The 121,896-nt window shown below is 45.6% G+C and overlaps 1 protein-coding gene across 1 annotated transcript; it reads left to right on the top strand.

The window, feature by feature from the left end:
• Positions 1-384: 384 nt before the first annotated feature.
• LOC135512987 (PR domain zinc finger protein 5-like) lies at positions 385-50,079 on the top strand. Its single transcript, XM_064935563.1, has 16 exons — positions 385-634; positions 1,466-1,549; positions 5,237-5,359; positions 6,518-6,686; positions 7,286-7,463; positions 7,713-7,811; positions 7,928-8,049; positions 10,803-10,882; positions 12,698-12,782; positions 12,963-13,120; positions 15,304-15,397; positions 18,945-19,105; positions 23,524-23,617; positions 41,731-41,816; positions 47,324-47,428; positions 48,376-50,079. Exons 1-16 carry the CDS (start codon positions 389-391, stop codon positions 48,538-48,540), a joined length of 2,049 nt encoding a protein of 682 aa, XP_064791635.1. The 5' UTR covers positions 385-388; the 3' UTR covers positions 48,541-50,079.
• The last annotated feature ends 71,817 nt before the right edge of the window (positions 50,080-121,896 follow it).

Genomic DNA, 121,896 nt, shown 5'->3' with positions numbered 1-121,896 from the left:
CTTTTGCCCATCTTAATCTTTTATTTTTATTGGCCTAGAAGGCTCTGCCTAGAAGGCCAGTATCCTGCAGTCACATCTTCACTGTTGACCTTGACACTGGTGATTTTATTTAAAAAACAAGGACATTTCTAAGTGACCCCAAACTTTTGAATGGTAGTGTATATATACATAGGCACATTGAAGATATAAATATAAAAATAAATAAATAAAAATAAAAATAATAAGAACCAATGTAAAGACCTGATCAACTTTAGATTTGCATATGTTTGTGGTTACTGTTCGTCATCCAAAGTTAGAGGACAGAGAGACTTCAAAGTGCGTGAGCATCCTTCACAAAATATGAAGCTTCTGGTAACAAACTTTGAACCAATCAGGACGCCTGCTAGTCATGCAGCAAGAGAGGAAATTTAACCTGGACCGAATTACAGAGAACACCCCGCTGCAAACTCTCGTGTTTGTGCGAAAACAGACAATAGTCATTACTTTCCCCGCTAGCATAGTTTATAATGATCACATTAGGGATTCGCTCAGAGCAATGACAATGTTGGGAATGTATGTGCCAGATAGATTTTCTTTGAAATCATCTAATGTCCAGGATGGAATCGGGCTTTACACGGCGAGACAAGTGAAAAAGGTTTGTTTTTTTTGGACAGCACAATTTTGTATGTTTTGGGCATGAAGAAACGTACCAACGTGCAAAACTCATTCGGTGAATGGGAGAAAGGCAGTTTTCTGTTCGTATTTTGGGTTCTTTTTGCGAGTCGCTCCCAAAATCTCAAGCCATAGCCTACTTTAATGCTGCTCTGAGGTGCAGTGCCACGTAGATACTGTAACTAGCTCACTCCATAACAATGTTCACTTAGAACTCAACTCTCGTGTGTTACACAGTAACACGTGTTGATACATATTGAACACTTTCTAATGTACGTTTCCTATGCCGTCATTTAACTTGCATACTCAAAATGTGTCTAGTATTATAGGCTATTACACAATATTGTAACCAAGTTGACAATGTTACAAACAATGGTGGTTGAAAATGGTGCAAACAATGCTTTTTACTGACAGTTATTAAACACTGCAAATGGCCAGGCTACCAAACGTTATTCATTAGACAATCTCACATTGGTCAAAACTTTGAACATGAATGCTTCATTCACGAGGAGCACATCTTGACCACACCCCCTCTTGTTGGGTGTTTGAACTAGGCTACTACAACTTGTAGGCCCAAAGGGAAACGCATAGGATGGATTCATGGACAATACTATGTATTATAATACTATAGTCCTATACTGTTTTACAATGTTTACTACTACATTATTTTTTTGGCATCTATTCCATCGCACAATTTATATCTGATTGCCTTCACATAGCCCCTGACAAAATGGAAAATACCTCTTAGTAAAAAAGAAAGACAAGAAAATGAATACCTTGTATCCTCAAATTCTGACCGTGTGTTTTCTACAAGGGGGAAAAGTTTGGCCCTTTTGCTGGAGAGAAGAAACTACCAAGTGAGCTGGATGAGAGCACAGACACCAGACTGATGTGGGAGGTGATACTAAAACAGACTACCTTCAGTCCTTTAACACTGCAGTCACAGCACAGACACCAGACCGATGTGGGAGGTGATACTAAAACAGACTACCTTCAGTCCTTTAACACTGCAGTCACAGCACAGACACCAGACTGATGTGGGAGGTGATACTAAAACAGACTACCTTCAGTCCTTTAACACTGCAGTCACAGCACAGACACCAGACTGATGTGGGAGGTAATACTAAAACAGACTATCTTCAGTCCTTTAACACTGGTAATCACAGCACAGACACCAGACTGATGTGGGAGGTGATACTAAAACAGACTACCTTCAGTCCTTTAACACTGCAGTCACAGCACAGACACCAGACTGATGTGGGAGGTGATACTAAAACAGACTACCTTCAGTCCTTTAACACTGCAGTCACAGCACAGACACCAGACTGATGTGGGAGGTGATACTAAAACAGACTACCTTCAGTCCTTTAACACTGCAGTCACAGCACAGACACCAGACTGATGTGGGAGGTGATACTAAAACAGACTACCTTCAGTCCTTTAACACTGCAGTCACAGCACAGACACCAGACTGATGTGGGAGGTGATACTAAAACAGACTACCTTCAGTCCTTTAACACTGCAGTCACAGCACAGACACCAGACTGATGTGGGAGGTGATACTAAAACAGACTACCTTCAGTCCTTTAACACTGCAGTCACAGCACAGACACCAGACTGATGTGGGAGGTAATACTATAACAGACTACCTTCAGTCCTTTAACACTGCAGTCACAGCACAGACACCAGACTGATGTGGGAGGTGATACTATAACAGACTACCTTCAGTCCTTTAACACTGCAGTCACAGCACAGACACCAGACTGATGTGGGAGGTAATACTAAAACAGACTACCTTCAGTCCTTTAACACTGCAGTCACAGCACAGACACCAGACTGATGTGGGAGGTGATACTATAACAGACTACCTTCAGTCCTTTAACACTGCAGTCACAGCACAGACACCAGACTGATGTGGGAGGTGATACTATAACAGACTACCTTCAGTCCTTTAACACTGCAGTCACAGCACAGACACCAGACTGATGTGGGAGGTGATACTATAACAGACTACCTTCAGTCCTTTAACACTGCAGTCACAGCACAGACACCAGACTGATGTGGGAGGTGATACTATAACAGACTACCTTCAGTCCTTTAACACTGCAGTCACAGCACAGACACCAGACTGATGTGGGAGGTAATACTAAAACAGACTACCTTCAGTCCTTTAACACTGCAGTCACAGCACAGACACCAGACTGATGTGGGAGGTGATACTAAAACAGACTACCTTCAGTCCTTTAACACTGCAGTCACAGCACAGACACCAGACTGATGTGGGAGGTAATACTAAAACAGACTACCTTCAGTCCTTTAACACTGCAGTCACAGCACAGACACCAGACTGATGTGGGAGGTGATACTATAACAGACTACCTTCAGTCCTTTAACACTGCAGTCACAGCACAGACACCAGACTGATGTGGGAGGTGATACTAAAACAGACTACCTTCAGTCCTTTAACACTGCAGTCACAGCACAGACACCAGACTGATGTGGGAGGTAATACTATAACAGACTACCTTCAGTCCTTTAACACTGCAGTCACAGCACAGACACCAGACTGATGTGGGAGGTGATACTAAAACAGACTACCTTACTCTTACATAATACAATACATACTATTTATGTTCATTGTAGGCCTACTATTGAAATGAAAGGCTAAATAGATTAATTCTGTGGCAGTTCAGATACAGAACAGGTGATGCTTAATTGGAGCTTCTAGTTTGATGCACATACACTTGTTGAATGTAGAGTCTTGTTTTTGTAATGAGTCTTGGTTTGGCAAACTCCACCCACATCGTGTGCCTTTGTTATAATTATGTTTTATCCCCATCATGAGGTTTTGAATTTATCTGAGATAAGGGACAGGTTTAATTACATTTCAGATCAGTGAGATTATGTTTATTTTCTGTGTAGTTAAAAGTACAACTAATTTATTATATGTCAGCCATAAAGAATTCAGGTGTGGTCTGAAATTATACACTGAACAAAAATATAAATGCAGCATTTAAAGTGCTGGTTTCACGAGCTGAAATAAACGATCCCATAAATGTTCCATATGCACAAAAAGCATATTTCGCTCAAATTTTGTGCACAATTTTGTTTACATCCTTGTTAGTGAGCATTTCTCCTTTGCTAAGAGAATCCATCCACCTGACAGGTTTGGCATATCAAGAAGCCGATTAAACAGCATGCACATTACATAGGTGCACCTTGTGCGGGTGTCAATTAAAGGCCACTCTAAAATGTGCAGTTTTGTCACACTCCACAATGCCACAGTCTCAACTTTTGAGGGAGCATGCAATTGGCATGCTGACTGCAGGAATGTCCACCAGAGCTGTTGCCAGAGAATGTAATGTTCAATTCTCTACCATAAATCTACCTCCAACGTCATTTTAGAGAATTTGGCAGTATGTCCAACCGGCCTCACAACCGCAGACCATGTGTAACTAGGCCAGCCCAGGACCTCCACATCCGGCTTTGTCACCTGCCTGATAGTCTCAGATGACAGCTGATGAAACTGTGGTTTTGCACAACCGAATCTACAAACTGTCAGTTGTCTTCACCAAGGTCATGACCTGACTGCAGTTCTGCATCGTAACCAACTTCAGTGGGCAAATGCTCACCTTGGATGGCCACTGGCACTCTGGAGAAGTGTGCTCTTCACGGTTGAATCCCGGTTTCAACTGTACCGGGCAGATGGCGTCGTGTGGGCGAGTGTTTGCTAATGTCAATGTTGTGAACATCGTGTCCCATAGTGGTGGTGGGGTTATGGTATGGGCAGGCATAAGCTACGGAAAACGAACACAATTGCATTTTATCCATGGCAATTTGAATGCACAGAGATACTGTGATGAGATCCTAAGGCCTATTGTCGTGCCATTAATCCATCGTCATCACCTCATGTTTCAGCATGATAATGCTGGGCCCCATGTCGTAAGGATGTCGTAAGGATCTGTACACAATTCCACAATGGCCTGCATACTCACCAGACATGACACCCACCCATTGAGGATGTTTGGGATGCTCTTGATCGAAGTCTACGACAGCGTGTTCCAGTTCCAACCAATATCCAGCAACTTCGCACAGCCACTGAAGAGGAGTGGGACAACATTCCACAGGCCACTATCAACAGCCTGATCAACTCTATGTGAAGGAGATGTGTCGCACTGCATGAGGCAAATGGTGGTCACACCAGATACTGATTGTTTTTCTGATCCACACCCCTGCCCTTTTTTAAACAACAGATGCATATCTGTATTCCCAGTCATGTGAAATCCATAGACTAGTGCCTAATTCACTCACTAACTCAGTAACATCTTTGAAATTGTTGCATTTTATATTCTTTCTCAGTGTTATATGATCATCTAGTAATCTGTAACTTTCATGTTATATTGGATAGAACCACATTGTTTTATATCACAGGGTTTTTCATGGCAACTGTGATTTAGTTTGTAAAACAGCATCTCCAGATGAACACAAAGCTAGATCAAGAAGCTCGGTCTGTATGGAAGGGAGACGTTAATTCCAGCCAACAGTATTTCATGTTCTTGATAGGCATGTCTGTTTTCTGTTTCAGGTCCGAGGTAATAAAGGCGATGTGCTCTATGTTTTGGATGCCAGTAACCCTCGCCATGCCAACTGGCTGCGTTTTGTCCATCAGGCGCCATCACAAGAGGAGAAGAACCTGGCAGCAATCCAGGTACAGCCCCACGCTGAAGATAGTAACACCTTCAGACGTATCTACAGGGAGAGACACAGATAGAGCTGGATATCAGCACATATCTCTGAGTGAGAAGGGGAGAGAGGGAGAAGGAGAGAGAGATGGACATCAGAGAGAAAGACTAGAAGAGAAGCGAGGGAAAGTTAGTGAGAGTGAGTTGAGATGGATAGTGAGAGTGAAATGAAGGGGAATGTGGATTTTTTTGTTTTGTCTGCCTGTGCAGACAGCTTGTAGGATTGCACCATGTGTTACTGATCAAGCCTGCCATATCAAAAGGAGATGTGATGGTGGTTCTGTCTGATGACTGTATGAGTTGTATGAGTTGAGGTGTCTTTCACAGCTGTAAGTAACTCTCTCTCTCTCTCTTATTATGAAATGCAACAAAACATGTCAGTCTGTGATTAAGATCAGATTAATTATATCCATAAACACACAAACACATACACAATCAGATCTATTGGCCAAAGTCGTGAACACACACGCACACACACGCACACACAAACGCACACACACACACACACACACACACACACACACACACACACACACACACACACACACACACACACACACACACACACACACACACACACACACACACACACACACACACACACACACACACACACACACACACACACACATATGAGTCAGGGTTTGGCCTGGGATATCTCAGCTAGAGGAAAAAGAAAAACCATGGTAGAACGGAGAATTTAGAAGGGAAGTAGAACAGAACCTGTGATCTTCTGGCTGAGGTTCTGTCATTAATGCCACAGTGCTAAAGTGATCACTTGTTCAAAGGTCATTCATGTGTGTTAGAGCTCTGTGTTACATCAAAAGTTACATTTATTGTGTTTCTCTGTTAAATTAATATATATGTGTATTTATAAATGCCTTATCCAAAAGAAAATGACGCTTTGATTTGATTAGACCGTGACCTTTAGGATGTGGAAGTAAATGACGACATGTTTAGGAGTTGGAGTGTTTGACCTTCGACCTTAATCAAGCCTCAGCAGACGAATGTCTAGGTTTATTGGGCTCAACCTTCAGCTACCCCTTTTTTTTTTCTGTGTGTGTGTGTGTGTGTGTGTGTGTGTGTGTGTGTGTGGGGGGGTGATTGTGGTTCTGATCTCTCAGGATGGAGAGAATATCTTCTACCTGGCAGTGGACGACATTGAGACAGACACAGAGCTGCTGATAGGCTACCTGGACAGTGATATGGAGGAAGAGTCAGAGGAGGAGGAAGAGGAAATCATCAAATATGAAGATGAAAACAGCAAAGATGCCAAACATCTCGTTGAAATGGGTAAATACCTAACAAAGTTTTACCTACACCTTCATAAACAGTGTTTTGTCAGTCCAACAGTTTATGCTTGAAGTATGTAATGCTTGCACACAGCTTATACTCACACACAGCTTATAATCACACAGAGCTTATACTCACACACAGCTTATACTTGCACACAGCTTACACTCACACACAGCTGATACTTGATATTCACACACAGCTGATACTCACACAAAGCTGATACTCACACAAAGCTGATACTCACACAAAGCTGATACTCACACAAAGCTGATACTTACACACAGCTGATACTCACACACAGCTGATACTCACACACAGCTGATACTCACACAAAGCTGATACTCACACAAAGCTGATACTCACACAAAGCTGATACTTACACACAGCTGATACTTGATACTCACACACAGCTGATACTCACACACAACTGATACTCACACAGCTGATACTCACACACAGCTGATACTTACACACAGCTAATGCTCACACACAGCTGACACTCACACACAGCTGATATTTACACACAGCTAATACTCACACACAGCTGATATGGCTGCATGTGTGTGTAATTTGTAATAATGACTGTATGTGTGCAGAGCTGGTGATCAAGAAGGAGGACCACCCGTGCCTGCTGTGTGAGAGCAGCTTCCCTAGCGAGGAGATCCTAGCAGCCCACCTCCAGAGCCTGCACCAGAGACCCAGTACTGAGGAGAAGGAGTACAAGTGCAGGAACTGTGGCAAGAAGTTCCCCATCAAACAAGCCCTGCAGCGCCAGTGTGTAGCCTACATCATCTCTCTACTCTACTTACCTGACACTCTTGAGTTACACAGAAGTATGCTACCAAGTGGATCATATAGTGGAACTGACAGATTTGCACACACTCAGGACATTTTCATACAACTGAATCAGCCTCTTTATTCATTTTCTGATATAGGACACCTGGAAATATAGTAGTATTGCTGTTCATATCTTTATAGCCTACTCCTATCTGACTCTGTATACCTCCTTCATTTTGCCCTCAGTGTTCTGCACTGTGCAGAGACCCTGGGTCCTTCAGGAGACTCTTCTAGAGCCCACCACCAGTGTTCCATCTGCTACAACACCTTCAGCTCAGAGTCCAGGTAGGCTTACATAACTAGATACGAACATACACATTAGCATAATATGTATACAGGGGCTGCCATCTGTTCCTGTGTATTTGAGTGACTGTGTCTGTATTTTCTGTGTGTGAGTGTAGTTATGACCAGCACAAGGAGGCATGTAGAGGAGACGCCAGGTTCATCTGTAAGGCTGAGAGTTGTGGGAAGAGGTTCAAGAGCAAAGACTCTCTGAAGAAACACAAAGGGAACGTCCACACAGGTTGGTCTCCGTCTCACAGACATGTATACAGACATATAGTCCACACTGGTGATGAAGTAAACTCAGCAAAAAAATAAACATCCCTTTTTTAGGACCGTGTCTTTCAAAGATAATTTGTAAAAATCCAAATAACTTCACAGATCTTCATTGTAAAGGGTTTAAACACTGTTTCCCATGCTTGTTCAATGAACCATAAACAATGAATGAACATGCACCTGTGGAACGGTCGTTAAGACACTAACAGCTTACAGACGGTAGGCAATAAAAAAAGGTCACAGTTATGAAAACTTAGGACACTAAAGAGGCCCTTCTACTGACTCTGAAAAACTCCATAAGAAAGATGCCCAGGGTCCCTGCTCATCTGCGTGAACGTGCCTTATGCATGTTGCAAGGAGGCATGAGGACTGCAGATGTGGCCAGGGCAATAAATTGCAATGTCCGTACTGTGAGACGCCTAAGACAGTGCTACAGGGGGACGGACAGCTGATCGTCCTCACAGTGGCAGACCACGTGTAACAACACCTGCACAGGATCGGTACATCCGAACATCACACCTGCGGGACAGGTACAGGATGGCAACAACAACTGCCCGAGTTACACCAGGAATGCACAATCCCTCCATCAGTGCTCAGACTGTCCGCAATAGGTTGAGAGAGGCTGGACTGAGGGCTTGTAGGCCTGTTGTAAGGCAGGTCCTCACCAGACATCACCGGCAACAACGTCGCCTATGGGCACAAATCCATCGTTGCTGGACCAGACAGGACTGGCAAAAAGGGCTCTTCACTGATGGTTTGTATCACCGGGCTGATGGTCGGATCCACGTTTATCGTCAAAGGAATGAGCGTTACACCGAGGCCTGTACTCTGGAGTGGGATCGCTTTGGAGGTGGAGGGTTCGTCATGGTCTGGGGTGGTGTGTCACAGCATCATTGGAGTGAGCTTGTTGTCATTGCAGGCAATCTCAACGCTGTGCGTTACAGGGAATACATCCTCCTCCCTCATGTGGTACCCTTCCTGCAGGCTCATCCCGACATGACCCTCCAGCATGACAATGCCACCAGCCATACTGTGCGTTCTGTGCGTGATTGTCTGCAAGACAGGAATGTCAGGTTTCTGCCATGGCCAGCGAAGAGCCCGGATCTCAATCCCATTGAGCACGTCTGGGACCTGTTGGATCGGAGGGTGAGGACTAGGACCATTCCCTCCAGAAATGTCAGGGAACTTGCAGGTGCCTTGGTGGAAGAGTGGGGTAACATCTAACAGCAAGAACTGGCAAATCTGGTGCAGTCCATGAAGAGGAGATGCACTCCAGTACTTAATGCAGCTGGTGGCCACACCAGATACTGACTTACTTTTGATTTTGACCCCCCCTTTGTTCAGGGACATATCATTCCATTTATGTTAGTCACATGTCTATGGAAATAGTTCAGTTTATGTCTCAGTTGTTGAATCTTTTATGTTCATACAAATATTTACACGTTAAGTTCTCTGAAAATAAACGCAGTTGACAGTGAGAGGACGTTTCTTTTTTGCTGAGTTTTGAAACAAGTATCTGTTTTGATCTTTTAGCAGTCTGGTCAGTATAGGAGTGTGTAGATGAGAGGGATGTGGTGTAGGCTCTATAAATGTGGCACACATGACTCGTAAATAAATGGGTCGTTCAATCAATTCTGTGCTTTTTGAGAAGTGTAACTTGGTCTAAAGAAAAATTTGATTTCACAAAAAGTTAACATTCTGTTGAAAAGAGCACATGGCTAATAAAAAATGTGTTTTCCCATTTCGAGGTTAAATTAAATGAATTACAAAAGTAAGTGCCTATTAAATGCCAAATAAGGTAACAGGGTTCATCGAAACAGGGTGAAACTTAAATCAACCATGAGTCCCGTTGTGACTGGGGGAATGGAAGCTTGTTGTGTGCAACAGGCAGTGGCAATTGAATGCAAGCTTCACAAAATATATCTAAACTATTTATATTTAAAACAGTTCTAGCCTGTCTATCTATGTAACATGGTTGGAGTGTTATGATCGACCTGCTCAGTTTTACTCCACAAAACACCAGCAAATGGCCGAACAGAGTAGAACCAGCTCACCTGCTTTTACATGATGATTTGACTTTTAGATTTTCAATGTTTCTTGCATGTTTCCTTTTTTTAAATGAAAAGTTTTATCATATTTTAATAGAGTTCAGAGTTCAGTTCATGTAGCAGGGTTGACTTTAAAATGAGGGACAGATGTAAATGAATCACTCATCACATGAAATAAATAATCTTCTTCAGAAATGAATTTGTCTCAGCAAAAAAATAACTAGGGATTTACAATCATGGTGAAAACTTGGAGAAATGTTGGGGTTAAGTGGGTTAGACTCTTCCTAGAAGTCACAGAGGGTGCATGGAGGGACATAGAAATTCAAAATGATGTGGAAACAACGTTGATCTAACCAATATGTGGGCAATAGATGCAGACAGCCTTCAGTAGTGACCCTGTCATGTTTTGTTACATCTTGGTTGCCCCCGACAGTCAGAAGAGAACATACATCTGGTAATTAAACTTTGACCTCAAGTGATTATCTGATAGAATGTGTGTATTTGCTTCCGATGGAATTGGCGTTGCCACGAGGTGAGTGATTATGCTGTTCACTAACATGTGGAATGCCCTAACCATTGTTGATATTGCTAGCCACGACATCATCACAATGTAGATTGAGGCATGAAGAGCAGGATTGGTAACTCTGCTTGTCCAATCATTGTATTTCAGGAAGTTCCAGGCGGAAGCTCATGTGCACCATCTGCAACAGGAAATGTTCCTCCTTACTGAACCTCCAGGAACATCGCAAGGTCAGGCTCCTACCTACTACCTCACTGTCTCACCTTTTCACTGCCTCTGTTTTACATGTATTCCTAGATGCGTTTTGATCCTTCAGAGATCTGGAAGGACTGGATAGGTGTAAGGTGTATGTTGTAATGGCTCCCTGTCCACGTAGCCCTCTGGTGTCTAGTGTCAGGTGTGTGTGTGGTTGGTTTCACACTGGCCATGTCTGTTCCTTTAAGCTCTATTTCCTCCATATCCCTCCATCTCTTTTTGTTCCATTTCTTTGTTCCTGTCCCCTAATCCCACGCTCTGTCTCCTGTCTCACTCTTCTTCTCTCTCAGAAGGAGGTTGGCTTTATGTTCAAGATGTTACATTTTCAGACCGTGTGACAGTAGAGAAAGTTTGGTTTTAATTTCACAAGCTCATCCCCACAGACTCTCATGAAACCTAAGAGGCATGGTGAGTAGACCATAAGGCTTTAACCGTGGCGGCAGGATTCTACCTCTCAGAGATGGACCCTGAAAAATGACAGAACCACAGAACCATTATGTTACATTACTTTGAGAGATTAATGGAGGTAAGGTATTTCCATCATGAACTATTTCACAGTGAAGTATCTTTATATGCTTGAAGTGAATTATCTTGGAGAGTGCATTTGCAGTGAGTTATTTGATTGACTTGCAATTGGTTTGGCTTCCCATCCAAATGAGGATTTTATATTTATGACCCGTGAACCCAGCTGGTGTTTGGGTGAGGTTTCATGTTCCCTGTCAACATTGATCCAATAGATTAATCAGAAGACATTAATCCACTCTAATGAACTGAACAGGTTCATAAGAGATTCATAATGAACACACCTCATCAGAAAAGGTTGTGCTACTGTTAATCACTTAGTTCTGGAAGAGATCATTTAAACATGTCTATCAGTCAATCAATCAGGTTTTTCTTATCTCCAAACTGCCACCCAATGTATTTGAAAAGGGAGAGTACATTGCCCTATTCTGACCTTTTCATGCTGCCAGTGCCTATCCATTCTATACGTGGCACATGTGAAGGTTTAATAAGCTTTCCTGTATTACCGATGCTCTAATCATCAGTCTTTGTCTGTGAGAGAGGCTCTTTCCTTATTGACAGTAGACACAGAAAATGTGTATTGATACAAGGAGATTTGGGTCAGTTGCCACCCGAATTCAATTAATGCTTCATTCTTCTCTTGTATGAAGTAGTTTATTTGGTCATACTTACACAGCTCATATGTTACAGACTTCATTGGAACAGTCGTGTGCGGAGGTTAAAAAGACATGAAGCAAAGAAAGAGAAACATTGTTGGGCCAAAGTTCTATAGAACAGAAGACATGTCACAGCTGAGCTAGAGACAGACACTTCAGAACCCAGGATTATGATTCGCACTAGAGCACTCCAACTTAGCATAATGATACGTTTGCACAAAAGCTACTTAAACCAGTCATTATTAGAATTATCCTGGACTGCTCAATCTTTGAAGCTCTGAGCAGAGGAGCATTTCAGTCTCAGCATATTGTAGCATTAGGCAGAACAGCTATCAAATGTGCTATTATTCAAACCATGCTGAGAGCAGGAGAAGGATTCAAACTTTTCAGCTGTTTAATTATATTTCTGTGTGCAGACGTGGTTGAGCAAGGAGTGAAAGAATGTGTGTATGTGTGTCTGTGAATACTCCTCTGCCTGCAAGTGTGGAAAAGGTTACACATCAAGGTCATACATTGTCATTTACAGAACACAGCGTGCAGTGAAACCCATGATCTCTGTCTCCTACATAACCCCCCTGTATCTGGTTTGTTGGCTAATTTCTGTATCTCCAGGTACATGAGATATTCGACTGTGCTGCCTGCGACAAGAAATTCATCTCGACCAATCAGCTTAAGCGCCACATGATCACTCACTCAGGTAAGAGAGCACACACACACACACACACACACACACACACACACACACACACACACACACACACACACACACACACACACACACACACACACACACACACACACACACACACACAGCTACACTCAGACATCGTATACTCTCTCTCTCTCTCTCTCTCTCTCTCTCTCTGTTCCTGGTTAGAGAAACGTCCGTATACCTGTGAGGTCTGCAGTCGTTCGTTCAAGCGTCTGGACCAGGTGACGGCCCATAAGATCATCCACAGTGAGGAAAAGCCCTACAAGTGTAAGCTGTGTGGGAAGGAGTTTGCCCACAGGAACGTCTATAAGAACCACAAGAAGGTGAACAGGGAGGGTCAGAAAGCTGTAGTCTCTTTTCAGAATGACAGAATGCTTCAACTACATAAAAGGTGGATGTGACAGATTTAAATGGGTGGTTTTTAATATGCAAGTGTTACTGATGGAGATAATGCTGAAACTTAACAAGCACATACATACACAAACGAACATACAAGCATACTCTCACTTCTTCAGAGCTAACATTGTTAGACGTCTCTTCAGTTCTCATTGGGTTTCTGTGGCGTCTGTGGCCTGCCCCCCCTGAAGACTTCCATATTTACTTAAGGGAATAGGGTGTCACTCAGACAGACATGTGGGGTACACATAAACAAATGTACTTTGAACCTTAGCCCCTCAAGCTACTTGTCTTCATCAAGTCAACATACCAAATCAACCATGGGGCGTAACCCTAACTCTAACCCAAACCCCGATGCTCACATATCTGATCCCACATCAACACAGAGACAGGAGACAGCGCTCAGATTGAACCAAGAGAAGAGATGGAGATATAGAGGGAGTGAGAGAATAGATGAGATGTACAGTGCATTCGGAAAGTATTCAGAGCCCTTGACTTTTTCCCCATTTTGTTATGTTACAGCTTTATTCTAAAACAGATTCAATTATTTTTTCCCCTCATCAATCTACACACAATACCCCATAATGACAAAGTTAAAACAGGTTTTTAGAAATTTGTGCAAAATTATTTACAATAAAAAACAGAAATACCTATTTAAGTATTCAGACCCTTTGCTATGAGACTCGAAATTGAGCTCAAGTGCATTCTGTTTCCATTGATCTGTTTCTACAACTTGATTGGAGTCCACCTGTGGTAAATTCAATTGATTGTACATGATTTGGAAAGGTACACACCTGTCTATATAAGGTCCCACAAAACCATGCCAATAGGTCAAAGGAATTGTCCGTAGAGCCAGATTGTGTCGAGGCACAGATCTGGGGAAGGGTACCAGAAAATGTCTGCTGCAAGAACCCGATGGTCACTCTGACAGAACTCTGGAGTTCCTCTGTGGAGATGGGAGAACCTTCCAGAAGGACACCACTCTCTGCAGCACTCCACCAATCAGGCCTTTATGGTAGAGTGGCCAGACGGAAGTCATTCCTCAGTAAAAGGCACATGACAGCCAGCTTGGAGTTTGCCAAAAGGCACCTAAAGGACACTCAGACCATGAGAAACAAGATTCTTTGGTTTGATGAAACCAATATTGAACTCATTGGCCTGAATGAAAGTCTGGAGGAAACCTGGCACCATCCCTATGGTGAAGCATGGTGGTGGCAGCATCATGTTGTGTGGATGTTTTTCAGTAGCAGGGACTGGGAGACTAGTCAGAATCGAGGGAAAGATGAACGGAGCAAACTACAGAGAGATCCTTGTTGTAAACCTGCTCCAAAGTGCTCAGGACCTCAGACTGGGGGCGAAGATTCACCTTCCAACAGGACAACAAACCTAAGCACATAGCCAAGACAACACAGGAGTGGCTTCGGGACAAGTTTCTGAATGTCCTTGAGTGGCCCAGCCAGAGCCCGGACTTGAACCCGATCTATCATCTCTGAAGAGACCTGAAAATCTCTCCCAATCCAACCTGACAGAGCTTGAGAGGATCTGCAGATAAGAATGGGAGAAACTTCCCAAATACAGGTGTACCAAGCTTGTAGCGTCATACCCAAGAAGACTCGAGGCTGTAATCGCTGCCAAAGGTGCTTCAACAAAGTACTGAGTAAAGGGTCTGAATACTTATGTAAATTAGATATTTCCGTTTTTTATATGTGTTACATTTGCAATTTTTTTTCTAAAAACCTGTTTTTTGCTTTGTTATTATGTGGTGTTGTGTGTAGATTGATGAGGGAAAAAAACAATTTAATCAATTTTAGAATAAGGCTATAATGTACCAACATTTGGAAAAAGTCAAGGGGTCTGAATACTTTCCAAATGCAGTGTATTTAGGGGGTGTCAGGCCCATACATTAGCTCTGATAGCTGTTCTCACAAACTGACCGCATCATTAAATACTTATTTACTCTATATTAGTCAATTAAATAGAAAGGAAGGTGTAGGTTTTGATGGTCAGCTATCTGGTATGTTTATACCAAGATATGTAGAGGGGAAATCAGAGGTAGTTTTCAGTGATGCTGTGTACCTTAACCGTAAATGCTGTCCTGTTCTTTCGCCAGACTCACTCAGAGGAGAGGCCGTTCCAGTGTGAGGAGTGCAAGGCCCTGTTCCGCACCCCCTTCTCTTTACAGCGCCACCTGCTCATCCACAACAGTAAGTATGAGTTTGTTTGTGTATCTCTCAGAATGTGAGACTGTAGCCACTAGTACCTACGTTCAGGGCCCCTACAACACATAGATGCTATAGCCCTTAGTTCAGACCTTGTTTTAGCATGAGATACTGAGGGCTTCCACAACCTCCTGGTCCTCTGTGTCGTGGTCCTCTTAGTCCTGAGTGTCATAGCCAGCCAGACAGCCAGACAGACAGACACAGTGGTCCTCCTAGTCCTGAGTGTCATAGCCAGACAGACAGACAGACACAGTGGTCCCCCTAGTCCTGAGTGTCATAGTCAGACAGACAGACAGACAGACACAGTGGTCCTCCTAGTCCTGAGTGTCATAGCCAGCCAGACAGACAGACACAGTGGTCCTCCTAGTCCTGAGTGTCATAGCCAGACAGACAGACAGACACAGTGGTTCCCCTAGTCCTGAGTGTCATAGCCAGACAGACAGACAGACACAGTGGTCCTTCTAGTCCTGAGTGTCATAGCCAGACAGACAGACAGACAGACAGACAGACAGACAGACAGACAGACACAGTGGCCCCCCTAGTCCTGAGTGTCATAGTCAGACAGACACAGTGGTCCTCCTAGTCCTGAGTGTCATAGCCAGACAGACAGACAGACAGACAGACGCAGTGGTCCTCCTAGTCCTGAGTGTCATAGCCAGACAGACAGACAGACACAGTGGTCCTCCTAGTCCTGAGTGTCATAGCCAGACAGACAGACAGACAGACAGACGCAGTGGTCCTCCTCGTCCTGAGTGTCATAGTCAGACAGACAGAAACAGTGGTCATCCTAGTCCTGAGTGTCATAGTCAGACAGACAGACAGACACAGTGGTCCTCCTAGTCCTGAGTGTCATAGCCAGACAGACAGACACGTTGGTCATCCTAGTCCTGAGTGTCATAGCCAGACAGACAGACCGACACAGTGGTCCTTCTAGTCCTGAGTGTCATAGCCAGACAGATAGACAGACACAGTGGTCCTCCTAGTCCTGAGTGTCATAGCCAGACAGACAGACAGACAGACGCAGTGGTCCTCCTCGTCCTGAGTGTCATAGTCAGACAGACAGAAACAGTGGTCCTCCTAGTCCTGAGTGTCATAGCCAGACAGATAGACAGACAGACGCAGTGGTCATCCTAGTCCTGAGTGTCATAGCCAGACAGACAGACAGACACAGTGGTCATCCTAGTCCTGAGTGTCATAGCCAGACACAGTGGTCATTGAGAACTGAGGAGCCCTATAGACAGTTGGTCTTGGCAGGATGGAGTCCTGCATGGTCTCCCAGTCTAGACCGATGACACAGAGATTGTGAAGCTCAAGGCATTTCCTGCTTGTGTCTCTGGAGACAGATCACTATTCACACAAATCACTAGGATACTGGGCCATGAGGCTGAGACTGGTATTATGTATCAGGTGTGTGTGTGTGTGTGTGTGTGTGTGTGTGTGTGTGTGTGTGTGTGTGTGTGTGTGTGTGTGTGTGTGTGTGTGTGTGTGTGTGTGTGTGTGTGTGTGTGTGTGTGTGTGTGTGTGTGTGTGTGTGTGTGTGTGTGTGTGTGTGTGTGTGTGTGTGTGTGTGTGTGTGTGTGCGAGAAGAGCGCAAAGAGAATAAGAGAAACCGCATGTGGGTAGAAAGTATGGTAAAGTCTGGGGAGCCAGGCCGCATGTGGGTAGAAAGTATGGTAAAGTCTGGGGAGCCAGGCTGCATGTGGGTAGAAAGTATGGTAAAGTCTGGGGAGCCAGGCCCATGTGGGTAGAAAGTATGGTAAAGTCTGGGGAGCCAGGCTGCATGTGGGTAGAAAGTATGGTAAAGTCTGGGGAGCCAGGCTGCATGTGGGTAGAAAGTATGGTAAAGTCTGGGAGCCAGGCTGCATGTGGGTAGAAAGTATGGTAAAGTCTGGGCAGCCAGGCCCAGCCAATCAGAGTTTTTCCCACAAAAGGCCTTTATTACAGACAGAAATACACCTCAATTTCATCAGCTGTCCGGGTGGCTGGTCTCAGACAATCCCGTAGGTGAAGAAGCCAGATGTGGAAGTCCTGGGCTGGCGTGGTTATGAGGCCGATAGGCATACTGCCATTTTATCTAAGACAACGTTAGACCCGGTTTATGGTAGAGAAATGAACATTACATTATCTGGCAACATCCCTGGTGGACAGTCCTGCAGTCAGCATGCCAATTGCACGCTATTGTACATTTTAGAGTGGCCTTTTATTGTCCCCAGCACAATATGCGCACCTGTTTAATGATCATGCTGTTTTATTAGCATATTGATATGCCACACCTGTCAGGTGGATGGATTATCTTGGAAAAGGAGAACTCTCATTTGAGAGAAATAAGCTTTTTGTGCATAAAGAACATTTCTGTGATATTTTACTTCAGCTCATAGGATAGGATCACACATAGGATCAACACTTTACATGTTGTTTATATTTTTGTTCAGTATATATACAGAGAGAAAGAGACTAAATCTCTGTGTGTTTATGTGATGTCTCTGTCCACTTGTGTGTTCCGCTGTGAGAAAATTAAGAACAGCTGTCATATCATTTTAACTTGAAATAAATATTACACCTTTACGTGGGGTCAAATGTCACTCAGTGGTAAGCACTCAGTGTGTGTTATGATCCTCGGTGTGTGTGTTTGAGTATCCGTGTGTGTTTCTGAAGGCTTTATTGAATGAACAATAGCCCTTCATCTCTTCTCATAATCAATCATGTTTCTGAATGACTTAAAACCTCAGCATTAATGAAGCCTGTCCCTGACATGAATATTCATGGTGGAAGGTTTTTATGGGACCACTAGAGTGTTAACGGACACAGGCGTCTACTTGTGTCCCACTTTATTGTGCTGACCATCATGTTCCTTCTTTGTAATGGGAGAATTAACACACGTTTGGAGCCAGTACTCACTCTGCCAAGCAAACACACTATCCAACCCACTGATCCCCCTGTAAACCACTTCCCAACAATAGTCTCTGTTGTATGGAGTCACTGAGTTAAGGCGTGAGGAATAACACCAGGCTGTAGTTTATATGGCTCTGGTTGGGAACAGCTGAGAGTTCTGCTTTTGTTTAATGTCAGAGTGATGTCTGGTGTTTTTAATGTTTTTAAATGAATGAATGATTTAAGTGCTGGCTGCTTTTTAAAATGTAATTGCTGTTAAATAAGAGATCCATTCAAAGAGCAGGCAGCTGTGTATGTTCAGTGTCCGCCTCTTTCTGTCCTCTCCTGCAATCTGTGTTACTAGGGAAGGATTCAAAATGAGTGTCATTTTACAAAAAGGTAAACAAATAAGTACTGTCCCGAACATTTGAAAATAACATTATAGGGAGCAGCAACGTAACACACAATGTTCTTTAGCCCATACAATTATCCCGTAGAAATAGTTTTCAGTCCTACTGTGAGGGAATTATGCTTTTATTATGCTTTTAGAAGCATAATAATGAATCCATCTCTTCTCCTCCTCCCTAGAAAATAAGATGGTGCAGAAAAGAGACTATTGGAAAGTGTCTTTCTTTACTGTCATCTTTTGTCACTGCTCCAGGTGAGAGGACATTTAAGTGTGATCAATGTGATGCCACCTTCAAGAGAAAAGACACGCTCAACGTGCACATCCAGGTGGTACACGACGGACACAAGAAGTACAAGTGTGACCTGTGTGAGAAGGCCTTCGTCACCCCCTCTGTTCTCAAGAGCCACAAGAAGGTGAGTTCAGCAATCACTGCCAGTCTGACACACTGTAGAGCCTAGTCCGGACATTGTCAATCTTTCCCAGACAAAATCCTCTTTCAAATAATTATCCAGTATGTGTGTGTGGTTTAAAAAAAAATAATTATATGTATGATTGTCCTTTGAAAGTTAAAGGAAAGTATAGGAAATTGAGATTGCTGTTCTCTTGTTATCTCTCTTAGGAACTAGGCTACAGTATATAGTCATCCTCTACATGCAGCCCAGGAATCATCCGGTCTCTGTTTGTAAATGACATATAACATTTAGTCCATTAGCTCCACAGGGTTTCAAAGCACAGGACAGATCCCAGAGCAGATTACCAGCCTCAATATAACATTTAGTCCATTAGCTCCACAGGGTTTCAAAGCACAGGACAGATCCCAGAGCAGATTACCAGCCTCAATATAACATTGTCCGCTTGGGTTATTGATCAGATTGAGAGCCAAACTGTTTCTTGCCACAGAAAGACTAAAACATAACATGGCCTTGGTACAGTAGGACTGAAGACAGACAGGCACATGAGTTGTCTCTCTCCGGCCGGCCGATGTTCAGAAACGGTGGACTTCTGAGATCTCTGCTCTGGCAGTGATTAAAGACAGGTGGCTGAGCCCAAGAGACCTGGCTGGGACTGAACACCAGGTGTCCCAAAGGGCACCCTTTGTCCTATATAGTGCACTACGTTTGGCCAGGCCCTGGTCAAAAGTAGTGCACTATATAGGAAATAGGGTGCCGTTTCAGACGGGAAAGACACTGAGTACATGGTGCACTGTGTGTTGTACTACACTGTAGAGAGCACAGTCTTTATCCTCCATTTTCTATTCCGCTCATGACAGGAGAGTAAGGATCGTCTTGTTCCTGTCATCTGAGTTTCTTTTCCTCCAGGTGCTGTCTGAGTGTCCTCTCTACTGACAGGTTGATCTGAACATCAACAGTAATGATGTGTTTCTCTGGCAGCCCTAGTTTAGTCTTCCTCTCAGAACATCCTGCAATTGGCGTCAACATTATTCTTAAAGTCAGAGTTGTGTATAGGGGAGACTGGGGACAATTGTCAAATGTTTTGTATTTTAGGCCAGTCATTTTTTTGATATAAGAAACTTCCTAATCATACATACCATTTATAGGTCTATAACATGAAGCAATCAGATAACATTATTGATTTTAATCTGAAATGTCCAGACGTTACATTTGCCCCTTGCCAAGGGCTGGGGCCAAATGTAACACCTAAAAAATAATGTAACGGCCGTTGTTGGTGGAAGAAGGTGAGGACCAATGCGCAGCGTGGTAAGTGTCCATATTGATAATTTATTATCACGAGAACACTAAACAAAATAACAAAGGAGAATGAACAAAATGAAACAGTCCTGTCTGGTGTAGACACAAAACAGAAAACAATCACCCACAACGCAAGGGTGAAAAACAGGCTACCTAAGTATGGTTCTCAATCAGGGACAACGATTGACAGCTGCCTCTGATTGACAACCATACCAGGCCAAACACAGAAATACCAAATCATAGGAAAACTAACATAGACAACCCACCCAACTCACGCCCTGACCATACTAAAACAAAGACATAACAAAATAACTAAGGTCAGAACGTGACAAATAAACCCAAAAAATCACTTCACTCCAAAAACATTAATGTTTATGAATTATCATAGACACATGTAATGATTTTGCAAGAAATATGATTATTTATATGTCACCCCGCTCCTCCCATGTCACCCAGCACCCCCCATGTCACCCCGCTCCTCCCATGTCACCCTGCACCTCCCATGTCACCCGGCTCCTCCCATGTCACCCGGCTCCTCCCATGTCACCCGTCTCCTCCCATGTCACCCGGCTTCTCCCATGTCACCCTGCTCCTCCGATGTCACCCCGCACCTCCCATGTCACCCCGCACCTCCCATGTCACCCCGTTCCTCCCATGTCACCCCGTTCCTCCCATGTCACCCCGTTCTTCCCATGTCACCCGGCTCCTCTCATGTCACCCGGCTCCTCCCATGTCACCCCGCTCCTTCCTCACACTCCACTTGCTTCCAGTAGAAGCTCACATCCGCTACAAGACCATGGTACTTACCTACGGAGCAGCAAGGGGAACTGCACCTCCCTACCATCAGGCTCTGCTCAAACCCTACACCCCAACCCGAGGACTCCGTTCTGCCACCTCTGGGCCTTTTGGCACCATGGGAAGGTAGCAGAGTCCCTGCCCATCTTCTGAAAGCACCTGAAACTCTACTCTTCTTCAAAGAGTACCTTAAATTATCCTCCTCCTCACCTCAACCCCCCCCCACCCCCTTCTATTGTTTCTGACTGCTGATAGCTACTTCATTGAGAAAATGTAACTTATTATGACTGTGATATGTGGCTGTCCCACCTCGCTATCGACTCAATTGTTAAATGGTAGAATGTACAGTACCGGTATATTGTTTTTGTTTTGTGTGTGAAGAAATGACAGCGGTTTTGGCCAAGTTATTCATGTCACATCCGTATTACAAGGATGGTTTAATGATTACGTCTAACCCCAATACCTTGAAAAGTGTTGTTTTGGAACATAATGTTCCATAGGGAAAACTATATGAAGCTTTTTATGAAGTAAGAATACCAGTGATATTTCTCCTTGTCCTTCAAACAACAAACCAAACAATTGTACATTGAGGCATCTGGAAGACATCTGTCTGTGTGAGAGAGAGGGAGAATGAAGGAAAGGGCTTATGTAACATAACGCCGGTGGCGTGGGATGCAGGGGGTGATGGGGGATGGAGAGAAGAGGAGGATAGAAAGGGGGTACTCCTGTCTATATTGTTGTACTGCTGTTTAAACTGTCACTCAGCATTTGAGCTTCTTATACTTGTGTTTATTCTGTGGAATTGACATCAGGCCAGCAGCAGAATTCACCACATACCTACCTTTCAGCAGAGAGTAAGAAAGAGAGGGAGTGAAGGAGAATGAAGGACGAAAGAAAGAGGGAGAGAACATTTAGGCTTGCTGGGTGCAGCACACTCCTCTCTTTGAGGAGCAAGGGGAGAAAGCGGGATGAGGAGAGGAATGCAATCAGAGCAGATCTATCTGGTCTCCACCCTACCCCTCACCCTCCTGGCTCTTTGTCTCTAATGAGATGCCTGCATCGCTTGTATTCTTTAATCCAGCTTCCAGGAGAAAGACTTAATTGAAACCACTAGTCAGCCTGTAGGGTTCCCATGTAGAGCCTGTAGAGTTCAGAGCCTGTATAGTTCTCATTGGAGAGCCTGTATTATTATTTGACCCTGCTGGTCATCTATGAACATTTGAACATCTTGGCCATGTTATATTCTCCACCCGGCACAGCCAGAAGAGGACTGGCCACCCCTCATAGCCTGGTTCCTCTCTAGGTTTCTTAGGTTATGGCCTTTCTAGGGAGTTCTTCCTAGCCACTGTGCTTCTACACCTGCATTGCTTGCTGTTTGGGGGTTTAGGCTGGGTTTCAGTACAGCACTTTGTGACATAAGCTGATGTAAGAAGGGATTTATAAATACATTTGATTGATTGATTAATTTATTGATTGTAGAGTTCAGAGCCTCTACAGTTCTCATTGGAGAGCCTGTATAGTTCTCATTGGAGAGCTGTAGAGTTCAGAGCCTGTATAGTTCCCATTGGAGAGCCTGTTGAATTCAGAACCTATAGAGTTCCCATTGGAGAGCTTGTAGAGTTCAGAGCCTATAGAGTTCCCATTGGAGAGCTGTAGAGTTCAGAGCCTATAGAGTTCCCATTGGAGAGCTGTAGAGTTCAGAGCCTATAGAGTTCCCATTGGAGAGCTGTAGAGTTCAGAGCCTATAGAGTTCCCATTGGAGAGCTGTAGAGTTCAGAGCCTATAGAGTTCCCATTGGAGAGCTGTAGAGTTCAGAGCCTATAGAGTTCCCATTGGAGAGCTGTAGAGTTCAGAGCCTATAGAGTTCCCATTGGAGAGCTGTAGAGTTCCCATGAACACCAGTGTCTAGTAACAGTGTCTAGTTGCAGTGTGGTCTGGTTTTTCAGTGGGGTAGATGCTCCCAGTGCTGAACAGGGTCTCTGGTTAAATGACTGACATCGAATATTTGTCAGAAGATCACCCTTGAATTCACCCTGCATGAGGTCGACTTTGAGTCTTTTTTGTTGTTGTTGACAATATACAGTATATTAAACAACTTTGATCATTTATCCAACACATTATTAAAAAAACTTTGTAAAAAAAACAACTTGTAAATGGTATATAACCATATAACCACCAGACCTTAAGAGCTTCTCTGTTTAGTATCCAAGTGACGGGTATGCTCTATCAGTGATCACTGTGTGCTCTGTAATGAGGCAAAGTTGTACCACTGCATGTTCCAATTGTCTTTCCTAAATACAAACAAGATGTTTTCTGATCTTTTCCAGACGCACACAGGGGAAAAGGAGAAGATCTGCCCATATTGTGGACAGAAGTTTGCCAGCAATGGAACTTTGAGGGTTCACATCCGCAGCCATACAGGTCAGTAGGCCTCCCATAACTGGTCATTTGGACAAATTCAACTATATTGTCCTAATTGTTTGGTTAAATTCATCAACTGTCATTGAACATCACTAACTGTAAAACGGTGTGAGATCGACCAATCCAATCTACCAGATCCACCCTATCAGCCCGCGAGCCTGCTCCCCAGAGCTCAGAATGGTAACAGTGTCTCAGAGTGGATGTTCATTAAACTGCCTTGAACTGGAGAGCTACACATTCCTGTGTGTTTCCTTACCAACAGACTAGTGCAGAGACCTGGCACAGTCACACACTCCTTCCATCTACCCCTCCCTCCCTTTTTTTATTTCTCTACTTTTACTTTTTGGCTCTTGCCTCTCTCCCACTTAGACTCTCCCCTGTCTTTCCCCACCGATCTTTCCTGTTCTCTCCCCTGTCTTTCCCCACCGATCTTTCCTGTTCTCTCCTCTTGTCTTTCCCCACCGATCTTTCATGTTCTCTCCCCTGTCTTTCCCCACCGATCTTTCCTGTTCTCCTCTTGTCTTTCCCCACCGATCTTTCCTGTTCTCTCCCCTGTCTTTCCCCACCGATCTTTCCTGTTCTCCTCTTGTCTTCCCCCACCGATCTTTCCTGTTCTCTCCCCTGTCTTCCACCACGGATCTTTCCTGTTTTCCTCTTGTCTTTCCCCACCGATCTTTCCTGTTTTCCTCTTGTCTTTCCCCACCGATCTTTCATGTTCTCTCCCCTGTCTTTCCCCACCGATCTTTCCTGTCTTGTCTTCCCCACCGATCTTTCCTGTTCTCTCCCCTGTCTTCCACCACGGATCTTTCCTGTTTTCCTCTTGTCTTTCCCCACCGATCTTTCCTGTTTTCCTCTTGTCTTTCCCCACCGATCTTTCCTGTTCTCCTCTTGTCTTCACCCACCGATCTTTACTGTTCTCCTCTTGTCTTTCCCCACCGATCTTTCCTGTTCTCCTCTTGTCTTTCCCCACCGATCTTTCATGTTCTCTCCTCTGTCTTTCCCCACCGATCTTTCCTGTTCTCTCCACTGTCTTTCCCCACCGATCTTTCATGTTCTGTCCCCTGTCTTTCCCCACCGATGTTTCCTGTTCTCTCCTGTCTTTCCCCACCGATCTTTCCTGTTCTCTCTCCAATCTTTCCCCACCGATCTTTCCTGTTCTCTCCCCTGTCTTTCCCCACCGATCTTTCCTGTTCTCTCCGCTGTCTTTCCCCACCGATCTTTCCTGTTCTCTCCGCTGTCTTTCCCCACCGATCTTTCCTGTTCTCCTCTTGTCTTTCCCACCGATCTTTCCTGTTCTCCTCTTGTCTTTCCCCACCGTTCTTTCATGTTCTCTCCCCTGTCTTTCCCCAACGATCTTTCCTGTTCTCTCCCTGTCTTTCCCCACCGATCTTTCCTGTTCTCTCCGCTGTCTTTCCCCACCGATCTTTCCTGTTCTCTCCGCTGTCTTTCCCCACCGATCTTTCCTGTTCTCCTCTTGTCTTTCCCCACCGATCTTTCCTGTTCTCTCCCCTGTCTTTCCCCACCGATCTTTCCTGTTCTCCTCTTGTCTTTCCCCACCGATCTTTCCTGTTCTCTCCCCTGTCTTTCCCCACCAATCTTTCCTGTTCTCCTCTTGTCTTTCCCCACCGATCTTTCCTGTTCTCCTCTTGTCTTCCCCCACCGATCTTTCATGTTCTCTCCCCTGTCTTTCCCCACCGATCTTTCCTGTTCTCCTCTTGTCTTCCCCCACCGATCTTTCCTGTTCTCTCCCCTGTCTTCCCCCACCGATCTTTCCTGTTCTCTCCCCTGTCTTTCCCCAACGATCTTTCCTGTTCTCTCCCCTGTCTTCCCCACCGATCTTTCCTGTTCTCTCCCCTTTCTTCCCCCACCGATCTTTCCTGTTCTCTCCCCTGTCTTTCCCCAACGATCTTTCCTGTTCTCTCCCCTGTCTTTCCCCAATGATCTTTCCTGTTCTCCTCTTGTCCTCCCCCACCGATCTTTCCTGTTCTCCTCTTGTCTTCCCTGTATGTGAGCTTGAATCCTCACTCCAGTCATGCCACATACATCCTCTCAGGCTACGTAGCTCCCAACAAACAATGGTGATTTCCATTCCCCAATCCCCTTAATCTCTAGATTGTGTTTGCAGCTTTTTAGTACAAAAGATTTTCCATGGGCTTTTCTGCCATTGAGATCCAAAGTACACACATAATCACTAGTGCATCAATCACTATCACGACCATCACTACTATCACTGACCACCATCCAATTTAATGAATTATGTCCCATTTTCCAGTCATATATACCTAATCAGGACTCTAAGATTAAGGAATCAAATGCCTTTTGATAGTTTTAATAATGTGCTAATTTATCTATGACTAAATATCTATTAACCTAATGCCTATTCCTACTTATTTAGGTAAGGATTTAGTCTGAAACCATTTCATTGCTAGCTCAGTTCTATTCACCCTCTCCAAAGTTCCAAAGGCACAAAATAAAGAGTGAGTGTGTGTATCTGGTTTGTGTGTGTGTGTGTGGCAGTGTGGAACATCGATGAGGCTGTTTGTATTTATATAGAATAAACCAAAGAGCGGGGTTGTGAGGGAATGCAGCGTGAGGGGTGGGAGCGGAGGGGACACCTCAAAGAAAGAAAAGAGGAAGGAGAGAAGAGAGAGAAAAGACCACTCCAAGAAAGCATACAGCGGGATGACCCTTGACCCTGACTGGCTGTAAATCTGTCCTCTCATTCTATAGCCCAGAACTCACTTGACCAAGCTTTTGTTGTTTCTTGTGTAAAGAAAGTTGAGGAAAAGTGAGTTATTCCCATTTAAAAAAAACTCAACAACTTTTTTTCTCTTACATTGAGGAGTTATTTGTTGGGTATACATACTGTTCTTTCCAGAACAGCTTTGAAGTGTTAGTGTAGCATTATGCATGAATTATACAGGGAATGCATAGTGTGGGCTTACAAATGATGCTGTATGAACTGAACCAGTAATGGGGGTATATTAATTGGGGTAGAGTATCTCCCTTCTAGTGGCATTTGACCTCTGCAGGTAGGAAGACAGAGGTATGACTAGTGCATGTCGGTTAGGTTTTGTTAAGTACAGTTAAAAAGGAAGGACACTTATCATGTCCTGTAAAACAAACTGTGTAAAAGAACAAGACATTTGTAAAAGACTTGTGTTGTCTCTGTACACTACTAGGTGTCGTTTTGTTCATGTGGCTGCTAGTTCTGTAAATAAACCTTTAACGTGGCATCTCTCCCTGTCAATAATCTCCTTAAAGGATGCCCCCAGCTGAGGTCAAAGGCCTGTATGTTGACAGCCTCTCTAGATGGTAAAAAGTTAAAGCCTGGTATTCTTTGATTTACCAGTGTCCCTTCACAGGAACAGCACAGCTTCACTTATTTACCTGATAAACAATAAACACACTGGATGATTTGCAAAGTTTTGTCACAGCAGGTGTTTTACCCCCGGGAGCAGTTATCACTGGACACTGGTAATCACTGTTTCACTGGACACTGGTAATCACTGTTTCACTGGACACTGGTAATCACTGTTTCACTGGACACTGGTCATCACTGTTTCACTGGACACTGGTAATCACTGTTTCACTGGACACTGGTAATCACTGTTTCACTGGACACTGGTAATCACTGTTTCACTGGACACTGGTCATCACAGAATTGTAAAAACAATTTTGGAGAGGTTATGTATTAACTCTAATAATTGAATTTATAGCACACTTTGAATTGAAAAACAATCGAAGTGCTCCATTGAATGCACTAATAGTATGGCCTGTTTATGAGGAAATGAATGGCCATCCCATTAATTTTGGATGTTGTTTGGCTAACACATAGTAACATGGAATTTAGCTGTTGATTGATTCCCAAGCATTATTCCAGGCAGACAGAGCGGGTGGGACACTTCTCCCCAGAGGCCCGGGGGTGATGTCATGGGCATCCAGGGGGCATCCTCCACCAAACTCCATGTCTGAAAGTCCCAATCAGAAATCCTATCATTCTACATTGAAAAGTGGAAGGGGGTGGGGACATTACAGGGGATTCCAGAGAATATTAAGTATTAATTCACCAGATGATTCATCTTGGCATAAAACTGGTGTAAATGCAAATGAACATAAATAGATAATTGGTCAGTGTGACTGAGTTTTCTACAGCGTGCAGTGATGTTATATGGTAGTCCTGGGGTTGACCAAGGTGCTTACGCCAAAGGAAATGTTTACAAAACCCAGTGGCATGAGTGTTACTGACATCATAGCAAATGTCATAGTTTAACGCTCGCAAATTGTCACTTGTGGAATTACCCAGTTCAACTATTTAGTGTCTCTAAACAGAGAAGTTCTTTGTGTGAGATTTTATATTTTGGATTACGTTTCTGGAATTGTAATATTTAGGGTTCCAAATGTATGATTGGCTCCACCTACGTACATTAAAATGGTGAACTTTGCAGTTATTGGTTAAACATGGAGATTAATTGGTAGTTTAGTTTAAAAAATCTGTGTCTGTGCAAGATACAAGAGAAGTAAAATGTTTGAGTCATTCCACCCATGACCCATCCCTCTGCATGATGTGTGTAAAGATATGGTACTGTTTGTCATTATAAAGACAGTCAAGCAGATGTCTTGAGTTTCCATCTGAGAGTCCAGACCAGAGTGAGGAGTGGCTCTGTGTCTTCTGGACTGAAAACGATGGATAATTCTAAGGGAAATGTACTCTGCTGGAGACCAGTGTCTTGACAGTTGTTAAGTATGCAGTGTGTCTCTGGTCACAACATGCAGTTGAAATGTACATCTGGCAGACCTCTGCAAAACACTTGAGGACCACTTATTTATGGCTGTTTGTCTCTGTGTTTTTGTCAGCCTGTAGGGACATGATGTCATGTTGATATCTGAGGTCCCCTGGTTCTAATAGTACAGTTTGTCCCAGAGACAAGTTTCTCTCCTCATCTCCTCCTCTCCTCCTCTTAAGGCCTAAGGAGGTTAGTTTCCACTGAAAAAGGTGTATGGTGAGGGTAGTTTTAAGTTATGGATCATTGTGGTGTGTGGGTGTGTGGTAGAGCTGAGGGCAGGGTGTAAAGTTCTGTGATACAGGTATTCTCACATGGGCCAGTTTAAGAGAAATGTTTGAGGAAGTAGAGCAGTCTTTGGAGGCCCTGGCCCTAATGGCAAGGCCAAGTGTAAAGTTGTTGAGTGTTTCTGGGGCTGATCAAAGGCAAATTTCTTATCGGATAAAACAGATCGATATCACATTACCTCAGTGGCCCCTGCCGGCATGCAGAGAGAGGCAAAGAGAGAGAGGGGCCGGGAAGCGCCAGTGTCTTGCTGGACTGGAGGAAGCCAGGAATACATTTCTGATGGACAGCGATAATGTCTTTCAGACTAGGGCCTGGAGCTACAAAGCGTTCTCCGTAACACGAACGCTGTGTGGCAGACATGCGACGAGCAAGACCATCTGCTTACCAGACACACACACACACACACACACACACACACACACACGCGCGCACACACACTGTTAGGGGTGCCAAACGGATCGATTAGCAGACAAGGGGTGTAAGGAGCACCGTGGGGGGTGGGTGGCAGAGAGACACCCAGGGTCACAGAGAGATGGTGTCCCATTTCAGCTAAATCAGTTACCATCTCCACCACACAGAGCCCAGCCTCACCACATAATCCCCAACAATCTAGATAATAAGTGGATGGTTTCCAGTTACATTACTGTTCAACTGAAAGGACATAGCGCCTCTCATATGAACCTTGTCACCTCAAGGAAATTATTCCTGAAATGATCGCTATTGGTTCTGGTCCATGTTTGTATCTTGCAAAGGATTGAGCTGATCTTTTTGGGGTATTTTTGGGGTATCGTCAGGCGTGTGTTAGAGAGAGCTGGTCTGGTTTGGTGTGAGGGGTGCCAAAGGGTTGGGGTTGTGTGTCAGTCAACTGTGGAAGGAGGATAATGTTACTGAACATTTACGTAAGTTTGATCCTAGTGACCACATTGTACCCTGCTGTTAACAATGATGAGGACTAATGCTCCGTTTGCAGAGTGTGGGTGTCTGTACAGTATATCAGTTTATACTCAGCCTGCTGAGAGGGATGCGCTGCAAGCCGCAGAGCAGAGGCAGTCAGAGCACGCTACCACACTGTATCAACCATATTAGAACACACAAATGCCTTCTCTAGGGCTCCCCAAGGAAAGGACCAGCCTTACCCTGATACCCCATCATGCTACATAACAGACAGATTCTCTCTCCTCTGTGAGAGATGGCACATCTGGGACTCCGATTTTCCTGTTTGTCAACAAAGGCATCCTCGAGGCTGAAATTGAGCAGAACAGGGATTTTATCGGGGGATGTGATTTTGAGCTGCCCTCTGCTCATGTTTCTGAATGTGTGATCATTCCACACTGTACATGAGGCCTGTTGTTAACCCTTTACAAGCTATATGTTTGATGGATAAGACAGGACGGTCTGGTGCGCCCATTCTACCTCTGTGGCCACTCCTGGTTTATGGGGTTTTGGGTCTCCTGAGTGGCACAGTGTTCTAAGGCACTCAGTACCAGAGGCGTCAATACAGACACCCTGGTTTGAATTCAGGCTGTATCACAACCGGCAGTGATTGGGAGTCCCATAGGGCGGCACACAATTGGCCCAGCATCGTCCGGGTTTGGCCGATGTAGGCCGTCATTGTAAATAAGAATTTGTTCTTAACTGACTTGCCTAGTTAAATAAAGGTTAAGTTAAAAAAAAAAAGAACATTTATAAGGACAGCAAAGTGATAGCTAGCCTGGTTTGAATAAAAATGTACTGGGTTGGAAGAAATGGGCAGACACACAGACACAAATGAAAACAAACCAGTAAAATGAGTTAGAGCAGACTTAAACAGATTTGACACTCTGAAACATGACAAATATTTTTTTTCCTTCCCAGAAAATGAGTGAATCTGTAAAGGATGCAGCCTAGTCCACTCCCAATGAAGTCTGGTAATAGAAGACTGACAGGAATAGTGTTTAACCCAAAACCACATCATCTCGTACAGCACAAGGTGGATGTGAATGACATTCACCTGGAAGCTCAGTTTAAAACCTGTCTAAGTTGTGTCTGTGGTGAAATAGACCCAAACAGAGCTAAATGTTTGTTATGGGTGATATTTCTCTGCTGTGTACTCTTTCTCTCTCTGGGTGGTTGTGGTTCCTCTGATTGAATAAGCATCCCCGCATGTTAACTCTCCATCTCTCTGGGACACTCAGGTCATTAACCTTATTACATACAAGAGCAAAACATCCCCCCCATCAATTCCTCCTCTATCTGATTAAAGAATCTTTTTCTCTTTGACAATTAGTCACTAAAGAGAGATTATGCTACAACAAAATGAATGAGAAATTAGATTTTTGTACTCGCAAGGACACACCCACACACAGAGTCATCTGTATCCCTCTTAAGGCAGTGTTTTATTAAGTTAACATTTAGCTGTTTCACGTCTCCCCCTGGATCGGCTCCATTAACACCAGCAGGAGCAGCTCTTGTTCAGAAGGGACTCATTCTGTCCAAAATAAACGGATTCCATTACCCCAGAAATGAGCCGAATTTCACTGTCTTTAGTTTCATACCTTGGTGTTTCCTTGTGTTACCTGGTCGTGACTGTTGAGGTGTAGTTAACAATAACTTACTGTGAGCCTCTGTGAAAGGAATATTCTGCCTCTGACTTCAATAGTTCAGAACCAGTAACATAGCTGTGGTGGAACCCCAAAATACTTCCTTACATGTATTGTACTGTATTTTCCCTTGGAATGGTTATTTTCTTTGCATTTATATGGGTTACCTCATCTTCCATATATAGGTTGGTAATCAGCGCTGGTTGTGCTATCTGGGCTGAGGATCAGCTCAGGGGTAAATAGATCCACGTGTCTGCCGGCTCTTTGACTGACAGCCTGTCACATCCTCTTTGCCATCTTACGGAGCGTGTTCAGATAGGAACTTAGGGAGTTAGGCTAGCCTACCTTTGATCCATTGGGCCCAGGTTCAGCTCAGCTACACTGGGCCAGGCCAGCCTGTGTATGGGTTGTAGGGATGTGACAAATAGATAATATTTCTTTACATGTAAAAAAATATTTTTACTATTAAAACAATAAGAAAATGTCATAAAATAAGAGTGACCCGGGATGGAAGGACACTATATATAGAAAGGTATGTGGACACCCCTTCAAATTAGTGGATTCGGCTATTTCAGCCACACCCATTGCTGACAGGTGTTTAAAATTGAGCACACCGCCATACAATCTCCATAGACAAACATTGGCAGTAGAATGGCCGTACTCAGTGACTTTCAATGTGGCACCATCATAAAATGCCACCTTTCCAGCAAGTAATTTTGTCAAATTTCTGTCCTGCTAGAGCTGCCCCTGTCAACTGTAAGTGCTGTTATTGTGAAGTGGAAACGTCTCAGAGCAACAACTGCTCAGCCGCAAAGTGGTAGGCCACACAAGCTCACAGAATGGGACCGACGAGTGCTGAAGCGCGTAGGGTGTAAAAATTGTCTGTCCTCTGGTGCAACACTCACTACCGTGTTCCAAACGGCCTCTGGAAGCAACGTCAGCACAAGAATTGTTTGTCAGGAGCTTCATGAAATGGGTTTCCATTGCCGAGCAGCCGCACAAGCCTAAGATCACCATGCGCAATGCCAAGTATCGGTTGGAGTGGTGTAAAGCTCGCCGCCATTGGACTCTGGAGCAGTGGAAACACGTTCTCTGGAGTGATGAATCACGCTTCACCATCTGGCTGTCCTGATGGACAAATCTGAGTTTGGTGGATTCCAGGAGAACACTACCTGCCCCAATGCATAGTGCCAACTGTAAAGTTTGGTGGAGGAGGAATAATGGTCTGGGGCTGTTTTTCATGGTTCGGGCTAGGCCATTTAGTTCCAGTGAAGGAAAATCTAGTGTTACACGCTCCTAATGTGGAGGAAAACCTCCCTGCAAAAAACAGCCCAGTCTGACAATGTTTCACCGAGTTATCAACAAAAAGTTGTTTTGAGCGATGTAAGTTATTTTTTTAAACTGACCCGGAAGTGTTTTTCAGTTGAAAAGTTGTGTTTAGTTGTTTAAGGTCCGAAACATACAGTATATAATTTTCTTAACCCATCTCGTGACTAAATGACAGCACAGGTTTCAAGTATCATGCTAGCTAGTCTTGGGTGTAGCCTGGGAGAAGTTACAGGAGAGACGGGTGGGACGGAAGTAGCACAATGTAAACCGATGAGCTGTAATGAAATAAACATTTAAGCACAGGCCATTGTCTCCTCTAGTTCATATTGCTTTTATAATGTTAGCTAAATATCAACAAGTGAGTGTTTTTTGAAAATTACCAACAATTTCAAAGATTTTATTGAGTTACAGTTCATATAAGGAAATCAGTCAATCTAAGGATTTCATATGACTGGGCAGTGGTGCACCTGTTTAATGATCATGCTGTTTAATCAGCTTATTGATATGCCTTGAAGGGCATAGGCTCACCCACATGTTAGACTGGCCCACCCACTGGGGTGCCCAGCCAATCAGAATGAGTTTTTCCCCACAAAAGGGCTTTATTACAGACATAAATACTCCTCAGCACCCCCCTACCCCCACTCAAACGATCCCGAAGGTGAAGAAGCTGGGCTGGCATGATTACACGTGGTGTGTGGTTGAGGCCGGTTGGACGTACTGCCAAATTCTCTAAAACAACGTTGGACGTTCAATTCTCTGGCGACAGCTCTGATGGACATTCCTGCAGTCAGCATGCCAATTACACGCTCCCTCAAAACTTGAGACATCTGTGGCATTGTGTCCTGTGACAAAACTACACATTTTAGAGTGGCCTTTTATTGTACACTTATTGTGCACCTGTGTAATAATCATGCTGTTTAATCAGCTTCTTGATGTGCCACACCTGTCAGGTGGATGGATTATCTTAGCTAAGGAGAAATGCTCAGTGGGGTCGTGCATTAAAATGCTTCAACATGGATGTTATTTACAGTTGGATGCAATCAGTGTACGAGTCTTAAGGCATCTGGAATCTGCTTCAATGGTGCCCAAATGGGCAGCTGAAATTTTGTCCCGAAGACAGCCGTTAATTCACATTGACTCGTGTTCCTTCCATTTGTTATGTGCATTACCGACTCACAACAAAAAAGAAACCTAGCCAACTTCTCCCTACATTCTCTTTTCCCTCTGTTGCGTGTCTCTCACTCAACCGCTCCCTCTACACGCATGGGTGCTGCATACACAAGCTCTATAGGGCTACAGAAATGGGAGGGTCAAAATCAAAAGTAACAATCAAACCAAACTGTAGACAAGCAGCATTCCTTGCCAAATCATTACACCTTTATCAGAAATTCAAACTGGACTGTTTGATTGAAGTATGGAAATATGTGTTCCAACCACAAGCTGCAGTTTTGGAATAATAGATGTCTCCTCTATTTTAGTATTTTTTTGAGAACTGCTAGTGTGCCATTTATAATAGATTACAACCTGGACAGGTTTCAGACTGAAATATGCAACAAAAACATGGTTTTGATGAAGACATAACATATTCATTAGTTTAGGGGTCTACTTTGTTTCATGTTTAACAGAAGCTTACGCTCACAAATCAAACACAAGGCAAAAGAAAACATGCAGGTATCACCTTGTTGAAATGGGAAGAATTTTAACTTTCTAATGCTGTCAACTATATAACATTTAATGAAATTGTATTTGTCACATGCTTCTTAAGCAACAGCTGTAGACTAACAGTGAAATGCTTCGTTACGGGCCCTTCCCAACAATGCAGAGAGAAAAATAATAACACAAGGAATTAATGCACAATGAGAAACGATAACTTGGCTATGTACACAAGGTACCAGTACAGAGTCAATGTGCAGGGGTATGAGGTAGATAGGTACATGTATAAACTCAGCAAAAAAGAAACGTCCTCTCACAGTCAACTGCGTTTATTTTCACCAAACTTAACGTGTAAATATTTGTATGAACACAACAAGATTCAACAACGGAGACATAAACTGAACAAGTTCCACAGACATGTGACTAACAGAAATGGAATAATGTGTCCCTGAACAAATGGGGGGGGTCAAAATCAAAAGTTACAGTCAGTATCTGGTGTGGCCGCCAGCTGCATTAAGTACTGCAGTGCATCTCCTCCTCATGGACTGCACCAGATTTGCCAGTTCTTGCTGTTAGATGTTACCCCACTCTTCCACAAGGCACCTGCAAGTTCCCGGACATTTCTGGGGGGAATGGCCCTAGCCCCCACCCTCCGATCCAACAGGTCCCAGACGTGCTCAATGGGATTGAGATCCGGGCTCTTCGCTGGCCATGGCAGAACACTGACATTCCTGTCTTGCAGGAAATCATGCACAGAACGAGCAGTATGGCTGGTGGCATTGTCATGCTGGAGGGTCATGTCAGGATGAGCCTGCAGGAAGGGTACCACATGAGGGAGGAGGATGTCTTCCCTGTAATGCACAGCGTTGAGATTGACAACAAGCTCACTCCGATGATACTGTGACACACCGCCCCAGACCATGACGAACCCTACATCCCCAAATCGATCCTGCTCCAGGGTACAGGCCTCGGTGTAACGCTAATTTCTTCGACGATAAATGCGAATCCGACCATCACCCCTGGTGAGACAAAACCGCGACTCATCACTGAAGAGCCCTTTTTGCCAGTCCTGTCTGGTCCAGCGATGGTGGGTTTTGTGCCCATAGGTGACGTTGTTGCTGGTTTTGTCTGGTGAGGACCTGCCTTACAACAGGCCTACAAGCCCTCAGTCCAGCCTCTCTCAGCCTATTGTGGACAGTCTGAGCACTGATGGAGGGATTGTGCGTTCCTGGTGTAACTCGGGCAGTTGTTGTTGCCATCCTGTACCTGTCCCGCAGGTGTGATGTTCGGATGTACCGATCCTGTGCAGGTGTTGTTACACGTGGTCTGCCACTGTGAGGACGATCAGCTGTCCGTCCCCCTGTAGCACTGTCTTAGGCGTCTCACAGTACGGACATTGCAATTTATTTCACAGGCCACATCTGCAGTCCTCATGCCTCCTTGCAGCATGCCTAAGGCACGTTCACGCAGATGAGCAGGGACCCTGGGCATCTTTTTTTGTTTTTCAGAGTCAGTAGAAAGGCCTCTTTAGTGTCCTAAAGTTTCATAACTGTGACCTAATTGCCTACTGTCTGTAAGCTGTTAGTGTCTTAATGACCGTTCCACAGGTGCATGTTCATTCATTGTTTATGGTTCATTGAACAATCATGGGAAACCGTGTTTAAACCCTTGAAGATCTGTGAAGTTATTTGGATTTTTTCGAATTATCTTTGAAAGACAGGGTCCTGAAGAGTTTGGATATGGTTAAAGTGACTAGCCAACATGATAGATAATAGGCAGTAGCAGCAGCGAATGTGATGAGTCATAAGAGTGAATGCCAAAGGGGTCAATGCAGGTAGTCCATGTAGCTATTTTGTTAACTATTTAGCAGTCTTATGACCTGGGGGTAGAAGCTGTTCAGGGTCCTGTTGGTTCCAGACTTGGTGCATCATTACTACTTACCGTGCAGTTGCAGAGAGAACAGTCTTTGACAATTTTTAAGGCCTTCATCTGAAACCGCCTGGTATAGAGGTCCTGGATGGCAGAGAGCTCGGCCCCAGTGATGTACTGGGCCGTATGCGCTACCCTCTGTAGCGCCTTGTAGATGAATGCCAGGCAGTTTCCATACCAGGCGGTGATGCAGCCACTCAAGATGCTCTCAATGGTGTAGCTGTAGAATCTTTTGAGAATCTGAGGGTCCTTGTGTCATGCATAGGTGTAATAGGTGGCAGGGAAGTCAGGCGCAGGAGAGTCAAATGGAGTGTAAAATGGAGTCTTTAAATAAAGTCCACGGAGTATGCTCCATAACACTAAATGTACATAACAAACAAACATGGGTACAAGGACCCGACGCGCACCTATACAACAAACACAAACACACTACGACTTCGGCAGAAGTCATGACAGTACCCCCCTCGTCCCCGACACCGGCCTCGGGGACGACCCGGAGGGCGAGGTGCAGGGCGATCCGGATGGAGACGGTGGAATTCTGATAACATGGAAGGATCTAACACGTCCTCCACCGGAACCCAGCATCTCTCCTCCGGCCCGTACCCCTCCCAGTCCACGAGGTACTGAAGGCCCCTCGCCCGACGTCTCGAATCCAAAATGGATCGAACAGAGTACGCCGGAACCCCCTCGATGTCTAGAGGAGGCGGAGGAACATCACGCACTTCAGCCTCCTGGAGTGGGCCAGCCACCATCGGCCTGAGGAGAGACACATGGAACGAGGGGTTAATACGGTAATGAGTGGGTAGTTGTAACCCATAGCATACCTCGTTCACTCTCCTCAGGACTTTAAACGGCCCCACAAACCGAGACCCAACTTCCGGCAGAGCAGGCGAAGGGGCAGGTTTCGGGTCGAGAGCCAGACCCTGTCCCCTGGTGCGAACACTGGGGCCTCACTGTGGCGACGGTCTGCGCCAATTTTCTGGCACCTTATGGCACGCTGAAGGTGGACGTGGGCTGCCTCCCAGGTTTCCTCAGCGTGCCAAAACCAATTGTCAACCGCAGGGGCCTCGGTCTGGCTCTGATGCCAAGGAGCCAGAACCGGCTGATACCCTAATACACATTGAAAGGGAGTAAGGTTAGTGGAGGAGTGACGTAGCGAGTTCTGAGCCATCTCTGCCCAGGGCACGAACTTCGCCCACTCCCCCGGCCGATCCTGGCAATAAGACCGCAGAAACCTACCCACATCCTGGTTAACTCTCTCCACCTGCCCATTACTCTCAGGGTGAAAACCTGAGGTAAGACTAACCGAGATCCCCAGACGCTCCATGAACGCCTTCCAGACCCTTGATGTGAACTAGGGACCCCGATCAGACACTATACTATATCCTCAGGCACCCCATAGTGCCGGAAACATGTGTAAACAGGGCCTCTGCAGTTTGTAAGGCCGTAGGGAGACCGGGCAAAGGGAGGAGACGACAGGACTTAGAAAACCGATCCACAACGACCAGGATCGTGGTGTAACCCTGTGAAGGTGGAAGATCAGTCAAAAAATCCACCGACAAGTGCGACCACGGCCGTTGAGGAACGGGTAGAGGTTGTAGCTTACCTCTGGGCAGGTGTCTAGGAGCCTTGCACTGGGCGCACACCGAGCAGGAAGAAACATAAATCCTCACGTCCTTAGCTAAAGTGGGCCACCAGTATCTCCCGTCAAGACAGCGCATCGTCCGACCTATCCCAGGATGACCAGAGGAGGGTGACGTGTGAGCCCAATATTTCAATCGGTCGCGGACAGCAGAACTTACAGACGACCAGCTGGACACTCAGGGGGAGAAGGCTCTGCACGTGACGCCCGCTCAATGTCCGCGTCCAGCTCCCACACTATAGGCGCCACCAGACACGAAGCTGGGAGTATGGGAGTGGGATCCATGGACCGCTCCTCTGTGTCATACAGCCAAGACAATGCGTCTGCCTTAACGTTCTGGGAGCCTGGTCTGTAAGAAAGAGCAAACACAAAACGAGTGAAAAACATGGCCCACCTTGCCTGGCGAGGATTCAATCTCTTCGCCTGCCGGATATACTCCAGATTGCGGTGGTCAGTCCAGATGAGAAAAGGGTGTTTAGCCCCTTCAAGCCAATGCCTCCACACCTTCAAAGCTTCTACGGAGCGGGAACCCCCTCCGGTCTCCCTGCGCACCATCCCTCCCAATTCCATAGGTTCGGGAGAGAGGGTGCGGGAGGATGGAACAACCAGACCCCGATCTAGACGTCCACGAGTAGCCAGCATGTTGTCCAGCTTGATGGACATGTCCACCAGCTGGTCGAAGGTGAGGTGTTGTCTCTACAGGCCAGCTCCCGATGGACGTCCTCGCGTAGACTACAACGGTAATGGTCGATCAGGGCCCTGTCGCTCCATCCAGCGTCGGCAGCCAAGGTCCTAAACTCCAAAGCAAAATCCTGGGCACTCCTCGTCTCCTGCCTCAGATGATAGAGGCCCTCACCCGCTGCTTTGCCTTCAGGTGGGTGATCGAATACTATCTGGAAGTGGCGGGTGAACTCCTCAAAATGGTCCAGCGCCGCATCCTCCCTACTACACACAGCGCTGGCCCATTCCAGGGCTTTCCCGGTGAGGCATGAGACGAGGGCGTAACTCTTCTCACGGTCAGATGGTACTGGGGAGGCCGTGGCTAGTTCAGTTTAAGGAGGAAACCGAGTTCAGTTTAAGGAGGAAACCCTGGCAGCCGGCAGTATCTCCGTTGTACCCCGTAGGTAGAGATAAATGGATCTTAGAATCCGGAGAGGAAAAAACATTGACCGGAGATTTATTTTATCTTTATTTAACCAGGCAAGTCAGATAAGAACACATTCTTATTTTCAATGACAGCCTAGGAACAGTGGGTTAACTGCCTGTTCAGGGGCAGAACGACAGATTTGTACCTTGTCAGCTCGGGGATTTGAACTTGCAACCTTTCGGTTCCTAGTCCAACACTCTAACCACTAGGCTACACTGCTGGTTGTGGTGGTGGTGGCGCTGGAGAAACTCCCTGTCTCTCCCAGCGATCCATTTTCATGACAATGTGATCCATGACGGAGCTGATAACATCAAGCTCCCTCGCTTGTTCTTGAACGCGTTCCTCCAGGTCCATGGGCATAGTGTCCTCTCCTGCTGACTTCATATATGGTCAGAGATTCTGTCATGCATAGCTGTAATAGGTGGCAGGGAAGTCAGGCGCAGGAGAGTCAAATGGAGTGTAAAATGGAGTCTTTTAATAAAGTCCACGGAGTATGCTCCATAACACTAAAAGTACATAACAAACAAACATTGGTACAAGGACCCGACGCGCACCTATACAACAAACACACTACACTGACAAACACACACTACACTGACAATAAAACAATCTCTGACAAAGACATGAGGGGAAACAGAGGGTTATATACACAACAAGTAATGAATGGGATTGAAAACATGTGTGTGGGAAGACAAGACAAAACCAATGGAAAATGAAAAATGGATCAATGATGGCTAGAAGACCTGTGACGTCGAACTCCGAGCACCGCCCGAACAAGGAGAGGCAACGACTTCGGCAGAAGTCGTTGAGCCTCCTGAGGGAGAAGAGATGTTGTCGTGCCTTCTTCACGGCTGTGTTGGTGTGTGTGGACCATGTTAATTCCTTAGTGATGTGGACACTATGTCTCAACTCCCATTATGTAGTGAATAACACCCGGTTGAAACAGGAGTTAATGGTAAAAAGCGATATTGATGAGAAAGACGCACCTATTTCAGTAGCTCGAGTCGCGTGTCAAATGGAGCTTGCAGTCCTCTATCTAGCAAATTACCTTGCAACTATAGTAGGCCACTGACATTGGCTGCTTATCAACTATAGTAGGTCACTAACATTGGCTGCTTATCAACTATAGTAGGCCACTGACATTGGCTGCTTATCATCTATAGTAGGCCACTGACATTGGCTGCTTATCATCTATAGTAGGCCACTGACATTGGCTGCTTATCAACTATAGTAGGCCACTGACATTGGCTGCTTATCAACTATAGTAGGCCACTGACATTGGCTGCTTATCATCTATAGTAGGCCACTGACATTGGCTGCTTATATGTGGCTGCTTATCAACTATAGTAGGCCACTGACATTGGCTGCTTATCAACTATAGTAGGCCACTGACATTGGCTGCTTATCAACTATAGTAGGCCACTGACATTGGCTGCTTATCAACTATAGTAGGCCACTGACATTGGCTGCTTATCAACTATAGTAGGCCACTGACATTGGCTGCTTATCAACTATAGTAGGCCACTGACATTGGCTGCTTATCAACTATAGTAGGCCACTGACATTGGCTGCTTATCAACTATAGTAGGCCACTGATATTGGCTGCTTATCAACTATAGTAGGCCACTGATATTGGCTGCTTATCAACTATAGTAGGCCACTGACATTGGCTGCTTATCAACTATAGTAGGCCACTGACATTGGCTGCTTATCAACTATTATCAACTATAGTAGGCCACTGACATTGGCTGCTTATCAACTATAGTAGGCCACTGACATTGGCTGCTTATCAACTATAGTAGGCCACTGACATTGGCTGCTTATCAACTATAGTAGGCCACTGACATTGGCCACTGACATTGGCTGCTTATCAACTATAGTAGGCCACTGACATTGGCTGCTTATCAACTATAGTAGGCCACTGACATTGGCTGCTTATCAACTATAGTAGGCCACTGACATTGGCTGCTTATCAACTATAGTAGGCCACTGACATTGGCTGCTTATCAACTATAGTAGGCCACTGATATTGGCTGCTTATCAACTATAGTAGGCCACTGATATTGGCTGCTTATCAACTATAGTAGGCCACTGACATTGGCTGCTTATCAACTATAGTAGGCCACTGACATTGGCTGCTTATCAACTATAGTAGGCCACTGACATTGGCTGCTTATCAACTATAGTAGGCCACTGACATTGGCTGCTTATCAACTATAGTAGGCCACTGACATTGGCTGCTTATCAACTATAGTAGGCCACTGACATTGGCCGCAGCACAACATCTTAGTTTTTCTCCCTCCCTTTCTTTATACCTCCAATTCTTCTTTTAAAGCTCAGATTTGGGGTGTGAATATTTATGTAAATGAGATATTTCTGTATTTAATTTTCAATACATTTGCAAAAATGTCTAAAAACATGTTTTCACTTTGTCGTTATGTGTTGTTGTAGATGGGTGAGAAAATAATATTCAATTAATTTTGAATTCAGTCTTTAACACAACAAAATGTGGAATAACTCAAGGGGTATGAATACTTTCTTAAGGCACTGTAGGTACTGTATGTCTAATGTTTGATCATCATATAGTATTTTGTGTTTCAAAGAGTTTGTTGCCTACTGCCTAGTGTGTAGACAAATATATGTCTTAACTACTTATCTTAACTAATTAAAAGCATCTGTACACTGTCTTAGTAGTATGCTCTGGGTTGTTTTTTCTGTTTCCTTCTCTCTGATGTGTGTTGATCCTTCTGTTTTCTCCCTAGGTGAGCGCCCATACCAGTGCCCGTACTGTGACAAAGCATTCAGCAAGAATGATGGTCTGAAGATGCACATCCGCACACACACTCGGGTAAGTCTCCACACCCACTCTTCCCACACTCTCCCCTCTTTTTGTTCCAGGAACAGTTTGAGGTGTTGGTGTTACCCTGCCCGCATGGAAATTATTGCATTTCCCTCCACCTCCCCACAACTCTCTCTCTCTCTCTCTCTCTCTGTGTGTGTGTGTGTGTGTGTGTGTGTGTGTGTGTGTGTGTGTGTGTGTGTGTGTGTGTGTGTGTGTGTGTGTGTGTGTGTGTGTGTGTGTGTGTGTGTGTGTGTGTGTGTGTGTGTGTGTGTGTGTGGTCGCATATGTATGTCTTTATGTATGTGAGTAAAAGAAAACTGTCATGAAAGCCAGGGAATAGCAGTGACATTTTGGAGCTGTTTTCTTTGACGGGGGTTTTTAACCTCTAAACCAGCTGGCCATTAGGAAATAACTTCTGACCGCAACATGAGTTATGATCTATTCAATAAGTCACATGAAATATCCTGAAGCATACTTTTCTCTTTTTATAGATGTAGGAAAATCTGCACACGCTACTGTTTTTGCGAGTGTGTGTGTGTGTGTTGAGTATTTCCTGAGATACCAACTCCGAGGTGTCCGTAAAGTCTTATCTCTCCATCTCCAGTACTATGCTTTGGTTGATCTGCTCAGTGCTCAGCCAAGCTGTAGAACGTAACACACCCAGGAATAGAGGTTCACACACCTCTGTCAGGCCGCCAAGCAGGGTCTAGTTGGTCTAGTTCTGCAGTCATGAACGCTGAAGGTCTTATTTCCAATGCGGTGATGCCAGGACTCTCACTTAGGCTGCTCCCACAGTGAATTTCTTTAAGACTGGGGAGGATAATGAAGACTACTTAGAGCTGTAGATGGTAGACTAGAATACATCCACATCTCATATCAATCACATACAGTCTTATTGAAAGACAGTCATTGGGTTCCTGAATGTATACGAGCGGAGAACATGACAGGTATCGTTGGTGTTGATATGATGAGCATGTACAGTGCATTTGCAAAGTATTCAGACCCCTTGACTTTTTCCACATTTTGTTACGTTACGGCCTAATTCTAAAATGGATTCAATTGTTTTTTTCCCTCATCAATCTACACACAATACCTCATGATGACAAAGCAAATAAAACAACTTAATACACATGTACATAAGAATTCAGATCCTTTACTAAGTACTTTGTTGAAGCATCTTTGGCAGCGATTACAGCCTATAGTCTTCTTGCTTATGACACTACAAGCTTGGCACACCTGTATTTGGGGATTTTCTCCCATTCTTCTCTGCAGAACCTCTCAAGCTCTGTCAGGTTGGATGAGGAGCGTCGCTGCAGAGCTATTTTCATGTCTCTCTAGAGATGTTTGATCGGGTTCAAGTCCGGGCTCTGGCTGGGCCACGCAAGGACATTCAGAGACTTGTCCCGAAGCCACTCCTGTGTTGTCTTGGCTGTGTGCTTAGGGTCGTTGTCCTGTTGGAAGGTGAACCATCGCCTCAGTCTGGGGTCCTGAACGCTCTGGAGCAGGTTTTCATCAAGGAGCTCTCTGTACTTTGCTCCGTTCATCTTCCCCTCGATCCTGACTAGTCTCCCAGTCCCCATCGCTGAAAAACATCTCCACAGTATGATGCTGCCACCACCATGCTTCACCGTAGGGATGGTGCCAGGTTTCCTCCAGACGTGACACTTGGCATTCAGGCCAAAGGGTTCAATCTTGATTTCATCAGACCAGAGAATCTTGTTTCTCATGGTCTGAGAGTCCTTTAGGTGCCTTTTGTCAAACTCCAAGCAGGCTGTCATGTGCCTTTTACTGAGGAGTGGCTTCCGTCTGGCCACTCAACCATAAAGGCCTGATTTGGTGGAGTGCTGTTGAGATGGATGTCCTTCTGGAACGTTCTCCCATCTCCACAGAGGAACTCTAGAGCTCTGTCAGAGTGACCATCGGGTTCTTAGTCCCCTCCCTGAGCAAAGCCCTTCTCCCCTGATTGCTCAGTTTGGCGTCTTGGTGGTTCCAAACTTCTTCCATTTAAGAATGATGGGGGCCACTGTGTTCTTGGGGACCTTCAATGCTGCAGACATTTTTTGGTACCCTTCCCCAGATCTGTGCCTCGACACAATCCTGTCTTGGAGCTCTACGGACAATTCCTTCGACCTCATGGCTTGGTTTTTGCTCTGACATGCACTGTCAACTGTGGGACCTTATATAGACAGGTGTGTGCCTTTCCAAATCATGGCCAGTCAATTGAATTTACCACAGTTGGATTCCAATCAAGTTGTAGAAACATCTCAAGGATGCTCAATGGAAACAGGATGCACCTGACCTCAATATCAAGTCTCATTGCAAAGGGTCTGAATACTTATGTAAATACTTTTCTTTTGTATTTAATTTTTTTTTGTTTTCGCTTTGTCATTTTTGGGTATTGTGTAGATAGATTACATATATATTTTTTCAATTTTAGAATAAGAATGCAACTTAACAATATGTGGAAAAGGGGAAGGTATACTTTCCAAATGCACCGTACGTGTAACCTGACTCTGAGCTCAGTGTTATAAGAGGAAGGGCATGGTCACACTGGTCTCTCATTAGGTCATTTCCTGCCTGTGCCTCTGCACTACTTCTCTATCCACTGATGTTCTCCACCACTTCACAGCTTTCCATGAGCTATGTGTGTTGAAGTGTGTGTTTGTGGTTATAGCCATATGGGGCTGTATATTCATATATACAGTATTTATTTATGACTTTTAACATGATCATTAATTCATATGGGTACGGCCTGAGGGTTTTGTTGACATGTTTCAAGTCCCTTTCCTGTTTGCTCAAGCACAAACCATTTCATTGCACCCTTTGAACCTGTGCTGCAGGTACAGTGTAAAGCTTCTGGCCTGAAACGGTACAGTGGAAACAGGCAGCTGGCGGGACCGGGACACTCCTATCAGCTCCAATTCTCTAGAGAGGACTTGATGAAATGTTAATGTTTGAATTGAGACATGGCTTTGTGAGTTCCCGGCTCTGTCTTTGCTCAGTGCATGGTGACTGCAGTAGTGAAATATGGGCCGAGCTGTGATACACAGCAGAGAGCTGGACGATGACATCAATACTCGGCAGAACAATGTCATTTGGCTGAAGGAGCTACAGCTCAGTGTTAATGTATAGTTTAGAGATGGATCTGTTAAGAATTGTGTGTTTATCCCACATACCAAACCATCTGCAACAATTAGAATACATGTGATTCCTATAAAGCTGCTGACATGTTGCCTGGTCAGAGATTTTTATTAATCTCTTTAAGGTTCTGTGATGTGACAAGAGTGATCTGACTGTAAACACCCTGATTAACATTCCACTTGTTCTCTCTGTGGGGGTGCCTGTTTGGTTTTGTTAGACTTTGGCCTAGAGTTCTGATAGTTCCAACATAATCTTCCAAGTACCTCTGTTTTCAGTTTGAAAACCTCTAAAAGGGTTTTACTGTAATACTTTTCCATTGGTCAGTTTCAGCTGGCTCCTATTGATCCAGTATTGCAGTCTCTGATTGGTTAATCACAGCATTAAGTGATCGGACCAGTTGAAATGGGTATTAGAAATATGGCAGGTGCTCCACTTTGCCCTCTGGTAGGCTAGGTGAATTATCATCATATAGCTAATACCTCTCCAATCCTTTCAGAGCTATACGAAGTGCCTAGGGGTGTAGGGGCAAGGGTTTCATGTTGTAACAGAAGATGAGGACATGTTGGTTTAGAGATGACCATTGACCACACGTTTGATATGAAATGTGATCCTCCTGCCTCTCTGTGTAAATAAACAGAGCTTTATCCCTCCATTCATAACCCTACTGACTCCTGAGGGGACAGATTCAGAGGCCAGCCAGTCAGAGGGTCAGGTCAAAGGTCACTAGGGTGGACAGCTGCTGAAGAGCAGAGGTCACCAGGTACAGATGTTAGATGTTACTGGGGCCAGAGTGATGCATTCTGGTTCCTCCACATCACCCCTCTACATCCATGTGTTTCCTAAACTCTGAACTTTAACCCTTTTTGGGGGGTTTTGTATGTCATTCAGGGGGGAAGATTTCCCCAAAGTGGGAAAGTGATACTTTATTAGAAAAGCAATACCTGTTAAACTAGCAGATTTTACAATACACAGACTGTCAATTATGTTCTGGTTTGGCCTCCACACCCAAGTTTCTCACACACCCCCATAGGTGTCTCTATGTTAGGTGTCTCTATGTTAGGTGTCTCTAGTCTCTACGTTAGGTGTCTCTAATCTTGGTGTTAGGTGTCTCTATGTTAGGTGTCTCTAGTCTCTACGTTAGGTGTTTCTTTCTCACTCACTCACACACACACACACACACATACTCATGCAGACATGTGCATTGAACCTGATCTGTACCTCCTTTTGTATCCTGTGTCTCTGGGCACTAAATGTGTCCCTCCCACATGATAGCCCTATTCCCAGGAACCTAACGTCCTGCATTCACCCCGTACCCTTGACGACTGATCCATAAATGGGTAGAGATTTCGCTATCAGTGAGTCTTGTCAAAGACTGACACCCAAACAAGAAGTCTTGCTATCTCTGTGCTTATGATTTAACTCTAACTAAGCTTTCAAGTGTCAAAAATATTTCCCTGAAGTCAGACACACAACTAGATTGAGAAACACACACACACACACACACACACACACACACACACACACACACACAATAACACCCCCACAGAGCGATAACTGCTTTTGAGTGACACCCAGACAGGCCTCTGAAAGGCACAGAGGAAAAGTTCTTTGGTAAACTGATGAGGTGTGGAGACAGGAGTGATATTCTACAGCCCCTGTGAGCCAGTGCACTGATATATGTTCAAAGGGCTTTTCTGTGCCATGTTTTGCTTAAGCTTTAGAGGATCCATGTGTTCCTTAGGGATCCATGTGTTCCTTAGGATTCCATGTGTTCCTTAGGATTCCATGTGTTCCTTAGGATTCCATGTGTTCCTTAGGGATCCATGTGTTCCTTAGGATTCCATGTGTTCCTTAGGGATCCAAAAACAAAATAAAAAAAGATGTGTTCTTACGCTGTTCATTTCTTCCCTACTGCAGGTGCTGTACAACTTCTAATTTCATATCTTCATAAACTCACTGGGGGGCGGCGGGGTGTGAAGTGAGAGGATATGAGAGTGTGTGTGTTGGTACTTTTTTGGGATGCTAAATGTTATCCAGGTTTCTTCCATGTGTGAGAGAGTTAATTTGTGTTTCAGTATTTGTGTACAGTATACAGCAGGCGTAGGCAGCTAGATTCAGATTTTCAAATACAATCATTTCATTGAGACACGATCACATTTTTTTGGGGGGGGGGTGGATACTTGGTAATAGATTTCCAAAATTAAACTCCTTTTTGGCTGAATCCTTGGTGATTTTACAGTTGATAAAAATCAACATTTGCGGGATGGTTTTGGCCCGTAGGCCGCCTGTTGCCGACCCATGGTATACAGATTAGCTGTGTGTTGAGAGGTGATCTGTCTATAAAGTGTGTATTTGTCTGTGTTTCCCTGCAGGAGAAGCCATATAAATGCAGTGAGTGTAACAAGGCCTTCAGTCAGAAGAGAGGTCTGGACGAACACATGAGGACCCACACCGGAGAGAAACCCTTCCAGTGTGATGTGAGTCTCAAACCACCTTATTCTGGACTCTAACCCTAACCATAACTCCAAGTGGTGTGTGTGTGTGTGTGTGTGTGTGTGTGTGTGTGTGTGTGTGTCACAGAAACACTCACACACTCGGTCACAGAAACACTCACACACTCGGTCACAGAAACACTCACACACTCAGTCACAGAAACACTCACACACTCGGTCACAGAAACACTCACACACTCGGTCACAGAAACACTCACACACTCAGTCACAGAAACACTCACACACTCGGTCACAGAAACACTCACACACTCGGTCACAGAAACACTCACACATTCGGTCACAGAAACACTTACACATTTGGTCACAGAAACACTCACACACTCGGTCACAGAAACACTCACACATTCGGTCACAGAAACACTTACACATTTGGTCACAGAAACACTCACACACTCGGTCACAGAAACACTTACACACTTGGTCACAGGAAGCTGAAGATTCTCTGCAGCTGGACTTTAGGGTACTTCTCCATGGTTTGTATTTTGAATGGAGGATACAGTATTTGAGTGTGAAGAAGACATGCTGGGAAGCCTGAGTCCATGTGGGAACTGCTGTGCTCATGCCAATGCAGGATTAATATGATTGATCGTTTTAGATGGAGTCGTTTGTAGGGTGTAAAACGTATCATTTGTGATGGATCTTTAATTTATTTCCTCCTTGCTTTACTGGGAAAATATGACTTCTGCCTTGAAGCCTTCTCTCATGTGATTGGTTCAATTAGCTGGCTGCACTCATAATGGGGATTTCATAGCTTAATATTCCTCTCCAGCATAGACCTTTAGTTTAGGACTGAATGAATTCAATATGATCCGTCAGAGACCTACTAAAACAGAGATTTGTATGTACCATATTAAAGGTGTGATAATTGCCATCTCTAACAGAGCTAACTAACACTTCTCTCTCCTCTGTAGGTGTGTGATCTGTCGTTCAGTCTGAAGAAGATGCTGAGCAGGCACAAGCTGACCCACAACCCCAACAGGCCCATGGCAGAGTGCTCGCTGTGCCATAAGAAGTTCACCAGGAATGACTACCTCAAAGTGCACATGGAGAACATTCACGGAGAGACCGAGGGCTAAGGAACCCATCTATTTGAGACAGTTTACTAAAGATAAAGATACAGTATACTATATTTACAGTGTTATACATACAGGATGACTTGCTATGCATTTCATATGTAGCAATAAGCAGTGTTTGTTGCTATTAAATACTGTATATGCAGAATATGGAAAATATTTAAATATTGAAACAAATCCTGTACGTATGAATTATGGAGTATGAACATTAGATATTCAATTCACAGGGATTTTTGGATGAGGCACAAGACCCACACAGTTCTGATCTGCTTCCAAACTGCCATTTTCTCCCTGTTTGCCATTTACATTCAATTTAATTTTGATATGAAATTTTGGGATTGACATTTCCAGACTATGCAGCACAATACAATAACTAGCCTAGTTCAAAAAGTCTCTACCCCACCGTCTGCTTCTCGGTTCCCACCTCATGCCAACCATACAGTGCCTTTACCACCTCTGCTCAGGTGTCTTACTCTGCAACAACTATTGTGACCAGGTACAAACTTTCCAAAGAGTTTCCCTTCCTCCATCCCACGCATTGCCTGGAAAAGCAATGCATTACCATTGTCAAAGTTACTGTTACAGTTTGTCAAAAGAAGAATGTTTTTTTTATGGTTATTTCATATTCTGAGGGATCAAGTAGTTTCTTTGTGTTTACACTCCTGTTTTTGTAATCCTGTATGTTAAATGGGAAATGTATTTAATGGATGATGCAGTTATGTTTGTTTCTCTGTAGATTTTATATGACCAGACCATAGCCTTCCTGTATTCCACAGACTGTTACACATTCCCTCTCTTTTACTGTTCATCTCAAACTGTGAATATTTCACATCACACTTCCATGTTTTTACTTCATAAAAGCCTCATTACCTACAAAACAGACATTTCCTCTGTCCATTCTAAGTGCGTGTTGGTTAACTGTTGACGTTGGGGAATTTCGGAAACGCTTTGAGAGTTGGTTAAAATTGTTGACTTTTGTTGTTGTTAATTTAACTCTTATTCTTGGGTTGGCTGGGAGTCTGCTGGGAGCCTGAGGTAATTTAATTGCTTTTTTCAGAGGCCACAGTCATCACTCTGATCACCACCTGATCTAAAGCCACCCACTAAAGAGTCTCTCTGATGTTTGCTCTACTCTCTGCTCCCTCTATAGAGGGACTCACTCGGACTCATTTCTCAAACTCATCCACTGCTGATGAGTTTTACTGAGTCTGTGAGAATCTCCTGAATGGCAGTTGGATGCTTGAGCTGGAAGTCTCTCTAAACGTGTCATCAAATAGGCTGCGGTGCTGTTGAAGTGGCTATAAATCCTGTCATGTTTGACAGTCAGTCTCCTCAAAATCACACTCCGGTTTATAAAACCAATAGTCGTTATGTCTATTTTCTGTGTTTGGGTGCTTGTTTACGTGGATATGGTGTAAAATCAATCAATAAATCAATGTAGAAAACTAGTAACACCTATCCCCCCCAGAGAACGATTAGGCCTATGCTGCTCTTGGGTTAGACTTTGCTAAACTCATGGGAGATGGTGGATATGGAATGAGACATGTGCCTTTACAGTTGCATCTCCACCACTCACACACCCAGTGTCCCTGGGGACTGGCAGCTGGCTGTTCTGCAGGGTTCTCAGATCAGATGTGGCCATGTTAACCTCTACTCCCTCTGGAACTGATTTCACCACATGGCCGTCCAGGCAGGGCTCCCCACTGGTTCAGCTGTGCCTGGTGCCTGCCGCCTGTGCCCGCTGCCTGCTCTTAGTGGTCAGGCCTCAGGGCCGCGCTGATGCTCTCAAACACAGTGGCATTTAAAAAATAAATAAAAAAGTCCAGACAAAGTATGGCTGCTTTTTTTCAGCTGTGGAATACTCCTTCCTTCCTACACCTCAACGCAGAGGGTTAGTGGCTCTAAAAGATGTTGGCTATTCCCTTTTCCTGGGACAGCCCCCACCACCACATACAGAGCATGCACACCGGGCTCCCAGCAACTCAATGTGTCTCTAATTGCATGTTTCTACTGTAAGCCTGAGTTTCCTGCTGTTCCTCCCCATCTGAATATGGCCAGACTGGGCCCAGATCAGCGTCCACCCACTGCTCCCCGCACCAGTCAGCCACGCCCACCGCCCTGCTGCACCGCCATGGAGTGTCATTACCACGCCAGCCGGGGTTTACGGCAAAACCACAGTCACGCTGGGAATGATACGGACAAAGTTGTCTCAACACTGTGTTTGGCTGCTGTTGCCGTGGTAACAGATAGTCTGGACCACTTCCGTGACCAGGGGAATGCACAGTTGTTGGGTGCCCTGCGTGAAGGGTGCCATCCATGGGCATTTTATATGTATTGGGAGGGTGTGCGGGTCTATTCTGGGTGTCCGTTCCAACATTCCTGGACATTCCTTTAAAGCTGAGGGCGTGCGTCCATGGAAACCAAGGGAGTGGTACTCATGGGTAACAACAAACCCTGATGACCAAAACCACTTAGAGGTCAAGAATTTGACAGTGAGTAACACAACACCAGCAGGAAAAAGAGTGATAGAAAAAAATGTAGAAAAGATCATTAAAAGTTATAGGTGGAGAGATGGAGAGAATAAACAAGTTAAAGTTAAAGAACAGATTGGAAGTGAAACTTCTCTGGTTTTACCTCAGAGCCTCTGCTGGTTTAAGAAAGCATTGCAGCAATACAAACTCATCACACTCGTATGAATCTGTCCTTGTTGTAAGTGCACGTGCGTGCGTGTGTATGTGCTTGCGCATTTGCTTGTAATCCAAATCCTCTGACATAATTCAGCCCAGTATCACAAGCATGTTGCATTTCAGTGATGGTCTTGAAAAGCCTTCAGTTTAAAAGGAGGATGCAGGGAACTGAGATAGATCAACAATTATTTTCCTGCAAATAACCTGTGAGAAAGGAATAGGGGTTTCTCACATTGTTTGAGAAGATGCAGATATTGTGTCCTTATTGTTTACCCTGTATCTGCCAGGATGTGATTTGAACAAGTTGTCTCAGACTCCAGGCTGAAGCTGGGGCTCGTGAGAAACACAATGAATGTGACAATGTACAGAGAACAAATCTGAACAGGCATTGTCCCAAAACAGAATGTTAAAGTTTCAGCTTATATACAACTGTTTTCCGTTCTGTCACATACTATGTTCCTTCTGAGCACTAACTGTATTTGAGGCCTGGGGTATACACAGGCTCTAACCAATATCTGGCAAATGTGTTGAGGTTTCTCTTGATCCAACACACTCTTCCCCTCTTTTTCTCGCAGTGGAGAGAGGGAGATGGTGAAAGAGGAGAACTGGACAGGGGCAGGAGGAGAAAAAAGCTAAATACCACAGAAAACCTGGATGTAGATAATGAATGTTGGGAGAGTAAAAGGCATCAGTCAGTAGGTCCGCCTCTATAGCCCCAGTGGTCTTCAGTCCTGTCATCAGGTGCATTGCGTCAGCCTTCACCGTGTCATTAGTGACCACAGCCCCGTCTGCACCTTACAGCCTGTTGACTGGGAGACACTTGGGAAATGTAGTCAAGCACCCTACTGCCTTGCCTAGATAAATAAAGGATAAATAAAACAATTACAAACAATTATACCTAAAGAAAAGGAAAATCTCCACTAACTCAACTCTATTCATTTTACACGAACAAAGACATATGTGTCCTTCAAGATGAGATCTTTGTGGAGAAAACTACATACAGTATATAGATATAATGACAAGTGTTCCGACATCACATAACACCTAAAACGATTTAAGTTTCTCCATCCGAAATGTCCTTAACAACAAATCCACTACTTGGGAACAGAAGATCCTATCAAATTCTGACCGGTTGCCAAGGTTCATTGTAGCTCAGGAAACTAGAAACAAATGTCAAGAGCCACGGCATAATCTAATTCAACGCGTTCTTCAATTCATTTTGACTGCTGCTGCTGTGTAGTGGATGGCTCTCCTCTTTAAACCAGGGCCATCTTTCAGGAATCCCCTTCTTATCCCCTTTCCACCGAGGTTCACTCATAGCTGTTCTGGAATTTATTGCTAGGTGATTGGTGATGACAGAGATGTCTTAAATGGTCTAGTCAAAACATTTGTGTGAACGGGTTGAGAGATCCACCATATTTCTTCTCTTTTGCTTTGGTCAGACAGTTACCCGTCCCTTTACCTTGCTCTTCCCTCTCCTTCATTCTTCCCTCTCTCTATCTTTCTGTGTCTCTGCCCTCCCAAAACCGCCTTTTAGGGTTTGGCTACATTGAAATGCCCAACACAAATCTCCTAAGAACACACACAGAGACATACACTGTGGCCCTTGGGCTCACTCACCCATACAGACATGCACAATAGCACTGGTAAATGTAGTCCTTGACTGACTCACGCCATTTGTGCCTTGATACATTATCAACACAGGAGTGCACAAATAAATACATGTCATGTTGTGTAGTAAACTACACATACAGGGTTGTTGTTGTTTGAGACTGGCAGAAATGAAAATGTAGAGAGTTGTATGTTAACACTGACAAAGCTGTAGTTGTCCCGTTGCAGGAGGAAGCTCTCTATTTCGATTTGTTTTTGTGTTTGAAAGTTAGCTGGTTTCACAGAATCCCACGTGTGAGAGAAATTGAGAAACTTAACATCAGACTGAAGGAGCAGAGAGAAGTGACCCGGGGATACACACCTTTCATGTGCTGATTTACCCTGTGCTGAAAACACACACACACACACACACACACACACACACACACACACACACACACACACACACACACACACACACACACACACACACACACACACACACACACACACACACATACACAGAGCTGTGACTGAGACGCTGAGAATGGCCTCCAGTGTCTCCGTCCTTTATGCGTGGCTATGTGAGGTGAGATAGGGTCTCTGTCTGAGCTCTTTACATTAGGCAAGCTGAACCTGCTACTCCCAAACCTCACACAGGCAGACACATACGTGCACTGAATGGTAATTCCCCCAGCATACAGGGACATCGTGCAAGGGGAGTGACTCTGCTGTCAGAATGAACACCTGCCTGGGCCAAAACACATCTATCTTTCACAGGAAGTTATTGGTCAAACAAATGTAATGGATCCAGTGTTCCTGTCTTGTTGTTTGAGCCATTTAACTGTGACCGTATCTGTCTAACATATTCAAACACAGTTCTCACACGATTCACAAACATAAACATACATGCACACACACACACTTGTGCAGACACGCACAAACACACAAACACACGGTAACAGCTACTGTGGAGTGGAGACAGATGAGCAAGGCTGAGGTCCTGCTTCATAAAAGATGCCTCACTCCCACACACATTGTGGCTTCAGTGCTTTGCAAACACAGCCTGCCTCTGTTGCACTGAGAGCTGCTTGTCTAAACACACACACGCACACACACACACACACACACACACACACACATACTCTCATGTGTACTGTATGTGATCAGTGCTGTTTATTCTGGAGACATCAAGGGGGACATGACACTATGACGCCAGTATCGTCACATCAGATGTGAGTTGGCTGCCCCATACTCAATATTCTACTTTAGCCGCCATATTGAAATTGCGGCCAAATCCATGTTGGGCCCTGGACATAATTCAAAGACTATGAGCTAAAGATGCCAAACCAACTGAGAGACTTTCAACAGTAAATGGCCTGACAGTACTACAAAAGACAGCAGTATAACAGTACTACGAAAGACAGCACTATAACATTATTATGAAAGACCGCACTATAACAGTACTACGAAAGACAGCACTATAACAGTACAACAAAAGACAGCACTATAACAGTACAACAAAAGACATCACTATAACAATACTACATAAGACAGCACTATAACAGTACAACAAAAGACAGCACTATAACAGTACTACAAAAGACAGCACTATAACAGTACTACAAAAGACAGCACTATAACAGTACTATGAAAGACAGCACTATAACAGTACTACAAAAGACAGCACTATAACAGTACTATGAAAGACAGCACTATAACAGTACTATGAAAGACAGCACTATAACAGTACTACAAAAGACAGCACTATAACAGTACTACAAAAGACAGCACTATAACAGTACTACAAAATACAGCACTATAACAGTACTATGAAAGACAGTACTATAACAGTACTATGAAAGACAGCACTATAACAGTACTATGAAAGACAGCACTATAACAGTACTATGAAAGACAGCACTATAACAGTACTACAAAAGACAGCACTATAACAGTACTACAAAATACAGCACTATAACAGTACTATGAAAGACAGCACTATAACAGTACTATGAAAGACAGCACTATAACAGTACTATGAAAGACAGCACTATAACAGTACTATGAAAGACAGCACTATAACAGTACTATGAAAGACAGCACTATAACAGTACTACAAAAGACAGCACTATAACAGTACTACAAAATACAGCACTATAACAGTACTATGAAAGACAGCACTATAACAGTACTACAAAAGACAGCACTATAACAGTACTACGAAAGACAGCACTATAACAGTACAATGAAAGACAGCACTATAACAGTACTACAAAAGACAGCACTATAACAGTACTATGAAAGACAGCACTATAACAGTACTATGAAAGACAGCACTATAACAGTACTACAAAAGACAGCACTATAACAGTACTACAAAATACAGCACTATAACAGTACTATGAAAGACAGCACTATAACAGTACTATGAAAGACAGCACTATAACAGTACTATGAAAGACAGCACTATAACAGTACTACAAAAGACAGCACTATAACAGTACTACAAAAGACAGCACTATAACAGTACTACGAAAGACAGCACTATAACAGTACTACAAAAGACAGCACTATAACAGTACTATGAAAGACAGCACTATAACAGTACTACAAAAGACAGCACTATAACAGTACTATGAAAGACAGCTCTATAACAGTACTACGAAAGACAGCTCTATAACAGTACTACAAAAGACAGCACTATAACAGCACTATGAAAGACAGCACTATAACAGTACTACAAAAGACAGCACTCTAACAGTACTACAAAAGACAGCACTATAACAGTACTATGAAAGACAGCACTATAACAGTACTACAAAAGACAGCACTATAACAGTACTATGAAAGACAGCACTATAACAGCACTACAAAAGACAGCACTATAACAGTACTATGAAAGACAGCACTATAACAGTACTACGAAAGACAGCTCTATAACAGTACTACAAAATACAGCACTATAACAGCACTATGAAAGACAGCACTGTAACAGTACTATGAAAGACAGCACTATAACAGTACTACGAAAGACAGCACTGTAACAGTACAGTAGAAAGGTAATTCTCTCATAGTACATTGACAAGGTCGAAAAACAGCAGCACCACACGTGAATGAGATCAGATAGTGCTCTCCCTTACTGCCTCTGTTGCTTCCATAGTGAGCAGGATTCATGAGACAGAGACAGAGAGAGAGGCTGACCTGGGGACAGAGTGGCCGGGCCCCTCGCACAACCATCCATTATCCCCTTGTTATAAATACGAACTTTGTCCACACTCATCAACTGGAAGAAGATGTGGAAAATATCAAGCTTCTGTGTACTGTAAACCACAGTCAATAGCTGATAGCATCATGTGAATCATGTTGGCAAGGAAGGAAAGAATGACACACAACAGAGCACAATGAAGGGTTTAAATATAGACAAAAACATGAAACAGCTACTGTTGTTTGTGTTCATCAGATAGATAGACAACAACATTGAATCTGAAAACAAATGAAAGACGCCCTGATTCCATCCTCAGGTTTCAGCGTGTGACTGAGACCATCTATGTCCTTGAGATAGTCTTTGATGAGGTGGTGTAGACCAGGGCTCTGACCGTTTATGTCTATGTCCTTGAGATAGTCTTTGATGAGGTGGTGTAGACCAGGGCTCTGACCGTTTATGTCTATGTCCTTGAGATAGTCTTTGATGAGGTGGTGTAGACCAGGGCTCTGACTGTTTATGTCTATGTCCTTGAGATAGTCTTTGATGATGTGGTGTAGACCAGGGCTCTGACCGTTTGTCTATGTCCTTGGGATAGTCTTTGATGAGGTGGTGTAGACCAGGGCTCTGACTGTTTATGTCTATGTCCTTGAGATAGTCTTTGATGAGGTGGTGTAGACCAGGGCTCTGACTGTTTATGTCTATGTCCTTGAGATAGTCTTTGATGAGGTGGTGTAGACCACGGCTCTGACTGTTTATGTCTATGTCCTTGAGATAGTCTTTGATGAAGTTGTGTAGACCAGAGCTTTGACCGTTTGTCTATGTCCTTGAAATAGTCTTTGATGAGTTGGTGTAGACCAGGGCTCTGTGTCTAAACCCCAAACCTCACTCGCTCTGCTTCAGTAACTCACAATGTTGTGTTTGTAGGACTTTCCACTTGTTTCTCCCCGTGAATGTGGGCTACCCATATATTTAACCCCTGCAGCAAACCTTTACAATCGCTGATCTCACAGCTCTCTATCCCGCCACTCAGTTTAAACTAATACCATCACCATTACCATTTACTCATGCACAACACAACTGTGGACCACTCACACTGGGCAGCGCTATACCACTCTGTAAGAACCATTTTGATCAGAGCCATTTAAAATGGTGTGTTCTTCACGGCCAATAAGCAGCGAGCTCCTCCTCCCAAGCTCCATTAAGCATGAGCATTTATCAGCTCTGAACATCGCTGGCCACAGGTGTGTTCTGACCCACCAACCAGGGCTCCAGGGGGCAGATCGACGGCCCACCAACCAGGGTTTCAGGGGGCGGCCGGGCGGCCCACCAACCAGGGCTCCAGGCGGAGGCCGGGCAGCGCACCAACCATGGCTCCAGGGGGCGGCCGGGCGGCCCACCAACCAGGGCTCCAGGCGGAGGCCGGGCAGCCCACCAACCAGGGCTCCAGGCGAAGGACGGGCAGCCCACCAACCAGGGCTCCAGGGGGAGAGGTAATAGGACAGGGCTGTAGAATACAATGCTGTGGCCTCAGGGCTCGGGTCTTGAAGGCCTATATTCTAGGTGGAGTAGTTACACTGAGGATGTATACTGTAGGCTGATGATACAAGATACACCAAATAAGTACATTAAAGAATATCAGCACCCACAATCAAACTTGTGGTTTTCTCATAACCTCACATGTAACTCTGTAAACAATTTCTGTGAAGTTAACTTACATAATTCAAAACCCATTCTGATCTATGAATCCTTAGACTAATGATACAAATTATATTCGGGTAAACAATTCAATAATCTAATCAAAAACCTTGCATAATGCACTGTTACGTTCTACATAGGCGGAGGCAGCACTACAGCGGGTTTGAGGCCCCATGGCATTTCCATTCATTCTTCTGGGTGGAACAACCCACTACTTAACAGAGACTGTTGTGATTTATAACATTCGGCAAAGAGTTTTCATTTCCAATAAATCTCTCACTCCATAACTTCATAATACGTTTGTTTAATAACATGATGGAGTTGTGTGGGTTTTCAAAGCTGCTGAAAAGTCATAACTTATCTGCTGTACATATTGTTCTATTTACGTTCGATACTTTTCATGTGTCCTCGCTGCGTTTAAGATAACTCAACTCTCGATGGCAGCTGAGCACATTTGTCAAGGATTAACATTCATTTAACAGATTTTCTAAATAGTTTATCATTTTCAAAGCTTTGCCAATTAGTTTCAGTAGCCTCTTCTCCCAGGCTCTACTGCTGTGGAAGTAAACATGACTTTAAATTGTAGTTTATGCTTATATCACTTTGCTTTAACTCTAAATACCAACATAGCTTTCTTTCCCCCACCTGTTTGGGTAATTGAGATGGGCTTCAGAGAGGGCTTGTTTACAGTTGGATCATCATGGCGAGGTGCTGTGTTTAGAAAGGAAAGCACGCTCTACCCCAGGTCACCTCCTCTGACGCTTTTGATTCTCCCTCTTTGTTCTGAGATCTGAAATGTGTTACAGTTTGAGTTTCATTAAAAGCGTATCCTGAAAGTGGATCCGGCCCTTTGTACATCAACAGTAAGTATGTACAATCAAACTGGAAGCAGACTGGCCTCTTCTAGGGGGATGTTACATCAGTGGTGTGTGTGTCAGGACCCCAAAATCCTAACATTTCACCCGAATGTTCTGAAAAGGTAGGAAACAATCACTTTTTTGAGAAGTCAGGACTTTTTTCAGGTCCTAAATTTGTTTAAATGCTATTTTCAGCTTGAAGGTTAGGTTTAGGGTTAGGGCTAAGGTTTAGGGTTAGATTTAGGGTTAAGGTTATGGTTAGGATTAGGGTTAGGGCTAAGGTTTAGGGTTAGGGTTAGGGTTGAGGTTTATGGTTGGGGTTAGGGTTAATGTTTATGGTTAGGGTTAGGGCTAAGGTTTAGGGTTAGGGTTTATGGTTAGGGTTAGGGTTAATGTTTATGGTTAGGGTTAGGGCTAAGGTTTAGGGTTAGATTTAGGGTTAAGGTTATGGTTAGGTTAGGGTTAGGGCTAAGGTTTAGGGTTAAGGTTTATGGTTAGGGTTAGGGTTAATGTTTATGGTTAGGGTTAGGGCTAAGGTTTAGGGTTTGGTTTATGGTTAGGTTAAGGGTTAGGGTTAGTATTAGGGTTAGGTTTTTTAGGATTTTTGATGTCAAACAGTTTTTACACTCCAAAAAGTGTGTGTGTCTCAGTGTCTAGGAGTCCATCTAGACCAGTGTCACTTTCTCCTGTGAAACAATATCCTACTCTAACATGGCCCAGTGGCTACACATTTATTCAGTGTGCAAGACACTGATATTGCTATGTTGTATGTAGGAAAGGTTGGCTTTACTTAGGTTGCAGCCACACCTGTAGAAAGCAAATGGCATTAAAGGGGTGATTCTAGACAACTGTCCTAAACACTTTTTTTGGGTGCAGATCCAGATTTCCCAAAATGCCCTACCTTTGAAAAAAAAAAACACTTGAGGTGGTGAATAACAGAATGACTTCAATTGACTTGACTGCTGTTGTGGAGGTCTTGGTTTCCCTCTTCACATCACAGGAGCACAACCCACCCATGGGAAAGCAGAGCAAATAAATGTCTATGAGAATGTCTATGTATCAAACACACAGAAGAGCTTCCAGATGTGACATGTCATCATCAAGGACATCCAATGAATGGGGGATGAGTGACAGGCTCTCAAAAGTGGACTGAAACATCACTCAGGCAGAGAAAAAAATAATCGCCTCTTCAATGGCAACCTGTGTGTGTATCTATCGACACAAGGGCATGTTTCAGTGTTTAAGTGCACCGATTGAGTCTGGTATGTGTGCCCTGTTTTGGTAGGTGATAATGTTTATTTTATGGATAACACCAGTGTGCGTGCATGTGTGTGTGTGTGTGAGGTCCAACTGGAGACCCATCACTCAGCCCTGTAGCCATGGCACAGAGACTCTTGCATCTCTTGAAATCACCTTCATGTGGAGTGACTTTTTGCACCGCTGCCGACAAGGCAATCACACTCTTTATTTAGGGGGATTCCAACCTGAGTGAAGCGTGCATAAACGGAACATAATTCCATTTTGATGCACTTTTCTCTCACGTATTCTGACCTTGACCTTATGCATGAGAATAACATGCTATTCACCCGCTATTCCTTTGGGGTGGATATCAAAGACATTCATGTGTGGTGGAGGTGTGTTTACAAATACGCCATATTCTGACCTTGACTTAATTCATTCAGAATTTCACCTCCTCTCAAAGTGTAACAACATACACTACATGACCAAAAGTACGTGACTTGTCGAACATCTCATTCCAAAGATGTTGGGCGATTAGGCCTGGCTCGCAGTCGTCATTCCAATATATCCCAAAGGTGTCCAATGGGGTTGCGGTCAGGGCTCTGTGTAGGCCAGTCAAGTTCTTACACACAGATCTCGACAAACCATTCTGTATGGACCTCAACTTGCCACAAAGTTGGAAGCACAGAACTATTTAGAATGTCATTGTATGCTGTAGCGTTAACATTTCCTTTCACTAGAACTAAGGGGCCTGAACCATGAAAACAGCCCCAGACCATTATTCCTTCTCCACCTAACTTTACAGTTGGCACTATGCATTTGGGAAGGTAGTGTTCATCTGACCTCCACCAAACCCACATTCGTCTGTCGGACTGCCAGATGGTTAAGCGTGATTCATCACTTCAGAGAACGCGTTTCCACTGGTCAAGTGTGCTCCAGTCTAATGGCGGCGAGCTTTACACCTCTCCAGCCGATGATTGGCATTGCGTATGGTGATCTTAGGCTTGTGTGTGGCTGCTCCGTCATGGAAACCCATTTCATGAAGCTCCAGATGAACAGTTCTTGTGCTGACGTCCTCGGTTTTCAACTCGGTAGTGAGTGTTGCAACCAAGGACAGACGATTTGTGGTCGGTGATAATGTTTGTTTTTATGGATAACACCAGTGTGTGTGTGTGTGTGTCTGTGTGTGTGTGTGTGTGTGTACAGCCCCGTACAGACAAGAGGCCAAAACAGTTCAGCCCGGATTTATCACCATCCTTAAACTATTACTATGAAGTAATTATGAGGCACTAAGGGCCCGATTCAGATTTACGCCTTTCATTTACGCAGGCCTTTCCTACGCAGGCCTTTCCTACGTAGGCCTTTCCTACACAGGCCTTTCCTACCCAGGCCTTTCCTATGAAGGCCTTTCCTATGCAGGCCTTTCCTATGCAGGCTTTCCTACGCAGGCCGATTCCTATACAGGCCTTTCTTACACAGGCCTTTCCTATCCAGGCCTTTCCTATCCAGGCCTTTCCTACGCAGGCCTTTCCTACGCAGGCCTTTCCTACGCAGGCCTTTCCTACGCAGGCCTTTCCTACACAGGCCTTTCCTATCCAGGCCTTTCCTATGCAGGCCTTTCCTATGCAGGCCTTTCCTACGCAGGCCTTTCCTACACAGGCCTTTCCTATCCAGGCCTTTCCTATGCAGGCCTTTCCTATGCAGGCCTTTCCTATGCAGGCCTTTCCTACACAGGCCTTTCCTATGCAGGCCTTTCCTACGCAGGCCTTTCCTACGCAGGCCTTTCCTACGCAGGCCTTTCCTACACAGGCCTTTCCTATCTTGGCCTTTCCTATCTTGGCCTTTCCTATGCAGGCCTTTCCTATGCAGGCCTTTCCTACGCAGGCCTTTCCTACGCAGGCCTTTCCTATGCAGGCCTTTCCTACGCAGGCCTTTCCTACGCAGGCCTTTCCTACGCAGGCCTTTCCTACGCAGGCCTTTCCTACACAGGCCTTTCCTATCTTGGCCTTTCCTATCTTGGCCTTTCCTATGCAGGCCTTTCCTATGCAGGCCTTTCCTACGCAGGCCTTTCCTATGCAGGCCTTTCCTATGCAGGCCTTTCCTATGCAGGCCTTTCCTATGCAGGCCTTTCCTACGCAGGCCTTTCCTATACAGGCCTTTCCTATGCAGGCCTTTCCTACACAGGCCTTTCCTATACAGGCCTTTCCTATGCAGGCCTTTCCTATGCAGGCCTTTCCTACACAGGCCTTTCCTACGCAGGCCTTTCCTATGCAGGCCTTTCCTACACAGGCCTTTCCTATGCAGGCCTTTCCTACGCAGGCCTTTCCTACGCAGGCCTTTCCTACGCAGGCCTTTCCTACGCAGGCCTTTCCTATGCAGGCCTTTCCTATGCAGGCCTTTCCTATGCACTTCTCAGTAGTTGGTCTTCAGATTTACCTCACCTGAACTTCCGGCGCCGACAGAGATGGCCACCTCGCTTCGCATTCCTAAGAAACTATGCATGTTTTTTGTTTTTTTACGTGTTATTTCTTACATTAGTACCCCAGGTCATCTTAGGTTTCATTACATACAGTCGAGAAGAACTACTGAATATAAGATCAGTGTCAACTCACCATCAGTACGACCAAGAATATGACTTTCACGAAGCGGATCCTGTGTTCTGCCTTTCAACCAGGACAACGGAATGGATCCCAGCCGGCGACCCAAAAAAACGACTTCGTAAAACAGGGAAACGAGGCGGTCTTCTGGTCAGACTACGTAGACGGGCACATCGTGCCCCACTTCCTAGCATTCTTCTCGCCAATGTCCAGTCTCTTGACAACAAGGTTGATGAAATCCGAGCAAGGGTAGCATTCCAGAGGGACATCAGAGACTGTAACGTTCTTTGCTTCACGGAAACATGGCTCACTGGAGAGATACTTTCGGTGGCGGTGCAGCCAGCGGGTTTCTCCACGCATCGCGCCGACAGAAACAAACACCTTTCTGGTAAGAAGAGTGGTGGGGGCGTATGCCTTATGGCTAACGAGACGTGGTGTGATCACAGAAACATACAGGAACTCAAATCCTTCTGTTCACCTGATTTAGAATTCCTCACAATCAAATGTAGACCGCATTATCTACCAAGAGAATTCTCTTCGATTATAATCACAGCCGTATATATTCCCCCCCAAGCAGACACATCGATGGCTCTGAACGAACTTTATTTGACTCTTTGCAAACTGGAACCCATACATCCTGAGGCTGCATTCATTGTAGCTGGGGATTTTAACAAGGCTAATCTGAAAACAAGACTCCCATAAATGTATCAGCATATCGATTGCGCCACCAGGGCTGGCAAAACCTTGGATCACTGTTATTCTAACTTCCGCGACGCATATAAGGCCCTGCCCTGCCCCCCTTTCGGGAAAGCTGACCACGACTCCATTTTGCTGATCCCTGCCTACAGGCAGAAACTGAAACAAGAATCCCCAACGCTGAGTTCTGTCCAACGCTGGTCCGACCAAGCTGATTCCACACTCCAAGACTGCTTCCATCACGTGGACTGGGACATGTTTCGTATTGCGTCAGGCAACAACATTGACGAATACGCTGATTCGGTGTGCGAGTTCATTAGAAAGTGCGTTGAAGATGTCGTTCCCATAGCAACGATTAAAACATTCCCGAACCAGAAACCGTGGATTGATGGCAGCATTCGCGTGAAACTGAAAGCGCGAACCACTGCTTTTAATCAGGGCAAGGTGACTGGTAATATGACCGATTACAAACAGTGCAGCTATTCCCTCCGTAAGGCTATCAAACAAGCTAAGTGTCAGTATAGAGACAAAGTAGAATCTCAAATCAACGGCTCAGAAACAAGAGGTATGTGGCAGGGTCTACAGTCAATCACGGACTATAAGACGAAATCCAGCACAGTCACGGACCAGAATGTCTTGCTCCCAGGCAGACTAAATAACTTTTTTGCCCGCTTTGAGGACAATACAGTGCCACTGACACGGCCTGCAACGGAAACATGCGGTCTCTCCTTCACTGCAGCCGAGGTGAGTAAAACATTTAAACGTGTTAACCCTCGCAAGGCTGCAGGCCCAGATGGCATCCCCAGCCGCGCCCTCAGAGCATGCGCAGACCAGCTGGCTGGTGTGTTTACGGACATATTCAATCAATCCCTATACCAGTCTGCTTTTCCCACATGCTTCAAGAGGGCCACCATTGTTCCTGTTCCCAAGAAAGCTAAGGTAACTGAGCTAAATGACTACCGCCCCAGAGCACTCACTTCCGTTATCATGAAGTGCTTTGAGAGACTAGTCAAGGACCATATCACCTCCATCCTACCTGACACCCTAGACCCACTCCAATTTGCTTACCGCCCAAATAGGTCCACAGACGACGCAATCTCAACCACACTGCACACTGCCCTAAACCATCTGGACAAGAGGAATACCTATGTGAGAATGCTGTTCATCGACTACAGCTCGGCATTTAACACCATAGTACCCTCCAAACTCGTCATCAAGCTCGAGACCCTGGGTCTCGACCCCGCCCTGTGCAACTGGGTACTGGACTTCCTGACGGGCCGCCCCCAGGTGGTGAGGGTAGGCAACAACATCTCCACCCCGCTGATCCTCAACACTGGGGCCCCACAAGGGTGCGTTCTGAGCCCTCTCCTGTACTCCCTGTTCACCCACGACTGCGTGGCAATGCACGCCTCCAACTCAATCATCAAGTTTGCAGACGACACAACAGTGGTAGGCTTGATTACCAACAACGACGAGACGGCCTACAGGGAGGAGGTGAGGGCCCTCGGAGTGTGGTGTCAGGACAATAACCTCACACTCAACGTCAACAAAACTAAGGAGATGATTGTGGACTTCAGGAAACAGCAGAGGGAACACCCCCCTATCCACATCAATGGAACAGCAGTGGAGAGGGTAGTAAGTTTTAAGTTCCTCAGCATACACATCACAGACAAACTGAATTGGTCCACTCACACAGACAGCATCGTGAAGAAGGCGCAGCAGCGCCTCTTCAACCTCAGGAGGCTGAAGAAATTCGGCTTGTCACCAAAAGCACTCACAAACTTCTACAGATGCACAATCGAGAGCATCCTGGCGGGCTGTATCACCGCCTGGTACGGCAACTGCTCCGCCCACAACCGTAAGGCTCTCCAGAGTGTAGTGAGGTCTGCACAACGTATCACCGGGGGCAAACTACTTGCCCTCCAGGACACCTACACCACCCAATGTTACAGGAAGGCCATAAAGATCATCAAGGACAACACCCACCCGAGCCACTGCCTGTTCACCCCGCTGTCATCCAGAAGGCGAGGTCAGTACAGGTGCATCAAAGCTGGGACCGAGAGACTGAAAAACAGCTTCTATCTCAAGGCCATCAGACTGTTAAACAGCAACCACTAACATTGAGTGGCTGCTGCCAACACACTGACTCAACTCCAGCCACTTCAATAATGGGAATTGATGGGAAGGATGTAAAATATATCACTAGCCACTTTAAACAATGCTACCTAATTTAATGTTTACATACCCTACATTATTAATCTCATATGTATACGTATATACTGTACTCTATCATCTACTGCATCCTTATGTAATACATGTATCACTAGCCACTTTAACTATGCCACCTTGTTTACATACTCATCTCATATGTATATACTGTACTCGATACCATCTACTGTATCTTGCCTATGCTGCTCTGCACCATCACTCATTCATATATTTATGTACATATGCTTTATCCCCTTACACTGTGTATAAGAAATTAGTTTTGGAATTGTTAGTTAGATTACTTGTTGGTTATTACTGCATTGTCAGAACTGGAAGCACAAGCATTTCGCTACACTCGCATTAACATCTGCTAACCATGTGTATGTGACAAATAAAATTTGATTTGATTTGATGCAGGTGTGTAATGGGCTTTTCAGGTGTGGTTCCATTGTGTTTGCTGAATAAATGTAATTCAACCTCTGAAAACCGTCTCACTAGCTGGCCAACATATTTTTCATTCAATAAGGTTTTTAGTACATTTATCTAAAGCCATCTCTTTAAATACAGTATACCTTAAATTTGAATTTTCTCAACAGACTCACCAGATTATACACTGAGTGTACAAAACCTTAGGAACATCTGCTCTGTCCATGACAGACTGACCAGGTGAATCAAATCAAAATCAAATAAAATTGAATCCATGTCAAAGCTATGATCCCTTATTAATGTCACCTGTTAAATCCACTTCAATCTGTGTAGAAGGGGAGGAGACAGGTTGAGACAATTGAACCATTGGATTGTGTATGTGTGCCCTTCAGGGGGTGAATGGGTAAGACAAAATATTTAAGTGCCTTTGAAAAGGTTATGGTAGTAGGTGCCATTTATTTTAAATACTGAAAAGTCCAGGCATATAATTAAAACATTCTAGAGTGCATAAATCAACCTGGTAAGTAAGGCACTAATGTCAGTGCTCTCAGGTTTCCATAGAATACAGCCTCGGCTTCAGTCTCCAAATTTCAGCCTCACAAATTCTGAAGCCATAGGCTTAGAATTACAATTCTGAATAACGACACAGCTATTTCTACTTCACTTTGTGGAAAACAGGCCCAAAATACCTGTCATGTTGACATGTTTTTCCATTTGCTGAAATATGACTAGTTTCACATTGTCTCCAGCAATCATAAGACAGATCTGAAACAATTGTCATTTATATTTACAATTCCCTTAACCAGACAGCTTGCTCATTTAAATAGATCATATCAATACCTCTTATCAATTGGTAAATAACAGTGCATGGAGAATGGTGTTATTCCTATCAGGAAAAATACACTATACAGTGCATTCAAACCCCTTCTGTTTTTCCACATTTTGTTACATTTCAGCCTTATTCTAAAAAGGATAACATTATTTTTCCCCTCATCAATCTACACACAATACCCCATAATGACAAAGTGAAAACAGGAAAAAAACTGAACACGTACCACGCTGCACCTTGGTCCTCACCTTCTTCCACCAACAGCCGTTACAGAACTACCCACCACCAAAGGACCAACAGCATGGTAAGGAGGAGCAGCGCTATCTGGGGAAATATGGGAGGATATATTGGAAGGCAATGGACCCTGGGCACAGTCTGGGGAGTATCGCCGTCCACAGGAGGAACTGGAGGCAGGCGGGGGAGTATCGCCGTCCACAGGAGGAACTGGAGGCAGGCGGGGGAGTATCGCCGTCCACAGGAGGAACTGGAGGCAGGCGGGGGAGTATCGCCGTCCACAGGAGGAACTGGAGGCAGGCTGGGGAGTATCGCCGTCCACAGGAGGAACTGGAGGCAGGCTGGGGAGTATCGCCGTCCACAGGAGGAACTGGAGGCAGGTTGGGGAGTATCGCCGTCCACAGGAGGAACTGGAGGCAGGCGGGGGAGTATCGCCGTCCACAGGAGGAACCACAGGAGGAACTGGAGGCAGGCGGGGGGATCGCCGTCCACAGGAGGAACTGGAGGCAGGCTGGGGAGTATCGCCGTCCACAGGAGGAACTGGAGGCAGGCGGGGGAGTATCGCCGTCCACAGGAGGAACTGGAGGCAGGCTGGGGAGTATCGCCGTCCACAGGAGGAACTGGAGGCAGGCTCGCCGTCCACAGGAGGAACTGGAGGCAGGCTGGGAGTATTGCCGTCCACAGGAGGAACTGGAGGCAGGCGGGGAGTATCGCCGTCCACAGGAGGAACTGGAGGCAGGCTGGGGAGTATCGCCGTCCACAGGAGGAACTGGAGGCAGGCAGGGGGAGTATCGCCGTCCACAGGAGGAACTGGAGGCAGGCTGGGGAGTATCGCCGTCCACAGGAGGAACTGGAGGCAGGCTGGGGAGTATCGCCGTCCACAGGAGGAACTGGAGGCAGGCTGGGGGAGGTCCACAGGAGGAACTGGGGAGTATCGCCGTCCACAGGAGGAACTGGAGGCAGGCTGGGGAGTATCGCCGTCCACAGGAGGAACTGGAGGCAGGCTGGGGGAGTATCGCAGGCCGTCCACAGGAGGAACTGGAGGCAGGCTGGGGAGGAACTATCGCCGTCCACAGGAGGAACTGGAGGCAGGCTGGGGAGTATCGCCGTCCACAGGAGGAACTGGAGGCAGGCGGGGGAGTATCGCCGTCCACAGGAGGAACTGGAGGCAGGCTGGGGAGTATCGCCGTCCACAGGAGGAACTGGAGGCAGGCTGGGGAGTATCGCCGTCCACAGGAGGAACTGGAGGCAGGCTGGGGAGTATCGCCGTCCACAGGAGGAACTGGAGGCAGGCTGGGGAGTATCGCCGTCCACAGGAGGAACTGGAGGCAGGCTGGGGAGTATCGCCGTCCACAGGAGGAACTGGAGCCGTCCACAGGAGGAACTGGAGGCAGTATCGCCGTCCACAGGAGGAACTGGAGGAGGAACTGGAGGGAGGCAGGCTGGGGAGTATCGCCGTCCACAGGAGGAACTGGAGGCAGGCTGGGGAGTCCACAGGAGGAACTGGAGGCAGGCGCCGTCCACAGGAGGAACTGGAGGCAGGCTGGGGAGTATCGCCGTCCACAGGAGGAACTGGAGGCAGGCTGGGGAGTATCGCCGTCCACAGGAGGAACTGGAGGCAGGCTGGGGAGGCTCGCGGTCCACAGGAGGAAGGCTGGGAGGCCCTGCCGTCCACAGGAGGAACTGGAGTATCGCCGTCCACAGGAGGAACTGGAGGCAGGGGGAGTATCGCCTGGAGGAACAGGCAGGCGGGGGAGTATTCGCCGTCCACAGGAGGAACTGGAGGCAGGCTGGGGAGTACCCGCCGTCCAGGGTCTCCCGGAGGAGGAACTGGAGGCAGGAGGCTGGGGAGATCGCCGTCCACAGGAGGAACTGGAGGCAGGCTGGGTGTTGGTGCCGTCCACAGGAGGAACTGGAGGCAGGCTGGGAGCTGCCAGAGTCTATCCCGCCGTCCACACCTGAGTCAGCTCTCCATCTCGTCCTGAGGAACTGGAGGCAGGCTGGGGTGTATCCCGCGTCAGCGCTGAGAGAACTGTGTCTCCCGCCTGTGTCTCCACAGGAGGAACTGCCTGCAGGCTGGGGAGTATCGCGTCCACAGGAGGAACAGCGTCCAGCCAGGACACTACGAGGAGTTGGCACGGCTGGCAAGGAAGCCCGTGAGGCAGACCCAAAAACATTTTTGGGGGAGTCACACGGGGAGTGTGGCAGAGTCAGGATTCAGACCTGAGCCAACTCCCCGTGCTTACCGTAAGGAGCCGAGGATGGAACCAGAGCCAGTCAGGGTGGAATTGGAGGTGAGTGAAGGGGGCAAAGCAGAGACAGTGAAGGAGTTAATGGGGAGATTGGAGGATAGAGTTATGAGGGAGTTGCTGTGTTGGTGCCTGAGGCACAACATCCGGCCGACGGAGCGAGTGCCGGGAGTTGATGTCACCTGAGTCAGCTCTCCATACTCGTCCTGAGGTGCGAGTCTCCTTGGGCCAGGATATCCTGCGTCAGCGCTGTGCACTGTGTCTCCCGTGTGTCTGCACAGCCCAGCGCGTCCTGTGCCTGCGCCTCGCACGTGCCGGGCTGCCAAAATCACCGTCCAGCCAGGACGGGTTGTGCAGAGCCCTTAGTTCGAGACCTGCCGAGTGTCCCTCCACAGCCCATTCTATACTGTGGGTCCTCCAGTCATCAGACAGGACCCGCCTGTCAGGTGCTCCAGAGTCTCCGCCTGTCCCAGAGTCTCCCGCCTGTCAGGCGCTGCCAGAGTCTCCCGCCTGTCAGGTGCTGCCAGAGTCTCCCGCCTGTCAGGTGCTGCCAGAGTCTCCCGCCTGTCCGGCGCTGCCAGAGTCTCCCGCCTGTCAGGTGCTGCCAGAGTCTCCCGCCTGTCAGGTGCTGCCAGAGTCTCCCGCCTGTCCGGCGCTGCCAGAGTCTCCCGCCTGTCAGGCGCTGCCAGAGTCTCTCGCCTGTCAGGTGCTGCCAGAGTCTCCCGCCTGTCAGGCGTTGCCAGAGTCTCCCGCCTGTCACGTGCTGCCAGAGTCTCCCGCCTGTCAGGTGCTGCCAGAGTCTCCCGCCTGTCAGGCGCTGCCAGAGTCTCCCGCCTGTCAGGCGCTGCCAGAGTCTCCAGAGTAAGGAGTATGGAATGTGTCATCAGACAGGAGAACTCCAGAGTAAGGAGTATGGAATGTGTCATGAGACAGGAGAACTCCAGAATAAGGAGTATGGAATGTGTCATCAGACAGGAGAACTCCAGAATAGTATGGAATGTGTCATCAGACAGGAGAACTCCAGAATAAGGAGTATGGAATGTGTCATCAGACAGGAGAACTCCAGAATAAGGAGTATGGAATGTGTCATCAGACAGGAGAACTCCAGAATAAGGAGTATGGAATGTGTCATCAGACAGGAGAACTCCAGAATAAGGATAAGGAGTATGGAATGTGTCATCAGACAGGAGAACTCCAGAATAAGGAGTATGGAATGTGTCATCAGACAGGAGAACTCCAGAATAAGGAGTATGGAATGTGTCATCAGACAGGAGAACTCCAGAATAAGGAGTATGGAATGTGTCATCAGACAGGAGAACTCCAGAATAAGGAGTATGGAATGTGTCATCAGACAGGAGAACTCCAGAATAAGGAGTATGGAATGTGTCATCAGACAGGAGAACTCCAGAATAAGGAGTATGGAATGTGTCATCAGACAGGAGAACTCCAGAATAAGGAGTATGGAATGTGTCATCAGACAGGAGAACTCCAGAATAAGGAGTATGGAATGTGTCATCAGACAGGAGAACTCCAGAATAAGGAGTATGGAATGTGTCATCAGACAGGAGAACTCCAGAATAAGGAGTATGGAATGTGTCATCAGACAGGAGAACTCCAGAATAAGGAGTATGGAATGTGTCATCAGACAGGAGAACTCCAGAATAAGTGGAGTATGGAATGTGTCATCAGACAGGAGAACTCCAGAATAAGGAGTATGGAATGTGTCATCAGACAGGAGAACTCCAGAATAAGGAGTATGGAATGTGTCATCATCAGAATAAGGAGTATGGAAGACAGGAGAACTCCAGAATAAGGAGTATGGAATGTGTCATCAGACAGGAGAACTCCAGAATAAGGAGTATGGAATGTGTCATCAGACAGGAGAACTCCAGAATAAGGAGTATGGAATGTGTCATCAGACAGGAGAACTCCAGAATAAGGAGTATGGAATGAATGTCATCAGACAGGAGAACTCCAGAATAAGGAGTATGGAATGTGTCATCAGACAGGAGAACTCCAGAATAAGGAGTATGGAATGTGTCATCAGACAGGAGAACTCCAGAATAAGGAGTATGGAATGTGTCATCAGACAGGAGAACTCCAGAATAAGGAGTATGGAATGTGTCATCAGACAGGAGAACTCCAGAATAAGGAGTATGGAATGTGTCATCAGACAGGAGAACTCCAGAATAAGGAGTATGGAATGTGTCATCAGAAGGAGTATGGAATGTGTCATCAGACAGGAGAACTCCAGAATAAGGAGTATGGAATGTGTCATCAGACAGGAGAACTCCAGAATAAGGAGTATGGAATGTGTCATCAGACAGGAGAACTCCAGAATAAGGAGTATGGAATGTGTCATCAGACAGGAGAACTCCAGAATAAGGAGTATGGAATGTGTCATCAGACAGGAGAACTCCAGAATAAGGAGTATGGAATGTGTCATCAGACAGGAGAACTCCAGAATAAGGAGTATGGAATGTGTCATCAGACAGGAGAACTCCAGAATAAGGAGTATGGAATGTGTCATCAGACAGGAGAACTCCAGAATAAGGAGTATGGAATGTGTCATCAGACAGGAGAACTCCAGAATAAGGAGTATGGAATGTGTCATCAGACAGGAGAACTCCAGAATAAGGAGTATGGAATGTGTCATCAGACAGGAGAACTCCAGAATAAGGAGTATGGAATGTGTCATCAGACAGGAGAACTCCAGAATAAGGAGTATGGAATGTGTCATCAGACAGGAGAACTCCAGAATAAGGAGTATGGAATGTGTCATCAGACAGGAGAACTCCAGAATAAGGAGTATGGAATGTGTCATCAGACAGGAGAACTCCAGAATAAGGAGTATGGAATGTGTCATCAGACAGGAGAACTCCAGAATAAGGAGTATGGAATGTGTCATCAGACAGGAGAACTCCAGAATAAGGAGTATGGAATGTGTCATCAGACAGGAGAACTCCAGAATAAGGAGTATGGAATGTGTCATCAGACAGGAGAACTCCAGAATAAGGAGTATGGAATGTGTCATCAGACAGGAGAACTCCAGAATAAGGAGTATGGAATGTGTCATCAGACAGGAGAACTCCAGGAGAAGAATAAGGAGTATGGAATGTGTCATCAGACAGGAGAACTCCAGAATAAGGAGTATGGAATGTGTCATCAGACAGGAGAACTCCAGAATCAGACAGGAGAAAGAATAAGGAGTATGGAATGTGTCATCAGACAGGAGAACTCCAGAATAAGGAGTATGGAATGTGTCATCAGACAGGAGAACTCCAGAATAAGGAGTATGGAATGTGTCATCAGACAGGAGAACTCCAGAATAAGGAGTATGGAATGTGTCATCAGACAGGAGAACTCCAGAATAAGGAGTATGGAATGTGTCATCAGACAGGAGAACTCCAGAATAAGGAGTATGGAATGTGTCATCAGACAGGAGAACTCCAGAATAAGGAGTATGGAATGTGTCATCAGACAGGAGAACTCCAGAATAAGGAGTATGGAATGTGTCATCAGACAGGAGAACTCCAGAATAAGGAGAATAAGGAGTATGGAATGTGTCATCAGACAGGAGAACTCCAGAATAAGGAGTATGGAATGTGTCATCAGACAGGAGAACTCCAGAATAAGGAGTATGGAATGTGTCATCAGACAGGAGAACTCCAGAATAAGGAGTATGGAATGTGTCATCAGACAGGAGAACATCAGACAGAACTCCAGAATAAGGAGTATGGAATGTGTCATCAGACAGGAGAACTCAGACAGGAGAACCAGAATAAGGAGTATGGAATGTGTCATCAGACAGGAGAACTCCAGAATAAGGAGTATGGAATGTGTCATCAGACAGGAGAACTCCAGAATAAGGAGTATGGAATGTGTCATCAGACAGGAGAACTCCAGAATAAGGAGTATGGAATGTGTCATCAGACAGGAGAACTCCAGAATAAGGAGTATGGAATGTGTCATCAGACAGGAGAACTCCAGAATAAGGAGTATGGAATGTGTCATCAGGAGAACTCCAGAATAAGGAGTATGGAACATCAGACAGAACTCCAGAATAAGGAGTATGGAATGTGTCATCAGACAGGAGAACTCCAGAATAAGGAGTATGGAATGTGTCATCAGACAGGAGAACTCCAGAATAAGGAGTATGGAATGTGTCATCAGACAGGAGAACTCCAGAATAAGGAGTATGGAATGTGTCATCAGACAGGAGAACTCCAGAATAAGGAGTATGGAATGTGTCATCAGACAGGAGAACTCCAGAATAAGGAGTATGGAATGTGTCATCAGACAGGAGAACTCCAGAATAAGGAGTATGGAATGTGTCATCAGACAGGAGAACTCCAGAATAAGGAGTATGGAATGTGTCATCAGATGTGTCATCAGACAGGAGAACTCCAGAATAAGGAGTATGGAATGTGTCATCAGACAGGAGAACTCCAGAATAAGGAGTATGGAATGTGTCATCAGACAGGAGAACTCCAGAATAAGGAGTATGGAATGTGTCATCAGACAGGAGAACTCCAGAATAAGGAGTATGGAATGTGTCATCAGACAGGAGAACTCCAGAATAAGGAGTATGGAATGTGTCATCAGACAGGAGAACTCCAGAATAAGGAGTATGGAATGTGTCATCAGACAGGAGAACTCCAGAATAAGGAGTATGGAATGTGTCATCAGACAGGAGAACTCCAGAATAAGGAGTATGGAATGTGTCATCAGACAGGAGAACTCCAGAATAAGGAGTATGGAATGTGTCATCAGACAGGAGAACTCCAGAATAAGGAGTATGGAATGTGTCATCAGACAGGAGAACTCCAGAATAAGGAGTATGGAATGTGTCATCAGACAGGAGAACTCCAGAATAAGGAGTATGGAATGTGTCATCAGACAGGAGAACTCCAGAATAAGGAGTATGGAATGTCAGACAGGAGAACTCCAGAATAAGGAGTATGGAATGTGTATATCAGACAGGAGAACTCCAGAATAAGGAGTATGGAATGTGTCATCAGGAGAACTCCAGAATAAGGAGTATGGAATGTGTCATCAGACAGGAGAACTCCAGAATAAGGAGTATGGAATGTGTCATCAGACAGGAGAACTCCAGAATAAGGAGTATGGAATGTGTCATCAGACAGGAGAACTCCAGAATAAGGAGTATGGAATGTGTCATCAGACAGGAGAACTCCAGAATAAGGAGTATGGAATGTGTCATCAGACAGGAGAACTCCAGAATAAGGAGTATGGAATGTGTCATCAGACAGGAGAACTCCAGAATAAGGAGTATGGAATGTGTCATCAGACAGGAGAACTCCAGAATAAGGAGTATGGAATGTGTCATCAGACAGGAGAACTCCAGAATAAGGAGTATGGAATGTGTCATCAGACAGGAGAACTCCAGAATAAGGAGTATGGAATGTGTCATCAGACAGGAGAACTCCAGAATAAGGAGTATGGAATGTGTCATCAGACAGGAGAACTCATGGAATGTGTCATCAGACAGAGAACTCCAGTATGGAATGTGTCATCAGACAGGAGAACTCCAGAATAAGGAGTATGGAATGTGTCATCAGACAGGAGAACTCCAGAATAAGGAGTATGGAATGTGTCATCAGACAGGAGAACTCCAGAATAAGGAGTATGGAATGTGTCATCAGACAGGAGAACTCCAGAATAAGGAGTATGGAATGTGTCATCAGACAGGAGAACTCCAGAATAAGGAGTATGGAATGTGTCATCAGACAGGAGAACTCCAGAATAAGGAGTATGGAATGTGTCATCAGACAGGAGAACTCCAGAATAAGGAGTATGGAATGTGTCATCAGACAGGAGAACTCCAGAATAAGGAGTATGGAATGTGTCATCAGACAGGAGAACTCCAGAATAAGGAGTATGGAATGTGTCATCAGACAGGAGAACTCCAGAATAAGGAGTATGGAATGTGTCATCAGACAGGAGAACTCCAGAATAAGGAGTATGGAATGTGTCATCAGACAGGAGAACTCCAGAATAAGGAGTATGGAATGTGTCATCAGACAGGAGAACTCCAGAATAAGGAGTATGGTATGGAATGTGTCATCAGACAGGAGAACTCCAGAATAAGGAGTATGGAATGTGTCATCAGACAGGAGAACTCCAGAATAAGGAGTATGGAATGTGTCATCAGACAGGAGAACTCCAGAATAAGGAGTATGGAATGTGTCATCAGACAGGAGAACTCCAGAATAAGGAGTATGGAATGTGTCATCAGACAGGAGAACTCCAGAATAAGGAGTATGGAATGTGTCATCAGACAGGAGAACTCCAGAATAAGGAGTATGGAATGTGTCAGACAGGAGGAGAATGTGTCATCAGACAGGAGAACTCCAGAAAGGAGTATGGAATGTGTCATCAGACAGGAGAACTCCAGAATAAGGAGTATGGAATGTGTCATCAGACAGGAGAACTCCAGAATAAGGAGTATGGAATGTGTCATCAGACAGGAGAACTCCAGAATAAGGAGTATGGAATGTGTCATCAGACAGGAGAACTCCAGAATAAGGAGTATGGAATGTGTCATCAGACAGGAGAACTCCAGAATAAGGAGTATGGAATGTGTCATCAGACAGGAGAACTCCAGAATAAGGAGTATGGAATGTGTCATCAGACAGGAGAACTCCAGAATAAGGAGTATGGAATGTGTCATCAGACAGGAGAACTCCAGAATAAGGAACTCCAGAATAAGGAGTATCAGACAGGAGAACTCCAGAATAAGGAGTATGGAATGTGTCATCAGACAGGAGAACTCCAGAATAAGGAGTATGGAATGTGTCATCAGACAGGAGAACTCCAGAATAAGGAGTATGGAATGTGTCATCAGACAGGAGAACTCCAGAATAAGGAGTATGGAATGTGTCATCAGACAGGAGAACTCCAGAATAAGGAGTATGGAATGTGTCATCAGACAGGAGAACTCCAGAATAAGGAGTATGGAATGTGTCATCAGACAGGAGAACTCCAGAATAAGGAGTATGGAATGTGTCATCAGACAGGAGAACTCCAGAATAAGGAGTATGGAATGTGTCATCAGACAGGAGAACTCCAGAATAAGGAGTATGGAATGTGTCATCAGACAGGAGAACTCCAGAATAAGGAGTATGGAATGTGTCATCAGACAGGAGAACTCCAGAATAAGGAGTATGGAATGTGTCATCAGACAGGAGAACTCCAGAATAAGGAGTATGGAATGTGTCATCAGACAGGAGAACTCCAGAATAAGGAGTATGGAATGTGTCATCAGACAGGAGAACTCCAGAATAAGGAGTATGGAATGTGTCATCAGACAGGAGAACTCCAGAATAAGGAGTATGGAATGTGTCATCAGACAGGAGAACTCCAGAATAAGGAGTATGGAATGTGTCATCAGACAGGAGAACTCCAGAATAAGGAGTATGGAATGTGTCATCAGACAGGAGAACTCCAGAATAAGGAGTATGGAATGTGTCATCAGACAGGAGAACTCCAGAATAAGGAGTATGGAATGTGTCATCAGACAGGAGAACTCCAGAATAAGGAGTATGGAATGTGTCATCAGACAGGAGAACTCCAGAATAAGGAGTATGGAATGTGTCATCAGACAGGAGAACTCCAGAATAAGGAGTATGGAATGTGTCATCAGACAGGAGAACTCCAGAATAAGGAGTATGGAATGTGTCATCAGACAGGAGAACTCCAGGATGGAATGTGTCATCAGACAGGAGAACTCCAGAATAAGGAGTATGGAATGTGTCATCAGACAGGAGAACTCCAGAATAAGGAGTATGGAATGTGTCATCAGACAGGAGAACTCCAGAATAAGGAGTATGGAATGTGTCATCAGACAGGAGAACTCCAGAATAAGGAGTATGGAATGTGTCATCAGACAGGAGAACTCCAGAATAAGGAGTATGGAATGTGTCATCAGATAAGGAGTATGGAACTCAGACAGAATAAGGAGTATGGAATGTGTCATCAGACAGGAGAACTCCAGAATAAGGAGTATGGAATGTGTCATCAGACAGGAGAACTCCAGAATAAGGAGTATGGAATGTGTCATCCAGAATAAGGAGTATGGAATGTGTCATCAGACAGGAGAACTCCAGAATAAGGAGTATGGAATGTGTCATCAGACAGGAGAACTCCAGAATAAGGAGTATGGAATGTGTCATCAGACAGGAGAACTCCAGAATAAGGAGTATGGAATGTGTCATCAGACAGGAGAACTCCAGAATAAGGAGTATGGAATGTGTCATCAGACAGGAGAACTCCAGAATAAGGAGTATGGAATGTGTCATCAGACAGGAGAACTCCAGAATAAGGAGTATGGAATGTGTCATCAGACAGGAGAACTCCAGAATAAGGAGTATGGAATGTGTCATCAGACAGGAGAACTCCAGAATAAGGAGTATGGAATGTGTCATCAGACAGGAGAACTCCAGAATAAGGAGTATGGAATGTGTCATCAGACAGGAGAACTCCAGAATAAGGAGTATGGAATGTGTCATCAGACAGGAGAACTCCAGAATAAGGAGTATGGAATGTGTCATCAGACAGGAGAACTCCAGAATAAGGAGTATGGAATGTGTCATCAGACAGGAGAACTCCAGGAATGTGTCATCAGACAGGAGAACTCCAGAATAAGGAGTATGGAATGTGTCATCAGACAGGAGAACTCCAGAATAAGGAGTATGGAATGTGTCATCAGACAGGAGAACTCCAGAATAAGGAGTATGGAATGTGTCATCAGACAGGAGAACTCCAGAATAAGGAGTATGGAATGTGTCATCAGACAGGAGAACTCCAGAATAAGGAGTATGGAATGTGTCATCAGACAGGAGAACTCCAGAATAAGGAGTATGGAATGTGTCATCAGACAGGAGAACTCCAGAATAAGGAGTATGGAATGTGTCATCAGACAGGAGAACTCCAGAATAAGGAGTATGGAATGTGTCATCAGACAGGAGAACTCCAGAATAAGGAGTATGGAATGTGTCATCAGACAGGAGAACTCCAGAATAAGGAGTATGGAATGTGTCATCAGACAGGAGAACTCCAGAATAAGGAGTATGGAATGTGTCATCAGACAGGAGAACTCCAGAATAAGGAGTATGGAATGTGTCATCAGACAGGAGAACTCCAGAATAAGGAGTATGGAATGTGTCATCAGACAGGAGAACTCCAGAATAAGGAGTATGGAATGTGTCATCAGACAGGAGAACTCCAGAATAAGGAGTATGGAATGTGTCATCAGACAGGAGAACATCCAGAATAAGGAGTATGGAATGTGTCATCAGACAGGAGAACTCCAGAATAAGGAGTATGGAATGTGTCATCAGAACAGAATAAGGAGAACATCCAGAATAAGGAGTATGGAATGTGTCATCAGACAGGAGAACTCCAGAATAAGGAGTATGGAATGTGTCATCAGACAGGAGAACTCCAGAATAAGGAGTATGGAATGTGTCATCAGGAGAACTCCAGAATAAGGAGTATGGAATGTGTCATCAGACAGGAGAACTCCAGAATAAGGAGTATGGAATGTGTCATCAGACAGGAGAACTCCAGAATAAGGAGTATGGAATGTGTCATCAGACAGGAGAACTCCAGAATAAGGAGTATGGAATGTGTCATCAGACAGGAGAACTCCAGAATAAGGAGTATGGAATGTGTCATCAGACAGGAGAACTCCAGAATAAGGAGTATGGAATGTGTCATCAGACAGGAGAACTCCAGAATAAGGAGTATGGAATGAACTCCAGAATAAGGAGTATGGAATGAATGTCATCAGACAGGAGAACTCCAGAATAAGGAGTATGGAATGTGTCATCAGAACAGGAGAACATCAGACAGGAGAACCAGAATAAGGAGTATGGAATGTGTCATCAGACAGGAGAACTCCAGAATAAGGAGTATGGAATGTGTCATCAGACAGGAGAACTCCAGAATAAGGAGTATGGAATGTGTCATCAGACAGGAGAACTCCAGAATAAGGAGTATGGAATGTGTCATCAGACAGGAGAACTCCAGAATAAGGAGTATGGAATGTGTCATCAGACAGGAGAACTCCAGAATAAGGAGTATGGAATGTGTCATCAGACAGGAGAACTCCAGAATAAGGAGTATGGAATGTGTCATCAGACAGGAGACAGAATAAGGAGTATGGAATGTGTCATCAGACAGGAGAACTCCAGAATAAGGAGTATGGAATGTGTCATCAGACAGGAGAACTCCAGAATAAGGAGTATGGAATGTGTCATCAGACAGGAGAACTCCAGAATAAGGAGTATGGAATGCGTCATCAGACAGGAGAACTCCAGAATAAGGAGTATGGAATGCGTCATCAGACAGGAGAACTCCAGAATAAGGAGTATGGAATGCGTCATCAGACAGGAGAACTCCAGAATAAGGAGTATGGAATGCGTCATCAGACAGGGAGAACTCCAGAATAAGGAGTATGGAATGTGTCATCAGACAGGAGAACTCCAGAATAAGGAGTATGGAATGTGTCATCAGACAGGAGAACTCCAGAATAAGGAGTATGGAATGTGTCATCAGACAGGAGAACTCCAGAAATAAGGAGAATAGTATGGAATGTGTCATCAGACAGGAGAACTCCAGAATAAGGAGTATGGAATGTGTCATCAGACAGGAGAACTCCAGAATAAGGAGTATGGAATGTGTCATCAGACAGGAGAACTCCAGAATAAGGAGTATGGAATGCGTCATCAGACAGGAGAACTCCAGAATAAGGAGTATGGAATGCGTCATCAGACAGGAGAACTCCAGAATAAGGAGTATGGAATGCGTCATCAGACAGAGAACTCCAGAATAAGGAGTATGGAATGCGTCCAGAATAAGGAGTATGGAATGCGTCATCAGACAGGAGAACTCCAGAATAAGGAGTATGGAATGCGTCATCAGACAGGAGAACTCCAGAATAAGGAGTATGGAATGCGTCATCAGAGAATAAGGAGTAGAACTCAGACAGAACTCCAGAATAAGGAGTATGGAATGTGTCATCAGACAGGAGAACTCCAGAATAAGGAGTATGGAATGTGTCATCAGACAGGAGAACTCCAGAATAAGGAGTATGGAATGTGTCATCAGACAGGAGAACTCCAGATGCGTCATAAGGAGTATGGAATGTGTCATCAGACAGGAGAACTCCAGAATAAGGAGTATGGAATGTGTCATCAGACAGGAGAACTCCAGAATAAGGAGTATGGAATGTGTCATCAGACAGGAGAACTCCAGAATAAGGAGTATGGAATGTGTCATCAGACAGGAGAACTCCAGAATAAGGAGTATGGAATGTGTCATCAGACAGGAGAACTCCAGAATAAGGAGTATGGAATGCGTCATCAGACAGGAGAACTCCAGAATAAGGAGTATGGAATGCGTCATCAGACAGGAGAACTCCAGAATAAGGAGTATGGAATGCGTCATCAGACAGGAGAACTCCAGAATAAGGAGTATGGAATGCGTCATCAGACAGGAGAACTCCAGAATGCGTCATCAGACAGGAGAACTCCAGAATATGGAATGCGTCATCAGACAGGAGAACTCCAGAATAAGGAGTATGGAATGCGTCATCAGACAGGAGAACTCCAGAATAAGGAGTATGGAATGTGTCATCAGACAGGAGAACTCCAGAATAAGGAGTATGGAATGTGTCATCAGACAGGAGAACTCCAGAATAAGGAGTATGGAATGTGTCATCAGACAGGAGAACTCCAGAATAAGGAGTATGGAATGTGTCATCAGACAGGAGAACTCCAGAATAAGGAGTATGGAATGTGTCATCAGACAGGAGAACTCCAGAATAAGGAGTATGGAATGTGTCATCAGACAGGAGAACTCCAGAATAAGGAGTATGAACTCCAGAATAAGGAGTATGGAATGTGTCATCAGACAGGAGAACTCCAGAATAAGGAGTATGGAATGTGTCATCAGACAGGAGAACTCCAGAATAAGGAGTATGGAATGCGTCATCAGACAGGAGAACTCCAGAATAAGGAGTATGGAATGCGTCATCAGACAGGAGAACTCCAGAATAAGGAGTATGGAATGTGTCATCAGACAGGAGAACTCCAGAATAAGGAGTATGGAATGTGTCATCAGACAGGAGAACTCCAGAATAAGGAGTATGGAATGTGTCATCAGACAGGAGAACTCCAGAATAAGGAGTATGGAATGTGTCACAGACAGAACAGGAGAACTCCAGAATAAGGAGTATGGAATGTGTCATCAGACAGGAGAACTCCAGAATAAGGAGTATGGAATGTGTCATCAGACAGGAGAACTCCAGAATAAGGAGTATGGAATGTGTCATCAGACAGGAGAACTCCAGAATAAGGAGTATGGAATGCGTCATCAGACAGGAGAACTCCAGAATAAGGAGTATAAGGAGTATGGAATGTGTCATCAGACAGGAGAACTCCAGAATAAGGAGTATGGAATGCGTCATCAGACAGGAGAACTCCAGAATAAGGAGTATGGAATGCGTCATCAGACAGGAGAACTCCAGAATCAGACAGGAGAACTCCAGAATGGAATGGTGTCATCAGACAGGAGAACTCCAGAATAAGGAGTATGGAATGTGTCATCAGACAGGAGAACTCCAGAATAAGGAGTATGGAATGTGTCATCAGACAGGAGAACTCCAGAATAAGGAGTATGGAATGTGTCATCAGACAGGAGAACTCCAGAATAAGGAGTATGGAATGTGTCATCAGACAGGAGAACTCCAGAATAAGGAGTATGGAATGCGTCATCAGACAGGAGAACTCCAGAATAAGGAGTATGGAATGCGTCATCAGACAGGAGAACTCCAGAATAAGGAGTATGGAATGCGTCATCAGACAGGAGAACTCCAGAATAAGGAGTATGGAATGCGTCATCAGACAGGAGAACTCCAGAATAAGGAGTATGGAATGCGTCATCAGACAGGAGAACTCCAGAATAAGGAGTATGGAATGCGTCATCAGACAGGAGAACAGAATAAGGAGTATGGAATGTGTCATCAGAGAACTCCAGAATAAGGAGTATGGAATGTGTCATCAGACAGGAGAACTCCAGAATAAGGAGTATGGAATGTGTCATCAGACAGGAGAACTCCAGAATAAGGAGTATGGAATGTGTCATCAGACAGGAGAACTCCACAATAAAGAGTAGGGCTGCTGAATTCCTGAGCTAAAAAAAACAGGTCCAGACCAGACAGCCAGGCCCTGTGGTGACACAGATCCACTGGGGCTCACACATACTGGGGGAGAGGATTAGCACATTACACCTACCCCGGGTACTCAGGCAACCTCCTCAGCCAGCAGGTCAACACCAAGACATACCTCCATTACAGCTCAAAGGGCATTAGGGAAAGGATTAGGGCCAGCATTTTCATGCTGGGCACAAAGTCACTCTCCCAACAGCCAGGCGGGCGGGCAGGCAGCCATATGTCAGCCAGATGCTGCCGGCCTCACTCCTTTCAAAGAAACAATTAGGGACAATTATTGCAACATATAAATTAATTTCATCCATGATTAAAATGTTTGGTGAAGGGGGAGCTGGACTGCACTGCCAGGTGGTTGTAATCTTGATGGCAGTCGCAGTGGGACTTTAGAAAGAGAGATGGAGAGAAAGAAAACCTGCCAAGCTGTTTATTCAGGCACTTGTGTGTCGGGTCAAGTGTCCCCCCCTGCTTTCCACATTCACCCCACCGGCAAAGGCATCTGTCCTCTAGCTAATACTGCTTTAATGGAGGTCATTCATTTTAATAGTGCCTCATTTCAAACTCCAATAGTTAAGGCATGTAGTGCTCTCGTCTGGGTGGTAGTGTTGCAGCAGGAGTGACGGCTAGCTCTCCAAATAAACAGTCCCCCGCGAGCAGCGGGTGTCTCAACCACGCCGTAATCCACCCAGCGGCCCAGTTCACGGTCACAGAGGGGGGAAACGCAGCCCTGCTCCTCTGAGAAATCTAAACCATGTTAGGGATATGAAAACCACATTTGGGTAAGTGGCAAAGAGTAGGATGACAGGGTGACTGGAGCTCAGAGCACTCACTGGATAACAGAACAATCAAGTGTAATTGTACTTGAAATGTGGAGAACACAGGAGGAACCACCAAACAAGTCTGTCAGCTGTTTGTCAGACCCCTTCCACCCAGAGTATGTTATTACCGTCCACAACCCTATCCGTCTCCAGCAACGCTCACACACAAACACACACACCAGATAAGAGGGCTGAAGAGACCCCTTTAAGTTGGGTGACAGCTGATTTGCGTTCTCATAGAATATCTTTAAAGGTGGTAAAAGAGTACTGCTGTTGATGAGTAATTATGGTGCCAGTAAAGGTGAAACAGGAAAACCATTTCACCTTCAGATGAAGAGTGTCACTGAGGTGTCAGTCTGTCATCCAGTCTGTACATACAGAAAGAAAGTCGCACACTGTAATTATGTTCCCAAACATTTAATGTAGTTTACAAAAGTTCACTCAGGAAGGCTGTTCTGAATGTTCTTTAAACATCATCAAGCAGCATGACAAAATGCACTTTGTTTCCTATTCTACTGGCATAGTGGGCATGGATACAAATGTATCATAATCAGCATAGCGTCTCATTCTTCTCTTTGCTATTAGCCATGTGCAGAATGTCATTCACATATTTACCTTCAGCCTATAAGCACGGAACAATAATGCACATTCTGCAAGGCCCAACATTGGAACTCCTTTACCCTAGCGGTGGGTTTGATGCCAGCTGCCCAGCAAATGGCTACCTGTCATCAGAATCTGGCTCTGAGGAGCATTACCCCAAAGGATTTCATAAAATCCCATATTGCATTCTGTCTCTGTTGTTCATTCATTTAAGCCTGTACTGGATGGAAATGGGTATAGCAACCAACGTATCGGCACGCAGTGCCTTCTCCACGTTCTTTATTTTTTATAGTTGACTCTGTTAGTCAGCACCTCCACAAAACATTTTGGGTGTGTGGCATCTTATGCCTTTTACTCAGTCTGTACAAATCGCAGCGGGGCGTCTCTGGCCACAGACGTACGTACGCTAACAAAGGACATTTTTATGTCAGATATCAGATTTATACTGTAAAACATGCCAGGTTCACAGTGAAAAATCAAAATTAGATACATTTAATTACCATTATCAGTAGTTGTATGGTTATTACAGTCATTTCTGCTGTTATTCTTTGTTGCACTTCAACATACATTTCTAGATCTCCTCACTTGTAAATGTCTTCCCATGGTTAAGAGTCTCCCGTGCTGCAGGATAATTTATGTTTACCCCTCAGATTAAAGACATCCATCTCTGAGGTGTGTCACTTACCCAGCATACCTTGCAGTTTCCTGTCCTCAGTCTGCATAACGTTGATGTATGATCTGTGAAGAGCAGAGTTGTTTTATCTCCCGCATGGTGACATAGGATGGTCGTTTTATCTCCAGTGCATGAAGCATGTGATGCTTCTCCATCGCTCCTGGCCTGTCTGCCTGTAGACAGCCTGATGAAAGCACAGGGCCACCTTGCCTGGACAGAACACATCCATCAGGCTTACAGGCCCAACGGGGGCACAGCAGAGTCATACTCTGCCCCTGGGAGCACCAAGTGTCCTAGCCAGGTTTAAAGAGGCTTTTGTATCTCACCGATGCTACACACAGACATTCACATGCATACTAGTCCACGTAAGCACGAAGGTACATACCACATATGCACACACAGAGAAATTCACACGTTAATGACTCAGTACTGTATATTTGAACTTTCATATGTACACATTCACTCAAATCCCATGTGGTGGATGAAGACATTCGTGCCTGTTCAAAGAGGGATTTCCCCACGCGCTAGTATGTCTACTAGTGTACTCCACTGGGATACTCGTCATAAAATGTTGGATGATAGAGAACACAGACAATAAATAGCTATTATTGGATGGGCGGTTGGTTGGTCTATTAAAATTCTGAAGCCAACTGCACACAGACATCACAGTCACATAATTTCAGTCATATGGTTGACAATGACTTCCTGGGTACATCATTTGAACCAATATGAGACAAAGATGTGGAAATGGTGTTCTCTTACAATCCACTCCATTGGGCCAGTCATTGAGTGACTAACAGGCTTTGAAGTGGCTTTCCTGGGTTGATGAGGGGCATGTAGGCCAGACACACAAAGGAAATGTTTCAATTTTCACAAACTGACCCTTCATCCTCACCGACAAAAAAAGCAACAATGCTGCATCAATTGGTGGACAATTGCCCAAGCACTCACACCAGAATTTATTTTAACAAGCATTTTAAGAGTTCCATAAATTATCCTAGGGGGTTGGTGATGCACCAGTCTGTGATCGCTCAATTTTCTTTCTCTCGCTCTCCCTTTCTCTCTCTCTCTCTCTCTCTCTCTCTATTAATTTCTCTCCCTCCTCTCTCTCTTTCTCTCTCGCTTTCAGTTTCCTCTCTCTCCTCTCTCTCCTTCTCTCTCTCCTTCCCTTTCTTTCTCTCTGTTAACTGATTGCTTCCACACGCTGAAGGAAAAGTCCAGCTGGAGACTGTAAAAATCAACTCTCCATGTTTAAAAATGGAAAGATCAGCCCTTTTTTTAGGTTTCTTTTCATGTTTGTGTCCTTGTGTGTCCAGCCTGGTGAGGTAGAGCAGGTTGAGAACAGAATAGAACAGAAAGAAGAAGGTGCTGTGCTCTGCATGCCAGAATGGGAATGTGGAGGAGGGTGGTTTTTGAAGTGAGGAAGAACACTAATTGGCAAGGGAGCGGAGAGAGAAAGACATACTTGCTGCCAGATCTTTCTGTAAAACACATTCTATGTTCTGTGTGTTTTGCAGGTCTAGAGTGAGGTGTTGGAGGCCTAGACATGCAGAACCAGGACCATTCGCAGTCAAGGACCAGCTCCTGATACCACTTTTAGCTTGCAATAAGTGCAGGGTAAACGTTGCTTCCTGCCTTTTTGCATGGCTGGGTTATGCCACATTTAGTCTGTCTGCTCAGCTGTACTGTACCTGTATGTTATTTATTTCTGTTAAGAGTATTGGGCCAGTAACCGAAAGGTCGCTGGTTCGAATCCCCAAGCCGACTAGGTGACACTATCAATGTGTCCTTGAGCAAGGGATTTTCTAATTCTAATTTCTCCAGTAAGTCAATCTGGATAAGAGCATCTGCTAAATGACTAACATGTAAATCTACACTGAAGTTATACTAATTTAATTACAGTGCTTCCTTGTTTTACGGGCATGGTTAAAAATAGGATGCTGATGAATTAAAAAATGTGTAATTTATCCCAATCTCAATCTTATTCTTAATCTTTCAACATGTTGATTCACTTCAGGATGACTTGTCCTTATCTGCTCTGTCTTCCCAGTGTAAACAGGTAAACACAGAGAAAGACCTCCTTTCATATTCTGTCTCAATGGCCTCCCCTGGTTTCACCTACCAGATGTGTATGTTGACCGATAAGATGATTTTTCACATGTTCTCAGCTATATTGCACAGCACCGTCTTTAATCACATCTAGTGTACTGTATAATGTATATATTAATTATCCTATATTACTGAATATAAGACATAATTATACTGCCATATCACGTACATGAACTTCACAGGGACTTGATAAATACTGTGGCAATTTAACAACTTTGAAGATGATGTTTTAATGACAGATTCTCAGCAAGGACTTTGTGAATAATTTACCAAGTTCAGCAAACAGGGCTAAACAGTGTTTGGCTTAATTGAGTTTGTTGGAAGTGTGTTCCTGTATTCTCGCTTTTCAACAGGCTGTCATTTATCTGTAACACGTTATGAAACCCATTACTCTTCACTCATCACTCTGAGAGGAGAAGACTGAAGCATCTGTGAGGGTTAATTACAGTAAGCTCTGTTTAATAAGCAGCATACGTATCATGTGTCTCAGTGTAGACTCTGTAAGTGGAGAGAGGAATCTTCAGAAGCCCTGGAATGCCTGATGTTCATGTATAAATGTATAGCACATGCCAACGCTGGAGTGAGGAACTGTTTTACTCTATGTTGCCAAGTAACAATTTTATTTGGCTGTGATTGGGTCGCCTGTTTAGAATATGCTGGCTGTGTTCGGCTGCCATGTTGGATTTATCTGGTGCAGAAACATAGGTTATGCTTTAAATGGGAAAAATCATGATATGATTTCAGGTTTGATAATTATGAGGTCTGTAAGAAAAATACATGCAATTACAATTACATCATGAGATATTTTCTCATGTCTAATTTGACAAAGATGCTGATGTTGTCACATTCTGACCTTAGTTCCTTTATTGTCTTTGTGTTAGTTTGGTCAGGGCGTGAGTTGGGGTGGGTAGTCTATGTTCGTTTTTCTATGTTGTATTTCTGTGTTTGGCCTGGTATGGTTCTCAATCAGAGGCAGCTGTCGATCGTTGTCTCTGATTGAGAATCATACTTAGGTAGCCTGTTTTCCCCATTTTGGTTGTGGCTGATTATTTTCTGTGTGTGTGTTTTCCACAAGGAACTGTTTAGTTTTCATTTTGTGTACTTTTCAGTTTTAATTAAAAATATGACGAACACTTACAACGCTGCGTATTGGTCCGATCCTTCTTACTCTTCCTCAGACGAAGAGGAGATTCGTTACAGAATCACCCACCACAACCGAAAAAGCAGCGTGGTAACCAGGAGCAGAGGGTTCTGGACTCCTGGACATGGGAGGAGATTTTGGATGGAAAGGGACCCTGGGCACAGGCTGGGGAATATTGCCGCCCCAGGGAAGAGCTGGAGGCAGCTAAAGCAGAGAGGCGGCATTATGAGGAGTTAGCACGGCAGTGCAACAGGGACGAGAGGCAGTCATAAAAATGTCTTGGGGGAGGCACACGGGGAGTGTGGCTATGTTAGGTAGGAGACCTGAGCCAACTCCCCGTGCTTACCGTGGAGAGAGGTGGACCGGGCAGGCACCGTGTTATGCCGTGAGGCGCATGTTGTCCCCAGTGCGCAGGCATAGCCCGGTGCGCTACATCGCAGCTCCTCGTATCGGCCGGGCTAGAGTGGGCATCGAGCCAGGAGAAATGAAGCCAGCTCAGCGCATCTGGTCTCCAGTGCGTCTCCTCGTTCCGGATTCGCCAGCACAGCCCGGTGCGGTCTGTTCCACCCCGCCGCACTTGCCGGGCTACGGGGAGTATCCAGCCAGGACAGGTTGTGCAGGCTTGGTGCTCGAGACCTCCAGTGCACCTCCACGGTCTGGTCCTCCCGGGGCCTCCTCCACGCACCAGGCCTCCGGTGGCAGCCCAACGCACCAGGCTGTCTCTCCGTCTCCTCCCTCCAGGTGCTCCCTCCTGTCCAGCGCTTCCAGAGTCTCCCCCCTGTCCGGAGCTGCCAGAGCCGCCTGTCTGTCCTGAGCTGTCAGAGCCGCCCGTCTGTCCTGAGCTGCCAGAGCCGCCCGTCTGTCCTGAGCTGCCAGAGCCGCCCATCAGTCAGGAGCTGCCAGAGCTGCCCGTCAGTCAGGAGCTGCCAGAGCCGCCCGTCAGTCAGGAGCTGCCAGAGCCGCCCGTCAGTCAGGAGCCTCCAGAGCCGCCCGTCAGTCAGGAGCTGCCAGAGCCGCCCTTCACTCCGGCGCTGCTGGAGTCTCCCGCCTGTCCTGCGCTGCCGGAGTCTCCCATCTATTCAGGGCCCGCTCCAAGTGTCCCCAGTCCGAGGTCAGCGGCGAGGGTCGCCTCTCCAGAGGCACTGCTTAAGCGGGCAAAGGCTATGGTGGAGTGGGGTCCACGTCCCGCGCCAGAGCCGCCACCACGGACAGACGCCCACCCAAACCCTCCCCTATAGGTTCAGGTTTTTTCCGCACCTTTGGGGGGGGGGGGGTACTGTCACGTTCTAACCTTAGTTCCTTTATTGTGTCTTTGTGTTAGTTTAGTCAGGGCGTGAGTTGGGGAGGGTAGTCTATGTTCTTTTTTCTATGTTGTATTTCTGTGTTTGGCCTGGTATGGTTCTCAATCAGAGGCAGCTGTCAATCGTTGTCTCTGATTGAGAATCATACTTAGGTAGCTTATTTTCCCACTTTTGGTTGTGGGTGATTTTTTTCTGTCTGTGTTTTCCACACGGAACTGTTTTGTTTTCATTTTGTGTAGTGCTCAGTTCTAATTAAAAATATGACGAACACTTACCACGCTGCTATTGGTCCGATCCTTCCTACTCCTCCTCAGAAGTGGACGAAAATCGTTACAGATGTCTACCACATGTTATACGATTATTTCAAACACTGATTTACTGAGAGAACTAATTAAATATTGATGAACACATAGTTTGTGGCTAAATCCAAGTGGCCCATTAACCACCGCATTTAACCATGGAAAGGTGACTGGGAATATGGCCGAATATAAACAGCGTAGTTATTACCTCCGCAAGGAAATCAAACAAGCAATATGTCGGTATAGAGACAAAGTGGAGTCGTATTTCAACAGCTCAGACACGAGGCGTATGTGGCAGGGTCTACAGACAATCACGGACTACAAAAAGGAAAACCAGCCACGTTACGGACACCGACGTCTTGCTTCCAGACAAACAAACAAAAACGTCTTTGTCCGCTTTGAGGATATTACAGTGCCAAGGACTGTGGGTTCTCTCTCTCTGTGGCCGACGTGAGTATGACATTTAAACGTGTTAACCCTCGCAAGGCTGCCGGCCCAGACGACATCCCAAGCTGCATCTTCAGAGAATAGCTATCAGATAATTTAAAAACAAGAAAATGGTGCCGTCTGCTTTGCTTAATACAAGGAATTTTAAATGATTTATACTTTTACTTTTACCACTGATACTTAAGTATATTTGATCCATTACATTTACTTTTGATACCTATATATTAGAACCAAATACTTTTAGACTTTTACATGAATGGCATTTTACTGGGTAACTTCCACTTTTACTTGAGGAACTTTCTATTAAGTTTTCTATACTTTTACCCAAGTATGACAATTGGGTTCTTTTTCCAGTACAGGTGCGTCAAAGCTGGGACCGAGAGACTGAGAAACAGCTTCTATCTCAAGGCCATCAGACTGTTAAACAGCCATCACTAACACAGAGAGGCTGCTGCCTACATACAAACTTGAAATCATTGGCCACTTTAATAAATGGAACAGTAGTCATTTTAATAATGTTTACATATCTTGCATTATTCATTTTACCTTTATTTAGCTCGGCAAGTCAGTTAATTAAGAACAAATTGTTATTTTCAATAACAGCCTAGGAACAGTGGGTAAACTGTTTTGTTCAGGGGCAGAACAACATATTTTTACCTTGCCAACTCAGGGATTCAATCTTGCAACCTTTTGGTTACTAGTCCAACACTCTAACCTCTAGGCTACCTGCCTCCCCATCTCATATGTATATACTGTATTCTATGCTATCTATTGCCTTTTAGCCTGTGCCGCTCTGTCATTGCTCATCCATATATTTACATATTCTTATTCCATTCCATTCCTTATTCCATTAGGTATTTGTTGTGGAATTGTTAGATATTAATTCGTAGATATTGCTGCACTGTTGGAACTAGAAGCAGAAGCATTTCGCTACTCTCAAAATAACATTTGCTAACCATGTGTATGTGACCAATAACATTTGATTTGATTTGATGAGGAGTCAGTACTGTCAAAATAAAGTTCATGTTTCCAGTGCTTTTCTCTGTGGTTTTGATTGCATTGAGTGAGCATAAGGTCCATACTAATGTCATAGACACAGTGACCTTGGCCCCAGTCACTAAGTCAGACAACGGACAGACTTACAGCATTATTCACTGATGGACAACTTTGTTTTGAAATGTGTTGTTAAGGAAAATAGTTAGTTGCAGTTTAAAACCAGGTGCATATATTTTTCCAACTCTGGTCTGACTTCCCAATCGTTGTCAAGTCACATACAGTACATGTATGCTGCTGTACATTACCAGACCTCCTCTGACACACACATGCAGCTATTGAGAAAGAACTCTAATACATTATTGCTCCTCTTGCAATTCATTGGGTTACACCATAAAACCCTCCACAGAGAGGGATTGCATTTACAAGTGTCGCTGGAGTGTGGAAAAGAGTTTGTGAGATCTATAAATGTATAAAATGTGTGATTTCACTTCGATGCAAAAAAAATCACCCAAGGACCAGCTGTAGATTTGTGAATAAAGAGGGGCTGTAAAACAGAGCTAACTATGAGCAGAGACGATGGGGATCCCACGTGTTTATGCACTCTTCACCCCTGAAACTACGTGTGTGTGTGTGTGTGTGTGTGTGGGTGTGGGTGTGGGTGTGGGTGTGTGTGCGTGTGCGTGTGCGTTATAATCTCCACTGGGCACAGCCAGAAGAGGACTGGCCACCCCTCATAGCCTGGTTCCTCTCCAGGTTTCTTCCTGGTGCTTCTACACCTGAATTGTTTGCTGTTTGGGGTATTAGTCTGGGTTTCTGTTCAGGACTTTGTGACATCAGCTGATGTAAGAAGGGCTTTATAAATAAATGTGATTGATTGATTGATTGTGTGTGTGTGTGTGTGTGTGTGTGTGTGTGTGCTTAACTATTCTCATGGGGATCAGAATTCTGAAAAAGAATAGTAAACAAGCAGAAATTTGACCAACTTGGGACATTTTGTAGTCCCCACGAGGTCAAATGCTATCTTTAGGAGGTTTAGGGTTAAGGTTAGAATTAGTGTTAGGGTTAGAATTACATTTATGGTTAGGAGCTAGGGTTACGTTTTGTGTTAGGGGTTAGGGAAAATATGATTTTGAATGGGACTGAATTGTGTGTCCCCACAAGGTTAGCTGTACAAGACTGTATGTGTTTGTGTGTGCATGTGTGAGTGTGCAAGTGTGAACCCTGGCACGCTTATGTGTTCATGTGAGTGTACCAGGTTCATATGAGTGTGTACTGCTAAAAAAAAGGCCAATATTGCGAAACCAGATATCAATATCTAATTTACTTGGTTAATCTTGTTTAGTTGTTAGACACAGATCACATAGTGTATGTCATCAATCTGTCATTACGACAGATACACTGCATGTGGTTTATACAGTGGTCTGGATTTATAGTTTATAGAGAAAGGCATCCACATCCTTACCCCAATACTCAAACAGTATGCAGTAAGAAAAGGTAAGAATAGCACATTGTCTAATATGAACTGGTGAGATGTTGACGTCATTTCTGTTACCTTCCTGCTTTCTGCATTGACTCTGTACAAGTTGTACAACCTACCACACTACTGACCTCAGACATCACATTAACAATACCTACTGTTTGTTTAACATAGAAACACAAATATTCACCTCACTACCAGTAAAGGGGGACTTCCCGGTATGACAAAATCATGGAGGCTTTGTAAACTTTGGCAGAGAACCTTTAATCAGATGATATCAGAAAGTTTGTTTTCCCACTTTCTCTCTTTTATCTGATTGTGCATAATTCCCCTTCTGTCATCATGAGAACCTGGGGGAGGCCAAAGAAGTAGTCTTATGCAGCAATGGTAAACATTCCAGCATCAACATTCTACAGAATACTGTATTTCAATTGATGGCTGATATACAATCTCCTGTCCATGGTAGTTACATACTTGAGGGATTAAGTCTGGCATTTCAGATCTCTCGCCCAGCTAGCCAATTATAAACAAACACCTGGTTTCTGGCGATGGAAATCTCTGTGTGTGGGGCTCTGGGGAATAGCCAGCGACAGTCAGACAGCCTTTATAAACTTCACCAGATGCTTTAAACAGCAAAACTTTGGCAATCAACTTGCCTTAATCACTATGAGATCTGTCACTATGGAAGGCTATGATATAATAGCTCTATGAACGAAACAATAATCAATGTTATTGAGCGATTTCCCTAAACACAGCGATCCACCAGCCTTAAAAAATTCAGTGTTCTCACAGACATATGGGACTGAAGTTATATCTGCAGCCTGTTTCAATGTGCTGCGGTGTAGTTTATATATGGGTCAGTTCAGTTCTTAGCTCTGCACTCTGTTCTCTTCAAGGGGAGAGGAAGGATTTTAGTCCTGAGTGAGAGCCTAAAACTCTGACCTCTAATCTGGGTCTGTTGATTGACATTGTCTTCAGTTGATTTGTTTGCGTAAGGTCCCCCCCGTTGGCATCTGTCATCCAGTCTTGTCTTGTACATCTCATTAAGTTGCCCTCTTGTCCTTCTCTGTCTCGCCCTGAGTCAGGGCAAAATATACAAACATAACCTCAGCCCACACACTAACTAAACTCCCACATGCTCTTCAGTCACAAGCAATAACACTCTCTATAGTTAAGAAACACATAGTTTAAAGTCTGGCAACACCCATGCACGTAACATAAAGGCACATCACCTTACACGCACCCTATGCTAAATAGCTGTCTCAATAATACTTAGTTGAGGATAAATGTCTCATTTTCTTTACTTTTAGTATAGACTTTGATATATGAGGTCTGAGATACAGTAAAAGGATATATCTAAGTCATGCTACATAGTAGTCTCTGAACTCTGAGAGCAACAGACCTCCACTCAACGCCATTTCTCTGTGATATGCTGCTGGATAGGGAATTTTCCAGCCGTCGGTTCTCTTTCAGGTCTTTCAAGTATTCTAGCAGGGCTCCAGTGTAGGATCCTCCAGAATGCTTTGCTGTGTGTCTGTGTGTTGTTTGAGAGAGGTAACGGAGGTTCTGGTTCTGGTGGAGCGTGGAGGGTCTTTGATGAATAACCTAAGCTTCCCAGAGACACTTCCTGGTCCCCTTTCATATGGGTGGTTCATTCATCAAAGATGTTCTGCTCCCAAATCAAGAGACATAAATTATTATGGACGTTTACCTGTAATAAAGGAAGTAACCAGGGGAAAAAACAACAGCCTCTCATAGAGGACAACTTTGAACTGTGGTGGGATGATCAAACCCGACCGAACTGGAGCTAGCACTGGGCGAGAAGGAGGATATATTGGGTTTCATTCAGGAATAATTTAACGCTTCTGGAATGTTTCAAGTCAAACACATGGCCTAGGTAGAGCTCTACAGGGGAGAGTTTTATTTTACCACCCCAACACAGCCATGTGTGTTGCCATGCGATCACAGGTTCCCCTGTGCTCTTTTCCCTTATGTCTGTTTCACACAGGTCAACGTCACCCTTCACACCTCAGCCCTTAATCTGCAGATCAGTGGTGTGTATTCATGGATGCCAAGGGAAGCCAGGCTTCCCCAAAAATGTACCAATATTTATTTTGTATCTTTCGTCTCTGTGTTTCAATAATTTCCTTCAATTCGCAAGAGGATTAATGTATCTGTCACGACTTCTGCCGAAGTCGTTGTCTCTCCTTGTTCGGGCGGTGCTCGGCGGTCAACGTCACCAGTCTTCTAGCCATTATTGATCCATTTTTCATTTTCCATTGGTTTTGTCTTGTCTTCCCACACACCTGGTTTCAATCCCATTCATTACCTGTTGTGTATTTAACCCTCTGTTTCCCCTCATGTCTTTGTCAGAGATTGTTTTTTGTCAGTGTTGTTTTATGGTTGTATTAGGTGCGTGACGGGTCCTCATACCCATGTATATTTCTGTATGTACATATTAGTGTTTGGAGCATGTTAAGTGGGCATTTATTAAAAGACTCCATTTACACTCCGTTTGACTCTCCTGTGCCTGACTTCCCTGCCACCTATACACACGACTCTGACAGAATCTCTGACCAAAAAGTCAGCAGGAGAAGACACTTCACTCATGGAGGTGGAGGAATGCGTCATCGAACAAGCGGAGGAGATTGACAGTCTGAGCGCCGCCATGGATCGCATTGTCCAGAATATGGACCACTGGGAGAGACAGGGAGTTTCTCCAGCGCCTCCACCACCACAACCGGGATCTCCCTTGAACGCTATTTCTCCTCCTGAACCTAAGAAGATCCATTTATCCCTACCCACAGGATACAACGGAGATACTGCCGGCTGCCAGGGTTTTTTCCTTAAACTGAACTTCCCCAGTACCATCGGACCGTGAGAAGAGTTGCTCCCTCATCTCCTGCCTCACCGGGAAAGCCCTGGAGTGGGCCAGCGCTGTGTGTAGAGAGGAGGATGCGGCGTTGGACCATTTTGAGTAGTTCACCCGCCATTTCAGGACAGTATTCGACCACCCACCCGAAGGCAGAGCGGCGGGTAAGCGCCTCTATCATCTGAGGCAGGAGACGAGGAGTGCACAGGAGTTTGCTCTGGAGTTTAGGACCCTGGCTGCCGGCACTGGATGGAGTGACAGGGCCCTGATCGACCATTACCGTTGTAGTCTACGCGAGGACGTCCGTCGGGAGCTGGCCTGTAGAGACACCACCCTAACCTTTGACGGTGGACATGTCCATCAGGCTGGACAACATGCTGGCTACTTGTGGATGTCTAGATCAGGGTCTGGTTGTTCCATCCTCCTGCACCCTCTCCCCCGAACCTATGGAATTGGGAGGGATGGTGCGCAGGGAGACCGGAGGCAGAGGGCACACTGCTGGTCGGTGCCGGGTTGGTTCCTCTGGGAATAGAGAAGGCAGGCAGGGCACTCTGGCATCACCCCAGGTGAGTAGGCACCATTCTCATCCAGAGCCCTCTGTTGCACTAATGTTTGTCTCTATCACTTTTCCTGATTTTTCCCTGCATTCCCAGTATAAGGCGCTAAAAGATTCAGGCGTGGCTGGGAATTTCATTAATAAAAGTTTAGCTCATAGTTTCTAACTCTCCCTCCCAGAATTAAATGTCTGCACCTGCATGGTTGACTGTGAAGAGGAATGATGATGAGGAAAGGACAGGGAATGCATGAGTGACAGTTAACATCACGAGACTAAATTAGTGGCTTCTCTTTCCAGGCTTTGATTTGGATGGAACCTTCCATTAAGTTCCAACATGCTGTCTGTCACGACTTCCGCCGAAGTCGGTCCCTCTCCTTGTTTGGGCGGCGTTCAGCGGTAGACGTCACCGGCCTTCTAGCCATCGTCGATCCACTTTTCATTTTCCATTTGTTTTGTCCTTGTCTTACACACCTGGTTTCAACCCCTGTTGCTCACATGTATGTGTTTATTACATTTCCTGAGTTTTCTTGCATTCCCAGCATAAGGCGCTCGTAGATTCAGGCGCAGCCGAGAATTTTATTGACCGTTCATTTGCCCATAGTTTAGGGATTCCCCTTGTTCCTGTGGATATGCCCTTCCCTGTGCACGCCCTAGATAGTCGACCATTAGGGTCAGGGCTGATTAGGGAGGCCACCTCTCCACTTGACATGGTTACGCAGGAGGGTCACAAGGAGAGAATCAGTCTCTTCCTTATTGATTCTCCTGTGTTTCCCATGGTGCTGGGCCTATGCTGGTTGGCCTGTCATGACCCCACTATTTTGTGGCAAAAGAGGGCTCTCAAGGGGTGGTCACGAAAGGGCTCTGGTAGGTGTGGGTTTTCATCGGTGCGACTACGGTGGAAATTTCTCAAGGCTGAGAAATGCTTGTTCTTCCAACAATCCATCTCCTTCCTAGGGCATCGGATTTCCACATCAGGAGTGGAAATGGAGAGTGACCGCATTGCAGCCGTGCATTTCACCCCGAGAGTAATGGGCAGGTGGAGAGAGTTAACCAGGATGTGGGTAGGTTTCTGCGGTCTTACTGCCAGGACCGGCAGGAGGAATGGGCAAAGTTTGTGCCCTGGGCAGAGATGGCCCAGAACTCGCTACGTCACTCCTCCACTAACCTTACCCCAATACATGTTATGTTATAGGTTACAACTGCCCATTAATTACCGTATTAACCCCTCGTTCCATGTGTCTCTCCTCAGACCGATGGTGGCTGGCCCGCTACAGGAGGCTGAAGTGGGTGATGTTCCTCCGCCTCCACTAGACATCGAGGGGGTCCCGGCGTACTCTGTTCGATCCATTTTGGATTCGAGACGTTGGGTGAGGGGCCTTCAGTACCTCGTGGACTGGGAGGGGTATGGGCCGGAGGAGAGATGCTGGGTTCCGGTGGAGGACGCGTTAGATCCTTCCATGTAAAAAGAATTCCACCGTCTCCATTCGGATCGCCCTGCACCTCGCCCTCCGGGTCGTCCCCCGAGGCCGGTGTCGATGCACTGCTGGAGCCGCGCGTCGGGGGGGTACTGTCACAACTTCTGCCGAAGTCGTTGCCTCTCCTCAGATATTGTTTTATGTCAAGTGTTGTTTTATGTTGTATAGGTGCGTGACGGGTCCTCATACCCATGTTAATTATGTATGTACATATTAGTGTTTAGAGCATGTTAAGTTGGCATTTATTAAAAGACTCTGTTTGACTCTCCTGCGCCTGACTTCCCTGCCATCTATACACACGACTCTGACAGACGGGTTCTTGTACCCACATTTATTTTATTATGGACTTTGGTTTTGTAGTTTGTGTGTTAAGTTATTCAAATACTACATTTATACCAAATTTGATTCTCCTGCATCTGACTTCCCTGCCACCTACATACAAGATGTGACAGTATTTCACCGGAGAAAGCATCCGAGCAAACGAAACAGTGCCCCTCTGTCTCAGTATGTGTAGTGAATCTATCTGATTCTGTCTTGTAAAAAAGAGTATGACATTGTCGCCACCCGTAGCATTAAATGCAAGGGAAGTCATCGAGCATTTGGCCTCACATGATTAAAAAAAAAAAAATAATAGCCAATCAGCATTGAGCTAAACTGAGTGAGCTCAGCTGTGAATGGTCTTGGTTCACCAAAAAAGTTTTAAGAGAAGCCAGTCTGGATTCGGCTTCATACCAATAACATCACATCAGAAGCCAATCATAATTGACAGAAAAAAAACATTTAATTGTTGCGTCTCATTGTGTTGTCATATAGTGGCTAGCTATCTAGGTAAAATCACCCCTTTCCTAAATTAGCCATGGACGGAGATAGGGATCTGGAATTGTGGTTTTACTTAATTCTCCGTACTGGCCAATGATTATAAGGGTTGGTCTGATCCAACCACAAATCCATACACTGTGCCCCTGGACTGAGAGGATGGAAGTTTAATATATAGCTAGATTTCGAAGGCTAATGTTAACTAGCTAACGTTGCCTATGGAAGGAAGTTAGGCTAGCGAGCAAGCATTTTAGCAAGGTGGCCTAGGACAATAAAAAATAAAAGCATTTACTGTATGACAGAGTCATAGACCGTTTCGGCAACATGAAAAAAGGAGGACGGCATTGGTGAGTCAAGATGTTTTTTCTACTTGCATGCGTGTATGCACAAACACACACAAAAATCAGTACCATAGACAGCCACATCGTATTTAGCGTAGGTTGGTTGGACTAAATTGTTTTTGGTACAGTTGTTAGAGTATTAGACTAAGCATCGGTGATTAGATGATTTTGAAATGTTGAAGTTGAAATGGTGCTGGAATAGTGGAGGCAACGCCTGTTTTCTTTGTGACATGCGGTAACTCACCATGGTTCTAAATCAATAGTTGTTTAATAGTCCGAAAATGTCGGAAACATTACCTTGCTTGACCATGCTGTCGGTCATGTACAGTAATTGTTTGTTCCATGCAATATGTTTTGTGGACTTACCGGACAGATGTTGCTCTCAGGTTTTGTAATGAAAGAAATTCTTCCACTCTGCCTTCTTATTATCTCTGTCTTAGGCCTATATATCATGGTGTCAGGGCATATGAACGAACAGGTTATAGAGCAAACAACACAATTATCACAACACATACTGTAGGTTGTATTATGTTTTTTTCTGGCTTGGCTTCCCCAGTGATTTTACCCACGCACCCCTACTGGTGCAAATGTAACAGAACAATACTGAGCACCATCTCTCCTGTGTTGGGCACCGCTAGATGATTTCAGTGTTTAGTCTGTGAGCCTTGTGGGCTGTTACCTGTTGGGCCCAAAAAACATGGTCCTTAGCGCTAGGTTTAGGGTTGGTTTGCCGGTATGTGGACATAAATTTACGTTTACGGCAAGGATTAGGGTCAGGTTTATGATACAACAGGCCTCTTACAGATCTGAACTTGATCACTCTGTTTCTTACACAGCAGGAAATTCAAATGGCAGTGTATTCGAGGTTTAAAAATACTTCTAAAATGTGTCATTTGCACTTTACAATTTCAGACTAGATTTGCAATAAAGTAAAAATTCCTCAACCCCTACAAAAATAGAAAACATACAAAAATCATTATAATCCACATGATAATTCATATTTCCTGTTGTAGCAGGATTATTTTCGCAAGGTCAAATTAAGATAGCAGGGTAGCCTAGTGGTTAGAGTGTTGGACTAGTAACCGGAAGGTTGCAAGTTCAAACCCCCGAGCTGACAAGGTACAAATCTGTTGTTCTGCCCCTGAACAGGCAGTTAACCCACTGTTCCTAGGCTGTCATTGAAAATAAGAATTTGTTCTTAACTGACTTGCCTGGTACAATAAAAAAAATAAAAAACACATATTAGAGTAACTTTCAACTTGGCCAATGACAAGCAGTCTTCCTTAATGTACAGAATTCTGATCCCCACAAGAATAGTTAAACACACACAAGGTAACCACAAACCCATTAGGACATCAAGCACCTAAGTCATTTAGTCCATCAGCATGTGACCAAGTGTCTTAAAACTTGTTTGGGATAGGGGCCAGCATTTTCACGTTTCACGAGCTGGTGACGCGCGTTCACGTGATAGTTAGCTTGAATTCCATTGCATTTCTGATGACAAAGGAATTCTCCGGTTGGAACATTATTGAAGATTTATGTTAATGCGTAAAACCACCTGAGTTTTGATCGCCGCACCCCATTTTCTTGATGTTCATCTTTCAGCACTGGTGATTAAACATGGCCAGGTTGTGTTCAAAGCATTTCAGAGATGTTTTAGTGTAGAGAGAGGACGGCGGGCAGCACATTGACACTGCACAGCCTTCCAGCTCACCGTCATCACTACAATATTTTTGAGGATTTATTAGTTATAAATCTGAAATATAGGGAGAGGCCTGTAATTGTTTATTATGGCCTGTGCTAAGGGTTTGACGAGGGACTGTTATTTTTAGAAAGCAGTGTCATACACAGAAGCGTCAGGCCTTTTCATATCTATACTCATATCACCACCTATCCAACCAGCAGCTTTTAAAGGCTATTCAACATTGGCTGCCTCTAACCATGTTGGAGCAGGAACAAAGCTACACAGCCATGTTTTAAATTCTAATTAAGACGCAATGTGAATGTACATTAGCAACGAACAGTTCCGTAATTACATGTTTTTCTAACTTTCTAACTCTCCCTCCCAGAATAAAATGTCTGCACCTGCATGGTTGACTGTGAAGAGGAATGATGATGAGGAAAGGACAGGGAATGCATGAGTGACAGTTAACATCACGAGACTAAATTAGTGGCTTCTCTTTCCAGGCTTTGATTTGGATGGAACCTTCCATTAAGTTCCAACATGCTGTCTGTCACGACTTCCGCCGAAGTCGGTCCCTCTCCTTGTTTGGGCGGCGTTCAGCGGTAGACGTCACCGGCCTTCTAGCCATCGTCGATCCACTTTTCATTTTCCATTTGTTTTGTCCTTGTCTTACACACCTGGTTTCAACCCCTGTTGCTCACATGTATGTGTTTATTACATTTCCTGAGTTTTCCTTGCATTCCCAGCATAAGGCGCTCGTAGATTCAGGCGCAGCCGAGAATTTTATTGACCGTTCATTTGCCCATAGTTTAGGGATTCCCCTTGTTCCTGTGGATATGCCCTTCCCTGTGCACGCCCTAGATAGTCGACCATTAGGGTCAGGGCTGATTAGGGAGGCCACCTCTCCACTTGACATGGTTACGCAGGAGGGTCACAAGGAGAGAATCAGTCTCTTCCTTATTGATTCTCCTGTGTTTCCCATGGTGCTGGGCCTATGCTGGTTGGCCTGTCATGACCCCACTATTTTGTGGCAAAAGAGGGCTCTCAAGGGGTGGTCACGAAAGGGCTCTGGTAGGTGTGGGTTTTCATCGGTGCGACTACGGTGGAAAGTCCAGACCAGGTCTCCACCGTGCTCATCCCCTCAGAATATGCCGATTTTGCTCTCGCCTTCTGTAAGAAGAGGGCGACTCAATTACCACCCCATCGACGGGGGGATTGTGTGATAAATCTCCTGGTAGACGCAGCACTTCCCAGGAGTCACATGTATCCTCTGTCACAGGAGGAGACGGCAGTTATGGAATCATATGTCTCTGAATCCCTGGGGCAGGGATACATTCGGCCCTCCACTTCACCTGCCTCCTCGAGTTTATTGTTTGTGAAGAAGAAGGATGGAGGTCTTCGCCCGTGTATTGACTATCGGGATATCAATCAGATCACTGTGAGGTACAGCTACCCGCTGCCTCTCATCGCCAGAGCGATCAAGACAATGCACGGGGTGCGCTTCTTCACTAAACTGGATCTCAGGAGCGCTTACAACCTGGTGCGTATCCGGGAGGGGGACGAGTGGAAGATGACATTTAGTACCACCTCAGGGCATTATGAGTACCTCGTCATGCCGTACGGGTTGATGAATGCTCCATCAGTCTTCCAGGCCTTTGTTGACAAGATTTTCCGGGACCTGCACAGGCAGGGTGTAGTGGTGTATATCGATGTCATTCTGATATACTCCGCCACACGCGCCAAGCATGTGTCCCTGGTGCGCAGGGTGCTTGGTCGACTGTTGGAGCATGACCTGTACGTCAAGGCTGAGAAATGCCTGTTCTTCCAACAGTCTGTCTCCTTCCTAGGGTATCGCATTTACAGGTCAGGGGTGGAGATGGAGAGTGACCGCATTTCAGCCATGCGTAATTGGCTGACTCCCACCACGGTAAAGGAGGTGCAGCGGTTTCTAGTGTTTGCCAACTACTACCGGAGGTTTATCCGGGGTTTTGGTCAGGTAACGGCTCCCATTACCTCACTGAGGCTGAGGCGGACAGGGCTTTTAGTCACCTGAGGGCTCTGTTTACCTCGGCTCCCGTGCTGGCACATCCGGATCCCTCTTTGGCGTTCATAGTGGAGGTGGATGCGTCCGAGGCCAGCCTCGGACAGGAGCCGTGCTCTCTCAGCGCTTGGGTACGCCACCAAAGCTCCGCCCATGTGCCTTCTTTTCGAAGAAGCTCAGCACGGTGGAGCAAAACTAAGATGTGGTGGACCGGGAGCTGTTGGCTGTTGTCAAGGCTCTAAGGCGTGGAGACATTGGCTTGAGGGGGCGAGACACCCTTTTCTCATCTGGACTGACCACCGCAATCTGGAGTACATCCGGACGGCGAGGACACTGAACCCTCGCCAGGCAAGGTGGGCCATGTTTTTTTTACCCGTTTTGTGTTCACCCTGTCCTACCGACCAGGTTCCCAGAATGCTAGGGTAGACGCACTGTCCCGGATGTATGACACAGAGGAGCGGTCCATGGATCACACTCCCATACTCCTGGCCTCTTGCCTGGTGGCACCGGTAGTGTGGGAGCTGGACGCGGACATCGAGCGGGCGTTACGTACAGAGCCCACTCCTCTCCAGTGTCCCGCTGGGCGTCTGTACATTCCGTCTGCTGTCCGCGACCGGTTGATCTATTGGGCCCATACGTCACCCTCCTCTGGTCATCCTGGCATCAATCGGACAGTGCGCTGTCTTAGTGGGAAGTAATGGTGGTCCACCTTGGCCAAGGACGTGAGGGTTTATATTTCCTCCTGATCGGTGTGCGCCCAGTGCAAGGCTCCCAGGCACCTGCCCAGAGGGGAGTTACAACCCCTGCCTGTTCCACAGCGGCCGTGGTCGCACTTGTTGGTTGACTTCCTGATGGATCTTCCTCCCTCACAGGGCAACACCACGATCCTGGTCGTTGTGGATCGGTTTTCTAAGTCCTGCCGTCTCCTCCCTTTGCCCGGTCTCCCTACAGCCCTACAGACTGCGGAGGCCCTGTTCACTCACGTCTTTCGGCTCTACGGGGTGCCTGAGGACGTAGTCTCTGATCGGGGTCCCCAGTTCACGTACAGGGTCTGGAGGGCGTTCATTGAACGTCTGGGGGTCACGGTCAGCCTCAAAACTCACTCTGACACTCCTCCACTAACCTCTCCCCGTTCAAGTGCGTACTGTGGTATCAAATGCTTCTGGCACCTCGGCATCAGAGCCAGATCAAGGCTCCTGCAGTGGACGAATGGTTTAAGCGCTCTGAGGAGACCTGGGATGCCGCCCATGTGCACCTGCAACGGGCTGTGAGGCGGCAGAAGGCGAACGCCGTTCACAACGGGGGACCGGTTCTGGCTCTCGACCCAAAACCTGCCCCTCCACCTGCCCCGCCGGAAGCTGGGCCAGCGGTTTGTGGGGCCATTCAAAGTCCTGAGGATACTGAACAAGGTATGCTACAGGTTACAGCTTCCCCCAGATTACCGTATTAATCCCTCGTTCCATGTATCTCCTCAGGCTGGTGGTGGCTGGTCCGCTCCAGCAGTCTGAGGTGAGGGAGGTTCCTCCACCCCCTCTGGACATCGAGGGGGCCCTGGCGTATGCTGTTCGAGCCATCCTTGACCCGAGGCGTCGGGCGAGGGGCCTTCAGTACCTCGTGGAGTGGGAGGGGTACGGTCCGGAGGAGAAATGCTGGGTGCCGGTGGAGGACGTCCTGGACCCTTCGTTGCTGCGGGATTTCCACCGTCTCCATCTGGATCGCCCTGCGCCTCATCCTCCGGGTCGTCCCCGAGGTCAGTGTCGGCGCGTCATTGGGGAGGTGCTGTCAGGACTTCCGCTGAAGTCGGTCCCTCTCCTTGTTCAGACGGCGTTCGGTGGTCACCAGCCTTCTCGCCATCGCCAATCCACTTTTCATTTTCCATTTGTCCTTTTCTTGGTTTCAATCCCCCAATTACTTGTTCATTATTTAACCCTCTGTTCCCCCATGGTTGTTTGTGAGTGATTGTTTGTTTATTGTATTGCGATCCATTATTGTGGCCTTGGATTTATTTGACCTGTATTGTGATTATTGTTGAGTAAAATTGCGTACATTACTCATATCTGCTGTCCTGTGCCTGACTCATCTTCACTAGCTACACACATACGCATTACACTGTCTCTCTCTATACAGTCTATTCCTGTGACTCAGGTCCTACAGTAGGTTAGCATTCTTTTTAAGTATCTTGAACTTCAATGAAAAATTGTTGGTAGACAACAAGCCCAGATAACCTGTACTGCTGCCAATTACTCATATCTTTGAAAGACACAAACGTTGCCATTCCAACCACTGTGAGGACCTGAATAAAAGCAGTAAGAGACACACACACACACGGAAGGAGAGGATTATTTATTTATTTTACTAGGCAAGTCAGTTAAGAACAAATTCTTATTTTCAATGACGGCCTAGGATGGGTTAACTGACTGTTCAGGGGCAGAACAACAGATTTGTACCTTGTCAGCTCAGGGGTTTGAACTTGCAACCTTCCGGTTGCTAGTCCAACGCTCTAACCACTAGGCTACCCTGCCGCCCCTATTATATTTTGATGACTGTAATTAAAAGTTAAAGTATGGTCCCTAAGCAATGCAGCCCTAGGCTAATTGACAGTGTTTTCGCCACACAACCTCTAACTACTCAGAGAAATAAGCATAATTAGCTCTGCAAATGTTTTGGCTCTTTCCGTAATCTTGTCTGTTGAGCCTCAGATGTTCTGTTGGTGTACTGATTTACTCGTTCTTGAAATCTATGTTTGTTCATTTGAAGAGTGTGACCTGTTGATGCATTCCATTTACAGGAGAAAGAAATTAAGGAGCTCGCTCGCTCTCTCTCTCCCTCTCTCTCTCTCTCTCTCTCTCTCTCTCTCTCTCTCATCTGCAGTCTGGAGACACAGACACATACGCAAAGAAGGAAATTTACTGTATGCACTTTCCAGGGGATATCCATTACTCATAGGTTGCCTGTAGAGAGCAGGAGAGGCAGCAGCACCTGAATCCTGTTTAATGGTGGAAATGGATGCACATACTCCCCTCGCAGTAATCCCCTTTACGGTCAACACTCACCTCTGATATATGGACAGAAGACAGATGCCAGCGCAGGAGGTGAGAAGGAGGGGAGAGGCGGGGGTGATGGGAGAGATTCTTAGGTTGATGGGGAGGCTGCACATATCTCTAAACTCCTGTCCACGATCCAGGGTCACAGTGGGGGTGATAGAGTGCTGCCGTGTTGTGTCTACAAGAGGGTGGCGAAAAGTAGCATAGCATCTTTCTACTGTATGTTACTCAGAGAATACAGACCTTGGGAGACCATCCCAATACACAGGTCCCAGGTTCTAGTGCTCTCTACACTCAACCATCACCTTCAGGTTCAAAGTAATGTTTTGTATCAACAGCATCACAGGATAATGGGGATCATCATCATAACAGGGGTATGTGCATTACTGTAACCATTACTCAGATCTTAGCCCATAGGTCCAGCAGAATCCAATGCTCTATCCAGTACCCCAACCCTGGCATCAGTCAAAACCACCAAATTATGCCTAACTAATGTGATGCCCTGACCTATGACCTCTGGCCTGCTCAGTCTCTATTGGCCAGCGTAGTGGAGTGAGAGACTATGCCGATACATGTGGGTCTTGTTATCACAGCCCACCACCCTCCTCTTCCTCTACTCCTCTACTCCTCAACTTAAACAGGCCCCTAAGGCCAAAGGTCTCATTGGAATATGGGCCGAAGTGGAAAGGAGAGATTACAGCAGAACTAATAGGGGAAACAATAAATAAAGAATATTAGCTACCTGCAGGAGTGTCTGTTTTCTGAGACTGAGGGTTTTGAAGTATCCTCAAAAGCTATGGTGAAGCCATATTAAAACATCAATCATTTACAATTTATGAAGGCGAAATGAACTTTGTGGGGAAACCAAACGAGTGTAAACAAATGTGCCTTTACAACTTCTTAAAATATTTACAGCATATATATCACAGCATAGAGAGAATATGAATGCAATAAAGGCATTGACAGAAATAACCATAGTGCATTGTAAAAGCCTAGGGTCTTTCAACCTCTTCCATATTAAAGACCACTTTTCAGGGTCATTCCTGTGTGCATTTATGACTTCCACAATAATGGGTGGGTTTCTGGTGAATATTTCATTTCTTTATATTAACTCATGAAATAACTCAAAATGCAATTTCGCAATATTTCTGACAAAAAAATCTAAACAAATATATACAAGTGTATGAGAGAGAATTTCAGATGAACGCTGCTGGCCACCGTCAGACAGTTCATCTGATTGCGTTGCCTGCTCTGTCCTACCACAGAGAAATGGCTTTCAGTCACAAAATTAAGGGATATATCCACAGTCACACACACGCGCACACGCGCACACGCACACACACACACACACACACACACACACACACACACACACACACACACACACACACACACACACACACACACACACACACACACACACACACACACACACACACACACACACACACACACACACACACACAGGCCGAGCTCTCGTTAGTGGTTATGAATTTGTCACTGGGTCCTGTGTCTCACTATGCAGTGCAGGGGGAGCTAGTGCAGAGCAGGAAGACTCAACTGCCAAGCCTTTTATTACTTTATTGCTTCCTTCCAAAGAAAAGGAGCACAAAAGAAGGTAACCTCCCCCACCACCCACTCTGTCCCCCCTCTGCCCTCCACAGACCCCCTCCTGCTGGGAGGAACAGGCCTGCAGCCAGAGGACTCTCTTTTGTTCGCTGTGGTCATTATTATCTTACCAATTAACACTCATTTGTCTTCAATGAATTCAATTAGAGCCATATTCATTAATGACCAGCAAGAAAGGTGCGTGTGTGTTTAAATTTTTTTTTTTTTTGTCTAACCTTTATTTAACTAGGCAAGTCAGTTAAGAACAAATTCTATTTACAATGACGGCCTAGGAACAGTGTGTGTGTGTGTGTGTATATGTGTGTGTGTGGTGGGCCACTGCCCAGTTGAACCATTAGAGACCACTGGGTCAACCCCATCATAACAACATCACGAGGTGCCTCATGGCAACCCATTTCCACTTTCAGCCCTCTACCTTTTTGAGGAAGAATAGAAAGGGGAGGAGGGGAGGGTCATTCAGGGTTTATGAAGAATATATGGGGATAGAAAGATGTGAGGCAACCAAACAATGACTGATGTGGACTGGAGTCATACACAGCCCTCTCTCTCTCTCTCTCTCTGGAGGAGTTCAACCACTGTATTGACTGCTGTTTCCCATAAGGCTACAGTGCTGTACAAATTAGAATATCCGTGACGACGGTCAATTTCCTATGAAACATTTACAGTGACATCTCCCTTGTTTTTCCTTTTTGTTTTTGTTTTGTGGAACTCAAAACATGCCATTTTGAGAAAGCTTTAAAAAGTAACCCTTTGGAGTGTGGTTAGAGGTAAAAAAAATAATAAAAAAAATTGAGAAAGGTTAAATAATACAATTTGGCTGTGGCGTGAGGAGGAGAGGAGAGGAGAGAAGAGAAGAGAAGAGAGAAGAGGAGAGGAGAGGAGAGGAGAGGAGAGGAGAGGGGGTTCAAGTTTCAGTCAGTGATTCTAGCTCTGGCTCTGCCCTAACTCGGTGCCAGTGGGAGTGCAATGCTGTTCTCCCATGCAACACAGACAGGATGTGCCATCAGATAAAGCCAAATTAAACACATCTGTCTGATAGTCTGGACCTGGACCTGACTAACTCCACAGGACCGTGGCAGAGCTGGTCACTTTAGGGGGCGGCAGGTAGTCTAGTGGTTAGAGTGCTGGAGTCGTAACCGAAAGGTTGCAAGATTGAATCCTCGAGCTGACAAGGTAAAAAATATATATAAGACAGTTAACCCACTGTTCCTAAGCTGGCATTGAAAATAAGAAAATGTTCTTAACTGACTTGCCTTGTTAAATAAAGAGAAATACATGGGGAAAGGAGACATTTCTAAGTGATGAAGTAAAAGTCATATCTCCATGTCTCTGACACCAAGGATGTGAATGAGATCAGGTAAGAGGGAAGGCTGAGGTTGAGGGACTACGATGTTTTAAAGTTAAGGGGTCCCTCTTACCTCATGAACCGCTAGGTGGGCTGAGGTTGAGGGACTACGATGTTTTAAAGTTAAGGGGTCCCTCTTACCTCATGGACCGCTAGGTGGGCTGAGGTTGAGGGACTACGATGTTTTAAAGTTAAGGGGTCCCTCTTACCTCTTGGACCGCTAGGTAGGCTGAGGTTGAGGGACTACGATGTTTTAAAGTTAAGGGGTCCCTCTTACCTCATGGACCGCTAGGTAGGCTGAGGTTGAGGGACTACGATGTTTTAAAGTTAAGGGGTCCCTCTTACCTCATGGACCGCTAGGTAGGCTGAGGTTGAGGGACTACGATGTTTTAAAGTTAAGGGGTCCCTCTTACCTCATGGACCGCTAGGTAGGCTGAGGTTGAGGGACTACGATGTTTTAAAGTTAAGGGGTCCCTCTTACCTCATGGACCGCTAGGTGGGCTGAGGTTGAGGGACTACGATGTTTTAAAGTTAAGGGGTCCCTCTTACCTCATGGACCGCTAGGTAGGCTGAGGTTGAGGGACTACGATGTTTTAAAGTTAAGGGGTCCTCTTACCTCATGGACCGCTAGGTAGGCTGAGGTTGAGGGACTACGATGTTTTAAAGTTAAGGGGTCCCTCTTACCTCATGGACCGCTAGGTGGGCTGAGGTTGAGGGACTACGATGTTTTAAAGTTAAGGGGTCCCTCTTACCTCATGGACCGCTAGGTAGGCTGAGGTTGAGGGACTACGATGTTTTAAAGTTAAGGGGTCCCTCTTACCTCATGGACCGCTAGGTAGGCTGAGGTTGAGGGACTACGATGTTTTAAAGTTAAGGGGTCCCTCTTACCTCATGGACCGCTAGGTAGGCTGAGGTTGAGGGACTACGATGTTTTAAAGTTAAGGGGTCCCTCTTACCTCATGGACCGCTAGGTAGGCTGAGGTTGTTCTGTCTTGAAGTTTTATGTCCAAGTCATTTGCACCTGAAATCAAAATGTTGAAATCAAATCAAGGAATATTTTTTATATCTATAGGAAATAGGTGAATATTAGGCCCTAAGTATATCCAATCAACAACCATAACAACAATATCAACATTGAGTAATCTCATAAGAGTGAGCTAATGGTTGACACAAAGGAGTGTGAAAACATTGATTTGCCTGTTTGGACAACAATGGATCGATGTGCATAATAACAGCCTCATTCAAAGTGAAGGATGAATCCAGAGCACACAATGTGAAACTAAATCATCATGCTTCAGAGATGCAGAGGAAGTGATGGGGTAGATGCTTGGTGCTGCTTAGAGATAGGGAGAGGAAGGAGAGAAAGGGAGAGGATGGAGAGATAGGGAGAGCTAGGGAGAGGAAGGAGAGAAAGGGAGGGGAAGGAGAGAAAGGGAGAGGAAGAAGAGATAGGGAGAGGAAGGAGAGAAAGGGAGAGGAAGGAGAGAAAGGGAGAGGAAGGAGAGAAAGGGAGAGGAAGGAGAGAAAGGGAGGGGAAGGAGAGAAAGGGGGGGGAGGAGAGATAGGGAGAGAAAGGGAGAGGAAGGAGAGAAAGGGAGAGGATGGAGATAAAGGGAGATGAAGGAGAGATAGGGAGAGGAAGGAGAGAAAGGGGGAGGAAGGAGAGAAAGGGAGGGGAAGGAGAGATAGGGAGAGGAAGGAGAGAAAGGGAGAGGATGGAGAGATAGGGAGAGGATGGAGAGAAAGGGAGATGAAGGAGAGAAAGGGAGAGGAAGGAGAGAAAGGGAGAGGAAGGAGAGAAAGGGAGAGGAAGGAGAGAAAAGGAGGGGAAGGAGAGAAAGGGAGGGGAAGGAGAGATAGGGAGAGAAAGGGAGAGGATGGAGAGAAAGGGAGATGAAGGAGAGATAGGGAGAGGAAGGAGAGAAAGGGGGTAGAGAGAGAGAGAGAGAGAAAGGGAGAGGAAGGAGAGAAAGGGAGAGGATGGAGAGATAGGGAGAGGATGGAGGGAAAGGGAGAGGAAGGAGAGAAAGGGGGTAGAGAGAGAGAGAGAGAGAGAGAGAGAGAGAGAGAATGTGTGTAGTCCTCTTGCAGACCATTACTTCAGTAATTGCATGTGTGTGTGTGAGGTCCACTTGGAGACCTGTCACTCAGCCCCTGTAGTCATGACACACCTTCATGTGGAGTGACTTTTTTCTCCACTGGCTACAAGGCGACCCCACTCTTCATTTAATGCCTCATAATTACTTCACAATAGTTTAACGATGGCGCTAAATCCAAGCTGAAGTGTTTTGGCCAACCGTCTCCGGGATACGGGTTGTGCTGGCGTCAGACAGGGAGAGAATTCCCCTCCTACATCCAACGCCCCCACAACCATCCCATGTCCTGATTAACTGGTGGAAAGAATCCCACAAAACACAGCAGTCGTGAAAAAATGTGCCTAATTTCAACAGTTAAAAGGCCAACATAAAGAACGGAAGAATGTTTCAAATGGGTTAAATTTTCCCAGCAAATTATTTTTCTCCTTCGCCTCCCTTCCAGAACAAACAGATATGATAGGCTTTCTTATAATCCATAAATCTCTTTGCCTACCATGTGATAATCTCAGGCCAACTATTAGTTCTGCATAATTAAGAAAAGGCCAGATTACCTCATCATGCTGTTCACAATTTCTTTGGCCATTTTGTGATTCTGAAAATAAATGTATTTCATCCTTTAGAGACATAACATCCTTCATATTATGGTAATCAGATCTATGTGTGTGAGAACATTTCTGTGTTGTGAACAGATAATCAAAAAGGAACCATCACACTCTCTCAGAAGTTTGGTCGGTGCGTAAAACCGTGGATTCAGATAAATCAAAAAGTGAGATGGGTCCAGACTCAAAAAGATTTTGCATAAAGTTTACATCATTTTTAGATGTTTGTTATATGTTTCACTGCGTCAGGGAGGGTGCACACAGACGTTTAGGCTTTGCAGCCTTCTTCAGTGTGTAGGTGCAGCCTTCTTCAGTGTGTAGGTGCAGCCTTCTTCAGTGTGTAGGTGCAGCCTTCTTCAGTGTGTAGGTGCAGCCTTCTTCAGTGTGTAGGTGCAGCCTTCTTCAGTGTGTAGGTGCAGCCTTCTTCAGTGTGTAGGTGCAGCCTTCTTCAGTGTGTAGGTGCAGCCTTCTTCAGTGTGTAGTTGCAGCCTTCTTCAGTGCAAATATTTCCTCTTCTTCTTCTTTGTTTAACAGTGGTTGGCATCCAATATGCCAAAAGACCCACTGGTTGATGCTTATTTATAAAACCCTCTTAAGCCTCACTCCCCCCTATCTGAGATACCTACTGCAGCCCTCATCCTCCACATACAACACCCGTTCTGTCAGTCACATTCTGTTAAAGGCCCCCAAAGCACGCACATCCCTGGATCGCTCCTCTTTTTGCTGCAGCTAGCGACTGGAACAAGCTGCAAAACAACACTCAAACTGGACAGTTTTATCTCCATCTCTTCATTCAAAGACTCAATTATGGACACTCTTACTGACAGTTGTTGCTGCTTCACGTGATGTATTGTTGTCTCTACCTTCTTGCCATTTGTGCTGTTGTCTGTGCCCAATCATGTTTGTACCATGTTTTGTGCTGCTACCATGTTGTGCTGCTGCCATGTTGTGTTGCTACCATGCTGTGTTTTCATGTGTTGCTGCCATGCTATGTTGTTGTCTTAGGTCTCTCTTTATGTAGTGTTGAGGTGTCTCTCTTGTCGTGATGTGTGTTTTGTCCTATATTTGTATTTAATTTTTAATGTTTAATCCCCCGTCCCCGCAGGAGGCCTTTTGACTTCAGGTAGGCCGTCATTGTAAATCAGAATGTGTTCTTATCTGACTTTCCTAGTTAAACATGCAATCACCACCCCCAACTGAACTTTAGTATTACACTTTGTGATACAAAATGGGAAATGGGAACCGGCAAAAATAAAATATTAATAAAATAAAAATATACATATATTTTAATTACCATACCAACTAACTTTGTGCTAGTAGTTTAAACAGACATCTCGGTACATTCACTTCTTACAAAAACAAGTAGTGATGAAGTCAATCTCTCTTCCACTTTGATCCATGAGAGATTGACATGCATATCATTCATTTTAACTCTCCGTGTACATTTAAGGGCCAGCCGTGCTGATAACCATTGCTATGAAGAACCTTACTGAATCATATATCACTCATTGGCCTATCCCTCTGTGCTGGCACAGATCTACTACACTCAGAATCCCTCACCCTTGACCCATCCTCCTCTACTATCTTCATTGTCTCAGCATATGACACCTTCTGCACTACTCTGCCCACTTCAACCTGCTTCTCTCTCACCGGACACTTACGATCCCCAGCAACATGTGCACCCCTACAGTTGACACACACAACTTTACCCACCGAAACGACACAATTCTCTGTCCCATGCCTTCCTGCACACTTCCCACATCTTGGAAACTCCCTCCCACACACTGCTGCGACACAACCATGAAACAGCAGAGTGGAATAGTCACAGACACTCTAACAGGAGAACTGATATAGTACAAATAGTTTTCATACAAAACAGCATTTGTAGGAAACACAGGTTAGTAACCGATGAGCAGCAGGTGCTTCTTATCAGGGTTGTCACTCATCTGACCATTCAGGGATGTGGCTTCTCTGGTCTACCTGTATACAAGTCACTCTCACAAAGAAATGCAGAATTATAGGGTATGGGAGTGGGAGTGGGAGTGGGCACGAAGGGCAATTGAGAGTATCAGGCGTGCACCATTCATGAATCAATTGAATCAAGTGTCCGCTTACTTGGAAATATTATATAATTTCATGAGATAGCTTTACAACAAAGGACATCATCGTTCATAAATATATGTGTGACTAACTCTATATGTGTGGCAAAATCTAATATTGATTTGGCCTATAGGAAGGAGGTGATATCTAGTTCTTTGTTTGAACAGGGATATGGAATCTAATTTATATGTCCACATGGCTTATCTTTGGAGTAATTTGTTGTTGTAGTCACCTCCTCTCTGTTGAATGAACTTTTTGGATCCCGAAACAACACAATTCATTAATAGCGTGATTTTGTTCTATAAAGTCTCTGGCGAGGTGATATTTTGACATCTGATAGTGGATATATGTTCTCCAAGGCGTACTTTCAAGACGCGGGATGTTTTTCCAAAATAAAACTAATTGCAACAACACTGTAAGGTATAAACAACTCCTTTCGTAGGGCAAGTTCTACATCATAGGTCCTAAAGTCCGAGGGCATCCAACGTTAGAGCATTTCCTTATGGTTCTACAAGAGGTACAAGATCTACAGGGAAACATCATTTTATGAAGGCCTCTTTTCTCTCTCTGACCACATCTGATTTAACCAATATGTTTGATAGATTTCTTGATTGTTTATTGGTGGGGGTGTTCTCTATGATGTGGATCAGTATTCTCTGTGTTCATTGGCATGCTTGATATAACCAAGACCAGGAGGAATGATAGATTAACAATGAACAATAAGGCAAAGAGATGCCTCCCTCTCCTTATTGTCTGAGATTCTGCACAGGGGCCCTAGAACCCAGCACGATATGGAACCCAACCCAACTCAGCATCACGGGCAATGCCTAGAGACGTTATATAAGAAGTGTAGGGCAAGTCTGTACCATCCTCCACCACGATAAACACACAGCTCATTATCTCTGACAGCAGCATCCAAACTAACTGAGGGACAGTCATCTTTGTGGGATTTACAGTGAGATCTCCCAGGGGAGCCGAGGAAGCTGCCATCTCTATTCCCAATCACAGGGCTTGATGTGGTTGGTACATGTTTCACTACGGAAAGAATTGATGGGAACACGAAAGGGTCATTGGACGAGTTCATGTGTGTGTGTGAATTAGGCTCAGTGTTGGCCCACGTGTGTAACTGAGTCAAAAAAGGGGAAATGAGTCCAAAAACATCCCTGTGCTGTGTTCATGGTTGTAGAGACTTCATGGGATCCCACAGTCACGCTGCTTTCTAAAGGTCACGATTCACGACAAGGTCTACACATGTTGTATTTGGCACATGTGACAAATACCGTTTGATTTGATTTGTGTTGGGGAAAACATATATCTGAAGGAACCTATGACACAGAGGTGCCACGTATCAGGTACAACGTATCAGGTGCCACATATCAGGTGCCACTTATCAGGTGCCACGAATCAGGTGCCACTTATCAGGTGCCACTTATCAGGTGCCACGTATCAGGTGCCACGTAGCAGGTGCCACTTATCAGGTGCCACGAATCAGGTGCCACGTAGCAGGTGCCACTTATCAGGTGCCACGTATCAGGTGCCACGTATCAGGTGCCACGTAGCAGGTGCCACTTATCAGGTGCCACGTATCAGGTGCCACGTATCAGGTGCCATGTAGCAGGTGCCACTTATCAGGTGCCACTTATCAGGTGCCACATATCAGGTGCCACGTATAAGGTGCCACGTAGCAGGTGCCACTTATCAGGTGCCACTTATCAGGTGCCACTTATCAGGTGCCACTTATCAGGTGCCACGTAGCAGGTGCCACCTATCAGGTGCCACGTATCAGGTGCCACTTATCAGGTGCCACGTATCAGGTGCCAGTTATCAGGTGCCACGTATCAGGTGCCACTTATCAGGTGCCACTTATCAGGTGCCACTTATCAGGTGCCACGTATCAGGTGCCACTTATCAGGTGCCACGTATCAGGTGCCACATATCAGGTGCCACTTATCAGGTGCCACGTTTCAGGTGCCGTATCTGGTGCCACGTATCAGGTGCCACATATCAGGTGCCACGTATCAGGTGCCACGTATCTGGTGCCACGTATCAGGTGCCACATATCAGGTGCCACGTATCTGGTGCCACGTTTCAGGTGCCACGTATCTGGTGCCACGTATCAGGTCCCACATATCAGGTGCCACGTATCTGGTGCCACGTTTCAGGTGCCACGTATCTGGTGCCACGTATCAGGTGCCACGTATCTGGTGCCACTTATCAGGTGCCACGTATCTGGTGCCACGTATCAGGTGCCACGTATCAGGTGCCACGTATCAGGTACCACGTATCAGGTGCCACGTATCAGGTACAACGTATCAGGTGCCACGTATCAGGTGCCACGTATCAGGTGCGTATCAGGTGCGTATCAGGTACCACGTATCAGGTGCCACGTATCTGGTGCCACGTATCAGGTGCCACGTATCAGGTACCACGTATCTGGTGCCACGTATCAGGTACAACGTATCTGGTGCCACATATCAGGTGCCACGTATCAGGTACACGTATCAGGTACCACGTATCAGGTGCCACGTATCAGGTACAGCGTATCAGGTACCACGTATCAGGTGCCACGTATCAGGTGCCACGTATCAGGTACCACGTATCAGGTGCCACGTATCAGGTACCACGTATCAGGTGCCACGTATCTGGTGCCACGTATCAGGTACAACGTATCAGGTACCACGTATCAGGTACCACGTATCAGGTGCCACGTATCAGGTACAACGTATCAGGTGCCACGTATCAGGTGCCACGTATCAGGTACCACGTATCAGGTGCCACGTATCAGGTACCACGTATCAGGTGCCACGTATCAGGTGCCACGTATCAGGTGCCACGTATCAGGTGCCACGTATCAGGTACCACGTATCAGGTGCCACGTATCAGGTGCCACGTATCAGGTGCCACGTATCAGGTGCCACGTATCAGGTGCCACTTATCAGGTACAGCGTATCAGGTGCCGCGTATCTGGTGCCACCTATCAGGTACCACGTATCAGGTACCACGTATCAGGTGCCACTTATCAGGTACAACGTATCAGGTGCCACGTATCTGGTGCCACGTATCAGGTACCACGTATCAGGTACCACGTATCAGGTACAACGTATCAGGTGCCACGTATCTGGTGCCACGTATCAGGTACAACGTATCAGGTGCCACGTAGTAGCAGGTACCACGTATCAGGTACCACGTATCAGGTACAACGTATCAGGTGCCACGTATCTGGTACAACGTATCAGGTGCCACGTATCAGGTGCCACGTATCTGGTGCCACGTATCAGGTGCCACTTATCAGGTGCCACTTATCAGGTACCACGTATCAGGTACCACGTATCAGGTACCACGTATCAGGTACCACGTATCAGGTACAACGTATCAGGTACCACGTATCAGGTACAACGTATCAGGTACCACGTATCAGGTGCCACGTATCAGGTACCACGTATCAGGTACCACGTATCAGGTACCACGTATCAGGTACCACGTATCAGGTACCACGTATCAGGTACAACGTATCAGGTACAACGTATCAGGTACCACGTATCTGTTGCCACGTATCAGGTACAACGCATCAGGTACAACGTATCAGGTACCACGCATCAGGAGCCACGTATCAGGTACCACGCATCAGGTGCCGCGATCAGGTGCCACGTATCAGGTACAACGTATCAGGTACAACGTATCAGGTACCACGTATCAGGTGCCACGTATCAGGTGCCACGTATCAGGTGCCACGTATCAGGTGCCACGTATCAGGTGCCACGTATCAGGTGCCACGTTTCAGGTGCCACGTATCAGGTACCACGTATCAGGTGCCACATCAGGTGCCACGTATCAGGTGCCACATCAGGTGCCACATCAGGTGCCACGTATCAGGTGCCACATCAGGTGCCACATCAGGTGCCACATATCAGGTGCCACGTATCAGGTACAGCGTATCAGGTACCACGTATCAGGTGCCACGTATCAGGTACAATCAGGTATCAGGTGCCACGTATCTGGTGCCACGTATCAGGTACAACGTATCAGGTACCACGTATCAGGTGCCACGTATCAGGTGCCACGTTTCAGGTACCACGTATCTGGTGCCACGTATCAGGTACAACGTATCAGGTGCCACGTATCTGGTGCCACGTATCAGGTACAACGTATCAGGTACCACGTATCAGGTACCACGTATCAGGTGCCACGTATCAGGTACAACGTATCAGGTGCCACGTATCTGGTGCCACGTATCAGGTACAACGTATCAGGTACCACGTATCAGGTGCCACGTATCAGGTGCCACGTATCAGGTGCCACTTATCAGGTACAACGTATCAGGTGCCACGTATCAGGTACCACGTATCAGGTGCCACTTATCAGGTACAACGTATCAGGTGCCACGTATCAGGTGCCACGTATCAGGTACCACGTATCAGGTACAACGTATCAGGTGCCACGTATCTGGTGCCACGTATCAGGTGCCACGTATCAGGTGCCACGTATCAGGTACAACGTATCAGGTACAACGTATCAGGTACCACGTATCAGGTACCACGTATCAGGTACAACGTATCAGGTACCACATATCAGGTACCATCGTATCAGGTACCACGTATCAGGTACAACGTATCAGGTACAGCGTATCAGGTGCCACGTATCAGGTGCCACGTATCAGGTGCCACGTATCAGGTGCCACGTATCAGGAGCCACGTATCAGGTACCACGCATCAGGTAGCGTATCAGGTGCCGCGTATCAGGTACAGCGTATCAGGTACGATCAGGTGTCCACGTATCAGGTGCGCATCACGTATCAGGTACAGCGTATCAGGTGCCACGTATCAGGTGCCACGTTTCAGGTGCCACGTATCAGGTACCACGTATCAGGTGCCACATCAGGTGCCACGTATCAGGTGCCACATCAGGTGCCACATCAGGTGCCACGTATCAGGTGCCACGTATCAGGTACCACGTATCAGGTACCACGTATCAGGTACAACGTAACAGGTACAACATAGCAGGTGCTACGTATCAGGTACAACATAGCAGGTACAACATAGCAGGTGCCACGTATCAGGTACAACATAGCAGGTACAACATAGCAGGTGCCACGTATCAGGTACAACGTAGCAGGTACAACATAGCAGGTGCCACGTATCAGGTACAACATAGCAGGTGCCACGTATCAGGTACCACGTATCAGGTACAACGTAGCAGGTACAACATAGCAGGTACAACGTAGCAGGTGCCACGTATCAGGTACCACGTATCAGGTACAACGTAGCAGGTACAACATAGCAGGTAGCAGGTGCCACGTATCAGGTACCACGTATCAGGTACAACGTAGCAGGTACAACATAGCAGGTGCCACGTATCAGGTACAACGTAGCAGGTACAACATAGCAGGTGCCACGTATCAGGTACAACGTAGCAGTTGCCACGTATCAGGTCACCGTGGTTGTATTTTCTCCACAAGTGTCAACCTCAGAAATGTAAAGCTTTAATGTGTATGAAGTTGACATGGTTTATTTCTATGCGGTTCCCAATAGGCATGCCTTTGACTTTAACACAGAACACATTGAAGTCTACACTGCAAAAGGTGGTTTCTGAAAATAGTCTTTACAATTACCATTGTTTGTGAAATGGTATATGTTTTATTTTGTTTTCTCTTTGAAGGAGTCTTAACGAGGTAAAACTGTTTAAGTGATATTCTTTATTGCTCATAAATGTTCCTTTTGTCTCTGTTGTGACAAATAGCTTTGGTAGCCGTGACAGCGAGTAGTTAAACAGGACACTTTGATTGTATGGAATTAAACGTATGCAGCTGGAAGGCTATCGAGGGATGCCATTTGGCTTTAATTACAGAAATGTCATGAGAGAGTGGCTGACGTTTAGTTGAAAGAAAGAAAGAAAGAAAGAGGGAATAAAAGAGCGACATAATAAAGTATGTTTTCTTTCTCATTTACTTATGTGTGAAAGAGAAAGACACCATGTAGATATGTAGATTGCAGCAATGATCAATTGGTGTGACTGATTCAGAGAACATGGAGGGAGAGACAACGATGCTTCTTCTCTCCTCTGTAGGCCTGTCTGTCTTTCTTTATGAGTACCATCGGGCTGAATTGAAATATTTCTCAAGGATCGTACACTAACCGTAAATTACTGATGCCATATATTTACTGCCTTGTCTCTCTGCCCCCACACACCACCCCTCTTCCTATGAATCACCTTGTGGAGTGATGACAAACTGGTTTACAGGAAAGAAACATGTCAATACTGTAACACAGAGGGCACCTTGGGGGAGAGCCCTTTGGCTTTGTAGTTCAGGAATAATGACTGAACTACAACCTTGTTTGATTTGTGAATGTATTCCTCCCAACTATAGCCAATGCATGCTATCATTTTTTATTACTAACTATAATGCATAAAATAACAGTCTAGACACCTACCAGCAGTATATTACACTAATACTGTCCAGACGTACCTCTTCCTGTACAGAGTATTCACATGCGCTGAAACATTCTTGTTACACTGTAGTATTCCGGTCATCCTTCATTGTTCCTCTCAGGCAGCCAGGTCATGAGATAGCTGACCAAAACCCTTTTCTACCTTCTGCCTACTCAACTCTCCACCAATCATCAAGCTAGGTGTCACACCCTGACCATAGTTTATTTGTATGTTTGTATGTTTTGGTTGGTCAGGGTTTGATCTGAGTGGGCATTCTATGTTGGATGTCTTGTTTGTCTATTTCTATGTCTGGCCTGACATGGTTCTCAATCAGAGGCAGGTGTTAGTAATTGTCTCTGATTGGGAACCATATTTAGGTAGCCTGGGTTTCACTGTGTGTTTGTGGGTGATTGTTCCTGTCTCTGTGTTTTGCACCAGATAGGGCTGTTTTCGTACGTTTGTTATTTTGTTAGTTTAATCGTTTATAGTTTCCTTATTAAATAAAATGAATCACAACTACGCTGCATTTTGGTCCGCTCCTCCTTCCCACAACAAAAGCCGTGACAGAATCACCCACCACAACAGGACCAAGCGGCGTGGTAACGGGAAACAGCGAAGGCAGCAGCAGGAGCAGCGAAAAAATGACTTTTAGACTTGGGAGGAAATCCTCGACGGGAGAGGACCCTGGGCTAAACCAGGGAAGTGTAGCCCAAAGGAGCAACTAAACGAGGAATGGACATGGGAGGAGGAATTATTCGGAGAAGGACCCTGGGATCAGCCTGTAGAATATCGCCGCCCCAAAGAAGAACTAGAGGCGGAGAGAGCTGAGAGGTGCTGGTATGAGGAGGCAGCGCGGCGACGCGGATGGAAGCCTGAGAGTCAGCCCCAAAAATTTCTTGGGGGGGCTCACAGGGAGTATAGCGACGCTAGGTAGGAGACCTACGCCAACTTCCTGTGGTTACCAGGGGGCTAGAGAGACCGGGCAGGCACCGTGTTATGCTGTGGTGCGCACGGTGTCTCCAGTGCGGGTGCATAGCCCGGTGTGTTCTATTCCAGCTCCTCGTATCGGCCGGGCTAGATTGAGCTTCGAGCCAAATGCCATGAAGCCAGCTCTACGCATCTGGTCCCCAGTGCGTCTCCTTGGGCCAGCTTACATGGCACCAGCCTTACGCTCGGTTTCCCCGGTTCGCCTGCATAGCCCAGTGCGGGCTATTCCACCTTGCCGCACTGGCAGAGCAACCGGGAGTATTCAACCAGGTAAGGTTGGGCTTGCTCGGTGCTCAAGAGCTCCAGTGCGCCTGCACGGTCCGGTCTACCCAGTACCACCTCCACACCCCAGCCCTCCGGTGGCATCTCCCCGCACCAGGCTTCCTGTGCGTGTCCTCGGCCCAGTACCACCAGTGCCAGCACCACGCATCAGGCCTTCAGTGCACCTCGCCTCTCCAGCGCTGTCGGAGCCTTCCTCCTCTCCTGCGCTGCTGGAGTCTCCCGTCTGTTCAGCGCAGCTAGAGCCTTCCTCCTCACCTGCGCTGTTGGAGTCTCCCGCCTGTTTAGCGCTGCCAGAGCCTACCGCCTCTACAGCGTTGCCGGAGTCTCCTGCCCGTTTAGTGCAGCCAGAGCTGCCAGTCTGCATGGAGCAGCCGGAGCTGCCAGTCTGCAAGGAGCTGACAGAGCCGCCCGTCAGCATGAAGCAGCCAGAGCTGCCAGTCAGCATGGAGCAGCCAGAGCCGTCAGTCTGCCAGGATCCGCCAGTCAGCCAGACTCTTCCAGATCTGCCAGTCAGCCAGACTCTTCCAGATCTGCCAGTCAACCAGACTCCTCCAGATCTGCCAGACTCTTCCAGATCTGCCAGTCAACTAGACTCTTCCAGATCTGCCAGTCAGCCAGACTCTTCCAGATCCGCCAGCCAGCCAGACTCTTCCAGATCCGCCAGCCAGCCAGACTCTTCCAGATCCGCCAGTCTGCCAGAGCCTTCCTCCTCTCCGCTGCTGCCGGAGTCTCCCGCCTGTCAGGTGCTGCTGCCGGAGTCTCCCGCCTGTCAGGTGCTGCTGCCGGAGTCTCCCGCCTGTCAGGCGCTGCTGTCGGAGTCTCCCGCCTGTACGGCGCTGCTGCCGGAGTCTGAGGAGCCCCTCTGTCCCGAGCTGCCCCTCTGTCCCAAGCTGCCTCTCTATCCCGTGTTATTTAGTAGGGTTGCCGTGGCTAGGAGTTCACAGAAGCGGACAAGGTGGGGGAGGACTACGGTGAAGTGGGGGCCACGTCTAGCACCGTAGCCGCCACCGCGGACAGATGCCCACCCAGACCCTCCCCGATAGGTTCAGGTTTTGTGGCCGGAGTCCGCACCTTGGGGGGGGGGGTTTCCTTATTAACCTCTTGAAACTCTAGGGGCGCTATATCATTTTTGGATAAAAAGACGTGCCCGTTTTATGCGCAATATTTTGTCACAAAAAGATGCTCGACTATGCATATAATTGGTAGCTTTGGAAAGAAAACACTCTGACGTTTCCAGAACTGCAAAGATATTTTCTGTGCGTGCCCTAGAACGTGAGCTTCAGGCAAAACCAAGATGAGATGGCATCCAGGAAATGAGCAGGATTTTTGAGGCTCTGTTTTCCATTGTCTCCTTATATGGCTGTGAATGCGAGAGGAGTAAGTCTGCTCTTTCTGTCGTTTCCCCAAGGTGTCTGCAGCATTGTGACGTATTTGTAGG

Source organism: Oncorhynchus masou, chromosome 24 (assembly GCF_036934945.1).
Source record: "Oncorhynchus masou masou isolate Uvic2021 chromosome 24, UVic_Omas_1.1, whole genome shotgun sequence".
Taxonomy (NCBI): domain Eukaryota; kingdom Metazoa; phylum Chordata; class Actinopteri; order Salmoniformes; family Salmonidae; genus Oncorhynchus; species Oncorhynchus masou.
Note: the sequence above shows the minus strand (reverse complement) of the source record. Positions and strands in the feature narration are given on the sequence as shown.

What these genes read in the sequence shown, in the direction of transcription:
- LOC135512987 (XM_064935563.1), top strand. Translation starts at nt 389, where the DNA reads ATGCAGCAAGAGAGGAAATTTAACCTGGACCGAATTACAGAGAACACC. An exon ending in CAAAGGGAACGTCCACACAG is followed by an intron (nt 8,050 to 10,802) that starts GTTGGTCTCCGT and finishes ATTGTATTTCAG; the next exon opens with GAAGTTCCAGGCGGAAGCTC. An exon ending in AGAAACCCTTCCAGTGTGAT is followed by an intron (nt 47,429 to 48,375) that starts GTGAGTCTCAAA and finishes TCTCCTCTGTAG; the next exon opens with GTGTGTGATCTGTCGTTCAG.